The 144179-nt window shown below is 36.5% G+C and overlaps 3 long non-coding RNA genes across 5 annotated transcripts; 2 read left to right on the plus strand and 1 right to left on the minus strand.

The window, feature by feature from the left end:
- The first annotated feature begins 47673 nt into the window (after positions 1 to 47673).
- LOC140171847 (uncharacterized) lies at positions 47674 to 62879 on the plus strand. The gene is made up of 5 exons (XR_011861651.1): positions 47674 to 47817; positions 50562 to 50677; positions 52210 to 52394; positions 56846 to 56931; positions 62716 to 62879. It is a non-coding gene; the product is annotated as an uncharacterized lncRNA (long non-coding RNA).
- A 26060-nt stretch (positions 62880 to 88939) lies between these two features.
- On the plus strand, positions 88940 to 98819 carry LOC140170668 (uncharacterized). 2 transcript variants are annotated; one of them, XR_011861564.1, is made up of 3 exons: positions 88940 to 89037; positions 91239 to 91359; positions 98759 to 98819. It is a non-coding gene; the product is annotated as an uncharacterized lncRNA (long non-coding RNA). The 2 variants fall into 2 exon arrangements; XR_011861563.1 differs by lacking the exon at positions 98759 to 98819 and adding an exon at positions 96197 to 96231.
- Positions 98820 to 111106: 12287 nt separating this feature from the next.
- On the minus strand, positions 111107 to 115544 carry LOC140171848 (uncharacterized). 2 transcript variants are annotated; one of them, XR_011861653.1, is made up of 3 exons: positions 115264 to 115544; positions 112520 to 112577; positions 111107 to 111755 (listed from the first exon to the last, which is right to left on the minus strand). It is a non-coding gene; the product is annotated as an uncharacterized lncRNA (long non-coding RNA). The 2 variants fall into 2 exon arrangements; XR_011861652.1 differs by having other exon boundaries at positions 114974 to 115544.
- Between the last annotated feature and the right edge of the window lie 28635 nt (positions 115545 to 144179).

A 144179-nucleotide genomic window follows, 5' to 3' on the forward strand; every position in this document is an offset into this window, starting at 1 on the left:
AACACAATATAAATAAAAATATACATAAATACAAGATTATACAAAAACAGACCAATTAGATGAGACATATCAAAATGTGAGCAATCAAAAAAAAAAAAAAAACTTTGGATGGAGTCTGAGGAGAATGAAGAGGATGGAAGCCAGAGGCGAGACAACCTACTTATTGAGAAGATGGATATAGTAGGGTACCGGGCTGTTGGCGAATCTTTCAGTGCGCATTGTCAGCCTGGAAAACTCATCATCATTCCTGAGACTCCTACCATGGACCTCCTTCCTTCTACGAGGGAGAAGCCCTCTAGTGCGTTCACATGATGGAAGCGACTGAGCAAAAGTAAGGCAGTGACTTTCCCTCCTAGTGGAAAGGGGGTCCAAGTTGCAAGTACTGAGAGCATGTTTGTTGACCTAATACATATATTACATTTGAGATAATGGTTAAATAATGATAGCCATTAGCAAACATCGCCCTACGTTAATCTATACGTCATTTATATTGTTTATATGAATCTGTCCACTGCTACTCGTATGTCCTTCTACTGTATTCTTCACGGCTACAAGTACATTCATCAGCAAATAATGTTCAGCGTTAATCATATACATTCAATTATGTTTGACATCCGGTGCTCAAATTAATTATTACTTTCGTATGTCAACTTCTTGTATGTCCAATTGACTGGACAATCCCTACTTAAAACTTGACGCGGCCCGCAATTGATCAGATACTATTAGTGAACGCTAGAATTATTATTCTTAGAGGCTAACCAAGTCCAGGTAAAACAACATTAATCTACTATCAATTGCTTACTTTCTTTTCAAGATTCTATTATATTAAACACTCAAGAACAGAAGATTTACACCGCCCACACACCCTCGCCCAAAACCCTTCTCCGCACAAACTCATCCTGCTTAAAGTAGTTGGATGCTTTTTACGCGTTTTCAAAAATGCATGTTTAAAATGTCCTAAATTGTATTCTGTTTAATACTTCTATGAATACGTAAATCTCTACGTTATGGCCAAAGTGCAAACACTTTTGTATCTAAATGCAGAGAATAAAAAACAGGGTGAGAGCCATTAGGGAGCTACCATGAGAAATGTAAGGAAGGTCAAGTGGGGGGGTAGAACGTGAATAGGTAATGTACTGAAATACTGCAATTGGACGATGAAATGCCATAGGGGAAAGAGAGTAAAATCGAAAAGTAGAAAGGGGAAAAAGATCACAAACAAGATAACAAAATGTATTATCATACCACTAAGGGAAACATCAAAGAACACCGCTGACCTGATATATTTTCGTATCTAGTCAGTGAGTGCGTATTTTACGCTTTATATCTAGTCAGTGAGAGCGTATTTCGCAAGCCCGATACGCGTATACGGCGAGGTACGCGTATAAAGGCGATTCGCGTAAACCGGGCGCGTAAAATGCACGAAATCCGTAAAACGCGGAACAGTCATAAATTTTTTTGTAATTTCTTGTAATGTGTTTCCTATTTAGCAGCAACTAAAAACCCTCCTCCGCACAAACTCATCCTGCTTAAAGTAGTTGGATGCTTTTTACGCGTTTTCAAAAATGCATGTTTAAAATGTCCTAAATTGTATTCTGTTTAATACTTCTATGAATACGTAAATCTCTACGTTATGGCCAAAGTGCAAACACTTTTGTATCTAAATGCAGAGAATAAAAAACAGGGTGAGAGCCATTAGGGAGCTACCATGAGAAATGTAAGGAAGGTCAAGTGGGGGGGGTAGAACGTGAATAGGTAATGTACTGAAATACTGCAATTGGACGATGAAATACCATAGGGGAAAGAGAGTACGCGTATAAAGGCGATTCGCGTAAACCGGGCGCGTAAAATGCACGAAATCCGTAAAACGCGGAACAGTCATCTATTTTTTTGTAATTTCTTGTAATGTGTTTCCTATTTAGCAGCAACTAAAAACCCTCCTCCGCACAAACTCATCTATTTTTTTGTAATTTCTTGTAATGTGTTTCCTATTTAGCAGCAACTAAAATGTTTAAAAACGTAATTATTTTAATATTTAGAATGACTTAGTGGTATGATTAATTCGCTCAGTGTCATACTGGGTTCAGCCTTCGGCACTGACACTTCGCGCACGATAATTTCCCGTACCATACCTCCGCTTCACCTAATAACTAATAGTACAAGTAATACCAGTTCAGAAATTATGTCATGTCGACATGTATCTTTGATCGATTTATCTGTTGCAGCGTATAGTCCTGGGCGCTCTACAAATTTATCATCAATGCTTGACATGATCATTATTTTGAGCTAAATGTATAAAAGGATGGAAATTCTGGCTATCTATCTCCTTGATGATAACATTTCTCATTTCAAATCAGTCATCATTTGTTACGCACTGGCCTTTAATGGTGAAAATTGTGAAATTGTCTCCTTTATATTACATAATACTTGGCCCGCAAAGTATCATGGTATAGAGAATTTCAAATAAACATTGAGTCTGGTGACGACAGTAGCTTTTGTTTTTATCAGCTAAATCACAATCAAATCCAACTCTACGAGATTCTCTATAACAAAATCCCCACTTTCAATAGTGAATATAGGCAGGGTCTCAGTACTTTCCAGAAAACATCTTAATATTCTACATTTTCCCAGTGCATAATACAGACTTGACATTTAATATGAAATATTGTTTCGCAAAATTCCAAAACTGGTCTGGAAAGGGTCTGCATAAACCGCACGGGCTAAATATTAATTGGGGTGTGTCGGTTATATTTTTCCAGTGCTTAGGGATGTTTTCAAATCCTACTTTAAAATACCTGACAAATTTGTCAACATGTAATTGTAATTATTTACGCTGTTCTTTTTACTAATATGCACTAATGCACTAAGGGCATTATGCACTGGATCTCATCAATAAAGCATGGCTTGCTTCTAGTCTAATGCAGCCCATACACGTTCAATCTTATTGATCAATATCAAAGACCCTAGCTACAAGAGTGGATACAAAATCAACCACACTCACAATGGTAGAACATGCACAATGGTAGATTTTGGATTTACTCCTGCATTTTGGGTCCCCAATATTGATCAATATTTTGATCGTGTATGGGCCGCATAAGGCTTTGATGTAGACAATACACAGCTCACCATAGAAAAGATTGCCTTTTGCACTGGATCTCATCAATAAAAGCATGGCTTGCTTCCAGTCTAAGGATTTAATGTAGACAATACTCAGCTCACCATAGAAAAGATTGACGCTTAAAATCAATCACTTATATACACTACAGTGACATTTATATAGCGTCATATTATCAGCAAACTGACACCAAGGCACTTAACAGACAACAAATTACAAATTACAAGCACGTACACGGAACCCAAATTAAGTAAAACCATAATTATGATAAACAACAATATAAAACATGATAAAAAACATCTAAAAATGTAAATTTCTTAATAAGTCAAGAATTTTAACCCTTAAGTGTCCTTTACATCATTTCAAGTGTGAAATTGCAAGAATTAGTATAAGCGCTTTTGCGATCGTATCTGCTTGTCTATATTGAACATAGTGAACAGAAAACACGCCCTAGTTCTGAGTTTAAAATAAAATGTTATTTGCTTGTTTTATGGTTTGCTTGTTAAATCAAAGTGAAATTTATACTTGTTGCAATATTTCGTGCGAGAAATTCATCAGATGTGATCATGTGTACCACTTTCCCATGAACTTGATGAACTTGACTTCGGGTGACATACTTGATTCATTGAGTACTCTGTTTTCCTGTTTAAGCTTTGAGTACCTCTTCATCTTATCTTCATCGCTTCCTGAATATGTTTAGACTAAATTTGACTTAATGAATAATCTTTGAGTTGTACCGAATTTATTACCATATAAGCGATATTTGAATCGGGGTTTGGTCTCAGGTTGACTACATAGGTACAAAGAAGAAGCAATGCTCTTCGCAGCTGGGTCTTTATTGGAATTATAAGTGGGTAAAGTGTGTTGCATTATAACATGGTACCGACGTACTTCAGCATCCCAAGGTATATTAAAGCAAACTCTACTTTTTTGCCCTTTGCCAACTCTACTCAATATGTACCTAGAAGTAGTCTACACTTAAAAGTGGCTATAATGAATGGTATGTGGATTTGAGTGGGTACCTCTGAAAGCTATTAAATACGTTAATAGTTATACAAATCAAGCGATCTTCACTGATTTCGCTGATTTCACTGATTTCGTTTTATTTATTTGTATTTGTTTATAAACTCTGCTTTAGTCACATCACGTCTTGACAATGGAAATGCTTTATTATATGGAATCACTGAACGACAACTCAATAAACTTCAACAGGCTCAAAATGCTGCTGCACGCATGCTCACAAAATTTGACCATATTTCACCCGTCTTACAACGTCTGCATTGGTTACCAATTCGGTATCGCATTCATTTCAAACTCCTTCTTCTCACCTGGAAAGCCGTCCATGACATGGCACCTTCTTATATCCTAACATGTCATCCTGTATATCCTAAATTAAGACACATATGTCAAAATTAAAACAAGCAGCTAATACCTGAACTCTTTAGCTCTGATTCAAGACCTTATTTGTTGAAATTGGTTGAGAATTAAAGAAACGGTGATCTAAAACCTACCGAAGAGACGAAATCAAAAGTTGCACTTTTGTGTTCTAATCAATGAAAGCATGGCGCTAGTTTTAACGTGCTAATCAATGGAAGCACGGCGCTAGTTCCCTTGTTCGCGAACGGTTTGTGTACAAATCAATAGCGCATGCAATGGAGGAAACTGCAACTTTTAAATTGGCACCTTCCTTGGGGTTTTGGATCGACGTGTATTTATTTTTTGAACAATTTCAACGAATGAGGTCTTAAATTCGAGCTAAAGGGTGCAGCTATTGGCTGCTGGTTCCAATTATGACATGTCTGTCTTTGTTTAGGATATACAGGGGTAAACATAACTGGTACCTTAATTTTTTGGCTTACTGTATATATAGTGTGTATGGTACGCTCGTATACGGCATATCACTTTATTTAAGTCCAATTGACTGGAAATCTTTATTTAAAACTTTTACCGCCCGCGCTTAGGTGACAGAATACTCTTAGTTAACGCTAGAATTATTATTAAAATTCTCTCCCATGACACAAGTTGTTATCCTTGTATTAGTATTTATTAGTATTTATTAATAGCATTTTAGATATACCCTTCATTTTTAATTTTGCTTCTATAAGGCTAACGATATCGTAGAAAGTTGGCATTTATTACACATTATCAGTGTGTTAAGTGCCAAATGTCAAATGATGTAGCTGCCACAGACTGTCATTTAATCTCGTGATATGTACAACAATGGTGTTCAATTGTCTTATTTGCAAACAAAAGCTTTTATTGTTAGCTATTTTTAAACTTGCATTAACGCAGGTCAATAAACTTAATTTACGTCGAATTCGTTGTTCACTTGATTAAAACATATTCTCTTTCCTGTGAAAAATCATGCTCATCGGGTGGAAATTAAGCCCTTTATATTAAGCCTTGGGATCTCTTTTATTTAACCATACCATTGCTCTTGTATGTTAGTTTTATTTGTCTCAATATTTGAGTGCAAATACCGCAAATACCGCTCGTCGGATTCGAGCTTCATTTGTACAGCAGTTGATTATAACAGATTCCCTTTCCTGCAAGAAAATCATGCTCATGGGGTGGAAATCAAGCTCTTTATATTAACCCTTATATAATAATACCATTCCTCTTGTGTGTCAGTTTTATTTGTCTCAATATTTGAGTGCAAACACCGCTAGGTCATACTCCCATCCAACCCGCCATAGGGATTATTGCAGTTTTACAAGGTCTCGCATACGAGCAGATTATATGCATGCTGAATGTTGTTACCATGGAGCTATTAAAGATGGAGAAGCAATTGTTCACTTGTGCCGATTTGAAATCTGACAAGCTATTCATCGAAAGGTACCTTTTGTTTGGGACAAAGGGCTTCCGCCATTAAATCGGTAAGCTGGCCCGACAGTGTATTAACGCTTTACCTACCAGGCTACTGTCAATAAGTGATCAAACGAAAGTCGCGTGAAAGCGTCTATTGGAACGAAAAGTACCTATTGTTACCATAAAACCAAAGGGTGTGATTGAGTAGCCGTAAGCACAAAAGGCACACATTAGCCGCTAATGTACAGTTCGTTGTCACCCTACTGAATTTAGGTGCTTCATTTAAATAAATTGAACGCACTTGCTGAATGATTACACATAAAGGCTGCCATGTTTGCATGTCTATAGTACTGTATAATGGTAATAGCTACGTATACATGTAACATATAAGTATACCGGTATAGGCGTATATAAAAGTTGTTTCACAAATTGACATTTTATTTTATTTTAATGTCATAAACAGTGGCGTACTGAAGGGGGGCAGCTCTTCTGTGAGAGGTCTTGGGAGGGGATGAGGGAGGTAGAGGTGGATATGAAGAATGAGAGGGGGACGAGAGAAAGAGGAAGAAATGAAGAGAAATAAATAAATAGATGTAAATAAATAGAAAGGTAAGGAAAATGATAAGAATGAGAGGGGACAAAAGTAAGAGGGGATGGAGAAGGAAGGGTGATAAGGAGAGGGGGTGATACTTTAGCAAGGAAAGAATAAGTACAGAGAAAGGTAAAGAAAGGAATGACAAATAAATGTAGGCCTTATAATAATTATTATAGAAACTAAACACAGTCCCCCCCCCCACATAGGCCTAACACTAACAGCACTATAGGCAGCCATTCGATGATGTCAATGCCTTTATGCGTTACGTATTTAAAACGCCCAGTCAGATGTATTTTACACAAGTCACCCCAATTTCGAATATTGGACGTTGAATGTACACTCTCATGAATATTGATTGGCAACATTTTCCAATATGTCAGCGCTCAAATCGGACACAATAGAACAATAGACCATTCAGTGCGTTGGTTGTTACCATGAGTCGTTGATTCCGTAGCTAGCATGACTTGATCTGATATAAATACTTCATACTCCAATTAACGGTGACGAACAATTAGGTATTTTAACAAATGAAAATGTGTGTTCTATCCCAAAGGACAAAAACGTACTTATTACTCATTAATCGCATTCTAAGTGCTCTTTGCTAATAACAAATATTTAACTACAGAAAAAATCCAAATGATATCAAAATCCGAACCTTAAAGTGGAATTGAAAGCATAATGATATGCTCAATTTCGTAGTATATCATATTGACATTGAATCACCGTGCTTGGTATTGGAAGATTAGATATCCAATCAACTGAGGATTGTAGTCAGGGCAAATCAAGAGTTTTGTGGGAATAGTTCTTCATTTCAATAGCTGCCCTGTCACTTTACATCACTCTGTGAAAGTGAATTACAACTAACCCTAACCCTACCAAAAGCCACACAAGGCTACAGCAGGAACCCACTGCAAGCGCAAGTATTCCACGTGATGCAATTGCGTCATTATGCGAAAGCACATTATGGTTACGGAAAGCTTGGCCGACCAAGGCAATCCCCGTGTCAAGGTGCGGCCGTCCGTGTGTCTGGCACCCGAGGGGTCGGGGGTTCAAAACCGCACCCAAGAAAATGAAAATTCTCTTCATCGCTTTCCTTCCTTCCTTCCTTCCTTCCTTCCTTCCTTCCTTCCTTCCTTCTTTCCTCCCTCCTTCCTTCCTTCTTTCTTTCCTTCTTTCCTTCCTCTCCGCCAAAATGTCTCAGCAAAGTTAGGGATAAAGAACATAGAGGCAACACATTATAATGCACGTACGAGTCTCAAATTAACACTACATTTTGATTAAACCTTACAGAATTCGAAACATATGGATAGGTACATGCCCCTAAGATTGGTGAACACTGATAGAACACGGCAGCCATGAAACAAGTTTATTTTCCATTAGAAGATGCTATTACCTGATGAGAGTCTAGTGTAAATGACAGGGTTTTTCTTATTGACATAATTTAACAGGTACTCCGTTGGATTTATGATGTAACAGCAAAGCAAAAGGGTAAAAATTCATATCGTTCCCTCCGGTCGCAACCCTCTCAAGTAATGCTTTTTATTAAGGTACGCAATCATATTCAGATTCCTTTAATAATTGCAATCATGATACGAATACCTAACGAGCTGCGGCGGGGAGGTTAATAAAGTTCAACTTGACATCTAAAGACATTTATCTACTTCAAATAAATTGAGCACCATAAAAATAAGACGCTAATATGGCCATAAAATATAAAATTTACCACAGAAATCCTTTTTAAAGAAGACTAAAATCAAATATAAAAGATGTTTTATACACGTTGCTGCAAATTGTACTCAATGTTCGTCCGTCTCCTCGAAAGACTTTATAAGATATGACAATATGACACTTTTACTGCACTGACAATTTCAAGTCGCAAATATTGATTTTGAGATGTAGCCAAACAAAGGAAGTATATTTCCTATGGTTTTTTGGGAAATTCTTTAATTGCTCATATCTTTTGAACTGGTTGTCCAAATTCAATGGGTTTCTGTAAAATGTAGCTTTACAATCCTATAAGAAAATTGAATAAGTCCGACTTCAGACTGATTTCGCTTGATCACACCATATAATGTGCTCTTGAGTTTTGTTGACTATTATTACACAACGACAATAATGTGTGAGTGATTACAGAACTTCACCCTAGTTTTAAAAAAAAAGGTAAAGGAGGCGAACCTGTATAGCCCATCTCTCTTTCATTGGCGATTGGGCAAGACTCCTCCACTCCTCGCTACACCCCCTCCACAGCGAGGCGGTTACCTTCCCAGCATTAAAGAATGCCGGTACCCATTTATACACCTGGGTGGAGAGGAGTAATCGAGATAAAGTACCTTACTCAAGGGCACAACACGATGGCGTCGCCGGGGCTCGAACCCGCAACCTTCCGATTATGAGTCGGAGCCCGTTTCCGCTCGGCCACCGTGCTCCCTAGTTTAAACGCTCTATTAATACTTCATTGTTTTAACCTTTTCACCTCTACTCTTATATTCTTCTTTTACGTTCGTTACGATTTAAGAAACAGTTCGTTTTTAGTAAATTAACAATGTTCAGGAAAATCATAATCATCAAACATTCATAATTTTAGATGATTGTATTGCACTTTATTGAACTAATATAACCTGCAAAAAAAAACCTTAAATGCTGTACTTTTAACAATATTTGAGACTCTTTCTGTCCCTCACTCATTTATCTTTTTGAAATTTTGTAGTCCGAAACTCTTCTAACCAGGCAAGATGTAAATATCGATTACCTTTTGGAATTCGTAAAGAGTTCTATAATTAGGTAGCGAACTGAAGTGGGTCAAATATAATAGTACATGAAGGCGTCTCGTCTTACGGTAAATTGCGACTATATTGCTAAAAGGCTAGTATCTTTTACATCTGCATAGTGATAAATGAGATATTCTGATGAAGAATAGTTCAAGAAATAGTGAGAAAACGGAGTAGAAAGTGGAAGTCAAAAAGTGAAATCCGTCGTTAGAGAAGGTCACCATGAGAAATGTAAGGAATGTCAGAGGAGGGGAAGAGCGTGAAATGGTATTCAAGTTGATGACAGAATGTAAGAAAGAGCGATATGTTCTGCAAGGGAGGGGAATATAATTGAATAAAATATGACACCTGATGTCGTAACAAGTCTTTTGTTTTTTCAATCAAGACATTGAGACACAATTGATTGAATTTGATATTTAAAAATAGCAAAAAATCGGTATTTGCTGATGATATAGATATCACAATACGCTCATGATAGACTCAACTTTCATCAACGAAGATGGCTAGCTACTCACGTTATAATCGCTGCAATAGAATGAGGTCTATTTTAAGAGTTCAACGTAAAACCATGGCAAATACAAAAAAAAAGTTTTTTTCTTTTCAAAAATGAAGTATCTATTACAGACATTATCTGTGATTTGCTAAAAATCGGAAAAAGATTTTTTTCATTTTTGTAAAGAGGATGGGCAAGATCAAAATGTAAACCAACCAAAGAAAATCCAGTCAACTGTCTTCAAGTATTAAAGCCATGTTCCATAAAAATAGATTTGTATTTCTTTTCCATAAAATGTTACCGTCAAATATGTTCATTTTTAGTTTTGATCCGAACAAATTAGGCAAAACAAAGACAATTGCCATTTAATACCAGCGCATAATGTAGCCAATTTGCATCATTCTGCCTATCGTTACTGATTTCTGTCCTATACGCGGATTTAGGGTTTCTCCACCGGTAGTCAATTTGTGCCGACATTTCCTTCCCACAATGCAATATGCGTATTGCATAATTGCGCTGAAATCGATGAAACCAACTGGCACCTCTAGTAGAAGATCTTCTAAAAACTCTGATCTCAGCATCTCACACACCATTACCCACCCAGGAAGGATTCAATTGGTTCTGAAATTATCTTGGAAAATGCCCTGGTGAGTGCAGATAAATGTTTTAATCTTTCTACTTCTAATTTTATCGACTTTCTACAAATTTGTTGCTACATTACCTCTCCAATTCCACATAAATATACATAACAAACACACTGATGTTGTAACTGACCACAAATTTATTTAACCAACATTATACCGTTAAAGGACAATGCTTTAACATGAAAAATATAAAGGATAGTATTGACTGCTTCATATGATCTTATTTATTACATGTGCAACAAGGTATGGCAATCAGCATTATGATACGCATCCAAAAAACTTGTTCTTGTTGCTAACCAGTCTCTCTGAACCAAAGTATTATCTAAATTTACATGACTTATGTCCCATGAAGACAACTGTTCAGTAGACTTTCATAATCCTTTGCGTACAAAAATCCTTGCACAGATGACAATTTCCAAAAAGGTTGTTAAACTTTCAATATTCACTCAATTTTTCAGAAATATGTATTACTAGTGCTGTTCCACTTACAATTTAACAGTGAGACTTGTTGTTTTACAAACCCGACTTCAGCATGGCGATAGAACAATGTATTCCTTTTTGGGAAAGATACGTACTTTGGAAGATACGTACTCTAAATCTTCTAAAGTTCTAGCTAGAGTAGTAGCACATTGGCTACGCAAAACAAAATGACTGGTTTACAGGTGCCTTTATTTAAAGGCGCGTAGCTGTAATCACATTAAATAGCCCAATAAAACAAATGGCCAAATGACGCAAAATTTCAAATTCAATTTTTAGTTTATTCGCATATATACGAATTTCATTGCTCTCATTTTAACACTCTTAAGATTGCGTATTTGTGAAATACAAAAGATATTTTCATGCGCGATAATGATCTCTTTAAATTGGGGGTGGGGTTGGAAATCCTAAAATACCCACATTATTTTGCCTTGTGACATGATACTAATATAATCCTAAATGCAAGATACGGAGTTAACATCTCTATTTTCGTAATGGCAAAAGAAAAAAAAATAAGGGACACACCATTAGATTCTCAGGGGGCATGGGATTTTGGGTCGGGCAGAATTTTTTTCTCCGCCATCGGCGGCGAATTTGTTTTTTTAAATACACCTTATACAGAGTTGGGTGGGGATTCTTTTTTTCGTCTCACTAGTGGGCGAAGTTTTTTTTCCACAAAACTCCTATGCATTCCCTGGAAATCAAATGGTGCGCCTCTATTGGGCTTTACCACTCACATATACCAATCCCATATCCTTGAGGATTTTATGCCACGTGGGCGCAAGGCTATGGGCGCAAGGGATGATCCTCTGATTACGCCAAGCATGACGGTGTTTTATTCTTACAAGGTTTATCGCTCTGTAATGAAAATTTCATTTAAAGGATGTTTCCGGCAATCACAACATTAATATGCCAACATTATATGATAGAAAATTAATTATCAAGCACGCATAACGTGGTTTTATTTGAAACAAACCTCATGTTGACCATAAAAATGAATTAGTACAGCCTTTTCTCAACATGCGATATTCAAAATTCCCGGGCGCCGAAATTGTCTAGTGCAATGACGTCCTAGTAATACTATGAAGGCTGACAACAATTTAGCACAAGACCATGACGTCATTGTACCAGACAATTTTGGCGTGGGAAATTTGAATATCGCGTGTTGAGAGCCGGTTAGTTTTATGAGTTTGTTTCAAATAAAACCACGTGATTCGTGCTTGCTAATTGTTTTTCAAATCTCTCTCTCTAAGTGCCATATCCAGTGACGTGGGCGACCATGGAATGCCAATCTATCCTGTTCTTTGCCAATCTCAACAGCTTGATGTTATCCACACCCGTCCAGGCTGCGATACTCAGAAGATATGTTGTCCTCTGGCGCCCTCTGTCTCTCCTTCCATTAATCTTCCCCGTAAGGAACAAACACTCCAGATCGTCTTTCCTCATACAGTGGCCCAGGAAATCAAGTTGCAGTTTCCGGATCTTCCTCAGGAGCATCCGTTGACTGCCAGCTCTATACAATACTGTTTCATTTGTGGTGTGACTAGTCCAAGGGATCCTCAACATTCGTCTGAGGAACCACATTTCCGTTGCTTGCAATCGATCTTCCATTGCCTTTGAGACTAACCAGCTCTCGCAACCATATTTCAGAATTGGTAGTACATAGCAATCTAAGACCCTGAGTCTTGTACTCATGGTTATATTCAAATTACAAAGGAGGGTCCTCATCCTTGTGAAAGTCTCTTTTGCCATTGCAATTCGCCTATTGATTTCTCTGTCACACCTCCCATCTGTTGTGATCCAGCTTCCCAGATAGCTAAACCTGTCAACTTGCTTCAGATTGCCCTCATGGATTTTAATGTTGCAGATAGGAACATCCTTTTGCTTTGTAACTACCAGACACTCAGTTTTCTTGCAATTAATGAACAGTCCTTACTTCTCACTTTCAGTCACAACTTTGTTGACTATTTGTTGAAGATCTGACTCAGATGTAGCTATCAGGACAGTGTCATCTGCGTACCTTAGATTGTTAATATTTGTCCCACCAATCTTCACTCCTGGTAAATCCTCCAGTTCTCTTAGTATCCACTCGCTGTACAAATTGAATAAATCTGGCGAAAAAACACATCCTTGCCGCACTCCTTTCTTGATTTCAACAAATTTCCCTACATCATTGCCCACTCTGATTGCTGCTGTCTGGTTCCAATACAAATTTCTGATAATTCTCAGGTCTTTTCCATCAATATTAATCGCACTCAAAATATTTAACAGTTCCTCATGTTTTACGGTGTCAACTGCCTTGGTGTAATCAATAAAACACATATACAGGTCTTGCTTCATTTCTATCGCCCTCTCACATAACATTCTCAGCATGAAAATTGCGTTCCTGGTTCCACAATCCTCCACAAAGCCACACTGCAGATTTGGTATTTCTGGTCTGATTTTATTCCTTGCTCTCTTCATCAACACCTTCAGCAGGATCTTCACTGCATGACCTATTATGCTTATTGTCCTGTGTAACTCACATAATATAGCTCCAGGTTTCTTTTTCAAATATATAAGGCATAATATTGTGATTGCCGGAGTCATCCTTTAATTACTTGTGTTCAAATTGTGACCATTCAAGTAAGTGGGAATCCCAAGACCAGTGAACGATTTACATAAGACCATAATATTCATTTATTATACACATTTTAAGCCAGCTATAATCAGACAATTTACTTAAACTACCAAAAGTACAATATATACAGTCACGAGACAGTTTTAGAAAGTAAATGTTATCATAAGCATCAAAAAGGCAATGCTATTAAAATTCATACGTATACATGTATGGATAGATGTTACACACATTATGGATGAGTGGATTTAATATTGAGTGCGTGCCTATCAGACGCTCAAATAATTATACACTCGAGTTAGAATCGGGATAAGGAGGATTTGCAATTCGATGGAGTTCCTGCTCCAAGCTATTGCTGTGATAAAACTCATGAGTGCTTCATGATCTCGGAAAAATAAATATCTTTGGGCAAACATGTGTGTTTGGACTTTATGTATTTCTTGAAGCTAGATTATGTTGTCTATAAATCTCATTCTTGATACAATTTTGTTTTTGTAAGTTGAAATGAGACATGAAACATACCCTTTTATGTTATGGTTAAATTGTATTTTGTGATACGAAATATTCTTTATTTACATCGACAGGTATATATGACCCAATATGCTCTTATCCTGTCATGCCTGTGTTCGCTAACTTTTAAGTCTTTTCAACCTATTACTATTTTCTAAATGGCATATGAATTTCTTGTTCAATTTTCTTATGCATATACATTTCATATGGTATAGGGTTGATATTGATAAACTTAGGTTGACGTTAAGCTCGGAAGGCGTAGATGAACTTGAAAAGGGTGTGAGACGCAACATTTGGCGAGTTCAAAACGTATCACCCAATATCAATCTATCAGAAATGGATTTTTGTTGAAAAGATGAATTTTGATTGAATGAAAACTATTTCTAATAGTGCACGTTCAATATATTTCAATAAAAAAAATTTAATAAGCAGGTTCAAGAGTGCACAATTGGCTTTTTAATCAAATTCAGTTATAAAATTGATTTTAATTGAACACTTTGTGGTTTGGCGAAAAAAATACTAATAGCTGTTATAATTTCCAATGGAATATTGAAACTTTCGAATTACTGTCTCGTTTGTACTATATAGTCAAGGGACCTCAGAAATACCCAACCTATCAAATAAGTCAGAGTTGTTTTTTTTGTTACACACCGGTGAATATATAAATCACAAAAAACATTCTATAATTAAAGACCGAATTAAAAAGACTAGTTTGCGTCTGACGTCAGAGGAAAGAGCAACGTGATTGATTTCTGACCTGCGCAGTACAGCATTTTTGATCTACTTGACAGGACGTCATACGCGAACTAGTCTTTTTAATTCGGTCTTCAATTATAGGTCCATCTCAACAAGCATATCAAGCATAATTCTTCTACAGGGTTTGCTTTGCACCTTTTTTCCGGTTTTAGTTTGCCTTATTACTTTATTTTCCTTTTTTCATTTGCTTCTTTTATTTTCCCTTTTTTTCTTTTTTATGTTAGAGTAAACGAATTTGTACTTCTATATTTCTAGCCGATTGATAGTAACGAATTGTCAGCTGCTCCGTGTTTATTGTGTCCTTCGCTTGATAAAATCGAATTATGAAAGGTAAATTTTGTCTTTACCGTTTGCTATGCAGTTATATCAGGCAATCAATCAACTTATTTCACCGCATTAAGGCTTGTTCACATCCAACCTCACCACATCTAATGCATTTTGAACTCAATTATTAGGGATGTGTGTCCTCGCACCTGGAGATGTGATGTGACTTGATTAAAATATGTGACATGTCATGTCAAAAGGAGACACTTTTGGGCAGGATCATAAATAGAGAAATAGCCAAAAATCTGCCCGGGGTGATTTTTTCACAATTTGGGTTTGTTGCGAATTTGTGATATAATTAATGTTAAAAATATTGTCTGATAGTTTCAGACCCGAATATAACCGGCATCTTGTATTTTTTGAGACATATTCCAAGGTAATTCCTACTCTCAACATTGTCAATAATATTTTTAAAGGCCGATATCTCAATTTCCAATTTTAAAATACCATAACTTACGAACTCAATATCTTTGCTTAGAAATGTCCGATTACATTGAGAAAAACAGCATTGTGGAGCAAAATATCTATATATTTAAGATATGCAAAAACCTCAAAATTGATAACCTGCCCAAAAGTGTCTCCTTTTGACATGACACGTCACATATATGTTGCATTTGAAAATAGTGATTATACTATTTTGTTGTGTTTGTTGTTGTTTTGGAAAGAAGGCTCCGTGCAGGTCATCGACCTTCAAATCAAAATATTTGCATAATATTTAATCTCATATTAAGGTCGCGAGGGCGTTCAATGTTAGTTTAATGGCACTGTTTAGAGGTTGGTTTTTTTTCCACTGACAGTATGCAACATGCATTCTGAGATGACGAACAAATCATACTAGTTTGCTTTAATTGTTTTTGCTTTGGTCAGAAAGCCGACCTTTAACATTTTCTAAAAGTTTAAACTGACTTTCAGTACAAAAATCCAACTAACCTTAAATTTTCGATGCGTGACACACATCTTCATCAGAAGAAGTCCTAGGATGTCTAGGATGTTGTGATGGACTTGCCCTTTGTTGACCATTGGTGACTTTCGGTCGAATGAGAGCGTTGGCAATTCCAGTCCTTGATCACGATTTTAGTTCTGGCGTTTTCTTCTTGATCTGATCGGGGGTACTCACGATCATCCTTGGCTAAAACCTTGGTGGATTCCCAGTCAATATTGTGGCGAGATTCGATTTTATGCTCTGCGACAGAGGAACATTAAGAACAACCAGATGGAAAATACCTCAATATTGCATCATGATCCTTTTTCATAAATATTGAATGAATGTGATACATATAAATTCCCCACAGCAAATACGAAGTATGTATTTATATTATTTATATAATGTGCCACATTATATGAATTTTCCACAGCAAATATGAAGCTTGTATTTATTTTACTTTCAAAGTTATTTTAATATTTATAGTTTTGGATGAATATTTAGTTTTAAAAAACTTACTGATATCAGTTTTCAGAGATGACACCCAGGTAGACTATGTATACAGAATGTGTAATGTAATTTAAACACCACAAGATGCTATCCCAAGGAAACCCGTAAAATCACTAGGCGGCATTTCTACTAAAGAACACTATGCATAGTTTCACTGTAGCTTCGCTTCTCTAACATATGAAAACGATGCAATTTGTTATGTTCGCAGTTTATGTGAATGGAAATCGACTTTTCTAAGGTCATTTGGCATTCTCTGTCAATGTCTTTGTAAGTTGTCGGCACAAATATAAATTGAATTATAAATTTTATGGATTAAACAGCAACACCAGAAGCTCTAGGTGATTTATCAATATCTCATCGTATATGTTTTATATATAGAGTACAACAATTCATTTTACCGCACTTCGGTTTAATAATAATATCATTATTTCAAATCGGTTAAAGCAACTTGTAACGACAGAAATAATAAACTACCCAGATTTTGATAATTTAATCATCAAAACAAAGAAATACATAATGCATAATACACCAGGAAATATAGAGCCGTATGAAACAAAATATTTATAAATTCTTCTTAAGTGTGAGTTTCCTATTAATTGGGTATGTGTCACCATTGCTCAAAGCCAAATCCGAAAAGTAAAAATAACAATTCATTTGCAATGATACTTTAAATTAAAATTTTGTTATCTGGATTAACATGGGAGGACAAACGGTAAAATGAACAGCCATTCCACTATACCGCGTATACAAAAATGGTGTGGCCTTGGATACACACAATGGCTTAGAGCTATTGTGGTTTTGGAATATTACTCCCTTTTAAAATCACTTTGATAATATTATGTTTCAACTCGTTTTCCTCAAGTGTGCCATTCGTTGGCGACGGAAATAATTTACATGCTAAGAAAGATAAGTATTTCAGGTAAATCCCAGCAAACACAAAACGTTTTCGACATCATTCGCAAAAGGTTATAAAAGGTTGTCAGAAAACGTTTAAATGTCGGGTTATATAAAGGGTAAATTAAGAGTATAAAACGTTTTCATAACCTCAAAAAACATTTTTTGATAATCTACTGCTCAGCAAACGAAAATGTTTTACAGAAAACGTTTAAATGTCGGGTTATATAAATGGTATAAAAACGTTTTAATAACATTCCAAAAACATTCTTGAAAACTTGATACAAAACATACAAAATGTTATTTTGGGGTTGAAAAAATATTTTGCGAAAAATGTTTGCCCAAAATATCTTCAATAACGTTTTAAAAACGATGACCTTTATATAACCCGACATTTAAATGTTATTAAAAGGTTTTGAAAAAAACATTTTAAGAACATTTCTGTGTTTGCTGGGTTCAAATATTTCAACATAATGTTATTTAAGTATTGACACAATATTTGGCAAAAATGTTTGCAAAAATAGTTTACAATAACATTTTTGGAAAACATTTCAAAATATTGTTGTAGTGTGTTTTCATACAAAACGTTTTAAAACGTTATCATGACCTTTATATAACCCGACATTTTAATGTTATTAAAACGTTTTTACCTAAACCAAAAGCCAAAATATAACTTATTTAAAACGTTTTTAAAACGTTTTTGTGTTTGCTGGGATGGTGGTAGGTCTTTTTATATCAAAAGACCTATATTTATTGATTTATGAGGGATCTTAAACAATCCATAAAATAGGTAGTAGCTCTTAAACGAAGCAACATTTATTTTTTTTAAACCCGATGGTAGTCACAGAAAGCTTTCACACACCATATATTAAAAATTCAAACAATTGGGATAAATAGCACATATGAGGAAATCATTTTTCGACATGGATGTTTGCCAAAATTTAACAACTTTGATGCGCGCGCTTTTCAATTTACTGTTATGTTTGCATGCACAGTGTGGCAGAATAATTGTGCATCCACTGTGACATACCTACTTGTAGGTACATAGGTAGTGAGATTTAGGTAATAGCTGTGGATAAGATGTTACATCTCGACCACACTACAGCATTAGGATCAAATATTATATCATTCCGTTTTGCGAGGTATAGCAATAAATTTTCCTTTAAAATTGTGTATTTATTTCAAAATTGTTCGCTTGCTATATCCATGAAAGATTGTAAATGGCATGAAGGGAAGATATTAATCTCTGATAAGTATTAATTGGTGTATTACTACAGCACATGCTCCAAATCTGTTGGGTCTATGGTCGATAGATTTAGATACTTTAGATTTTATAATGACACCAAACGCTCTTTGGATGTCCTGATAATGTTTTATAAGCGACTCGTGTTCTGTACTAGCGGGTGTATTAGCTATATTATGAACTTAAATCAAAGGTACCAATTTCACCAATCTGTGTTAAAGCAATGGTTACTGTGATGTGCCCTGAGTAATTTGATTTAATTTAATTATTTAACTTTGTTTACAAGCTGAAAGTATTTCATGAGATGGGAAAGCCCCTTGTAATTGCAAGATAATGGTGTGGAAAGTCATTTTGGAATTCCCCCAAATTATTCTAAACAAAGTCAGAGCTATGTTTGGAACTTGGAAATCCCCAGTTCATTATTGCAGCATCAGAAAAAAAAACCAGGAAGTGATGTAATGTGAAAGGTGAATGTGTATAATTAATCTTGGGAAATCCCAAGATTGCAGCAATGTTGTGAAAATGTGATTGAAGTAATGGGTTATTAATAGATGATGGTTTTTTTTGCATGAGTACTGATATAAAAGCTTGAGGCTTTTGTTTGGATTTTACAGAATGTCATGGGAGATTGTGTACTCCACATGTGTGTGATGACCAATAATTGAGCTATTTTAATACAGCAACGAAGGAGAGAGCGAGCACACAAATGTGCTCATCCTCATCAAAGGATTAAAGTTCTTCTGTCGAATTGCTGGAGTTTGCTGGGTTTGTGAAGGCCACGCATCTGTCAAAACACAGCGGAGCTGTGTTAAAGAAACCTGTTCCCTGGAAAAAGAGAGAATGGTGAAAGAAACACCATTTTTGGAGAAAGCAGCTCAAGGAGATATATTTGTGGAGAAAGCAGTGCAAGGAGATATATTTGTGGAGAAAGCAGCGCAAAGGAGATCGGAGAAAGCTTCATCATTTTCGTATGAGGATTTTACACGCAAGGATTTATAAATGGAAGTGTACAATGGACTTCGCTGAAGTGAATAAGGATATATTACATCAGTCATCCAGAACATTGCAAGAACTTTAGAATCACCAACAAGAAGACCGCTGGTTAAGTACCGATAGAATAAAACTGATTGTGTGATTTTATTGTAATTGTTGTTATATGTACCAAGCATACTTTGTTTTCAATTAAAGACTTAGATTTGTTAGCTTAAAATCAAACAGTGTATTTGTGTTGTGCATTCGTGTGAGTTCGGGTAAAAGGTGATTTTGGCCTTGAGTCAAGTACGACTCGTAACATTACAAACATTGCTTATGGGATCCCGGGCATGGAATATTGATTCAAAATGTGGTCCCAACGTTGGAGTAGTGCTGGGTTTATTTTTGTTACGTATTAGTTGACTTAGTGTCTCAATTTTTGTCTTTTAGTTAATCTGATGAGTATTACCATTGGCATCCGTGTTAGTTAAGAAAAAAGGAAAAAAGAAAATTCTTGCAAATATTGACATAATACGACACAATACGACAGAAATCCAATAATATAATTTGCGGGACTTAACTCCCATAAAACAATCATCAAATGCACATTTTGAATTATCACTTTTAGAAGATGATTACAATTATGAAATATAACGAATACACATGTAGCTTTTTAGCTTTTTCTATTTGATATGACAAGTACAATTACTAATAAAATTATCAGATACCAATAGTTGGACATTATGGCTGATCAAAGGCATAATATGACTCGACATTTTGCTGCATAATATCGACGCGACGATTTGTCTCCAACTCGGCAACTTGGAAAATCAAAAGTTGGGAAATCAACATTTCATTGCAAAATGAGGATATGAAGAGTTGTGTACACCAGAAATGAGGTTGTATAAATCGGTTGAGGCAGCGGGGGTTAGATTAGCCGGAATAGAAGAACACAACAATCCGGGACAACAATATATATCATGAATCTGAATATCTGTCACTCTCAATCTCTTTCACCCTTTTCTCTCTCACTGGTGTGAAACTATCTTTTCTAACCAGGCAAGATGTAAATATCGATTACCTTTTGACATTCGTAAAGAGTTCTATAATTAGGCAGCGAACTGAAGTGGGTCAAATAGTATATGAAGGCGTCTCGTCTTACGGTAAATTGCGACCAATTGCTAAAAGGCTGCTCTCTTTTGCATGTGCACAGAGGGAAATGAGATTTTCTGATCTAGAATAGTTCCAGAAATAGTGAGAAAAAGTCAGATCTGTCATTAGAGAAGGCCACCATGAGAAATGTAAGGAACTTCAGAGGAGGCGAAGATCGTGAAATGGTATTCAAGTAGATGACAGAATGTGGGTAATAGCGATATGTTATACAAGAGATGGAAAAAAACAGTATGCTTCGACTATAAATACGTATTTATAAATACGCACGTGACCACTTCCGCGCTGCCATAACAGCTTATAGACAGTAAGTGACCTTCTACACAGCGGGTGGTCTTCCTTTGCATTTAAAATATTCAAAATGGACTTGGAATACCATCCGCAACCTTTAACAGAATAACTTGTTTATGACTTGCGATCTCATCCCTATCAGACGACAAGGAGACATCGACTTCTGCAAGCAGATACCAACGTCGCACTGTGTTCTGTTAGTGGCTTCTTGCCCGTTCTCTACGTTTCCTGGAAGATTTCATCATTGGCGATGAAGCAGAGTTGGCATTAAATGATTTCACAAGTCCTCCTGCAGATCTTGATGAACTTCAGGCAGGACAGACCTCTCATTAGACGTGATGTGAACGCCATGTTGAGAAGAGCCGAAATCTGCATACAGACGAATTGTGGGCATGTGAAAGACTAAGACTAAAACTGTCAATAACTGTAAACATTAAAGAAAGTGGTGAAACTCTTTTGTGATTTGTATGTTGTTTTGATTTTAATTGACTTCGCGCAATTGCTTTTTCTACTCGGTTCACAAAAGTAGCCACCAACACACCAGTGATTTTTAAGCTATAAGACGCCATGATGTTGATTAAGTTATCAACTAGAAAATTTTGACCACTGACCTCATACTTTCTATTCTAGCGGCATTTTTCAAACTGTATACTTAATTTTGATACACCCTGAAACGTTTCCGTGAATAAATATTTGTTTCCGTCGGCAAATACTTTGATAACATAATTATTGCAAATTCGAAATCCCCCTCATGTGTAATAATGTTGCTATTCAATTTGATGATATTTATCTAAAGACTTCATATCCTTTTCTGTATTCGCCACTTGCACGGTTCCGCCATTATGCACTATATGCGGGAGAGCCTCGAACTGGCAGCATACATGAAAGGAAGAATTACGTAACCTTACACAGAATGTTATATGACTGGTTCAATTCCCATTCATGTATGCTGCCAGTTCGAGGCTCTCCCCGCACATAGTGCATAATGGCGGAACCGTGCAAGTGGCGAATAGTGGTCAATGGCATGCGGATTTGGTCATGCTTGATGGTCTTGGTATGTCGTGCCCATGGGTCACGTGCGTATAGTCGAAGCATACTCTATAATGGAATAAAAGAGGTAAACTTTATGTTGTAAAAAGTAATACCAGGATTGAAAGTATGTCACATCGCCATGTATCTTGTTTTTTGTTTTTTATAGGTTATAAGGCATAGTCCTACGCGTCTTATTAATCATTGATTGGCTGGTGATTATAAAAACCAAAATGTAAACCAGCCAAACTGTAATTATAAGAAAACATCTTTGTATCAATGTCCCAAGGCGGCTTATTTCCGATCTACTATATCCTGTTCAAATGCGAATTGTCCTATGGCCTCGTTTCACGTTTTCATTCCTTCGCATAAATATCTCTTTTGCCTTTTTTTTTCAATCAAGATTTTGAGACACGATTGATTATATTTGATATTTAAAAATAGAAATAGATTTAATAGATACTACATGTATAATATCCCAATACTCCTATGTTGAGCTCAACTGTCATCATCGAATCTTTAATAACCGAGAGAACTGGCTACCCACGTTATAATCGCTGCGATAGAAAGAAGTCTATTTTAAGAGTTCGGAATTGTTACTTCATTTCAGCATTATCAGTGACGCGCTAAATCAAAAATTGGGAAAAATCGGATTTTTGCATTTTTGTTAATTAAATGGAGGACTAACATAAGTGGTCGGACACTGAAAATCAACTTGAATGAAACTTTATATGTATCAACAGTCAACATCTACGTTTTCTTCGTTTGGAAATAAACTCCTCAACAAACGTTTGGAAAGTTTTTTCAAGCATCTATATCTCAGATTATTTGTGACATGTTCATATGATGTGCATATCAATGGATAGCTATTTTATTTCGCTTTACAATGACTTCACTTTTGAAACAATCACTTTTTTCACGGCTGAGTACACGTCTTGTGAATGTAGTGGGTCTCAAACAGAATGTGCCAAATTGACCATTATTCTGTGCTGACACATCACTAGTCACTAACCTCAATAGCGGGTGGAAAAGCATACGCAGCCCCCAACAGCCAGTTTGAGGTCTTGGCTGATGGCAGGCTATTCCATTCTCTCTACTCCTATATTCCGTAGGTAGCTGTTGACTACCCTGGCTCTGTGGGAGCGAGCGTTGTCATCTTAGAGGACAGCATTAGGTCCCAGATTGTGATGATATGGGATTGCAGCTTGCTGCACAGAATAATGGTCAATTTGACATATTCTGTTTGATACGCCACTACACTCACAAGACATGTACTCAGCCGTGAAAAAAGGGATTGTTTCACATGTTGTGTCATTATAAAGAGGAATAAAGTGGCTATCCATTGAAATAGTCTTTGAAGGTTGAAATAAGATCCTTTTTTGTTCTGTAGTACATATGTACAAAGTTCAAATTGTATTTTGCGATGCGAAATATTCTTTATTTTCATCGACAGGTACAAGGTAACTATGCTCTAATATTCTCTATGAGAGAATAAATCAGTGGCAAATATTTTCAGTCTTTACATCTTATCAATATCCCTACACTTTCTAAATGGTATATTAATACCGTGTGTAATTTTCTTATGTATAATACATTTCATTAAGCTCGGAAGGCTTAGCTGAGCTAAAAAAGATGTGTGATGTCAACATTTGGCAAATGCAAAACGCATAGCCCAATGTGAATCTATCAAAAATTGGTTTTCTTTGAAAAGAAGAACTTTGATTGACAATTTCTAATAGTGCACATCAATATATTTCCAATAAATGTCACTTAAGCATGTTCAAGAGTGATCAGTTGTCTTTTTAATCAAATTCAGTTATAAGATGTTTCTTGAAGTATATGATATGGATTTTCTTTAAACTATATAAATTTCGGCCCTTTTATGCATCTATGTGAGAAAACGAGAATATAAATTTTTCAGCACATTCCTCGTTTTCAGAATGCAATTTGGTGTGTCTGATGTGCTCTTATGTCCAACAAAAATACGTCGCTATCCGAACCCTTAAACTACCAAAAGTACAACATCAGACAGTCATCAGACAGTGTAAAAAAGTAAATATTATTACATTGTATAGCATATACTGTAATGCTATTAAGTGCATACATGTGTGGATAGATTTAATATTGAGTGTGTGCCTATCAGACATTCAAATAATTATGTCCTCGAGTTAGCTTCAGGATAAGGAGGATTTACACTTCGATGGAGTTCCTTCCCCTAGCGATTGCTATGATAAAACCCATGATTACTTCATGATCTCAGGTAAAATAAATATCTTTGGGCAAACATGTGTGTTTCAACTTCATGACTAACACCTTGTTATTAAAGTACGTAATGTAATTTCTATATATTTGCATTGTATAAGGCCACCGTATTAATGATAGACTTTTAGCCGAGGAAAATATAATAATCGCATTGATTATTTCCATTTTTCAAGTTCCAAGTACATCTCCGAAATTTCCGAATTTTATTTTCTTTGATTGAATAAATTCGTGTTATTTCCAACAGAAATCAAGAATGACCAAGAGTCCCCAATTCGCTTTTTAATCATATTCAGTCATAAATATATATTAAACGTTCGGCAACAAACTGCACTTATGGCTGATGTCATTCCCAATATAACCTTGAAGCCAATCGATCAAACAAATCAGAGTTCGTATGTTGCAGTGATTTTATTACTTTTTAATGTTCTCTTCACTGCCTATGGGGAAGCCATGTCGGTGACATGTATAATTTACACATAATATTGCGATTCGTTACACTTCGTATACAAGATTGATCTGGTGAACGAAGGGAGTCGCCGTAGATAGCTGTTCGGGGCAATTTTTTACAGGCAGGACAGTCAAGTGTCGCCAACAATCGGGCTTGTTACCCTGATCAGAACCGACTGTAACGAGGTCTTTTATCATGGGTCATCTACCCCGCCTTTATGAGCCACATGGGAGAGCGGGTAAGATTTTTTATTTATTCATTTTTTTGGTCCTGCGGGGAATTGAACCCGGAACCTCTCGCACCAAAGCGAAGGCTTTATCCAGTGTGCCATTACGTTATGCAATGGCTATCAGTTTTGAAGCGTAAATTAAATGTCGAAATGTCATATCCCAAAAAATGGCGTTAATGCTCTGATTACATCAACCATGACGGTAGTTTAATCTCACAAGGCTTGGTAGTTGTACAGTTTATCGCTCCTAACGGAAAATTCCATTTAATTAAGGGCTGGGGTATGAACGTTTGGACAGTATTTATTTTGGGACATTAGAGCACATCAGACATATCGAATTGCATTCTGAATATGAAGAATGGCATTCCGATATCAAATAATTCTGATATTTTGAAATTCACAATTTAATACACATTTTATGGCAAATCATTAAAAATTGATATTTTTGATATTAACAATACTTGAAGTAAACTTTATAAATCTGATGATTTATACTTAAAGTGTATGTAGGTGGGATGAAAAGCCGACGATCAATTGAAAATTTTGACCTTTCGTATTAAAGATATGGATTTTTTTTCCAAAACACCAACAAAAAAAAAAATAAGGTCTTTTTGGGAAAAAATCCATATCTTCAATATGAAAGGTCAAAATTTTCAATTGACCGTCGGCTTTACTCCCTGCTACATACACTTTAAGAATATATCATTAAATTTATATAATTTACTTCGAGGACTGTTATATATCAAAAATTTGAAAAATATCAAATTTTTATAATTTGTCATAAAATTTGTATTATATTGTGATTTTAAAAAATGATAATTATTTGATATCAGAAAGACATGCTTCGTATTCATAATGCAATTCGATAGGTCTGAGGTGCTCTCATGTCCCACAAAAAAATACTGTCGAAACTCAATAAACGCTCATTTTGGATCCCTTAAGTGTGTTGAAATTCTGACCACTCAAGAAAGACATGGTGTTAGACATGAAGTTGGAACACACATGTTTGCCCAAAGATATTTATTTTACCCGAGATCATGAAGCAATCATGAGTTTTATCATAGGGGAAGGAACTCCATCGAAGTGTAAATCCTCCTTATCCTAAAGCTAACTCGAGGACATAATTATTTGAACGTCTGATAGGCACGCACTCGATATTAAATCCACTCGTCCATAATGTGTGTAACATCTATCCGCACATGTATGAATTTAACAGCATTTCCCTTGTATACTTATTCAATGTAATTACATTTACTTTTTAAAACTGCCTGGTGGCTGTATATTGTACTTTTCATTATCCGATTATAGCTTACTTGAAATTTGTATGCATGTATGTGTATGTAAAGAGGCCCTCAGGTAAACTTAATTATGCTATAGTAATGTTCTCTACAAACCAGATATCTTGTCTGAATGATGGAATTTCTACTTGCATTGTACAAGGGCACCGTGTTACTGGTAGACCTTTAGCTCAGGTAATTATAATCATGGCATTGCTTGTTTCAATTTTACGGTTTAGCCTTGAAATGTATTGAAAAATAGAGCTCGGTACTGTAAAATGGCGTATTTTTTGCATGCAATTGTAACCTTGGCAGCTTTTTACAGGTCATGATTTATAAGTTCATCTCTCTCTATATATTTATTACATTACTTCGAAATGCTTGCTGCCAAATGTAAAACCACTACCATCTCCAACCGGAGAGATGCTGATGGCAACCATCCATCACTCTACTTTGTCGGTGTTAATCTTGCAGAAGCTGACAACGTGGACCTTCTAGATCTTACATTGAATAATAACTTGTCCTGGAACCAAGTAGTCACCAAAATATCTAAGACAGCCGGTCAGCGACTGTGAATCCTCAGAAGAGCTTCGCATTGAATATATTCTACCTGCCCAGAGAGCCATCATCTACAAGGCCATGATACGATCAAAAAAGGAATATGTTAGTAGTGCTTGGATTGGTACAACTCTCACCTCACTAGCTCAGTTTGACTCCATCAAAAACAGTGTCATTGGTCTGCCAACGAATGAGTATGAAGATCATCGTATTCAGACATTGAGCCACCGCAGGACAGTTGGAGAAGCCACCCCTTCTATCGCATGATCAACAAGAAGGCCCATGAGTTGTTATGCCACACGGTTCTTTGATGGCGTGTAAAACTGAGTCATTTTAAAGAAAAGTTAAACAATGATGGCGCTATTTATCTAAAATATTGTTTGCATCTTTACAAGGGGTAGACACTTATAAAATGGTATTAGAACATCAGCAAACAGACTAACAAATGGCAAGGGAATTTTAAAAATTAAAATTAAAAACATATGAAAATAGCGCCCTCAATTTGCACACAAATGTACAAGTTTATAGAATAAGAATTACGACAAAAAGGCAGAAAGAGATGAATAATTTGATATAGAAATGAAAATATATGTTAAAAATTGCTACAAAATATATGTGTAGCTGTTGGTATTATTAAGGTCTAGAATTATACATTATAATAATGTTTTGTTAGAAAAATTAATAAATGATCACATCTACAGTCCAATTATGGAATTCTCTTCCTGCCCAAATTCCAGCCATTAGATCAAGGGCCAGCTTCAACAGGGAGCTTAATCGCTGTCTGGGTGCTTCCTCGTTAACAGCTTCTAAATTATTTTTGTCTCTGCTGTTGATGCCCAGTTATGCCATGTCGCAATTAATTTTCTTTGAATTGAAAGTAGAGGGTTGCAGGAAAATACATTTTGGATCGAAATAATTCGTTATAATTATTTCCGATAGAGCAGCCAGCAATACCTCATTTGTTGAAATTGGTTCAGAATTAAAGAAACGGTGTTCTAAAAACTAACAAAGACACGAAATCAAAAGTTACACTTTTATGATCTAATCAATGCATGACGCTAGTTTTAACATGCTAATCAATGGAAAGCACGCCGCTAATTGTCTTGTTCGAGAACGCTTTCCGTCGTTTTATCTTTTCAGTTTCTGTTTCCGTATCCGTAATAGTTTTTGTAAGTCATTGTTATTCTGAAGTGGTAGTCTCCCAGGTATGACCAATCTTTTATTCTAGCCTTTTGTTAGTTACTGAAAATTTGAAGCTCGTGAATTTCAGTTTTCGTTTTGGTAAGTTATATTGATTTTTTACATAAAACCTTGAGATGTGCGGTTGGGTGCCAATCTAGACAAAAGAAGAGTCTAAATTTTACGGTCCTAAATTCGCGGTAAATTGTACGGCTTCAATTGACTTGTGTTTGGTGTATATGCACTTACGCCTAGACGTAAGTGCCTCGTAAAAAAAGTCTTGCATTGAAATATATACTAACCATGTTGCCAAGTTATAAGCAAAAGTCTTTCATATTGGCGATGAAACGAGCGTCTAAAATATCCCAATGAGGCGCGTACAAGTGGTGATTTGGTAATCATGTTTTATATTGAAATGCAATACAAAAGAATTTGCATTGGAGCAAAGATAATGTATTCTATTCATGGCAAGCTAATCTGATAATTGGTTGGGCCTATATGCAAGACTCTGGTTTATTTTAAATGTTTATTTTTGCAGAGCTTATTTTCAGTCATGGATCATACTGATAAATTTCGCGAGGGGGAGGGAGGGAGGGAGATACTTAAGTTGAGACTGAACAAGCAAGAGTGGGAGGGGGGAGGAAGAAAGAGAGGAGAGGGAGAGACGGAAAGACTAGAAAGAGAAGAACTCGAGAGGAGAGAGTAGGGACCGGGGGACGGGAGGGAGTGGGGAGACTGATCATTGGGGGGGGCAGGAGGAAGCAAAACAGGGAGATAGTCATTGATACGAGGGTAGGGCGACACTGTGGTCCTGCACAAGTGCAATGGGGCGCCACAGGCTCATAAGCGGACCTTTTGTGATTGAAGGGCTTATTTTCAACGTTTTTACAGAAAAAGTGGACCTTTTCATTCGGATTTGCATTTTGTCATAATAATGTGAATCAATTTATCACTGTTAAACACGAGAGGGCGCTAGACCATTAAAACCGCGGTCGGACACCGGTGTTCAATACTATTTTATCTCCAGCCTTTATGGGCTTTATTGACACAGGCAATTACCTCTATTGAAATAAGCTGATTGGTACTTCAGAGTTAACAATGAAGTCAGATTACAGTCAACTTACTGAATCCGTTGCGTTTTCGTATCTGAACAATAGAGTTACGGAAACTGAAAAGATAAAAAGACCCTTTGTGTACAAATCAATAGGGCATGCAATGGAGCAAACTTTAGAATTTGCATCTTCCTTGGGTTTTTCATCATCGTGTCTTTATTTCTTGGACAATTACAACAAATGAGGTCTTAATTCCGAGATAAAAGATGCAATTTATTGGTGCTGGTTCCAATTATGACATATCTGTCTTTGTTTAGAATACACAGGGGTGAATATAAGTGGTACTGTAATTCATTTGCGCCTATATAATTTGTTTTTAACACTCTGGGGTTCGGCGAAAACAATGCACTTATGGCTGATGTCGTTTCCAATGTAAACTTGAAGCCAGTCAATCATACGAGCCAAGGTTCTTATGTTTCACACTATCAAATTTGTAATGATCTTTTCGCTACCTATGGGGAAGACATTTCCGGGATATTTTTAATTTACACATATTATTGCGTGTCGTTGTACTTCGTATTTTATAAAAGATATCATCTATGCAATGGATATCAGTTTTGAACAGTAAATTAAATGTCATAAATCCAGGACATTCGACCTGGGTGACGGGTGATGTGCGGACACCGGTTTGAAACTAAGGGTCGTTCAGTAAGAGATTTAACACACAAAAAAAGAGACTTTTATGGGTCAAAATATATTTTTTTAAATTACATTATAAATATATTGTGAATTTTTGACAAAAACGGAGTCATTTGGAGAGAGATTGTCAGAAATGTGTTCACAATTTTTTTTTAAAAAGGTCTGGTCATTTGGTGACGTGATAATGAAACAGGAAAGGGACATTAGGTGAGAGGGAGTTTAACAAATTGGTGCAAATGTAGCCGCACATCCACGTCACCTATTTTTAGTGAGTGACCCCACCCCCGAGTACACCCCCTCCTTGGGCTAATAAAGCGCCTGTTTTACTTTCATCTTGTGCATAGGATAGGATTGGTAAACGAATTGAGAAATCCATGGGCACTCTAAATAGATGTGATGGGATCAAGGTACTAGTATTTCATCCTATTTTTTTCTCTTCCATGTTGCCTGACTTGCCTTATGCTTTTATATTAAAGTTTATAAATAGAGCAGGCAGTATCACCCGTTGGTTTTAATTGCTGAAAGTTTCCAATTTGATTAACACTACCTTTTTTTTTGTTCGTGTGTTATGAGCTCATTCAGTTGTCCTGAGGTACATTTTACTAGAATTTTTACCCTTTGTAGTGTAGTAATACGTCATAAAGTTAAGTAATACGAGTACTCCGTACGCATCGTAACTTTACCGTGTGATCCGGTTACAAAATCTCTATTGCTTGCGATGTGTACCAATCATAAATCTCCTTAGTGAAATTACTACACATCAGTTTATGGATTTTTGATATTTACGACGCGTCGCAAAGTTAAATGAAATGCATCCCGTTGACTATTTTACTATCCACTTTTCAGGAAATAACGATGCCTTGTTTTCATACTGGATTTTGTATTCCATGATGCACTTATGGTCCATTGCAAGCCCGATTCGACCTTTGTGGCATTAAACCCAGTTAACAGGAAATTAATCCAGTAAATCGATTCAATAAAGCAAATAAGCTCATGCATTCGATCACTAACGGCAACCAGCTTCGGTCGATTACCCCAGCTGCAGCGTGTGTAAACTCTAATTTGCATAGAGGCTGTACGTGAAATTATTGATTGGCTCCAAACAAAGGATTTGAACTGGTGCACGTAATCATGGCGCAGTGCAGTCCATTCAATCAAATGTTGTCATCAACCTATTTGATCGCAGTGCATTGTTATGTGTGTGAGACGAACTGTCGCGGTTGATTGCAATCAAACAAACGATGTCTTATGTATTACTTTGTTCCGTGATGAAAATCGTGATGTTTTATTTAATCACTCTCGAAAAATGTATTTCTTTTGTAGGCCTATTACTTTGTTTTGTGATGAAAATCGTGATGTTTTATTTCATCACGCTTTAAAACAAACGATTTCTTATGTATTACTTTGTTTCGTGATGAAAACCGTGATGTTTTATTTCATCATCACGCTCTAAAACAAACGATTTCTTATGCATTATATTTGTTTTGTGATGAAAATCGTTATGTTTTATTTCATCACGCTCTAAACAATAATTATAGTTACATGCATTTCAAGAAAAAAATCTTATTAAAACGGTAGGCCCTATGTTGTTTAGAAAAAATGTAGAAAGTGATGATGATGATGATGTCGATGATGATGATGATGATGATGATGATGATGATGATGATGATGATGATGATGATGATGATGATGTCTCCAAAAGTGTCCCGGTTTTTTTTTTTTCTTGCCCTAAATCGTGCGTATCTATTAATAAGGCACTTCAATAATCAATAATCAGTCCCGTGACGGCCTCCACTAACTAGCTACTAACTTGGGTTATGGGCCCTGATTTTCATGTTCACTGTCACTTACTCATCAGCGAAGTACGACCCTTTGTCAATTACCTACAGTACCAAATTTCGGCATACTATTTAAAAACTCATCATGATGATCGAACAGAGAGTACTTTTTAAATGTAGCTTGTACCGTTTTCGTGTGGCATTCTTCAGAAGTGAGCGGTCCGTTTACCAAAATTTTCGGTCAAATCTCCATTCAATTAACGCGGGATTTGGCTAGCTATGCCTTGCCCTCACTCACTGTTTTACCAAAGTACGAATATTTCTGAACATCTAACCTAGCTGTAATTTTAGGTCATGTTAGAGAAATATATTTGCTAGAAGTTTTGAGAGTACTTTTAATATTGGCCGGTTATTTTTCACACATTGACGTTAACTAGGCAAATGTCTATCCTTTTAACGTGGCACGATTTGTAGAGGTCACAGCTCAATGGTGAGAGCACTGTGTATTGTGTATAGGAAAACGGACAGTAACTGCAGTATGCCTTTATAGGATTGTTACTTGAATTAATAAACACTTTCGTAAACTTTTGATAAAACTCATAAAAAATATTAAATTGAAAGTTCATTTGTGTTTGCAGCTACAAAAATGATTGAAGCGATAGTCAGAAATACTTTGTACAAAATATTTTGCCTAACTGCATCACCGAAGGATCAGCATTTATTATCCTTATACGTATGTTTTGCAAGTTTGAGGTGTGTTACTTGTATTAATAAACACTTTCGTAAACTTTTGATAAAGCTCATAAAAAAATCTTGAAAGTTCATTTGTGTTTGCAGCTACAAAAATGATTGAAGCGATAGTCAGAAATACTTTGTAAAAAATATTTTGCCCAACTGCATCACCGAAGGATTAACATTTATTTTTCATGTCTGCGCCTCGGAATAGTTCTACTATTGATTGATGGCGCATTACAAATACTTATTATTATTATTATTATTATTATCATTATTATTATTATTATTATTATTATTATTATTATTATTATTATTATTATTATTATTATTATTATTATTATTATTATTATTATTATTATTACGAAAAAACTGTGAAGATGCAAATATGAAATGAACTGAAAATTACCAGGACATTTGAAGTTTGTAAATAAAAAAAAAGTTTAGGTATTATGGCATAAAACAATTATGTAACTTATTTTCGCAATGTTCACAAAGCTTGATGGTCACCCTTGTTTTTTCTTAGGCCGCCGTCACTACTAACAATAACAAGTTAGCTTTTCTTCTCTTTTCACCTCGTTTTCCTGTCTTGTTTATTCTAAAGTAAACGAATTAGTGCGTGTTTGGAATCTTATTACTGCGATATTTTTGACCGTTTTGATAGTAATGAATTGTCAGCTGCTCTGTATTTATTGTCACGTGAAGTTGTGTCTGCACTGTTTGCTATGCAGTAATACAAGGCCACCGATCATTTTATTCCAGCGCATTACGGCTTGCTCGAAACTATTCCACTACATTTAATACATTTTAAACTCAATAAGGGATATGTGTCATCGCACACGGAGTGTTAACTGATCAAACGATATGTCACATTCTAAGATGTACACACAAAGTAATGATCATAATATTTTGTTTTGATTGTTTTGGGTTTTTTTGTCAGAAGGCCGTGGGTCACCGACCTTTAAACTGCACTGATAGGTAAACTGCATTATGCAGTTGCAGTTGCAGTTGCAGTTTAAAGGACGGAATACGGGACGGCGGTCAGTACATAACGGAATGGCTATAATCATACATTTTGACGGGATGGTGGGATGCGGGACAAAGCGCCAACAGGGCGGTTGTCTGAACGATGGACTACGTGTCAACGTGACGGCTAACTGCAGCGATACATCCTTTCCTCCTTCAGGTTAATCATACAATAACTGCAGCAGTGTATGCTTACCACCTTCATGTTGCCAATGCAATAAATGGAGCAATGCAAATAATGAAGACACTGACACGATGATGACATTGCATAAGTCGAGAAATATCTGAATCGTAATGTTTTGGTTTGGTTTTTGGAATTTGGCGTTAATATTTACAAAATCGTGACATTATCATTCGAAATCAACAAATATATATCAACGATATATGGCCACATTCATTCTCTAGAGCACGTATGTGAAATTGTTCGCTGGTAAATAGCATAAACAGATTTGCGTAAAAAGGGGCAAGATGTGCCATATTAACGGATTCAGGCTAAAGTCAAAATTAAATTTAGCGTTTGTTTTTGATCGATTACAAAGATTAATTGATTTCTTCAAATATTTTTACAATGATAGAGTGAATCCCCTTGCCCTTTATAATTACGCAGAAATGATCAATCCCGCCACCTTAATAAAGATAGGATAGTATTATATTCCTTCGATGTAGCAGTAAGATCAGAGATATTATTCTAGTTTGCAAGATACAATATACATTGTAAGCTTACTTAACTGCCAGAGCTTTATAAGCAATTTTTTGTCAGTTATCGACGAAGTGGCGATGGTCAAAAACTGGCAATTAAAGTATCTTTATTAATGCTAGAACGGTCAACCCCATTGACCTGATAATAATTTTAATTATTCTGACTTAGAAGTCAGGAAATTAATTAAATTTAGGTAATATATTTAGGTAATATAACTTATACCGTACCCAAGAGAGCTTCAGCACACTAAAAATTTGTCACTGATTAAATTAAGTCGCCAAGTCTTAACTTACCAAATGTAAGAAGTATTACATGGTTTAACCGTCAGCGCCCCTCAAGTAAAGAAATATTTATGGTTAAAGCATAACATTTGACCTTGTCAAATTTGTCTGAGGAACAATTTTAATATGACTTCTAAATCAAATGTAAAGCCTGTGTAGTGCTTTAGGATCTGGGGTATATAACCAGTGAGAATTCTACCACAATGCATTGCTCAGCACATTCTACTTCTTAACCATGTGATTCAGTTAAAACAAGTTTTCTGCATCCTTTTTAACAATGCTGGTTTTGATGAGTGTTTGTGAGTTTGTTTGTTTTTAATTTTATTTTTTCTCGTCTTCTTCTTCATTCTCCTGTTTACTCAATGCATAATATTTTCAAATTTCCGGTCAACGTACTTGATGGTCCCATCGTTGGTACGGAATAATGACGAGAAGCTTTGTTCTTGACACGAATTTACCGATCATATGAACCAGGCACTGTATTAACATCCATTGATGTTATCGAGAAAAGATAGAGTTAGCCTTTAGCATTTCCTCAAAATTTGCCTTTATTCGGAAATGTCTGCCTTGCTCGGGGAGGAGCACTTCAATATGAATACGGCTGTAAATTTCAAAGTAAGGGGCTTTCAGTGAGTGAAAAATGTAAAATAAAATAGGGACTTTTGGTGTGAGATGGGCTTTTGTACATATTATTAATGGAAGCATCGGGTGAACATAAGTCAGAAACATCTCCACGTTTGCCTAGAGTATTGTTTTACTAGTTCTAAATTGCTTCAAGTGGCCTGGTTATTGAAAAACGCTTCAAGTGGTTTTGTTATTGAAAAACAAATAATAAAAGCAGAGCTAAATGGCCACCATTCAAGTTGAAAAATGTGGCCTTTGGGTGAATGATCTTAGGAGAAATAAGGTGTCTTTGGTGACAGAGCGCGGGTTTATCAAACAATAGGGCATTTTGAGTAACAACGATGATGAAAAGGGGGGCGCTTAACAGCTCAATATACGCGTCACCTGTAATATTTAAGGGCAGCCCTTCTTTATCTCCAGCGATGCATTGTGGGAAGACATGATAATTGACATATTAATATCGTGACTGTTCTATATTTTTTTAGGTTTATGGTCGATGGCCGATTACTCTAGATTAAAAAAACTCATAAAACGCCTTTAGGATTTACTGATATTATTTCATTAGCGATCTGTGTTCTGTACTACCTATGTATGATCTTACATTAAAAATGTGATACAATCAACATTGGTTCAGTACGCCATTAAACACATTTAATTAAACAATTAAATGCCATAACATCGTTTGCGTTGTGTTATGTTAGTTGTTGTTATGTATAATATGTTTGAAGAACCTAAATCCATTCATCAAATTATCTTTGAATAAAATAATGTAGACTAATTAATATTGATAATTTCACAAGAGCGGAATGAAGATCATGGATTTTACTGTAGAAACCAATGGTGGACCTCACCAACCACTTCCCCGCTATGGTTATTTTTGATGGCCGGTGCTACCCCTGGGGGAAGATGCTGTGGTAAAACTGTTATCACTAAAATGAGCGCACAGGATGGGTCTACGATTAGCTTAGGTAGTTTGGGCATAAACACTTGCGTTTTTGTGACGGATAGAAAAATCTCGGGGTGTTACAACCCCATTCGACGTTCTAATGTTAATGACGATGTTCAGGTTTATCATGTTTACGTCACTTTAAAAAACCGTTCAGTTACACAACTTGCTTCGTTCAAGTTGTTTCAGCTGAATATCAGAATAATTGGCATCTGTCTTTTTAAATAAAAAGAGTGAATTGTTTAGATTTATTGTATAAGTGAACATCTGCATTCGACACTATACCAAGGAAACCCCCAGGGGAATTGCCATTAATGTGGTTTGCTCGAGTTAGAGGCACATTATCAAATGACTTTTCAGAAGATTATATTATTAAAGGAAGAAAAAAAATATATATATATACATGTAATAATGTGTTATTTTGGTTAGCGTTCGTTAATCGGTATGGCACGTATAATTATAAGAATAGTTATTAATCAAATTTTCTGACACTCTAGACATTATGACTGCTCATAAGTTTCTTATTATTCAATATTGAGGGTCGGTCACCCACCTTAATCTTTGCACAGTATTTTTATCAGACATACCAATTTGCATTATGAAAACGAGGAATGTCCTTCTGATATCAAATAATTTAGATTTTTTTTAATTCGCGATATGATACAAGTTTTATGGCAAATACAGTAATCCAAAGACTTAATGTACCAGTTGTGTTCACCCCTGTATATCCCAAATAAAGACAAATGTGTCAAAATTAAAACAATCAGTCAATACCTGTATTCTTTAGCTCGGATTTAAGACCTTATTTGTTGAAATTGGTTGAGAATTTAAGAAACCTAATGAAGAAACGAAATCAAAAGTTGCACTTTTGTGTTCTAATCAGTGAAAGCAAGACGCTAGTTTTAACGTGCTAATCAATGGAAGCGCGGCGCTAGTTTTCTTGTTCACGAACGCTTTGTGTACAAATCAATAGGGCATGTAATGAAGAAAACTGCAACTTTTACATTGGTATCTTCCTTGGGTTTTGGGATCGCCGTGTGTTTATTTCTTGAACAATTTCAACGAATGAGGTCTTAAATTCGAGCTAAAAGATGCAGCTATTGGCTGCATGTTCCAATTATAACATATCTGTCTTTGTTTAGGATATACAGGAGGTGACCATAACTGGTACCTTAATTTTTTGGCTTACTGTATATAAAAAATGTTTGACATTTTACAGTCCTCAAAATAAACTTCATAAATCTAATGATAGATATTTTAAGTGTATGTAGCTGGGAGGAAAAGCTGTCCATCATTTGAAAATGTATACCTTTCGTATTCAAAATATACATTTTTTTTCCAAAAAAACCTTAAATTATTAGGTGTTTTGGGGACAAATATATGTATATATATATGTTCAATACGAAAGGTCAAAAGTTTCATTTGATGGACGGCTTTTCCTGGCAGCTACATACACTTTAAGTCCATATCATTGGATTCACACAATTTACTTCGAGAAATGTAACATGTCAAAAATGTAAATTTTTGACACTTTGTCATACAATGTGTATGATATCGCGATTTTCAAAGAAATCAAAGTTAATTGATATCAGAAGTATTCAAAATGCAATTTGGTGTGTCATTATTATTATTATTATTATTATTATTATTATTATTATTATTATTATTATTATTATTATTATTATTATTATTTATTATTATTATTATTATTATTATTATTATTATTATTATTATTATTATTATTATTATTATTATTAATTTATTAATTTATTTAATTATTTATTTAGAGGCACAAAGCAGTCTATTTATTATACTTATTGTTTACAGAATAAAGCGCATACACACGATATACTAAACACGGCTAAATTAAACAGTCTCCACTAGTTCCATCCCCATGTTTAATCAGAGTCTGATGAGTTTATGGCAAAATAATTTATATAATAATTTTCTATACACTTTCCTTCGAAGGTTGATACCAAATTTGATATCAAAATTTTAATCATCGTGAGCATGGGAACCGTTGTTTGGAAATTCGTGCAATTTTAAAAATGACAAATTACGAATTGACCACGCAAAAGCCAATGTATGGTTATCAGCGTGTTATGTGGCCCGAAGCAATCCGTACAAGAATCATTGTACACTTATCTGCGCACAATTAAAAGAGCGGGGTATTTGATTTGCTTTTTAACATGCATGACCTCTCAGATGCGTGTAAATATGTAGATGTTGAGAAGATCTGGTTTATAATCGATTAACCTGTCGGCCTATTCAGACGACGTAATTCTTGGTACTCACGCTAGCTCTGCCGCGTGATACAACTCTCTATGTCATTTTTAAAATTGCATGAATTTCCAAACAACGGTTCCTATGCTCACTTTTGATATCAAATTTGGTAATAAACTTCGAAGGAGAGTGTATAGAAAATTAGTATATAAATTATTTTGCCATAAACTCATCAGACTCTGATTAAATGGGGATGGAACTAGTGGCGACTTTTTAATTTGGCTGTGTTTATTACTAGTATATTAATTTACCAATGAATACGTTTCCTCCTGCTTTCAAAATCGGTGATTAGTTGTTTCGTTATCAAAAACTTCCTTCACTCAATGGAATTTGGGGAGCTGCAGAAAATGGGTGGATGTTACAATCTAAGTGCGGATAGGTTTGCGCCGGGTTCGGCTGCAACTAGCCTAGTTGATGCGATCTGATTGTGATGATTCACCACGCAGCGAAATTACAGCGCTTTGAATCCTCTGGAAAAAGCGCTATATAAATTCCGAAATTTATTTATTTATTTATTTATATAATCTACGATCAATAATGAACCCTAACCCTAACCCTAAACCCTATCCCTAACCCTGAACACTAGTCGCTAGCTAGCTGTACAGCGCAGAAACACGCTGCGCATATTTTCGGCAAAATCGGTACCTAATCGACGTTACGAAGCGAATCCCAAAACACCTATCGATTGCTACAAAGCGTGCTAAAGTGTGACAACGGCGCGCTTCCTTGACACTTTCCAACAGGAGAATATATTGTTCTGCATTAAATTGCCTACATACTTAAGACAATTCAACTGTGATTCCATGGAGAAAACTGTTTTGATAACGTCAATGAAGGCGTTAGCGGTCTCTTAGTACCTCCTTTAAAAACGCAGGTCTTGTTTAAAACAAGACATTACTAGTGCTAATACTTTCCATCTATAAACATGCGATGTCTTTGACCCTCGATCCGACCTCTTTTTAACGGACCACTGACAAACAAAATATGTTCCAAAATAGGACACAAATGCGCTGAAAAATTCTTGATGATCAAACTAAATAGGGCAATGTATGTTTTGAAATGAAGTTATCAAGGTATTTGCTTCATGTCCGCTTCACCATACAAAGTGTGTCACTGTTCTATAACGTTCATGAGCATAGGATTATTCCAGAAAATAAGGTCACAACCTCTATTATAAGTAGAGTAACTTTTCAATAAAAGAAATGTCTGGATTCCAAGTTTACTTTTTGAAAACGACTGGAATTCTAGTTGCCAATGTTACTGGACAAAGCTTGGAAATTATATTAAATTAATCAAAAATCATGGAAATGTACAAAATGAACCTCTATTGCCGAATTTAAACTATTTTCTGCTGGATTTTTTCGCCTTTGGACACTTGAAATGTCTGAATTTCCAACAAAGTCCAGATATCTGAACTCCTCTATATCTCTATAGGGGTGTGCATCTATTTCTGTAATAGCTCATACCATCACACACTACTTGCATGAAATGAATAATCCCTGATGTCTCGTGTGTTTTATCTACTTCAAATAATTCTGTCAATTGTTCCGTCGATGTATATAAAAATAAGGTACTCCGCCAGTCCCGTGAGAAGTTGTGCACATGAATTGTCTGCAGATAAAACGGGAACGCATAAGACATTTCAATATTGGCTTCAGTCAGTGGGATATCCGTCTGAGATACAGCAAGACTCCTAAAATAAGCTGTCTGGGGACATTCGTGATACGTGACTCGATATCAAATTGAGTCGATTAGTGCCTCCTCCTATGGATGATTGCCAATCGGTTAAAAGACGAAGTTACGGTAAGCGTTTTAACTCCTGAACAGAAATAGATTTTATTTGAATTACTGGACGCTGGCATAACGCTGGCATAACAGTGAAAACGACTGGAATTCCAGTTGTCAATGTTACTGGACAAAGCGTGGAAATGAAATTAAATGAATCAAAAATCATGGAAATGTCCAAAATGAACCTCTATTACCGATTTTGAACTATTTTCTGCTGGAATTTTTCGCCGTTGGACACTTTAAAAGCCTGGATTTCCAACAACTAACGACTGACAGTACAAAAAGTCAGGAAATCCGAACTTCTCTATAGGGGTGTGCATCTATTTTCTGGAATAGCCCATACCATCACACATCACTTGAATGAAATGAATAATCCCTGACGTCTCGTGTGTTTTATCTACTTCTGTCAATTGTTCCGTCGATGTAAAAATAAGGTACTCCGCCAGTCCCGTGAGAAGTTGTGCACATGAATTGTCTGCAGATAAAACGGGAACGCATAAGACATTTCAATATTGGCTTCAGTCAGTGGGATATCCGTCTGAGATACAGCAAGACTCCTAAAATAAACTGTCTGGGGACATTCGTGATACGTGACTCGATATCAAATTGAGTCGATTAGTGCCTCCTCCTATGGATGATTGCCAATCGGTTAAAAGACGAAGTTACGGTAAGCTTTTTAACTCCTTCACAGAAATAGATTTTATTTGAATTACTGGACGCTGGCATAACTTAAATATTGCCTTAGGTGCGGTTCAATGGCAAAGATGAAAAACACGATCAAATTAAAGGCTTTTAAAGGATCTTTTTTAAATTTTGTACACAAATATGTCACATTTTAACTAATAATTTCTTAAAACTTTTATGGAGTAAAACGTCATAAATGGATTTGGTATGCAGTATACATGACACATGGATATTTGTATCAACTAGCGAGATTCCCGCGCTAGCTGAGTAAGCGAGATCGAGTTCTTTCTTTCTTCATTAGGCGGGACGCCGTATTTAGCGTTAGCTTTGGACATTTGATTATTTTCTTTATTTTTCTCCCGAGTAAGCCGGATGGAAAGAAAGAACATAATTAAATATCCGAAGCTAACGCTAAAAAAACGCTTAAAATTACCAGCCGTGGCCGTTGCCATGGAAACTGTCTTCTCTTTGAATTCTGGCTTAAAATTAAAGAAGCCCTGGATATCAATAATATAATAATAATAATAATAATAATAATAAAGGCGGGATTTATAAGCGCCCATTGCAAGCAAGCAAGCCACTGAGCGCTGTACAGGCAACATGATAAAAAGCGAATTTAAATAATAAAATACATTACAGATATCACATAAATTCAATAATTATAATGTACATACAAAAACAACAAAAGCAATATCATAATCAACACAAATATGGCAAAAATATAGCACAAAGTCATAACAATGCACCAGCATGGTGCAATCAACCATAGTAATCCTTGAAAAGGAATGTTTTCAGACGGCATTTAAACTGGTCAGTTGTAGCAGCATTTCTGATCTCTAATGGGAAAGCGTTCTAGAGTGCTGGCCCACAAACAGCGAATGCCCTATGGCCGTAATATTGTGTCCGTGAAGTGTAATACAAACTTTTGCAATGCTAGATCCAAACATAATATCATTTAACTGATAACCTTTTCATTACGATACAGGAACTGTATATATACCATTTTTGTAATCGTTTAATTATTTATAAATGACGTCAAATTATTAGTTTTTTAATATCGATAATCTTAATAATATTAAGTTACAAATAAACGTCACTAAACACTCTCCAACGAACCAGAAAGTCGTAACTCACAATGACCAGCTCGCACAAAATGATCATAAAGTTGGCTCCTTGCTTTGGTTTTCAAAAATTAATATTTCCTCCACAATGTCTTTTGTTTTATATTGAATTTTGTCATGACTAATGGACTGTATCTTCTAAAGTGCCCAAGCGACTTTATGCTCATTTTGTGGGGGTATGTCATTGTGATTTGAGCCTTTCTGGCTCACAGCCCTCTCAATGTAATCTTGAAACATTGTGCTTGCTGACATATATGAATACAAAAGCCACCCAAGTCCATACTTTGGCCAAATTGAGTTAAGCATGGGAAATTGTTGCTATACATAGGCCTGTCATATGTATGAAAGAACAACTCAAATTCATCCTCTCTGTCTATTGAGCATGTGAAAAATAGCATGTATGAAAGAATCACCCAATTCCATGATTTGAGTCTTGTAACACATTGATTGAAATCCAGTATGTATAAAAGTCCACTTGTAACACATTCATTGCTAGAGAGTGACTTTTGGAAAAAAAATGGGTTTAATAAAGGAAAGTGTGTGGTTTATATTACATGGCAGAATGCTTATCAACATTATACATACCTGTGTGCTTTATTTTGTATTATCTTACTAGTGGTAATCTCAATCTAACATTGTTGTCTTTGATTCAAAAACCACCCAAGTCCAAAATTTAAAATGAACCCCACGAAGTCCCTGAAATGCTAATCGTCATACCTAATACAGGTTAATCCACTCATTTGCACGTAAAACTTACCATATTGAACAGGTAAATCTAACTGTAGGAATTTAAATGATACACAGGTTTTTCTCTCAAAATCACTACCCATGGACTTGGGTGGCTTTTGTATTCATGTATTCAATTGAATACATGAATACAAAAGCCACCTAAGTCCATGCGAAGTTATTTTGAGAGAAAAACCTCATATACAAAGACAACAATGTTAGAATGAGATTACCACTAGTAAGATAATACAAAATAAAGCACACAGGTATGTATAATGTTGATAAGCATTCTGCCATGTAATATAAACCACACACTTTCCTTTATTAAACCCATTTTTGTTCAAAAGTCATTCTCTAGCAATGAATGTGTTACAAGTGGACTTTTATACATACTGGATTTCAATCAATGTGTTACAAGACTCAAATCATGGAATTGGGTGATTCTTTCATACATGCTATTTTTCACATGCCCAATAGACACAGAGAATGAATTTGAGTTGTTCTTTCATGCATATGACAGGCCTATGTATAGCAACAATTTCCCATGCTTAACTCAATTTGGCCAAAGTATGGACTTAGGTGGCTTTTGTATTCATATATTCAATTGTGTAAAGTCAAGAAGCCTACAAATTGGAGGATACTCGTCTAACATCCATTAGTCGTTTTGCTCACATGCGATACTAAAAATTGGTACTACGTTTCAAAAGATCTCCGACCCCTGTTCTATGAAAATAATAGCCTTTCCTATCCCTGTTTGTTTACAGGATTCTAAAAAGTAATCAATATAATGAAGCGTCCACAATTGCACTACACCTGTCTTATATCTGATTACATGCAATCCGCACCTGTCCATCGAATTTAATTTACAATAAAACTTGTCAAAACTCTCGAGAGGTCCGAATATATTGCACATGACCTCCATGTGTGATTAAGGTATATTGAACTGATCAAATAATTACAACTTATAATTACAAATTGGAATTAGAGATTGCTATATTTATCCCAACATTAATCTTGATCTCAAATGACCTTGTGAATCAATTTCGCAATTCATGTATATAAAACAATAGACGATTCTAAGATAAACTAAATCGATTTTTATTCAGGGCACTGCACTGTTGACTACCACCCCTTACCCGTCGACTTTGAAAGCATACCCTACCCCCCCCCCCCCGGTAAAGTAGACTTTTAGAGAAACAATGAGCGCAAAGGATGTTCAAACAATTACATATATGCATAAAGTTACTTTTTTAGGCATGATAGGTGGTGGTCGATCCAATACAACTGTGATTTGCTGGAGACATTAGTAGCCTGTTAGTGCTGCCTTTAAAAACAAAGGTTTATAAGACTCTAACTCTTTCTGAGGAAGGTCTTGAATAAAACAAGTCATTATTATAATTAAAGACCGAATTAAAAAGACTAATCTGATGTCATGACAAAGGCGCGCCGTGATTGGTTGCTGACCTGCGCATTATGGCATTTTTGGTCTGGTTGACAGGACGTCATACGCAAACTAATCTTTTTAATTCGGTCTTCAATTATAGTGCCCATACTTTTCCATCTATAATAAGCCTACGATTTCTTTGATCCTGGCTGCGACCCCTTTTTAAAGGGCCGCTGACAAACAAAAATAAGCTGCTAAAAAGGATATTCAACTTGTTCTGAAAGGTGTGAAGTAGAAAACAAGTTATTTTCTTTTTGAAAATGTATGGATGAAATCCTTTCATAACTTTTCACATACAACACTTCAAATATGTTTAAAGGGCTAAAAAATACGATGAAAGATGATCAAGGGCTATATGAAATTTTCAAGGTTTCAAGGTATTTTCTTATGTTCGTTTTCACACCATAGAAAGTGTGCCACAGTTCTATAGCGTGTATGAGTATGCATAAAATCACACACTTCTAGAATCAAATGAATAATCCCTGATGTACCGTGTTTTATCTTCGTACATACTTGTTACATCAATGTGAAAATAGATACTTTAATTGGTCCCGTGGAAAGTTGCGCATATGAATTTCTGGTCAATTATAGCCATATTGTAACATTTTCAATAGATTTGTGTTTCTGTTATAGTTTTCACTGTCAGATATTCCTCTTTAAATTTTGAGCAGAACAAATGCAAAGAAACAAAGAAAATCGCTATTGAATTCCAGCATCTATGTGTATCACTTCGTTGATTATTTGATGTGTTCTGACCGTTCCAGACACCATGTACGTTCAGTGTTATGGACAATTTCGATTGTGGAAATAAAACAACAAGACACGTCAGTTTATTGCAAAAGTCAGATTTTGTCACAGATACAGCATCTAAAGCCTTGATTTTTGCAGGGTATGTTGTTTTATTAAAGTAAATTACAATCGTGTAAATATCTGAATTTTGACAAATATCGAGGGCGTCCTCCTCAGCAAATGTTGCAGAAGTTTCGTTCATTTTACTCAATTTTTACCATTGCTGCACAAGCCGTTGCCATGGCCGTTGCCAAAACTTTCATACACAGAGGTCAACATTTAAAAATGGTCCGATTTCATCGAAACTAGTGTAACATTACTCCCCTTAACATAAGAAATATCAAACTTTGTACGCAATTTTGGTGCAATCTGTATTGTCATGTCCCCCTAATGCAAGCAAAATCCAATAGAAATAATGTACATACAAACTATGATACATGCTTTAATCCGTTTCCGAAATTCTACTTTTCTCAAATAAATTATTTTCCGATTTCGTTTGTCGAGAGAGGAGATATTTGAGACAAGACGCGAGTGTATCCGTGCATTTTGAAAATTTGGCCTCTGTGACACTTGACCTAATTTACTCTATAGCTCCTGAACTAAGCACCCTAGTGCAATATATGACAATTGACCTTTTTTATTCCTAGCAACGAAAGGAACAATTTGAGGTATATTACAGCACAATAGAATAAGCTTTACATTCTGGCCTCATAATTACCTTCGATCACTCATCGGAAGCATAATAGGGGGACAAAGAAAAAAGTCATTGGTTCCACTAATGTAGCAAAACAAAATCCTAACTCCAATATCCCCACATATAACCCTGTACTATTACCTGTCTGGGGACATTCGTGATACATGAGTCGATCATATTATCTCGTCGCAATGAGTTAGTACTCTGTGCCTCTTCCTGCAGATGGCTTCAATCACTAAAAAGCCCAAATTACGGCTAGCTATCTCCCTGACAAAACTACAGGATAGTGACATTCGTTATACTATCCTCGGGAGAGTTCAATGACAAAGATGAAACACCAATCAAATATAATAATATAAGTTGAAATTGAAAGCAAACAAAGTAAATCGCAAGAGTGTACCATTGACCAATAATGTGAGCCGAGGGGCAACCCGTCCGTTTTCAAAAAGACATTGATCATCGCTAATGATTAAACCATTGGTTAAAGCGACTGTGAAAAGGAGTTCCTAATTTATAAATCACACATGTAATTTAATAGAGTTAGTTGATATAGATATGCAGCAAAGGCACAGAAACTCTTTCAAAAACTAATAAAGATTATTTTTACGGCAAAGGGAATTAGCAGTTGTCAAAAAGACTGATAAAAACATTATTAAAGCGTTCGGTTCTTTCTCTATTACATGTATGGTGTGCTGGTTTTAATTACGTTTGTCGCACATATATGTCGATCCACTTTGATCTTTACTAATTTCTCTAAGTTTTCTGAACCAGCTATTAGTAATATTTGATAATTACCATGAATGTGACCACTCAGTTTATTGTGGGAATCATAAATTCACATCATTTTATGCAGTACTTTCCAAAACTAATAATAATAATAATAATAATAATAATAATAATAATAATAATAATAATAATAATAATAATAATAATAATAATAATAATTACAAATAGCGAGTTAGGGCATACCAATGAGGTAGAAAGGATAGAGTGCCCTGCTCGCCGAATCTGTGAAGCAGGTTTGGGTCCCGGTTTGGGTGCTGTATAGATCACAAAGTTGAACAAATCATGTATTAAAACGCATTAAATTTCCCAGTATACCATTGTCTTTATCAAAAAATTGCTGAATTATAAAGGCAAACACGCCTGAATCTGGTATTTCATTAGTGTTGCCACGCTAAACAACTCTACTACTTTACGAAATTTCGCCTTCAGTCGCCGTTCCTGTAGCGCTGCATGGCAACGGGCGAATGAACTAGATTTAGGAGCGTGCTTGCCTTTATTATTCAGCAATTTTTTGATAAAAAAATGGTACACAGTAAAGTTGAATATGCTCAAACAAGACATTTATTTATTTTTATTAATCCATACATGCTAGAGTAAATTCAGTTTCCATTTTAGTTGTATTTGATGCTGATTTTGTTAGGTCCCTTCATTTCATAATGGCTTATTCAGTGTGTGATTGTCAATGAAACGGCAACGTACCAGCTCGAGCTCAGCGATCTATGTTTTTCTACGTCATTGGGGCATACGCCCTAAATGGGCAGGCAACACTTGTTCTCAAAACTGTTTCATATTAGCTAATTTCAGAGATTAAGTACGCTAAACGTATTTACGTGTCATACAGATAACTATTGTGTAATATAAGTATTTTTTGTGAAGTTAATTTAAATTTTTTATCATGCATGTTTTTTCAAAAATGCCTTAACTTTGTGGGGATGAGATTATTAGTATAAATTAGGACTTAGGGAGCGATCGTTATTTATGGCAGGGGGGGGAATGGGTAAATTTAGGGGGGAACACGAAATTTTTTGTGGTCTTGAGAGGGGAACCTGAAATTTTTAGTTGAACCAGGAGGGGGATTGTTAAATTTTAAATGGAGAAAATTGGGAAAACAAGGGGAACGCGAAAATTTTGAGCGAACGCGAGGGGGGAACGCGAAATTTTTGTCGATATTTTTGCCAAAACACCCATTCCCCCCCCTGCCGTAAATAACGATCGGTCCCTTAGGGCATCCAAATGACCCAGGGTCACCTGTGTTAAAAGTTCCATTGCCTCAAAACCAGCTATATGACTGGCAACTTCTGACTTCCGGGCCGAAGACCTTGTCATGACCTTGTTTATCATCAATCAATCGATTTCATCAGCTGTGTCACCGCTGTGTTGCTCTATTTTGGCTACTGATTTATATCTGGTGTTTCAATTTCGACAAGAACCCGCGTCCGTGGTTCGTGGAAAATGAATCGTCATGACAGTTTACAATTACATGTTTAGGAAGGTCTTCAATCGATCTAATTCGTAATGTACAGATAGACGAGGTGCAAGTTGAATGATGTTACAATTCTACATTGCAATTCAGGTAAGCTTAAATTTTCTTTAATGCTGCATGATGATGTTGATTGGTACTAGGCATAATCTTCTCATATATTAAACTGTAAGCTACTGTGGATCATTTGCAAGGTCTTGATGAAAATAAAAACTTTAATCGGTATTCAGTTGCAGGCTTCGCAGCCTGTGCATTAACATTTTGCCCCTGTGTGTTAACATTTTGCCCCTGCATTTTGCAATCTAGCTAAACACTATATACTGGCACCATTTGGCATGCAATTATATTGATAATGCAATGACAACCATGTCATGACAACTGTGACTGTCAGGCATACAATGCTTACAGTAATGCAACAGTAACCTATAGGTATCCTAGGTGAATTCAAATTTGCCATCAAACTGCATCATTTTATATATCAAATTAAAGCCCTTGAGTAAACAAAGCCAAAACTGAAAAACCTTTTTTCATAGCACTTTCCGTAGCAAAGTTACATCTTGTCAAAGCCTGACTTTCATCAAAAGATTCATCTAGCAAAATTCCCCAAAACGGCATTTCGGGGTGTTTCTAGATCTTAGTCTCATAAGCGATAGCAGCTTTTTTAATGGAACTGCTATCAAAATCCCTCTGAAATTCCATGTGCGGGTGACTTATCACCATAAAAAATTATATATTTGGGTCAAGTGAAGTATAGAAAACATATTTATGTAGGTTTCTTTCTTCGGGCACAAGTTTTAAATTTCTATGTAAAAATGCATTGACATTGTCGGCGAATTTGGCTGACCAGCAAATGTGTTAACTAAGGTTTGCCTGGGTTACCTATAACCTATGCATGCCCAATCAATCGCGATATTTGTGCCATTCCACCACAAAAATTGCGCAACACGGTAGGCCTACGTAATCTCAGTTTCAAGAAACTAAAGCAATTCTTGGCCAAGCTCGAACATACCTGATGCATCCATGTAGCATACTATTGTGTACCGTACGCAATCATGTAACACAAGTGCATGCTTTCTACTCATGTCTGGAACCTCACTTAGCGCACTATGTTCCAGCTTGGCCAAGAATTTAATACTTGGATAATAGGCGTATAGTTTAGCTGCAACTCTATGTCTTAGTATAACGGACTAGATTAGGCGTATAGTTTCTGCAAAGGCATAGGCCTGGATATAAAATTGTTTACTTCTGATCTTAGTCAGTGGCTGTGGTTTAGCTTGTAAGCACTGCATTTCATTGTCGTCTAAAACACGGTAGGCCTACCGTAGAGGATATGGTGCGCGTACATGCATCGTTACGCAACACGCTTGTCGACAGATGCGCACTAGCTGCTGCGCAAAGTACCGCAAAGTAATACGCCACAGAGTACGCGCAACTGAAATTTAGTTAAGGGCAAAATAAGAAAATAAACATGTTTCACGTCCCCTCCCGCTTCCTTTTTTGAGGTTTCTTCAATTTTTTTTTTTTTTTTGAAATTCAGTTATACAGGAAACATTTTAGGAAGGCTTTGTGATCATTGAAGGGGTGTAACTTTCAGAACAACAAATAAAAAAGGGCCTCCTTCTTTTTCCAAGCATTATTGTATGCGCTAAAACAGCTCTAAGTATGGGTATTTACACCAATTTTGCAGTACAAAATAGAAAATAAAAAGCCCCTCCTCCTTTTTTTTTTCGAAAACCGGACGTGAAACATGTTTTATTTTTACTTGGCCTAAATCAAAATAATAATTTACGGTAACTGACTAAAGAATGATAACAAATGATCGGAATATTTGTTTTTACTATCCTCTACCTATGATAGACGACAGGTAGGTCCAATATTTTTATCCTAGTGTGCACCGGCATCCACTACGCAAAATATTGGTCTTGCCTGTCGTCTCTCATACGGTAAGCAAAACTCTTGCCAACCCCAACCCCACTCTGTTGACACCACCCCCCCAGTAAAAAGGCAAAATTACGAAAATGACACCTTTGCTGTAATTTTGCACAAAATTTGTTGGTTTTGCCCCCCCCCCCCCAAAATAATTCACTTTGCCCGCTCAATGCCCCCGCATTTGCAACCGTTACAACTTTGATTGAAACCCGGGGGGAGGGGCATTTCAATATAGATGAAATGGATATAGGTGTAGGGCTGGCACATTCACAGTAAGGGGAATTCGATGAGAGCAAAATGTAAAAATTATGAGGTCATTGGTTGAGAGCATGATTTTTGGCATTCGGTGAGAGCAAAATGTAAAAAATATTGGGTCATTGGGTGAGAACAATTTTTTAAATGGAACTTTTGTGTTAGAGCGAAACAGCGCCACAGAAACCTCAAACATCAAATTTCTAGTTCTAAATCTAAATGGCTTCAAATAAAATCAGTGACAAATGAAAGCTGCTGTTCTAATTGAACTCAAAAATAGGGTGTCTTGGTGACAGAGCATTTGTTAGTAAAAGATATGGGGTCTTTGGGTGACAGCGGCTGAAAAAGGGATTTTAACAGCTCTACATACGCGTCACCTCCAAAGTGGGAGTGCCCACCCTCCCCGGATTGAAAAGCTCAAAAACTTTACAATGTGCACAATCTTGATCATAATTATGGTCATACTGCAATGTAGCCAAGGGTTAAATCCTTGTTTAGGGTGCTTTTCAAAAGTTGATTATCGCGGATGGTGTACAGGCCACAATAGGAGTGACCCCCCCCCCCCGGGATACAAGAGGAGATGTAATTAGGAGCCATATGATTCATGCATTTGTAAACGATTAAATGTACTTCAAAACAAATTCTTTTTTCCACAGGCAACCAATGCAGTTCTTCCAAACATGGAGTGGCATGATCTTGCATGTTTACGGACTTGACATATATCATCTTCGCAGCCCAGTTCTGGATGCGTTGAATATACACTGAATGTCAGGTTTGTTTGACCCTATAGGAGCTAGTCCATTGCCATAGTCGATTTTAGACAAGATGAGGGCACGGTTGACAAGATGGCAAGTATCACAAAGAGACAGTGGCGTAACTAGGGTTGGTAGCGCCCAACAAAATTGGCACCCTGGCCCTACCCCCCCCGCCACCCAGAATTTTCAATTCTTGAAGCAATTGCGCGCGGAGCCCGCGAAATTATGGTCAAATAAGGCCTACCACTAATTAATTTTGGTTACTAGAAGTTGAATATCGTTCTTAAAATGTTCTTTAAATTGATTTTGTGCTGAAATGTGCAATTTTTTGACTTTCATCGCTTGGAGGGGCGCAGAATCGATGCTGAATTGGTCAATTTGGCGCCTCCCTAAGGGTAGCGCCGGGAATGTTGCCCCCCTAGTTACGCCACTGCAAAGAGAATTGATCAAAAAATGAATTCCCTCCTGAGGTTGGTATCTGTCAATGAGTTGACCACATCACCATGGCTGTCATTATAGCTAAAGGCAGTAGGCCTATATGGCACACATGATTCAATGAGTTAAATAAAAATGACCTTGCGTAGTATTTAGTTCCCAGGATGTGAGTTTTGCCTGAGGCAATTTATGGTTAAATGTTGATCCCTACGTAATGTGTAACATATACTTCTATGCGAATATCAAACGACGCGGACGTACACATTGTGCCGACTTTGAAGGCACGCATACCTGCAGCAGAGACGCAGCACTATGCACTGTTAACGTGTGGTATACGCGTGCGTTGGCACTTTGTACTTCAGAGTGGACAAACTGTAGGAGACAAAATGATTGTATATACTTGTTTAAATGTCTGAACAGCTCTGAACCCTTATTATCTATAGTATGTAGATCAGTGCCAAAAGTGGGACTTAATCCCAGGGACTTAATTATAGGTTAATAAACGCATATCACTTGTTGTGAGTGAAATTGTACAAAATAATGCGCACGTACTGAGATGTTGATGCGTCTAATGCACCCCCCCTTTTGGGAACTCAGTAGTGCATTATTTTTTACAATTTCTCGAGCAACATGTGATACGTATTTATTAACCTATGTCATACACGACTAAAAAACCTGTGATTTTTGCAATTCTTATAACAAAAATGTTGGAAAAATGCAAACAAATATAAATGAATCCACCCGAAAGAAAATGAACGCGTCCGAAAACACTACTCGGAGTGCGCGCCAGTGCAATTATACAATATTTAATGCTTGCTCTATTTGGTTCTCACTATCTAGGAGTGTATGAATGCTTTTTATCATAACACATAAAATGTTGGCCCGTTTTCAAATTGGTGCTGATTGAGATTTGTCAATTAAGGTAAAGCAATATTGTAACATAGTTCATAGGGACACCCTCAATGTTTTTCAAACTCTACGATACGTACACACATTTACCAGGACCAGGAAGAAAAATACTTGGATTATAGGGATTTACTCAGTATAAAAAGTTATTCTTTCAACTCCTATAAAATGATTATTCTGTTATACATATGCAATTTATTTTTCTCAGGGATTTGTTCCTCACTTCTGTCTGGTTTTGCATGGCACAACACAGGCTACACAGCTCTTGATAACTGGTGAAAAGTGCTTCAACGATTCTCCTTTACAGACACAGATCATCCAACCTGGTATGTTCACAGCAAATCTCAACCAGCACTGCATGGACCATATGAAACATTATATGAGTCAGATAAAGTGAGTACATGTTAGTTTTCACTTATCACATTGCCCCCTTTTAATTTTGAGCCAAACAAATGAGGTAATATGAAGAAAATTGTAATTTCACTCCAGTGTGTATTTAGCTTACTGTTCGTATTACATTGATCTATTATTGCACCAAGCATCGCGCAGCTGGGATGTACACAATTTGTCCATGAAGATGTACAACAAATAGCAACTTGCATATTTATATGTCATTGATTCAATGATACGTGTGTACACATGAGCTGACATTCACTGACTGCTAGCAAGCACTCGATTGGTGAACACTGGAGATCTTTGGTTTTAATATATATAAAAACTTAAATTTTACTGTAATTAAAGCACTTCAGGCTTAGTCTTTCGTAGCCCTACTACAGGGCCTTTTTTTTTCTTTTTTTTTACATACTATATACTCCGAGACATCATGCTATAAACTGAGAACTGCTAAAAACCCAGTGATAGCTCACAACCCACTAACCGCTGTCCACTAACTGCTGTATTTCTCGGGGACAGCGGTTAGTGGGTTAAGCAGTTCTCGGGGTATAGCGTGTCTCTGAGTATAGCATGTAAAAAAGAAAAGAAAATAAGGCCCTGTAGTAGGGCTAGTCTTTCGTGTGATATTTTACACCACTGGGCATTACAATCATGCAAAAAGTAGAAATTCAAGAAAAATCGAGGGCGTTGCTGTGGAGCAAATCATACATTATGGCTTTAAGTCAGCCACAACTGGTCAAATATGGTGTGGCACTTACTATCATTGCAACCAGAGGTGGCCCAGTTGTAATATGCCCATCAGTGCTGGTGGTGCTTACTTTGTAAGTGGCAGTAAAGCAAGTAGTTATTAATTTATTGATCAAATATTGGTTTTCCCTCATTTTTTGACTGTAACTCCACAACTGTTGTCTCTGCTAAAATAAAATTTCCAGCGCAGTAGTTTTAGTCCTTGCCCCTATAAGTAGGGTGGTCACATGAAAATTTCAAACCCAACCCTGGAATTACTTTTTCTGTCTTTTCCTGCTGCAAAATGATTTAAAAAACCTCTTGAATCAACTCAATCGGACAATCCGTTGCAAAGATACAGCCTCTTAAAGATTCACAAAATTTGGCATTTTTACCCCATTTTCAGGAAAATCCTGATTTTGTCATAAATTTGCATATTCACGGAGCGATAATTGTGGGAATAAAGCCAAAGAAGGCACAACATGTATTGTTTTTGTTTATTTAATGTTCATTTATGCAAATATTAAAAATTCAGGGTCATAATTGCTATATTTCCTTCTTTACAACATTTTTAAAATGGTTGAAATCACAAAAATAACTCTTTTGCCAGGACTTTTAAGGTAAATATATGTGATTTTCACCATTGAGGGCGCTATTATCAGTATTATGTGCCAATTTTGACCTTCAAATGCCTGTATTTTCCTAAACTACACAACCAAATTGTCTGATTTTTGCACAGCAGGATTTTGCTCTGAGGGTCTAGATTGTAAAACTGAATATAGCATAATTGTACATCTTTGGGAAAATAGTTTTATTTGATGATAAAAAATTCTTTTGTGCGTAACTTTTTTATGCGTGACCGTACAAAAATGCTATATTCACCTTCATTACGAGCAGAATATTTTCTATCTAATTAGGTAGTTGGGTTTGCACAGAAGTTACTAGGAGACAAATTATATGGAATTCAAAATGCCCAAAAGTTTTCCAACTGCTGCAGAATCTGTTACATTTTCACCATACATTTGTGTATGTAGGCAGAGGTACACACAATAGCTAGCATTGTTGTTGCCACCCCGCTTCCTTTTTTGAGGTTTCTTCAATTTTATTTTTATTTTTTGAAATTCAGTTCTAACTTTCCAAAAACTATGTCTAGGAAGTACATGTAGAGATGCTTTCTATATAAGCCTTGCTAATATACAAGAAACACTTTTATAAGGTTTTGTGATAGTTAGAGGGGGCCTATCTCTCAGAACAACAAATAAAAAGAGGCCTCCTCCTTTTCCCAGTCATTATTGTATATGCTAAAACAGCTAAAAAATTATGGGTATTTACACTGATTCTGCGATAAAAAATAAAAAGCCCCCTCTTCCTCCTTTTTTTCAAAAACCCGGACGTGAAACATGTTTTTTATTTTACTTGGCTTAATATACATATCTTACTTGTCAGCAATGTGCTATAATTTTTGAGAAAAATGCAAAAATAGGCACAAAATTGGGCAGGGGTGTAGTACCCCCTTAAAGCAATTGATTTTAAGGCAGAGCTGGATGCATGTTATTTCAAACTGTTGTGTTTTCATAGTAATTTTCATGTTTTTTTAATTATTAGCTGGTCTTGTCCAGTAAAATGAAACAAAAGTGCCGACACAACTTCAAGATATTATTATGTGAAAAACAGTATTTCAATCCCCAAAGACATGAAAGATCTTGGAAAACTCATTAAATTGTGTAATTAAAACTAACATTCTCAGATTGCAATGTTCATTCATCTAAGTAGTCACAACAGCACAGACAATGGTGGCACCCAAAATGACAAAATGTTTCACTTTTTCATCAATATGTGCAAAATTTGTTGATCCCCCAGTCACTCACATGTAAAGGTGTACGGGTATGTTCGGCGGTCAAGGGTCCCTTTTTCAGGCTCTTCGGCTGTTCCTTTTAAAGAGCCACCCACATTTGCATCATGATCCAGTTCAGTGAGCCTCAAACTCTGAAAGAGTGAAAATTCAACTCTTGAGCTCAATTTTTGAAAAAAAATTTAGCTCCAAAGCCTATTTTTGGCCCAATACAGTTCACAAACCCCCACAAAAATGTTGACATTTCATAATAAGCGAGAATTATTTTTGTTTTTAATAGTATTGTGCATCAATATTCAATAAAGGCTGTAAATTCACAAAAGTGTGCGTCAGGCATGCAATACGCATATTGCGCCCAGCTGTGTACGCAATCCATGATGGACCATGATGAGGGCACGGTGGCGCAGCGGTACAGGGTTTACCTCGCAATCGGAGGGTTGCGAGTTCGAGCCCCAGCGGTGCCATTGTGTTGTGCACTTGGGCAAGGCGCTTTACCTCAATTGCCTCTCTCTACCCAGGGGTGAAATGGGGAGCTGTTAGGAATAATGTCCATTGAGCGCCGCCCAAAGGTATGAGCATGCCTTGGGAGCTGACATATTCTAATGACAGCGGAATTAATGTAAAGTGCTTTGATACATGTGAAAGGTGCTGTATAAATATCAACATTTTTTTTTTTATGAGTCCTTACTCCCATCTCACACATGATTACGAGCTGCTTATGACAGTGTTCAAGATCTTGGCACCATTTGGTGGCCAAAATGGGTTGAACATGAAGTTACTGATATTATGGTCAAATTTTTCTAGGTGAAATTTTATGCAGATTATGAATCTGTAATCAGAAATACAAAATCTGGTTTACTTTTTTCCCCTATGCCTGTCTATGCTAAAATGCCAGCAAATAACGCCCTAATAGGGGAGCCTATTATAAATTAGGATTTGAAAAAATGTGGGCACAACAAGTTTGCATTTTTATCTCAAAAGCTTGTTTCGTTTTGAGTTTTGATTTTTTTTCAAAATACCAATACTTTTTACACGCTTTAGTTTGAATACCTATAATAAAAATAGTTAGTTTCAATTTGATACCAGCATGCAGCTTATTAAATTGTGAACAAAATAAGGATTAAGTAAACAAGTTATACTTAAAATAATTGTTTTAATGGAATAAACATACTATTGTCTAATAATTTAGATTACAAAATTAACAATATTTAATAGTTTAATAGGTACAATAGCATATTTGAAATCTACTGTGAAAAAAATTGTCACCAAAAAAATGCCAATTTTCAGCAAAAAAAGACCCCAAATCCATTTTTTTCTCTAAAAACACATGAGATGCCAGGTTTTTAGTTCTAAAAAAATGAATCTACACATAATTTAACCTATATGATAAACATAAACTTTATCAAGATTTGCCAAGATCTTGAGCACTGTCTTATAGTTAGGCCTTAAAGGCATGAATTTTGCAAAAAGCTAAATTGAAATGTGTGTGCTACTGCCGTACCCCCATTGATCTCCGACACAACTCACGAAGAAGGCAAGTAACGTGTGGCACTTCTCGCCACCGTGGCAGTGCATGAGTGATGCATGTTTAAGTTATGATTGATCAAGAAATTTGAAGCACTTATCCAAAGCATGAAAGGGTGCTCATGCTGCGCAGTTTACTTTAGCGTGCAAATAAATAGCCAAACAATTCACTAATACATTTTGAATTTGATCAGACCCCTCTCCCATGTAACTTTGGAGCTAGGATTCTTTTACATGTATTAAGTGCAGCATGGAGAAGCCCTTTTTCATAAACCTGGAGGATAAATGTTTGTTCTTGTAAAAGGTTGCTCCATTTTATAAAATCTTATTTCTTGAATTTCCACACTAGGTGATATCAGTGATGTCAACTTGAAGTGAACTGTTAGGTAATGCAGCAACTGGCTTACAAATCAGAATGTTTACATCAAAAGTCCGGTATGTACAATGCATTTGCTTTATTGGATGATAAAGAAGGATTAGGTCACACGGCCTAATGCAAATAGACTTCATAAATGTATACCTCAAAATGGTCCAGAATGATTAATAAATGATACCTCAAACAATGGTCCAGAATTATACCTAGTTTTTTTTCACGGAGTGAACTTCTAATTTCACTTCCACTCACATCTCCTATGCACAATTTATCCCTTATATACCATGTGTCTTTGAATAGCTGTTGTAGCCCACCAACCCTGTGGTTAAGAGGCTAGGAAATATTTCCTAATATCTCATACCCTCGTTTGAATGTCTTTTTCTAATCCTGCCTCACATGTCAAGAACAATTTAGCCCATTTAATCTACCAATGTGACTGTACAGTGTATGAAATATCCTTTTTTCTAATCATATTTACTATTGGATTGTGGCCATCACATGATTATAACAGGCTTTACTGATTGGCGAGTTATTATTTACAAAGTAATGAGGCAGGGCATATAGGCGAAATACACTGGACTTTTCACTAAGCCAATTTACTACCAAAAACCGGGGCCACTGTGAGGCGGGCCAAATAAAAATTAGTTTATATTCTTGAACATGATAAAACCATAACCTTCATGCTTCATAGAAATTGATACATATCTACCCAGTAATGTTTGCTTATATTTTCTGTCAATAATTGGGGCACTTTATATATAATGACAAATTTGGAAATTAAATTCTCTCAACTTCCCCTGGTTAGGTTAGGCTATAGTATGATAGTTGTTCCGTTATATGACCTATGACACATAGCGTGCCCTGTTATATGACCTCTGACGGGTATAACGTGCCCCGTTATGTGACCTATGACACATAAGGTGCCCTGTTATGTGACCAATGACACATAACACGCCCTGTTATGTGACCTATGACACATAACGCACCCCATTATGTGACCTATGACACAAAACGCGCCCGTTATATGACCTTTCAGCTGTCAGCTATGACCTATGACATATAAAGCACCCCGTTCTATGACCTATGACAGATACCGCGCCCGTTATATGACCTATGACACATAACGCACCCCGTTATATGACACGTAACATGCCCCATTATATGACCTATGATACAACACGCCCCGTTATATGACCTATGACACATAACGTGCCCCGTTATGTGACCTATGCCACATAACACACCCCGTTATGTGACCTATGGCACATAACGCGCCCGGTTATGTGACCTATGACACATAATGTGCCCCGTTACATGATCTATGGCACAAAACGCGCCCCGTTATATGACCAATGATACATAACACGCCCCGTTATATGACTTGACACATTACGCGCCCTGTTATATGACCTATGACACATAATGCACCCCGTTATGACCTATGACACATAACACGCCCCGTTATATGACCTATGACACATTAAGCGCCAGTTATATGACCTATGACACATAACGCGCCCGTCGCCATGACCTATGACACTTAACGTGCCCCATTATGTGACCTATGCACAGAGGAGAGAGAAAACAGAGCGTACCACCAAAGTTCCCGTGTATTGTATACGCTGAGCTCTCGCATATTCATGAGGGCCGATTGTTCGATCGTGCCGTGTCAAACAATCACGCCAGCGTTGCGTGCTTTCGCGATTACGTGATAGACCATGAAAATATGCGGTAATTGCGTAGCAATCTCTCCTGTCGCATTTCATGGAACAATCGGCCCTCATTATCGGATGATGCGGAGACTTTGACTGGCAGGCTCTGTTTTCTTGCTCCTCTGTGGCCATGTTATGTGACCTATGACACATAATGCGCGACATTAAGTGACCTATGACACAAAGCGTCCCATTATATGACCTATGACACATAACACGCCCCGTTATATGACCTATGACACATAACGCGTCCAGTTATGATGTCACATAGCGTGCCACGTTATGACCTGACACATAACGCGCCCGTTATGTTACCTATGACACATAACGCACCCTGTTATGTGACCTATGACACATAACGTGCCCCATTATGTGACCTATGCACAGAGGAGAGAGAAAACAGAGCCCATATCAAAAAATGAGACCTTTCCGGATAACTTCCCGATAGTCACCGGGTAGACACCGGCAAATTTCACATGCAAATTAGATAGGTAGCGGTGACTACCCGATAAATTTTGGGAAACCATAGTGGATACCTTTCAGGTAATAGGTACGGATGACTACCCGATGACTTTTTTGGGAAACTAGCGGGTAACTACCCGGTGACTTTTTGGGGGAACTAGCGGATAACTACCCGATAACTTTTCGGGGACCTAGCGGATAACTTTTGGTGCCAATATACCTGGTGACCTCTTTGGAGACTTCCAGTTGACCTTTTGGGGAATGCAGAAATACAAATTCATGAGTATGCACACATTTATTAGACAGTTAGTAAGCTTATTATTTGAATTGTAGTTTTTGGAGAAATACAACTCTGTAGGCATGGCAGTTGAGCTTATAAAGTGCTATCTTGCAATAAGAAACTTGAAAGTGTACAATGTAATTGTAGTTATTGTACAAAAAAATTCTTCTGATGTAATTTGGTTCACACCTTTATAAGGTGCATACCTTAATTAATGTACAACCAAATTGTTATGATATATAGCATATGTTTTGCAGTACCTAAATGTGATGACACAACTATAATTTTTATATCAAATATTATAATTTATTTACAACAAATAGCTTAACATGAAGCTAATTATATCAGTTAATTGACACATTAGCTGATGATATTAATTTAATTGACATTAATTTACTGTCAAAATCATGTATGATTTACTAGAAAAGATATAAACTAAAACATTCAAATGTGTCATATTAGGTACATGTATGAAGACTGCATCAATATACAAATCATTTCATACAAATTTTCCTACCTGCATTATCATATGAAATCAAGCATTCAATGCTTTATAATTCCTACAGCATGTTCCAGATTAATTAGTTAACATATTGTAATGTCCTACATGTAAATCCATACATTTGGACCACAAATAACTTGAATATTCTGCACAAATATATTCCAACTGCCAACAGCTAGCTGCTCCATTTTGAATTCATTCAGTGACCTTTGACCATATACCCACCCACAATGCATTCTTAAGATGCTTTATGCTATTTTCAAGGTCAAATTAAAAGCGGATAACCACCGGGTAACTCCTGCAAAGAATCTATGTTTCTGGGAACCTTCTGGGTAACTCATTTGAAATATTTAAGTTTTTGGGAGACTTCCGGATGTCTACCCGAAAACTTTTGGATAACTTAATTAGGTATCCGCAAGGTATCCGCTAGCGGGCACTTTCGGATAACTCTGGAAAAGGTACCCGAAAGGTTTCTGATGACCACCGAATGGTCATCGGGTGGTCACTGGGAAACTTTTCTTTTTGCTATGGGAGCGTACCACCAAAGTCCCTGTGTATTGTATACGCTGAGTTCTCGCATATTCATGAGGGCCGATTGTTCGATTGTGCCGTGTCAAACAATCACGCCAGCGCTGCGTGCGTCTTAAGCGTTGCGTGCTTTTCGCGATTATCACGATAGACCATGAAAATATCACGGTAATTGCGTAGCAGTCTCGCCTGTAGCATTTCATGGAACAATCGGCCCTCATTTTCGGATGATGCGGAGACTTTGACTGGTAGTACAGGCTCTGTTTTCTCGCTCCTCTGTGGACCTATGACACATAACGTGCCATGTTATGTGACCTATGACACAAAGCGTCCAATTATATGACTTATGACACATAACGCGCCCCGTTATATGACCTATGACACATAACGCGCCCGTTATATGACATGACACATAACGCGCCCAGTTATGATGTCACATAGCGCACCACGTCGTGATCTATGACACATAATGCACCCGTTATGTGACCTGACGCATAACGCACCCCGTTATGTGACCTATGACACATAACGTGTGACCTATGATACATAACACACCTGTTATATGACCTAACGCGCCCCGTTATGTGACCTATGACACATAACACGCCCGTTATATGACCTTTCAGCTGTCAGCTATTATCTATGACATATAAAGCACCCCGTTATGTGACCTATGACACATAACGCACCCCCTATGTTATGTGACCTATGACACATAACGTGCCCCGTTATGTGACCTATGACACATAACACACCTGTTATATGACCTATGACACATAACGCGCCCCGTTATGTGACCTATGACACATAACGCGCCTGTTATATGACCTTTCAGCTGTCAGCTATGGGGAGAAAATTGGGGGTATTCGGGTCCTTGCCGACGGGGCGCCTAGATGAACGAAAACAAATGTGGCATCTCACCTGAAGCGTCTTGGTACTTGTGTGCCGGTCGCGTCAAGTGAGTCCCTCAAATGTGCCCTTCATCCTTGTCGCGCTTGCATGACAACGAATGCCTCAAGTGCATTCCGAGGGAAACCGAATACCCCAATTGCTCCATGCCTGTATTAATATGGTCAAGTCCCTATTCCCTGTCTTTAATTCTGTGCCTTTGACACATAATGCGCCCAGTTATGTGACCTATCACATGTGACCTATGACATGACAACTCGCTCTGTTATATGACTTATGACACATAACATGCCCTGTTATGTGACCTATGACACTTAACACGCCCGATTATGTGACCTATGACACATAATGCACCCTGTTATATGACCTATGACACATAACACGCCCGTTGTATGACCTATGACCCATAACGCATCCTGTTATGTCCAGTCATGTCCATAATCATTTTGCTACAGCCTGTATACCTGATCCGTGAACTTTGTCTTTAATGCCTTTTTAAAGACAATTCTTGTTTCAGGTGCAGCTACCTACTTACAGTTGAATTGAAGCTCTGTAAATCAACTACTATGTAAATTTCAGCTACTGGATAATTGAGAATCATAAAACAAATCAAATTTCATGGAATCATTCTGGGTTTCGTGATTTAAATCATGTTGAATCAAATCGCAATTTAAATCACATGACTCGTTTCAAATTTTTTTTTGATAAATGTAAGTTTATTTCTTTCTTGAAGGAGTATTTCGTGATCCTAGCATCCTCTATTTATGACATTTTTCAGTACATATCCACGAAAAAAGCATATTCTGAAAATTGCAGTTGATTCCGATATTGCGTTTGCGAGTTATGCATGACTATGCGTATTACACTGCTCCATAGACAATATGTTGTAATTTCGTTCTGGTGCACATATCTTTGCTAAACTAATTAATCTGCAAGAAATATTTTGTACATAAACATTATGTAGCCAGAGGTTTCCAGTGATATAAAAATCTCAACTTTTTTTTGATATGTGGGGGATGAGGCTGTGGATCACAAAATGCCCCTTTAAATTGATGGTTTTACCTAATTCCTAATGCTTCTACAACTTTTGGATACAATTAAAATACCTCTATGATGTCATTTTATCTATTGCTACAAATTCACCCTCAAGATGTAGAATGCAACAAGTTTTTTCCCATGATTTTACCAAATATTTTCTTTGAAATTTTCGCATGTAAAAACACATTTCGAATATTTGTAAATACCTGATAGGATTGTGTATTATGTGATGTCTAGCTTTCCACTGGTCTCTTTTGACTTTATCATGGGGTATAGTTCTTGGAATAAAAATAAATAAACAAATCAATATAAATAAAAAAGAATCAAAAAAAAAAAAAAAATCAGATTTAAATTTTGAACAATCTGATTTAAAAAATTAAATTTTTAATTTATATTTTGGTTTTTTTCTTTACAGATGAAATTTGAACTTGTACTGGAAGGAATCATCTGCATCAACAAGAGATGGATCGAGATGATGATACTGTAGTGATGAGTGATGACGATGTGTAAAGTAAATGCAAACACCTGTGCCATATAGCATGTTAATTGGCACTTCGACTAGGTTCAAGCGAATTAAAATTTGAGGGAAAACAACTTGTCAACAAAATGGCTGGTAGGACCTACATGTATTAATCTACATGTACAGTAGGCCTACCTATCAATTAGGCTTGGAGGACTAGTTAGTAGTACATAGTCACTTGCTGTTAAACTTTTATCCCAAGGCTGAATACAAAGAAATGTTAACAGAACTAACTCTTCTTCCATTTAGAAGAGAATATGTTGATCTCAACAGAGAAGATGAGAAAAGCTATTTGGATCCAAAATGAGGGTCTATTTCACAGGGATCTCGGGTCAACCTTAGCAGCCGGTCATGCCAAACAATACAGAAATTATATTTCGCGGTCAACTGACGTAACAAATTGATATCCGGGCATGCGCCGTTTAGAGCTAGACAGTCGTGACTCGCAAAGCCACTTATCGTATTAGTTGATCAATCGGATTAGATCATTATTTTCATCAATAGGCGGATGCACACATTATTTATTTGATGTGGGCAGCGAGCGACCTCCTCTTTTATCATCTTCTCTGATCTCAATAATATACATGTATAAGTGCAATCTGGGATTATATGACATTAATCTAGATGATTATGTAGTTTTTAATGGAATTAACAAAGACCGTCCCACCGTACCACCAGATTTTCATTTATCCTTTGTTACTGGTAAATCAGCTTTCTAAAACTGAGTGCCACAAGATGGGCTTTTTACAGCATATTGTGCCAATTTGGAACCAGCTCGCTAGTATTAATTATTAGATCCACAAATTCTGTTGCTTCATTTAAGGGTATACGATGTTTTGTTGGTCGAAGCAGCAAAAAAATGTAGTTCACAGCATCTTCCGAATGGTAGTGAGCTTTAGCAAAAATTGCATTGCTCAATTCATAGGGAGCGTATAGAAGAATTCAAATAACTACGTTATGTCCTCATTTAAATAAAATTTTGTCAACCATAAGGTACCATAGGGCAATTCGAAAGAATGGTTATGAATCGAACTAAAGACCTTTCCCTCTGTCCACCAACATGTCTGCTATTTCAATTGTTATACCCTTCCAGGTGAGGTTGTTCGATAGGGTCTATACAAGGAACTTTAGGTCTAGCAGAGATAGATGTGTTGTAGGTTATTCATGTACCTGTAATGTGTGTAACAGTGGATGCTGGACAATATTAATTATGAAATCTACAAATATACTGATGTTTGATATAATGCAGAAATGATCTTAAAATAACAACATACATGTATGTAAGCAAGAGCTCATTTTGAGGCCACCCCACCACGTATGCCACATCTAGCCTGCAACCAAAAAAATGCTATTTCTGTTATTATTTTGAGATTTAACATCTTCGAAAGCTTTAATTAGAAATACAATGTACATCTTTGGCCCACTATCAAATTTTAAAAAATGGCTAGCCCTCTTTGGTCATAGTTTTTGCTGAACCATGAAATGGTATCAGCCTATATGAGTGTATGTTACTATAATATTTACAGTAATTTCATGGCCAAACTGGAACGCTATAAACGCTAGTGGCTCCGCGTTAAACACGCGCGAATATAACGCGATACAGAAGAAAGCATACACGCGCCTTACATTGCGTACACGCTTAGTACGCTACATGGACGCAACGCGCATGTTCCAGTTTGGCCAAGAAATTACTGTAAATATTATAGCTTCCTAGCTTACTAGCTTACTGACTAATCATTTGGTCTGAAATGGCCATATCTCTAAATGCCACAAAGGTATGACCCCATGAGTGGTGTCATATGAAAGAGGAAAACAGAAAGAATATAATAAAAATATTTCCAAACGTCAGAGGTCATCCAGGGGTCACAGGGGTCAAAAAAGGTCATTTTAAACGAAAATGCTCCGATTGAGCTTAAATTTAAATGCAATGATCCTTATGACATTCTAAACATGTTTAAAACATTTTAAAATGTATTTAAGGTTATTAAGGGGTCATAAAGGGGTCAAAGGTCAAGTTTTTCAAAATGCTCCAATTGAGCTGAAATTTATATGCAATGATCCTTATGACATTCTAAACATTAAAAAAATATTTGAAAATTCATGTGAGGTCATTAAGGGGTCATAAAGGGGTCAAAGGTCAAGTTTTTCAAAATGCTCCAATTGAGCTGAAATTTATATGCAAGGATCCTTATGACATATTCTAAACATGTTGAAAATATTTTAAAATTCAATTTAGGTCATTAAGGGGCAATAAAGGGGTCAAAGGTCAAATTTTCAAAATGCTTCAATTGAGCTGAAATTTAAATGCAATGATTCTTATGACATTCTTAACATGTTTTAAATATTTTAAAATTCATTTAAGGTCATTCAGGGGGTCATACAGAGGTCAAAAGTCAAGTTTTCAAAATGCCAGCTTTCCACGATCAAGGTATATTAAAACGGCAATTAATGAAACAGTCTTATTAAAATTGATACTATCCAGCACAGTATTGCTGCTTGATCAGATCGTCACAGTCATCCGCCTAACTCTAGTTTATTTTATATTCTTTACTTTTCCTCTTTCATTAACACCACTCGGGCGGTCATACCTTCATATCATTTCGAGATTATGTCCATTACAGACTCCGGGTGACAGTGGTATTATAGGCCTACCACAATATACTGTCGAAGCCACATGGTTCAGCTATGGTGCGGTTATCGCTCTAGTTTAGGGTTGCGTATGTGACAAAAGTTGCGGATGTAACCATGTTTAAGGTTGCCCGACCTAGATTTTGCATTTCGAAAGATTTTTATTTTTAATCTTGCCGAGTTACTCAATTAATTTTTTGCATTTTTTGGCCAAAATGTATTGATTTTGACTGAAAATAATTCTGAACATTTTCCAGATTTGTTTTCAAAAATCAAATGTTTATTTGGGGTTTTTTTTGCCAGCAATATTAGTACCAAGAAAGTTTTTAAAATGTGTTCTCATGACCCTGGACATGAAGTTATGAAGTTTTAAAATGGTCTAATGGTAGTGCAAACAGGAAAATTGCAACAGTTGTGCACACTGCTAAAAATCTCTACTTTGGCAGAATAGTAGACAAGATAGAAACCAATCAACCAAGCTGGTTAGACCCCTGGGTTAAGTTGGGAAAAAATTGTATACGCTGGCGAAGTTACGTAATAATCGGATTAACTACCATAGCAATAGGTGAAAACATTTTTTTGAATATACCGCGCTGCACTGATACATTCACATGGTACCTCTGCATTGAACCACATCATGCTGATCACTTGCACCTGTAATAGTATCTTTGAAAAGACCAGTATTGAATTCAGTGATGAGTGTATCCTGCTTGTAGTGCAGCAGCGATATGTTCAAAATTGTTCTCACCTATTGTTATGGTAATTAATCCGATTAACTTCGCCAGCGTATAGTGGTCAAAATATTCTCTTTTGTTCCTCTAGTCCTGTGAATTAAAAAAGGATGGTATAATCAACGGCATCTCCACTTCTCACCATCAAAATGGAGATTTTTGTATCAGCGGATAGTGCATATTTCCTAGTTTCCTATTGACATTGATTTTAAAAATACATTTCTAATCTAAAAATGTATCACTTGTTTTAGGTTTGGCAAACTTGTGTATTTTGTGTCTGAATTATTATACACTGACTACAATTTTGCAATAGTTACTTTTGTGTGTGTTTTTGCATGTTAGAAAAATAAAATGACATTGAATAAGAATACAAAGGAGCGTGTATCTATGTGTTTGTTTTCATGGTGACTGGTTTTTCTGGGTGTTTAGTATACAGACCGTCGAGTATTAGACGTATAATATTTGATGTATCTACGTTATTTAATATAGTCCCATTCTATCAGTAATGTTTAAGTTCTAACGAATGTTTGATGACGTAAAATCGATAATATGTTAGATATATATTATCGCTTTTACGTCATCAAACATTCGTTAAACATTACTGGAAATAGAATGCCAATAGATTAAATAACGTTGATATCAGAGCTCAGAGGATGATTTTTAAATCATGATTTTTAAAAGCACTTCCCAGCAAGTCTTGCGGTTAGCACAGCTGTGTGAGTGAACATGACACCACTGTCCGCCCACTGCATACACACGTGCATGGTTAAATTTGAATTTGGACAGATATATTTACAATAAAACCCTTCAAAAAGTTGGTCGATTTCACATTTTATGTTATCTACAGAAGGTGTGAATTATCCTTCATGCATACATCACTTTAGATCTGAAATCGACCAAGTAATAATGACACACGGGCAATTCTAAAACAACATCTTTTGCACAGAGTTCAATGGGATTTGAGAAGTAAAGTGCCAGTTGAAACTCTAGTGATAACACTTTTACAGTGCATGATGGGGCTTCCTTAAATCATCCTCTGCGTTGATATGTTACATCAAATATTTTACGTCTAATAAAAAGTCTACATACGGCCTACAGGACTGATCAATTATTAGACAATTTTATGGGTGAGCTTTTTTTCATGGAAACGTGTGATCAAACATGAAAGAAAACGCAAATTTAAAATTGATAGAAGGGTCTTTTTCTGTGGAGGCATGGGTAAAATTCGGAATTTTTTTTTTTTGCCCGAAATTGTTTAGTTTTCAGTGAAGGTTAATTTGTTCTGATGGGGGTTGGGGGCCCGGGGTGGCAAGTTTTTAGGAAAATATCCAAATTCGAAAATGATTGGTCCAACAAATTCTCAAAGTGTCAGGAGGAATGGACACAATGATCCAGAGACGCTTACGAAGGAGTTAGCATTTCCCTCAATCATGGGCTTTGTCACCAAGCAGCAGCGAAGCCAGGACTTTTTCAGATGGGGGAAGGAGACATTTCGAATGTTTTTTGGATTCACCCTCCCCCCACAAAAAAAACATCCTGGTGCCACCACTGGACGCATCAAATTCAAAATGGTTTTTGTGGCAGAGCTAACCGTGGAGTCAAGCACATACATGTATTTTTCATGAACCATGAAATGGTCTCAGCCTATTATTCTAATTTACTTTCTTCCTTACTGACGTAGTCAACAACGTTCTGAAATGGACATATCTCCAAATCCGGGAGGGGGGCACTCCCACTTTGGAGGTGACGCCGCACGCGTATGTAGGCCTGTCAGTGGCGTACCGTGGCCGCCCCAACCCCGGGGGGCTGAAGAAGAAACAATTTTGCCGCCCCTTCCTTAACAGCCCGAAAAGGTTGACCCAATTTTTTTCACGGTCGTTTGAAAAAGTGAAGAGCAAAAATAAAAAAAATAAAAATAAAGGATTTTAGGCGCTAGCGCCCTAAAAGCAACCTTTTTCAACATTTTTATGCTTTTTCAATTTTTGCGCCCTTTTTATTTGCTAATTCGTTTTGCCGCCCCTTCGTTTTTGCCGTCCCTGTTTTTGCCGTCCCTGATTTTGCCGCCCCTTCCTCTTCCGGCCCCCATCGTTTTTGCCGCCTCCTACTTTGACCCCGGGGGCTGTCGCCCCAAAGCCCCCCCCCCAACTACGCGATGCCTGTTAAGAGCCCCTTTTCAGCACCGCTGTCACCCAAAGACACCATATTTTTTGATGTACGGTACATTATGCTCTGTCACCCAAAAACCCCATATTTTTCCTTTCGATTTGTCACCCATACTTCTATGTGAACACCAACGAGTCATCTAAACTCAATGTTTGAGGCTTTTTTTTTTAAAAAGGTAATATTATCACCAAATGCCTCCTAATTTAGAAACGGTTCGTCTCTCGCCCAATGACCCCATAGTTTTTACATTTTGCTCTCATATGGAAAGGTTTCTAACGTTTCTCAACCATCATGCGTTCAGTTTCCACCTCGATACACGTACACCTGAGCACACATTTTCGTCCAAGAGCTTCCAAGCAGAGAACAAGCAGTGAATGTATCCACCACAGTCTTTGATTACACTACGCGGTTGAGTGCATAGCAATGTGAGAGCTGTGGAGCTTCTAGCTGAAAATGGGCCTCTTTAATTGGTTTTTGTCGAACTGATAATGCAATTCAATGTTATAGCAAGGCGAATGTGGTAAATCTGTTGAAAACTACCTATTCAAGCACAATTTTTTCACCAAAATGTAGGTTTTAAAAGTCAAAGCCTCAAGTGTTCCTTAAAATATTTGTCAAATTTTATGTCAATATATGAAAAAGCACACTTATATTGTCCATACACTAGCGTCACTAGAATGAGCAATGCCCAATTCTCTTTAAATTGCAAATCTTGTGCAAAAAGTTATTTTCGCCTGTTTTGTCATACGGTTGTAAATTCAATGAATATGGCTTTGCTAAAAGAGCGCTTACAAATTGATATGCAGCTGAATGCCACAAAAACATGCTCTCACCCAGGGCCGCCGCTAGAGAGGGGGGTATGGTGTGACACCCCAATCGTCAAATCCGTCGGCAAAATCGTTCCGGGAAAGGGGAGGAGGAGGAGGAAAAGGAAAGAAAAGAAAGAGGGGAGAAGGAGAAAAAAGAGGAGAGAAGAGAAGAGAAGAGAAGAGAAGAGAAAGGGTAAAAAGAGAAATAGATAAGAGAAACGGGAGAAGAGAAGGAGAGAAAAAGTTACATTGCACGTATAGTAGGCCTCTCAGTCGGGTTGATCGGAAGTAGGTCTTATAATAATAGGCCTGCAATTATTTTAGGCATTGCTTGAAGGCGGGTCCTCGTCCTAAAAACATGTGAAAATTACTGCCGGCCCGCCGATATGCAGGGCCGTCGTCACATTTTGTCGCCAAAGTCAGTATTAAGACCAGTGTTAAGACGGACTCCGTGCTGACTTCAACATCGATACATGCATGCTTTAATTGTGAGTCTCAAGTCTTGTAAAGCAATGATTTAAATAGTGTAAAAATGATGCACCAAATGGCTTCAACTGGACCTTCATTTTCCAAAATTTTCCAACCTCAAACACCCCCTCCGTAGTGGATAAACAAATGGCCATTTTTGCTTCTGCTTTCAACATTTGCCAGTTTATGCCCTTTGTTTAACAGAATTTATACACTTACAATAATAGGGAAAACTTGTCCACGAAAGGCTTCAAACTAAAATTTTACACACTAATAATAGTGCCAAAATGGTCCACCAAATCCAGGGCCGTTCCGACCATTAGGCCAGGTAAGGCGGTCGCCTAGGGCGGCAAACGTAGAGGGGCGCAAAAAGGAAAAAAAAACGGAAATGGAGAAAGAAAAGTGAAGAAAAAATGACAGCGCCTCCCGTAGGGAACGCCGAATTGACCAATTCAGAATCGATTCTGCGCCCCTCCAAGTGTTGAAAGTCAAAATGTTCCCGCGCTTCGCGCGCAGTTTGTACAAGTTCATTATTTTGCAATATCAATTTAAGACCGATATTCAATATCATTATAACCCAAATTAATTAGTGGTAAAACCCTAGCTCCGCCACTGAAAAAAATGATTAACACTTTTTGGTATGCTCGGGGGGAAGGAGAGGCTTTGCCTAGGGCGGCAAAATCCCTAGGAACGGCTCTGCCCAAATCGCTTCAATTAGGTCTTCATTTTGCAAAAGTATCTTACTTCTCAGGGGTGATCATCCCCCTCAGACACCCCCCTGCGTAGTGCACAAACAAAACGAGTGGCCATTTTCGCTTCTGCTTTCGACATTTGCCAATTTATGTTAAACACAATTTATAGGCCTACAATAATACGGAAAAGTTGTCCACGAAATTCGAGCGAAAGGCTTCATTGACTGCTCATTTAACAAATTTTCGGCTTTTTCCAACTTAAATTTTACACTCTAATAGTGTCAAAATGGTCCACCAAATCGCTTCAATTAGGTCTTTTGCAAAAGTTTCTTACTTCTGAGGGGGGCACATCCCCCTCAGACACCCCCTAGCCCTGCGTTATGGTCAAACAAATGCCCATTTTCGCTTCTGCTTTTGACATTTGCCAATTTATGTTAAACACAATTTATAGGCCTACAATAATAGGGAAAACTTGTCCACAAAAATCGTGCGAAAGGCTTCTTTGACCACTCATTTCACTTCTTTTTTTTTCGGTTTTAAAAAAAATTTAAAACTAAAATTTTACACTCTATAAAAGTGTCAATATGGTCCACCAAATCGCTTCAATTAGGTCTTCATTTTGCAAAGTTTCTCACACACACTCCTGCGTTGTGGTCAAACAAATGGCCATTTTCGCTTGTACTTTCGACATTTCCCAATAAAATTTATGTTTAACACAATTTATATAAAAAAAGGTCTACAATAATAGGGAAAACTTTCGCACAAGCGCGACGCGATTTTTTAACATAATTTTATAATATTTTTCCATTTAACGGACGTTTCGTTTCTAATCAAATATGCTATGGATAAAAATTCTTGGCAGTATTTATTCATGTAGGCCTATACCGATTTGACCACATTATACTGTTTTATTCAGCTATTTTCTTAGTCTTGTTATACAGTTTCATGGGTTAAATTGTAGGCAATTACTAGGCATATAATTATAAAATCAGAAGTCGCACAATTGGGCTCCTAACACAGGTTTGACAACTTTCTAGATACAACAATAATTGCCTGTTTGAACTTAATTAACTAATTAATTAATAATAAATAATAATCACGCCCCTAATAAATCATGCCTGCAAATCTCTAATAAGAATAAAAAAGTAAGTAGGCCATAAAATGCCCCCCATAATAAGAATATATTAAAAGTATTTCCTACCGGGTATCAGCCTATATTAGACACTCCTTAAATAATACTTAGGCCTCATAAGCTGGGTCAGTGGTGTCATTCATATTTTGAAATGCCAAGAAGGTATGCTTATGATTCCCAAGGTGTCAAATGAAATATAATAATTATAATATTAATTTGTCCCCATATCTCGAAATGCTAATGCAAATGAAAGAGAAAGAAGTAAAGAATGTATTAAAATTATTTTCATGGTTCATCCCTATATCTTCGCTATACGATAAATCCTCACGTTTTTCAACAACTACGCGGTGATAACCGCGACTCTAGCATATTTTTGGTATGTCTATTCTATGCACATGATCAGTATATGGCTGGCCGTAACGCCACAACGTGGAGCATAGCTTACTTTTCGCAAAATTGACGTTGACTTTTCATTACACCCCATCATAGAGAGAGAAACTCTGCCAAAAATGTTTACTATGGGACGCCACCAACAGTTGTACACCCAATTAGACCTTGCATATTATGCTGAACCATGAAATGGTATCAGCCTATATTAGTGTATGTGTACTTACCATTACTTATTTGCTTACTTAAATAATACTTAGGCCTACTTACCAACCTTTTTTGTCTGAAATGGACTTATTTTTAAATCTTAGGAATTTAGAGAGTATGTTACATCAGATCTTCTCTGGTTAAATACACACTGCACTTGTGTCTGTTTTACCTGTGCAATGAACAATGAGCTGGTATTATAGTTTCAGTTGGGTGAATGATTATAAAGCGAACGCAAGGTAACAATACTGTCTGGGCTTTTGTTTACGAAATGAGACAATAGTCTGCTTATTGTTAACCAGCGTTCTTGAAAATGAGAAGCATAATGGTTTGCAGACTTAACACGGTTTAGAAATAATTTGTTCATGTATTTCCAAACACCTAAATTAGCTAAAAATTTAGGGAAATGTTACAAAACTATATTTTCTAGAATTTCAGAGAATACTTTATATGCCAGTGACGTCATATAGGCAATGGCATAACACTTCTAACATACACGAGGGAACGCGTCAATGGCGCGCCCACTGAGTATTCCGTACAAGAAGGATACATAACCTACAGCTGTCGTTTACGTATCCTTCCTAAAACACAAAAGTACCAATATTTTCCAAACACCTAAATCCCGCAATGGTGTCAAATGAAAGAGGAAGAAGTTACCAATATAATAAAAATATGTTTCCACCCCGGTGGCACTCATACTAAGCCCTGATTCAATATTTCTATGGGTCCTTTTCATATCTCAAATGCCAAGAAGAGTATGTACCTTCTCGAGTTGTGTCAAATGAAAATGAGAACAAATTAACGAACAAAAGGTATGATAATTTCATGGGTTCTTGAATAATTATACATTTAGATTAATTTGGGTCCTTTTCATATCTCGAAATGCCAAGAAGGAATACCAGGTATGACATAATATTGACAACTGGGTCAATGGTGTACAAATGAAAGAGAAAGTAAGTAAAGAATGTATTAAAATTATTTTCCCCGACCTGAGGGTGACACTCACTCACTAAGCCCCTTAATAATAAGGGTCAATATTCATATTTTGGGTCCTTTTAATGACTATATTCGAAAAGCCAAAAGGTATGGCCTGAGTGGTGTCAAATGAAAGATAAAGAAGTATAGAATGCATTAAAATTATTTCCCCATGCACTAGGGGGTCACACTCCTCATAAGACCTGGGCCAATATTCCTATTTTGGGTCCTTTTAACCTTTTCATATCTCCCAAGAAGGTATGCGCCCCCCGGGTTACAGTGATCTATCCATAATATACTGCTGAAGCATCATGGTTCAGCTATGGTGCGGTAACCGCTCTAGTTTTATATTTTGCTCTCACGTCCCTTACTGCCAAAGTACCAGCCCTATATCCATTTTATATTGAAGTGCCCTGGCTCCAAATGCCAAGAAGGTATGACCCCCCCCTTAAGTGGTGTCACATGCATGAAAGAGAAACTTTCGTAAAGAATATTATAACAATATTTCACCACCCGGGGTGACATTCATTTTCACCCGGGTCAGTATTCATAGGCCCTGTGGGTCCTTTTGATAGCTCCAAAATGTCAAGAATTTAAATTTGACACCCAAGGTGTGTCAAATGAATGAGAAAAAGTAAAGAATATAATAAAACTATATCACTATATGACAGTCATCATAAGACCCGGGTCAACTATGTTCATATTTTGGGTTCTTTTCATATCTTGAAATGCCAAGAAGGTATGACCCCCGAGTGGTGTCACATGAAAGAAAAAAGTAAAGAATATAATACTATAATATATACTTAATAGAAATATTTTCACCATCAGAGGTGACGCTCCTCATAAGACCTGGGTCAATAACATTCCTTTAAAAGAGGTCAATATTCATATTTTGGTTCTACATTAAATATCTCGAAAACATTACTTATGTAGGGGCCTACTTAAAATACTTTAAAAATCTTGCCATTTCATATTGAAGTATTATATGCAAACGTTGCTATATTCGATCCCTTAAGTACAGTGAATCAAGTGTTTTTGCTCATAGAATAGCCTAACTTTTTACAAACGAATGCGCACATATATAGGCCAGGCCTACTTATTACCATGATTACCAATTCGAAGCTAAAATATGACCAGAAATGGAACTTTTCTTCACAGCTACATACACTGTATAAGTAGGCCTACATCATGACATAGGCATATATCAATAGATAGACAAAGTTTACTTCGAGGACTGTTTAAATCTCAAAAATAAAAAAAATATGGCCTTATTGCCCTTCAAATGCCCTTTTTTTCTATTCGCCAGCTGTAAGTACCGGGTATATAATTGGTAATGGTATAGAGTATATATGGTACAAAAAAGGTCATCGTCTAAAAATTACAATGTTGTCCCCAGCAAACCCGGGCAGTCAAACACAAAAATAGGGCGTTTCGAAACGTTTCAAACAAGTTATATTTTGGGGTTTGGTTTAGATAAAAAACGTCTTTTTAATGTTATTAAAATAACATTATAATGTCGGACCAGGGGTCATGAAACGTTTCGTTTGAAATTCCGATGATACACTATAGGCCTACATGTACAACAGAGCTTACAACAATGTTTTTAAAATGTTTTCAAAATGTTATGTTATTGTAAAATATTTTTGCAACATTTGTTGCCAAATATTTTGTTAAATAGCAACACTTAATTAAATAGCAATTTACCTTTTGTGGATGAATTCTACCCAACCACCTTCTTAACCGTAGGTCATACGAAAAGAAAATGTTTTGTGTTTGCTGGGATAGGCCTAAATACAACATAATCTAAACCTGAGTGTAGCATAGCATACGGGATATAGGCTTACGGCTCGTTTACTCGTTTGAGTCGTTTCACACAGTGTGGGCTCGTTTTATGTTCATTTCATCAGAAACATACCGCCCTCTATATTCGCGCTACATTAAGTACAGAAAAATCCTGTCGGGTTGCATAGCATACATGTATATACGGGATAGGTCCAGGCACGTTCATTCATTTCATAACGCGTGCACACCGGGCGTGTGTGGAGTATTTTTGTGATTCTAGCATCCTCTTAATGTTTGAGTAGGCCTATATCCACAAAAACGTTTATTCCCAAAATTTCAGTTGAATTATGCATGATGAGTAGGCATGTGGCTCATTATTCCTACAGGACACCCCCGCTGTAAGTTTGACGTTATTTTGCTTAGTATAGGCCTAAACATGCTAAATCTGCAAACCTCTTAACTTAGGTCCGTAGGTCTGACAAAGTCACTGCAACATAAATTGACTTTTGTTTTTAAGAATAGGCAAGGGCGTAAATCTGAATGAACCCTAAACATAAATTGACTTTGTTTTTAAGAATAGGTAAAACAATAAGTGATATTTGAAAGTTGCTATTAAAATGCAAATTATGTTCGACTCAGGAGCAGTGGTGTAGCAAAGCCCCGCCCCCCCATGAACCGGTATCTAAGATTTTTTCAGGCCTTTTTGTACTTTTTAGCCCAGCCCATTTTAATAAACAAGTTTTTCCTTCTGACAATTTTTATGCCGTCAATGCTTTTCAACCTAAATTTTACCAATAATAGTGCCATTTGATTACCCTCTGAAAAGTGCTGGCTTTTCGAATTTCCCGTCCATCCCTTTAGCACTTCTTGTATTAACTTTTCTGATGTAGGCCTATATGGAAGTGAAAAGTTACATATGCCAAGTACACGTACACATGAAATAACATATAGGAATTATCAGCGATAATGTCAAATTGCTTCATTATTTTGTGACATTCACTTTTTGTTACATAGGCCTATTTCATGCAAGCATGTAGGAATTTCTCCTTTAATTGTCACTGTGTTATCCCTTCCACCTCCTCATCAAAATTAATGCGTCTCGAACCCCCTTTTTTTTCTTTTCTTTACTTTAGTTTTTGCTAACCATGAAATGGTCTTAGTCTTTCTCACGTCCTTACTCAGCAATGCCAATTAGGTTAAGAAAATGGGAGCTGTTCCAAATCTATACCTTACACAGAGTGGGCTGACATTTTTTAGATGTATCTTGGACAAACATTAAAATTGGGTATCGCTACAAAATGTGTAATAAAAACAAAGCGGTAAATTATAATTCCTTGATTTTTTCACACAAGATCACTAATGGATATGTTATTTATGAAATGTTTTAAACCTAAAAAGTTCAACTCGGTTCTTAAATAAGAATGGATTCTTTCTCTATTGCACTTGTTTGACGCATCCTCTATTTCCCCAACCGGGGGTGACACTTATCGTAAAACCCGGGTCAATATTCATAATTATGGGTCCTTTTCTTATCTCAAAATGCCAAGATTTTTTTTTAGATTGCCCACCCTGCATGGTAGACTGGCTGCGAGTCGAAGCGGTGCCTGACGGAGGTGTGTTTGTGCTCAAATTTATAATTTCAGGCAGCTATAGCGTTTTGTATCAAAATCGATAAAGAACCAGTCTTTTTAGGAACAACCCAAAAGTTCGATGAAGCCCTATAAACGAAAGTCCTTTCGTTATAGGGAGGGAGGGTGTCAAAAAGTCCGATTACATTGTAAAACAAGTAGTTAAAACATCGGTCAAAGTTGATCTTTTTTAAGGATTTAATATATAATTTCTGAAATACGACATTGACATTTAACCAACAGTGATTGCTTCAAAATAATTTTGAATCAGTACTCGCAACCTGCAATTTGTAAGTTCATTTTTTTAATCAGCTGTACCGCACCTTGATTCTTTTTTATTTGAAAATCCAGCAAGTCATAATTTTTTCGTGCCCAAAAAGGTATGAAGAAAAATAATTTAAAATAAAATAGAATATTGGTTTCTTCCATAAACGTGATCAATATCATTGCATTGTTTCACTCCTGCATGCACATCCCCATCCACTATAGCGACGGATGAATCCGGGTTTGAATTTTCGATATTTGAAAACTTACGTTAGACGTGAGGGGGGAGGGTGTTAGCCTTTAAACGAAAAGACTTTCGTTTATAGGGGTTCATCGAACTTTTGGTTGTTCCTTATGCATGATTACTGTATGGTATATTGCTCATGAGCCCGGAGGATATAACTGGCATTCATTTGGCAATTTATCTTGGGAACTAAAGCATGTTTCTTTGAAACTTCCATACACTATGATCCTGCCAAGACTCAACACTCATCGAAACTCATCATCCCTACCATGCGCGTATTTGGGGGGGGCTTTGCGGGCGCCAGCCCCCCGGGGTAGAAGCAGGGGGCGGCCAAAACGAAGGGGCGGCGGAAGAAGAAGGGGCGGCAAAAACGAAGGGGCGGCAAAAAGAATTAGTAATTCTTTTGCTCTTCACTTTTTCAAACCACCGAAAAAAAATTGGGTCGGGCTTTTGGGGAAGGGGCGGCAAAATTGAATTTTCTTCAGCCTCCGGGGTAGGAGCGGCCACGGTACGCCACTGCCTACGTCAAAAAATAATCACTACTGATGAACACAGCTTTATTAGGAAAATGGGGTACTACCGGTATATATTTCATCATAAATGGGTCTTGCCAAATAGTGCACTGCTGAATAGGCCTATATATAATACGGTACGGTAGCTAAATGAATACATGACACAATAAGGAGACGCGAGAGTGAGGCTATTTTTTAGCCTGCAAAATTGTTTTACTGAGGACGAAGAAAATGCATGTTAAAAGAAATGAGATGCTTGGCTTTTTTAGTAAAACCCCAGCACATTTCACACTTCGCATCAGTGCTTGCGTGTACGCTTTCCAGTCCCGGGAATATATGTTATGAATATTTTGGAAATATTTTCTGATATTGGCACGCTATAACGGGACAAGAACAAATAATAATTTTCGACTCAGGAGCTAAAATTCTCCCCCCCCCCCATTGTCCCCAGCACCTTTTGTATTAGCTTTTCTGATGTAGGCCTATAGTATATGGTAGTGACAAAGATGCCAAGTTTTCAATTATACATGAAATAACAAGAAACACCCCCCTCCAAACATCCACACGCATTATGCTCTTTTTACCGTGTTTACATGGTTTTAAAGTTATATAAGAGTTATCAATCAACGATAATGTCAAATTGGTTCATTATTTTGTGACATTTACTTTTTGATACATATTAGCATGTAAGAATGCTCCTTTAGGGCCTATTTCTCCCGGGGGTCTCCCTTGCACCTCCTACATGAAATAACAAGAAACACCCACCCCCTCCAATCATCCACACGCAATGCTCTTTTTACCGTGTTTATATGCTATTAAAGTTATAAGAGTTATCAACGATAATGTCAAATTGGTTCATTATTTTGTGACATTTACTTTTTGTTACATATTTAGGAATTCTCCTTTAAAAAAAGAAAAGAAAGCGCAGTGATTTATAGTGCGCTACGCACAGGCACAACGCCTAGACGTTGATCCACAAGCCTCAGCACACTTTACAGGTTGTTGCTGACCACTATGGCCCCACATCATTCCATAAACCATTAAACAACAAATCAGGGACTTTGCTGCTTCAAGAGCGCACACCCTAGACATTCCACAAATAACCATCGCAACCAGGATCAGCTCCCCGAGTTTCGTACGGGTTACAACGAGACAAATTAGCAGAGAGTTCCTTGTCCAAGGGAATTTCAAGCTAACTCAATTTTTCCACGGCATACTAGGCACCACCAAAGGTTCGAACTCGCAACCTCTCGCACCATAGTCGAACGCCTTATCGATTGAGCTAACTTGACTGCTTTAGGGCCTACTTCTCCCGGGGGTCTCCCTTGCACCTCCTCATCAAAATATATAAGGTCATCTTAATTTAATAGTTCGTCTCAAAACCCTTCCCAAAGTGAATGCGGAATGCGCGTGCGGTTTTTAGGGCTGTTTTTTTTTTTTTTTTACTTTTTTTTTAACTTTAGTTTTCTTTAATCTGTGGGATGAGCCAATTTTTTGTATTAATATTTAGGTATAACTAAATCTATAATTTTTTCTACTATACATGTGATATATATATACAGTACCGTTTACGGTCCTTCAGAGAACCTTTAAGGGTGCTCCAAATTAAAGAACCTTTTTGAGAAGTTCAAGAGGGAGGGTTCTCCTGAGCATGCTGAGAGGACAAAAAAGGTTCTATTTCACATTTATTTAGAGTGTTCACTACTCCTCAGAAGAACTAAGTGATTCCGTAACTTGATCGTGTTTAGCCAGTGGCGTATAAGGGTGGGTAACTCGCCCGTGGGTGTGCTCCGGTGGGTGGGGTGGGCGGTGGTGGTGGTCAGGGTTTCATTCAGGTCTCTGCAGTGGTTTTGGTGACTGGGGTGCTGTTGGAGTGTTTTTCGTACTGACCCTGGTGTTTGCCTGTTGGCATGTCTTGGGCTCAGGGATGTTCTTTTTCCATTCTTGTACAATGTATGTCCCTGTGCTTAATGTGTTCGGATTCGAAAAACCTGGTTTTCGATTGAAAAAAAAACAGGTTTATCAAATCGAAAATCAGGTTTTGCAGTGAAAAACCAAGTTTATCGGCGAAAAACAGGTTTATCGGCCGAGAAACCTGTTTTTTCGTTGAAAAATCACGTTTATCGACGAAAATCCAGGTTTGTCTGTTATATGCAATATACCGGTACTTGCCATATATGTGTGTTTGTGCTCAAATACTAGTACATAATATTTCAGGCAGCTATAGCATTTTGTATCAAAAACCAATAAAGATATCATGTCATAGATATCCACTAAAAACATTTGAATCCCAAAATTTCATTTGAATTATGCATGATTATATGGCCTATTGCTCCATATAAAGGTCATGTGCAATAATTATGAGCCCGGGGGATACAATTGGCATTTGGCAAAATGTATCTTGGAAACAAAAGCATGTTTTTTTACACATATGCATGAACCTGTCAAGACTCAACACTCATTGAAACTCATCATCATATGGGTCAAAAACAATCACTACTGATGAACACAGCTTTATTAGGAACATGAGGTTACTATTTCATCACTGGGTCAAGTCAAAAAATTCACTGCTGAATATATAGGTAAATGAATCATGTCATTGAGGCTACTTTTTAGCCTGCAAATCCACCATTTCAATACTATAGCATCATCCTGCAAAATAGTTTTACTGAGGACGAAGAAAATGCATGTTAAAAGCTAAAAACCCAGCACCAATACACTGTGCATGACGACAGTGCTTGCGTGTATTGTATCTATATCGTACGCTTTCCAGTCCCGGGAACTTACGTTATGAATTCCTGAAGTTGCGATATAGGCTCCCTAATTGACATGCTATAATGGTACAAGAACAAAATTAACAATAATTAATAATTTTCGATTGAATGTTCATACGTGTTGGTGGTTTAAAACAGTCATTCAACACAAAAAATAATTGAGACTAACCTCAATATTTCGACGTGAAGACACACGCTGAAATAGATTAACTTATACGGCCGACCAAATAGTTTTTAACAATTCACTACTTTTATCTTGGTGTAAAAATTCAATAAGTTCTTTAACATGTTCAATTTCTTTCATCATGTTGATCGTTGTTGTTTGTAATCTGTCTATAATAGCCGTTTCTTAAATAGGCCTACAGCTCTGTGATATGGCCACATAAAATTAATTCGTTTCATGTCCATATCTTTTTGGAAAGGGAGGAGGAAGGGTGTTGTGTGTGCGGGGATGAGTTAGTTTGACGTTATGACATATTTTTGCCCAGAAATCTAAGATGACCCCCAGCAGAAGCATACGTGTGTCGTTTCCGCCTAATCTGGGGTTTATGTCCCTTATCTGGGGTTTAAACTGCCTTATCTTGGGTTTACATCCCTTATCTAGGGATAAGTCACCTTATCTGTGGTTTAGACGCCCTTATCCGGGGTTTACGTTTCTTACCTGTGGCTAAGATGCCTTAACATTAGCATATCGCAGGCTAAACCCAGATAAGGCATTTAAACCCCAGATAATGCGCCGTAAGATAAGGGACGTAGACCCCAGATAAAGCAGTCCAAACCCCAAATAAGGCGCCTTAACCCTAAATAGGAAACGTAAACCCCCGATAATGCATCTTAACCCCACATAAGGTGCCTTAACTCTAGATAAGGGTCGTAAACCCCAGATAACAGTCGTAAACCACAGATAAGGCATCTAAACCCAAGATACATGCACCTTAACCCCAGATAAGAGACGTAAACTCAGATATGGCAGTCTAAATCCCAGATAAGGCGCCGTAACCCCAGATAAGGGACATAAACCTCAGATAAAGCAGTCCCAACCCCAAATTGGCTCTGATATGGCCACATAAAATTATCCGGGAAAATTAAACATTCGTTTCATGTCCATACCTTTTTGGAAAGGGAGGAGGAAGGGTGTTGTCCCAGCAAACACAAAAACGTTTTAAAAACGTTTTTCGCCAGCCCATAGGGCTGGTACCTGATTCTGAGATGGGGTTTGTGTAGACTAAAGATTAGCTAAGATTATAGCCTTCTTCTATTGGTATGAATTATTTTTTTTACTTCTCGTGGTGGAAATGTTTTTGATGTCTGCTAATTCGATTTGCAAGGAAAAGAAAGTATGTTTTGCCGTTTCAACGAACGAAAACGATTGAGTATTGCCAAAGTTATGTTTGAATTAATTATGACTTAAAAAGTTATCATAGGTTAGGCCTACACATATATAAACATAAACTTGTTCAGCAATCAGCATATCAAAAAAATGACATGGTCAAAGCGGGGGAATGATCACGAGGTCATATCAGTGGACTACTGAGCATAGCATGATGTTTGGTTGCCTGTGAGTGCATAATTGATATGTTGATAACAGATCTAATAATGTTGTAGAATCAAAATCTTCATTATATGGACCACATTGAAGTCAAAGTAATTATCTATCCTATCCTGTATCGTTTTATGGATAAAATTGACTCAAAATGTTATTTATGATATTATTTCTATCTTTAACATCAGTTTTGTCTTTTCAACGGGAAAAATCCGATTGAAAATAAAGTTTTTAGGGGCTAGCTATAATATTGAACAATATATCCCATATTTTGACATGCACTTATAGAAAATAAATAAATTGTTGTCTTACTTTATAAATTATAAATACTGTAAAATGACACATAACTAAAGTGAGGCCAATTTCTATCTTTTTTTTTTTTTTTTTAAATTTACATTCTACAATATTATTTTAGACTTTTAATACACACAATGCAGACTATTACAGAATGGAGTAGGTAAGATGCCATGTCCATAGTCTACTGTAGTAGACCAGTTTAATTTATCATTCCCTAAATTAATCTCTCTGAACTGGAAAACTCATCATTCCTGTTCTGATTCAACAGCTCAGATATCCATGAGAAAACTTTTTTCTCTGGGCAGGGCAGTCACTGGAGATGTGATGTGTTTCGTCATAGATTTTAAATGGTTTCATGCATGGAAACGTATGAATTGTTTATCAAAAATAAAAAGGAATGCAGCGCAGTCTACCATGTCCATAGCTTTGCAGGAGTTTCGGACTAACAATCAACATGATCAACACATTCAAAAAATACAGTTTAAAAGTGAAGATTGTAGTGAATGATCAGTCCTTTATCATGTGCTTGCCACTATCTACTTTATAGTAAACTATACATTGCGAAATAATATAAAATTATTTTAAAATAAAATGTGCATGTAAGTTGAGTTAACATAGCGAATTAACTAACAACTGCAGTGTATTTCTTGATTTTAATAATAAGCATGGGTAAAAAGCAGTGAAGACAAAAATACAGAACAATTTGGAGTAATGAATTAAAGAGTTGACAGGAGTTATAGGAGTTAATGTTTTTTGCTGTTTCAGTGTGCATGTTCTCACCATTGATGGTTTGGTGAACTGTCATGTAACATGGATGTAAGCGTGATCACGGTGACCCAAACTATTTACAAGACCTCTTCTGCACTATTGAGGCTGGCCTTCCCTTTTAAAGGGAATTTTTATAATAAGTTATATTTTGGCTTTTGGTTTACATAAAAAAGTTTTAATAACATTAAAATGTCGGGTTATATAAAGTTCATGAAAACGTTTTAAAACGTTTTGTATGAAAACACACTACAACAATATTTTTAAGATGTTTTCAAAAATGTTATTGTAAACATTTTGCAAACATTTTTTGCCAAATATTTTGTCAACGCTTAAATAACATTATGTTAAAATATTTGCACTCAGCAAACACAGAAATGTTCTTAAAATGTTTTTTTTTCAAAACGTTTTAATAACATTTAAATGTCGGGTTATATAAAGGTCATGAAAACGTTTTTAAAACGTTATTGCAAATATTTCGGGCAAACATTTTTCGCAAAATATTTGTTCAACCCCAAAATAACATTCTGTTTAAAATGTTTTGTATCAAGTTTTCAAAAATGTTTTTGGAATGTTATTAAAACGTTTTATAGCCTTTATATAACCCGACATTTAAACGTTTTCTCTCAAACATTTTTTGTTTCATGAGCAGTAGATTATCAAAAAATGATTTTTAATGTTATGAAAACGTTTTATATCCTTAATATACCCTTTATATAACCCGACATTTAAACGTTTTCTGACAACTTGTTATAACCTTTTGCGAATGATGTCGAAAACGTTTTGTGTTTGCTGGGGTGTGTGCGGGGGTGATGAGTGTGTGTGTGCTAAATTGACAATACAGTTTTTTTCACGTAAAATTGACATTGCGAGCAGTTTTCAGCACCTACTATATAGGAAAATAATGAGACCCTTTTGTATTTAAGATTATGAGGAGTTTTAGAGTTCCACAAAAAACAGCACTTGCGGGATTCATGCTGATTAATAAATTGGTTTATTAGCATTAAGGGGGTACTACACCCCTGGCCAATTTTGTGCCTATTTTTGCATTTTCTCAAAATTTATAGCGCATTGGTGACAAGTAAGATATGTATATTATAGGGCAAGGGCTACAACTACTGCACTGAAAATTCAACAACTCAAGGCAAGTAGTTATTGATTTATTGATCAAATATTGGGTTTCCCTCATTTTTGACTGTAACTCCATGCACAACTGTTGTCTGTGCTGAAATAAAATTTCCAGTGCAGTAGTTGTAGTCCTTGTCCCTATAATATAAATATCTTATTGTCACCAATGCTTTATAATTTGTGAGAAAAATGCAAAAATAAACACAAAATTGGGCAGGGGTGTAGTACCCCCTTAACATTTTACTATTTTTAGTATTAAAACTGAAAATTGAAGAAACAATATCGACTGATCCCAGAAAGTGATGAGGCGGGGAGAGGGGCATGAAACTATTTTTTTATTTGGCCGATGCTCCTGTAGTCTTGTTTATCACAACCACAGATATTGGTTGAACATGGACCTGTCAGCTTATGAAGCACTTGCCAATTGCAGCGTCTCCTGGATTTGTATTAAGTGTGGACTGCCAAACTTTACTGACTCATTCTTTAGTACATCTATAATGTCACCGTGTCCAACTCATATTCAATTTTGTCTACTGATTCTGATTTAGAAACTAACACTAGCCACGCTAGTTGTAATAGCTCTGGTCCAAAAAGCCCTCCTCTGGCGGCATCCTCGAGCGACCAGTGGTGTTCATATTAATCGTACTACTCCTGGCAATAATAACAGGCCAGCCAAACGTAGTAACCTGAAAGTGTTAGTCATCAACTTTCAAGGTATACAGGGCAAGATTTCTGAATTGGCTTGTTGCATAGACACCAATAACCCTGATATCATCATAGGGACAGAAACCCATGTGGATTGCTCCATTAGTAGTAGTGAATTGTTCCCACCGCAGTACCAAATAGTCAGAAAAGACCGTGACTTTGGTTCTGCTGTTAGAGGGGGAGTTCTGATTGCAGTTAAGAACGACCTCATCGCCACTCACAGAATTGATCTTGATTCAAACTGTGAAGTAGTCTGGATTTCTATCTCAGTCCAAGGGATGAAACAGATCATTGTTGGTGCTTTTTATTGATCGCACCAATTTGGTAACACCACTGAGTACTTGGACCAACTTAGGGATTCGCTCAGCAAGATCAAAAGACCTAATCGTAGCCATATCTGGCTTGCTGGCGATTTTAATCTTCCCGGAGTCGACTGGGATTCTCAGAGTGTCACCCCTAATTCCCAGTATGTTGGACTTTCCAAACACATGCTTGAGATTGCTGCAGACTTTGGCCTTGAGCAAATGGTCACTAAACCTACTCGAGGCAAAAACATCCTTGACTTATTTTTCACCAACAATCCAACCCTGGTTGAAAGGTTGTCACTTATCCCCGCAGGGTTGAGTGATCATGACGGTATCCCCATGATCATAGTCGTCAGCTCTAGGCCCAAGGTGATTAAAACCATGCCTAGAAAGGTCTTTCTATATCAGAAAGCTGACGTCAGTGCCATCAGAAATGATCTCAAGCAGTTTAGTGATACTCTGACTTCTAGTGATCCATCATCGTGCTCTGTGAGTGACCTATCGGCTGATTTTGAGAAAGCGGTCAAGAATTCCATGGATTCCCACATTCCGACTCGCATGGTCAGCAAGCGCAATCTGACCCCTTGGATAGGGAGGAATATTAAGAGACAGCTGAAAAAGAAACAGCGTGCGTTTAACCATAAACAGAAAGTCGGGGACCAGGAATCTCTTGATCGCTTCCATGATTTGCGCAAGGCCACTCGGAAAGCTACGAGGAAGGCTCACAGAGAGTTTATCAACTCTGTTTGTCTAGATTCCAGCAAAAAGTTCTGGTCCTTCATGAAGAATTTGAAGAGCGACTCTGTTGGCATATCTACCCTGAGATCAAACTCAGGTGTTCTGGAATCTGACAACCATGTTAAGGCTGACAGTCTCAATGACCAATTCAAATCTGTTTTTACCAATGAAGATGACACATTACCAACATTAGGACCTAGCAATTATCCCACAATACCAGACATTCAAATTTCACAAGAGGACATCATTAAACTCTTACAGAACATCAAAATTCACAAAGCCCCAGGGCCTGATGATATTCCTGCCTATATACTCAAGGTTGCAGCTGAGGAGATAGCCCCGGCATTATGTATGATTTTTGAAAGATCCCTAGAGTCTGGCGAATTACCATCTGATTGGCTTAGTGCCAATATTAGCCCGATTTTCAAGAAAGGAGACCGAACAGCTGCCTCGAACTATAGGCCCGTCTCTCTCACAGCCATATGTTGCAAGGTCTTATAGAACATGTCATCCATTCACATGCACATCATGCATCATTTTGATTTAAAACATTCTGTTCTCACCACAAAACAACATGGCTTCAGACGCAACCACTCATGCGAATCACAACTTTTATTAACAACCCATGACCTGGCCCTTTCACTAAATAACAGACAACAAACTGATCTTGTAATTATGGATTTTAGCAAGGCATTTGATACGGTACCACACAATCGCCTTCACCTTAAATTACAACACTATGGCATTCGCAATAACATCCACACATGGATAGCAAACTTCCTTAAGCACCGTAAACAGAGGGTCGTTATCGGGGTGAACACTCGGCTTGGACAGATGTGTTATCTGGCGTTCCCCAGGGCACGGTGCTAGGACCTTTGCTATTCCTCATATACATCAATGACTTGCCACAAAACATACAGTCTGAAGTCCGGCTCTTTGCCGATGATTGTGTTATCTATAGGCAAATAGTTCACAATCATGACCATGTTCAACTCCAGGATGACCTAAACACACTTGTCAAATGGCAGAATGATTGGCAACTACATTTCAACATCCAAAAATGTTTCGTCATGAGGATCACCAATGCACGTTCCACTAAAATGTTTGATTACAAACTGGGAGACAGCATTTTAGAAGAGACAAAATGCCATCCCTACCTAGGAGTTGAGATTTCCAACAATCTATCATGGTCAAATCACATCAACCGCAACACATCATCTGCAAACAGACAATTAGGATTTATTAGAAGGAACTTATACTCTTGCACCAAACAAAATGCCTACATGTCACGTGTACGTCCCCACATTGAATATGCCAGTTCAGTGTGGGACCCCCACCAAAAGGACCTAAGTAACAAAATTGAGATGGTGCAGCGTCGCGCAGCGCGCTTTGTTATGAATGACCACAAAAGAACTATGTCACTAACATGCTGAAGGAGCTGGATTGGTGTTCTCTTAAAGATCGTAGAACAGCCAATAGGTTAACCATCCTCCACAAGGCTAGAGAGGGTCTCCTGCCCCTACCGGTCGACGACCTCCTTCTGCCGGTCCAACGTCCTTCTAGGCACTCTCATCAGAACTCATATCAAATTATAACAGCAAATAAGGACTGCTACAAGTACTCGTTCTGGCCAAGGACAGTACACTCTCAGAACATTGGATAAAAAATGAATGGGCAGAAAACAGTTGGTTAAAAAATGCCCAACAATGGTTAAGATTCTTGAAGTTGGGCAAAATACAGTTTAATACATGGTTGGTCAAACCTGTCAATATAGTATTTACACAATGTTGGTTAAAAGTTAACCAACCTTGGTAAAAACATCCTTTTCCCGCCAATAAAGTTGGGCAAATTATGGTTTTGCCCAACCATGGTCACATGGTGTTCCTTTGCGAACTGTGATTGGTCATTGTGTTGGGCAAAAATGCATTTCAGAAAACAAGATGGCCGATATGAGTGGCTTGCTGCAAAGCTGTGGATCAGTGTCTTCAAGATCTGTTGGAGACATTTGAAGGTAGGAAATTATATTATAAAGTATATCATTTCATCCACCAAGGCCGAGACTGTGAGCAAGACTTACGATGCTTTATCGACGAAAACTACCACCACAACCGGTAAGCTTAAGCTTAAGCTTACCGGTTGTGGTGGTAGCTGTCGTCGACAAAACATCGTAAGTCTTGCTCACAGTCTCGGCCTCACACACTTAAACTAAGTGTTATACCCGATAAAATGCTTATAATATAATTTCTACCTTCAAATGTCTCCAATTGATTAAAATATGAACAATGAAATGAACTTCCCATTCATAGTGTTTAACCAACTATTGGTTATATTTTGCCCATTTTGCCCAACATGCTTTGCCCAACTGGTTGGTTACCGTAATGTTAACCAGTAGTTGGTCAATGTTTTTAACCAACCTGTGGTTATATTGTTAACCAACCCAGGTTGGTTAACAATATAACCAACTGTTGGGCTGTTCACCTGTAAATACATGGTTGGTTAAAATTTTAACCAAGTTGGTTAAAATTTTAACCAAGTTGGTTAAAATTTTTAACCAATGTTCTGAGAGTGTACAAGACTGGAACAAACTACCCTACCACATCACCACGATACAAGACTCAAAAGAATTCAAGAATCAAGCAACCAACCACCTAAAGCAACTAGGCCCTACAATAAATAGCATTCCGCATGTGCACAACCATTTCCTGTTCGTCTGGCTTCACCTGAAGCGTTGAGCAGTATTGCTACAGATACAGATTGGAACATTGTGCGTTCAGATATTTCTGGCTCAACTGTGAGAAGGTACCGTAGGTAGCGTAGAATGGTATATCCGCCTATAGGTCTATTTACTTTGTACTTACCCCACTGGGGGTAACACTCCTCATAAGACCTGGGTCAATATTCATATTTTGGGTCCTTTTTTGTATCTCGAGTGGTGTCAAATAAAAGAGAAATAAAAATAAAGAATGTACCGGTAGGCCTACCCCCCTCCCGGTATTAAAATTACTTTATAAATTTCCACACGGTGACACTCCTCATAAAACTCTGTTCAAAATGCCTATTTTGGGTCTATATTTCAGAATCCCAAGAAGGTCTGACCCCCGGGGGACAGTGGTATAATCTGTTCTTCCCTGGTATAATACAATAACATGGTTCAGCTATGGTGCGGTAACCGCTAACAACCCGACAGGAAAATTTCATGGATTTAGAGAAACGACTGGTAAAGAGGCAATATTTAAAGATGGATGCTCGCGAACCCACACGTAAACATTAACCGTGATGGAATAATAATGCTGCAAAAAGGTGTTAATATTGCAAGAGCAACTAAAGTTTCGAATCGAAGGTAATTATTTGATCTAAAATATTCTTGAAATGAATTCGGTTTCATCATCAGCGATGAATATTTCATGAAATTGTACATTACTTTGCACCCAAATTCTTAATATGTTTCCCCCATAGTAGTAGGCATAGCTCTGCATTGTGATTGACCGTCCTGCAGCAAGGGCAAGGCAGTACCGGTATGAGTTTCAAATCTTTCTGAAGTTTTCAGAATTTTGGGCACTTGGTACACATTCTTTTATATCTGGTCTCGTATGCAAGTAAATAAAACGAGACCGGCCATGCATGTACGGCCATACATGTCTGAGTCAGTGAGTGCTATGCACGCAGTGCCATGTAAATGGGTAGGCCTATGCATGTAGAACCATATTGCATAGAGATCACAATATTCAATATCAGACTGAGCAGCTGGCTATATTTGTTGGGTTGAAGTAAGCTTACTGTCTGTGTGTCATTTGATCGAGAAATCTGCTATCCATGATGACACGATAGTTACTGTGTGGACAGAGATAGAGCATGGAACTATAAACTACTTCAGTCACTTACAGGAGTATTTCGTGATCCTAGCATTCTATTTTTATGACATTTTTCAGCAGATAACCACGAAAAAGGCTCATTCCCAAAATGTCAGTTGATTCAGATTTTGCGCTTGTGAGTTATGCATGAATATGTGTATTACAAGTACTGCTCCATATAGGCCACTGTTAATTGACGATATGTTTGCTAAATTAAATAATCTGCAAGAAATTTTGGTACATAAACATTATGTAGCCAGACGGTTCAAGACTTCAAGTGGTATAAAAATCTCAACTTTTTTTGAGAAAAGTGAGTCACAAAATGCCCTTTTTAATCATTGTAAATTTTCAAATGCATTAAGGGGGTAGGCCTACTACACCCCTGGCCAATTTTGCGCCTATTTTTGCATTTTTCTCAAAAATTATAGTGCATAGGTGACAAGTAAGATATGTATACATCACCAAATGTGTTTTCAACGATATCTTATTTTGTATTTTACTTTGTACATTTTATATTACTTGCTACTTGTATTGATTTTAAAAACAATATGCCTATATTTAATTGCTTTCTATATTATCATGTTATAGTAATATTGTTGTATTTTGTGTATATTATCCTGTTGTATCATGTGTAAGTTTAAGTAATTTTTGGTAGTTTTTTAAGGTTTTGCATTGTTTTCTTTGTAAAGCGCCTTGAGGCTTTTCTGCATAGGGCGCTATATTAAATCTTTGTTTATTATTATTATTATTATTATATTATAGGGGCAAGTACTATAAGTTAACTACTGCACTGAAAATTCAGCAACTCAAGGCAAGTACCATAGTTATTGATTTATTGATCAAATATTGGTTTTCCCTCATTTTTGACTGTAACTCTACAACTGTTGTCTGTGCTGAAATAAAATTTCCAGTGCAGTAGTTGTAGTCCTTGCCCCAATACTATACATATCTTACTTGTCACCAATGCGCCATAATTTTTGAGAAAAATTTAGTCATTGTTAGGCCTACTGTGTGGGGGTGGGCAACTTATAAAATGAGGTACAAAAGTGCACCTAAAGGTAAAAAACAGGGGCCGGCAAAGATTGACTGAATTTTGACGTCGTCATTGGTTTTACACGTAAACACGAAAATGTCTCAAATAATTCCATAAGTGTATGCATGTTATCAAGCACTATTTTATCAGTCTTAATCCGTTGAGGTTCAACAGTGAACCTCATTTTAAGTACTGTTTTTTGAATTTTTTGTATGAATAACGCACGATATATATGTTATGATATACAAAAAAATTCCCCACATGTATCAATGTATGCGTGGTGTAGCGGTTAACGTCTCCGCCTGCCACGCAGAAGGTCCCGAGATCGATTTCCACTACCGGCTATAATATTTTTTTTTTCTTCACATTAATTTTGAATCCAAATTATTTATTTTCATTTGAAAATCTATACATTGCACTGGGAAATATATTTCGTGCATTTTTTTCTGTAACGGGCCAATAGAGCTAAAAACGCACCACGGCACGTCCAACGTGCAGGCAGTGTTGCCATCATATTGTCATTTTGTTTACGCTATTGGCTGTTGCCGTATTAAATTACTGTCGGCCACCGTCGTCTGGTAAAAACAAAACAATTTGAACACAGCATTTGTTCATAAAGAATATTATTTATATATTATTTATGCTTGATTTTGACAGTGAACTAAAGCCAAGGACAAATATGTTAGTGAAGAAATTGAAGGTGATGTCCCAGCTTTTCTGCAAGCCATTTGGGTGCAAGAGCCAAACATTTTAAAGAGAAGATTGGAGAAAATGGGAGGTAAGAGCATTATACATTCATTACAGTACAAATATACACTACTAAACACCAACACCAACACTCAAAAGTTAGGTCTTCATAGTTGGAACTTTCTTTCCTGAAGGTACCATGTCAACAACGCCTAGAAAAGTTGCTATATGCCTTGAAAGAGTACATACTATTTTGCCATTCTCTGTGATTCATTTTCTCGGATTGGTACCAGATAGAAGTGACATATTACCACCAACAAGTGACATATTATTAATAAGTGAATATTATATCACCAACTAGTAACTAGTGCCATATGGGTATAATCAGAAATAATGGCACCAAAGTGTGACAAAAGGGTCAAAAATACAAACAGTGTTCAGAGATGTAATTGTTGTCTTATTGTAAGCACAACCTATCTAAAGTCAAGAAAAAATAAAAAAATTACTTCAGTAATGTTACTAAATGTATTTTTTCAACTGGTTTATTGGCAAAAGTAGTCCAACATTTTTAGAAACAACACAAAAGATCTATGCCATTCCTTGTTATATTTTGACAAAATTATGCACATATGTAATTCTTTGAGTTTTAATTTTACTTAGACTTGCTCCAAGTCCTCAGGCTTTCTATAGACTGATTCATTTTTCTATCAATTGTTCATTTATATCCATTGGTATATAAACCTATTTAAAACCATGGCCACACAACATGCACACTGCACAGAACATCATCCAGCCATGCCTCTGCCATTGGAGGGAATGTCCTTTAGTGTGAGAATACCCTGTCTCTTGTATACAGTGTGCTTGATGCTATTGTAAGCAGCCAGCAGGGATTTCCAGGTTAGATCAGGGAAGGCAGACCATGGTCAAACACATGAACCCTCAGGCCCCTCTGTGGCCAAAACCAACATGCTCAGTGCATGGATAGAATGACATCCAAGAATGATTTGGAAATACTTCAGAAAAAACATTGATCTATAAGCAATATAGGTCTTTTATAGTCAATTGGGTATTTAAAGGTTTCATGTTCAATTTCGAGCAAAAGTAAAGTAATTTTTTTAAAAGGAAGAAAGAAGAGGAAAAAGGCAGAAGCCTTGAATCAAGGCTAATTTTACTTAGACACTAAACTAAGATAGTCATGTAGAATTTTTCTCATGGAAACAAAGTTTCGGAAAAAAAAATTCATTAAAACATCTAAAAATTTGTGGAAATCTGGAATAAAAGTTTTTATTTGTAACCATCCAGCACAACTGAGCCCTGAAGTCGCCAATGATCATTTTTGAGACATTCAACCAAAATATTCTGCTTGAAATTAGCTTTAATATGATGTATATCATGTCTATAGTACTTGACATTTAAGTAGTGAAAAATCAATAAAACAGTCAATAAATCCTTTGTTTCCTATTGTTTATTGTTTAAGGTCAATGGAGCATATCTCAATTGATAGTGGCACTGGAGACATCCGGGCTCAGTTGTGGTGGATGGTCACATTTGTCACAAGAAACATCTTAAATTATTTTCTGTTTAAGTTTGTATAATGCTGAATTGATGTAAGGATCCATCAAACTAGTGCTATTGTGTAACACTCCTGACACTGTACAATACCTGTATGGCCTGAAATATTTTATAAACTACATTTTCTAAAACAGTGTTTGTATTTTTTTGTTGACAACATCTATGGCCCTCTCAAAAAAGGCACAGAATTTAGGTGATTTACGTTCAATTTTATTTTTTGAGCCCAGCTTGCATGTTGTTGTAACACTCCTGACACTTTGCTACAGTAGGCCTACCATAAGCCTCAAATATATATTTTGCAAATCACATTTTCTAAAGTAGTTTTTGTAATTTTTTGGTAACACTATCTATGGCTATCTCAAAAAGGGGCAAAAAATTGAATTACATTATTGTTGAGCCTATATTACTTACAATTAATTGTCAGGAGTGTAACATTTTGGTCGAGCTATGAAAACCATGTTTTTATGTACATATTTCTTGAATATGAAGGTCTTTACATCATAATTGCAGCAGTTTGGCTTCAGGAATAAATTTTCAGTGCTATAAAAAGAACACCAACAGACTGGTAATTTCTTCAGAAATTTGAATTATTGCCAATTAATTAATTCTGTGTAACACTCCTGACATTGACTATTTAGATAGCTGTAGCAAACATGTTCAAGCAATGGTGAATATTTTTCTTGTTTTTGAGTTCCTATCACAATGCACTAATAAAATAAAAATTAAAACATGAATATTGCCACCTTGGTGTATGAAAAAAATCAAGTTGAATTCTGATGTAACCCTCCTGACGAGACAGAATTTCTCTTTTCAACCCACTCTAAAAAGAAAACGGTTTTGATATCATGCAAGTTTTATTTTTTCCAAGTTTGGCCCAAATGTTGTTTTTACTAAAAAACAGACTGAACTAGTGGCAAATGGTGGTCATAGACCACAAACCTAGCTGGGGCATGTTGGTGTTGTGGAGGTATCTGACCCCTGCAAAATGTTACAAAAATGTTCCCCTGGTCATGAGGTTTGGCGTCACCGAGTTTGAGTCCCATACTCCTTACAGATGCCCAGAAAATTAAATTATAAGATTTGACCCAGATAACCTTTGACCTGACCCCTGCACAGCGTTCCAAAGTGTTCCCCTGGTCAGTAAGTTTCTTGTCACAAGAGTTTGAGCCCGTATCCCTTACAGATGTCCAGAAAATGCATTTCGAAAATTTGACCTCTGCATGACCTTTGACCTGACCCCTGTAAAATGTTCCCCTGATCATGAGATTTGTTGTCACTGATTTTGAGCCCCACACCCCTTACAGATGTTGAGATAAGGCAATTGTAAGATTTTACCCCTTAATGACCTTTGACCCCAATTCTGAGTGCAAGGTATGGGCACTGGGTAAAGCCGATGCACATGTGTAAGTGACGTCATTGTGCTATGTAATATGTGGCAGAAGAAGCATTTTGAAGGTATTTGGTTATACCGAAAATGCCCCTTTAATGACCTTTGATCCCAATTCTGTTTGCACCCTATGGGCACTGGATATAGCCGATACATATGTACAAGTTACGTGATTGTAGGGTGTAACATGTAGGAGGAGAGGCATTTTGAAATTTTTGTTGCCAGAAGAAAGAAAGAAAGAAAGAAAGAAAGAAGAATCGGAGAGCATTACAGTACCTAGCTGGGGGGTGTAAACCCCCCAGCTAGGTAAATAGATAATTACTGTCATCATTACCTTATTATGCTACACAATCTGGTGACGAGTGATTTTTGGAACATATTTTATTTTTCGCAACATGTGGTCTTCACATGTTCATAAGTAGACTACTAAGTGACTAATATGAAAGAATTTGGTACTTAATAATAGCTGACACTTCACAAAATGCCATGAAAACCGATGCAAAACTTTTTAACTTGTAGATTTTTTACATGCATGATTAAAATACAAGTACCTCTTTTCTTGTCACGCTAACATGTAACACTCCTGACCATATGGGAAAGAAAATTGGGCATATTATTTTTTACATGACAGCTATATGACACTACAAATTGCTGTGGTTAAAGGGCCAATCATAAAACACATTTTAAAAGATGAATTTCTTTGCTGGTCTTTTTCATTTGCACAGCAGACATCAGCAACCTAACGGTGCCATTATTTTTTACTTTACCCATATGTGACAGTGTTGGAGGCCTCCTGACAACCTTGCACTAGCTTCCAGTTTGCCAATAAGTACTCATTAGTACTGTTTAAAATCCCTCTGTATGTAGATAGGTCCTTGCCACACCCAAGTCCAAACTAAATTTTGGACTATACCGTTTATGTTCCTGCTCATACCTTGAGCTCGTTTTCTGACAGTAACCGGCTCGCTATTCAAAGACATAGCCACAGAATCACTGGCAAAAGCAGATTTGACATTGCAGCTGCTACGGCATGAAATTCGCAACATGTGAACATAAATCTGCCACGACCACATCTCTGTTTTCTTGAACTGTTCTCTTGTTTTTTGACTTTTTGTGTATATTTCTTGTAAGCGCCATGGTATTTTCTGGTGAATGACACCATAAAATGCCTGTAAATGTAACCAAAGAGATGTTTGATATAAAAACAGGGTTTCTAGCCAATCAGGAAATTTACAAAAATGGGAAAAACCAGTGGATTTTGTTTACCCAATTAGAACATGCAATTGTTTTTACCCCCTTTAATTGTTGTGCAGAAAATAAAGTGTCATGCAGAAAAAGTGATATCATAATTTACGCAACACACAAATTGGAATGTGATGCAGCGTATCTTATATGAGATGCACCCAAAATGTGTCACATCACAGTGAACCAATTTGACATGTTTGTAAATGAATAGTACATCATTTATTGATATATGCTAAGAAAAGTGGTATGACTGAAGGGATAAACCTTAAATTGTATAGAGAAGTTCAATTTTAATTGGATATTCACTTGAAGGTGTCAAGGATATACACAAATCTTATTCCACACATTCTAATCTGAATTTTGGATTTAGAAACAATTCAAATCTTATGTTGCAACCAAAATTGGGCAATAGCTGCATTATGGGAACTTTCATGTATTGATGATTTCTCTGTATGTATTCTCTGTATTGTTTAATCATTTCATTTCATATTTCAAGCAGTAAATTATAGTGTATTTTAAGTTAGATATTACTATTAGAAGATTCAAGATTTACAAGAAATGTTGGCCAGATTAATCTTGTCTTTGATGTTGTTAGCAGGCTCAGTTTAAAACAGAGCATATTACTTGTTACATATGCATGGAGAATATGTACCTTGCTTTACAGTTTATCCTTTACATTTAGGTTTAGTTTCATTTATGATATTTTACTGTATTGTTTTTGTAGAAAAGTCAAGACTACAGGTGAAAACAGCCTTGTTTGTTTTATGGCATCTGAGAAGTTAATGAGGACAAAAAACAAACACCTCGATTTCACTCATTTCACTCATGTGATGGCCTCAGGACTAAACTGTGCAATACCAGATAACTGAGTGTGCTGAATCTGTAAGTAAATTTAAGGGTTGGTAATTTACGGTGAAATACCATAATTTAAAAAATGGGGAAAATAAAGAAAGCAAATATTTTGAGAGCATTGGGCTATTCCAGCAAATAAGTGCACACCTCCCAAGTTTATCCCTCCACAAAAGTCATAATTTCTAGTCACGAACAACCACTGCAAAAACCCGGAAATCCAAAGGCTTTGTTAAAGGTGCAAACATCCCAGAAATGTTAACCACTTTCATCTTGAAATTGCGGAATTCCAACCACATATTCTACACAAGGGTATATGTGACCCATCACATATAAAAGCAACCACTTGGCTTCAGAAATGAAAAAGGAGATTTAAACACTATAGGTTAAACTTCAATTTTTAAATGACACCTTGTTGAAATCAGATACATTAAACATCTAGGCTTAGGAAGATTTTCAACATGGGGGGAGGGGGGCTGACAAAAAAAATTGGTGACCTATACTGGGGGTGCCCTCGGTGTCAGGAAATTTTGCAAAAAATAGGTCAAAAACACCCATTTTCCCGCTATCTGGTCATATTTTTTTACTTTATCTGAAATTATAGGAGGGCCTGAGCCCCCAGACCAAAGTTATTGAGGGGGCTGAGCCCCCACAAGCCCCCTTCCCCATGTTTCCGAAACCTATGTTAAAAATGTTTTGTGAGGCAAAACAAGCTCAAGTTTCTTTTATTTTCTCTCATCTTCTTTCATTGTTATCTGACCATGACAGGGATTTACTAGGGTCTGGTGGAATGTACATAAATGTAGAATTCATGCCTAAACCATAAGCATTGAGCAATGCTGAAAAAGGGGGTCTTAACAGCCTTAGATATGCGTCACCTCCCTGGGAAATGCTCAGCACTTTTAGTTGGTGATTTTCATGCCATATATTTGGATGAAAATAATTGGATTTGAAATTTCAAAATCAAATAATGGTTGGATGGAAATACCATTATAATTTGGTTGGAATTTCAATATCTTCTACACCATTTCCACAGTTTCATGTTGAAAATATTGGATCTGGAATTGCTTCGCAATTTCTTCCTGTTTTCTTTCCCTTTCCTCCTTCCCATGTAAAGCCGCCCATGCGTACAGCCACAGGTACCAAATATAGGTGACACTTGGGAATTCAACATGTAAACTACATGTAGGCCAGGCCTACTACATGTCCTGGCTACATGTGTATGGTTGAAGAAATTAACGATTACATAATGCGCGCATCAATGCAGTCCAAGTTTGATCAGCAGGCGCTTTTTCATACTCGCTCACCGCTTCCTAAAGTTTGTGTATCTCATTATATTTAGTCCACATTATCTATTTTATAAATTGACAGTGTTATGTTTTTCATGCTTTCACTGAAGATAAATAACAGTGTGTCGAAAAAAACTTTGATTTCTGCAATTGGAAGCTTTCCAACTTGAATTTTTTAGGTTGTGCAAATATGTTATATTTTAACTTTCCAAAGAATATTTGTGCCAAGAATGACAATGATAAAGTGCTTACAGTTTTACGTGTGATTTTTGATATTTCTTGGAAATATTCCAAAAACATTAATGTGTGTGAGAAATTTTTTAAAGCCAGCTGGAATTCTTTTTACAATAATTCTTTATGCAACATTTAATATCAACATTAACGAAAAAAGACATTTACAAGTACAGAGCAATCGAGCATCATCTTACATGCAAAGCTTTTCAATATCATGCAGGTTTTCAAATTTGAACAAAACCTAATTAGATGTTTTGAAAGAAACAGATTGTTTAAAAAGAACGAAAAGGATTTCACCGAACAAAATATGAAGGCCACTGACAGTGTTAACCACTAGTGCGCATTGTGTTGAATGATCTCTCTTTCAAACTTGGAATGAAGTGAATTGAGGCATACATTATGTAATTTCTTCGCAATCAGTCAACCGATTCCAGTAAAATTAGCGTATAAGATGCGGAATAAGATGGGCTACACGCTATTTTTTAGATTGTTGAGTTCTGATGTCTATTTCTCGACTTACGTCCAAATTTCTTAGCCCGATAATTTTTTTCTGGGACACCCTGTATAGCACACGAGATCTCATATCTGGTTGCCAGTGCCGAGATGGTGGCTCTGCACAATGCGCTGAGAATTGTATCATGTTTTGTTGAATGTTTTTGACTTTGCATCATGAACATAGTATTATACTCATACAAGCTATTTTGTGCAACTTGGGAACATATTGCATTGAGCACCCGTGTTTTTCAAGATGTACTCAATGATAGCCAGTTCAAGCAGGGCTCAAAATACTTCTTGGATGATGAGGACTATTTTGATCTGATTTCATTCAAGGTCCACTGACTGGTAAAATCATGTGAATGTATTATGTGAACAATATGATTTCATTTACTGCATTTTTCTGTATTTTATTGCAGTGCCTCAGACTAAGGAAGAAAATGATTGGTGAAACGGGCAATGGATGACATTCAGTAAACTCCCGAGTAAACTACCAGAAACATATCAGGTGACATCATGGTCTGACAAAAACTGAGAAACTTCACGCACAGAAAATTATACACACTGCATTAAGGATACGATACATGATTTACCGACAAGTGACTCATTTTGGAATGCGATCATGAATTTTGAAGAAAAAAAAGTTTCCACAGGCTTCGTTGGGACTAGAACCAGCGATTCTAAACTTCCTTTGATTACGGCGTCTAGCGCTTTACCGCTTCGACCATGGTGGCAGTTGAGCGGATGAGTGTAATGATAAATGATAAATCTCATAATGCCATCTTTAGCCTTTTGTTTACTAAAAAAGATGCGGTTTGTAAAGATAGATTAGCCGTTTTATGCATAAATAGCACGAACGTTTGGGAAAGGTTTCAAACAAATAATAATTGCGTAAGTCGGGAATTATCTGCGTCGCAATGTTTTGTTTTGGTTTTAGGAATTTGACCTTAAAATTTACGACTTCATGACATTATCATTCAAATCAACAAAAGATATTTCAACAGTATATGGCCTCATTCTTTCTCTAGAATGTTTTGTACATGTATGTGAAATAGCTTCAACAATGGTTCGCTGCATAATGGTAAAAATAGCCTTGACCTAAAAAAGGGCGAGAGGTACCATATTTACGGATTCAGGCTAAATTTAAAATTGATAAAACGTTTGTTTTTTGATCGATTACAAAAATTATTTTTTGTCGTATAAAAGAAATTGTGTCTGGCGTGAATTGCACTACAGTTTTTATTCCTAGGGCACTTTGACTTCTTCAAAAAATTTTTTAATGATAGAGTGAATCCCCTGGCCCTCTATAATTACCAACAAAAGATCGAAACCCCTTAATACAGTTTAACTTTGGAAGATGACCTATTCAGAGGTCAATGACTGTGCAGTGTGCACCAACTGTTTGAGGGTATTGTGAAAAATTAAAATCTGAATATAATGCAGTCTAAAATGCCAGATTTATTAATTATTAATATATAAAACCAGAGCGGTTATGGCACCACAGCTGAACCACAGGCCTTTGCAGTATACCACTGTCACCCGGGGGTCATACATTCTTTGGATATCTAATATTATCTAGATATGAAAAGGACCCAAAATAGGAATATTGACCCCAGTCTAATTATGAGTGTCTCCCCACAGAAATTATTTTCATATTCTTTACTTTTTTCTCTTTTATTTGACATACATTCTTTACTTCTTTCTCTTTCATTTGACACCACTCGGGAGCTCATACCACCTTGGCATTTCGAGATATGAGAAGGACCCAAAATCCTGCCATTGTGGCCTGTGGCCTGTACACCATCCGTGAAAATCAACTTTGGAAAGCACCCTAAAAAAGGATTTAACGCTTGGCTAAAACGATACCCTAAACAGGTGTTTTCACACGTACCCTAAACAGGGATTTTATTCCTTGCATGAAATTTCATACCCTAAATTCCATTTCTGCGTATTAGCAATTGCAATTTTGCTACCCTTTTTTCCAATATTTCATGTTTTTGACACCCTAAACACGTTACGCGCGTATCATGCTTACCCATGAAAAACTACCCTTTTTACACGTTTTATTATCGCAGATGGTGTACAGGCCACAATGGGAGTGATCCCCCCGGGCCCAAAATATGATTATTGACCCAGGTCCTATGAGGAGTGTTACCCCAGGTGGGATAATAATTTTATTATATTCTTTACTATGTTCTCTTTCATTTTACACCACTTGGGGGTTCATATATTCTAGGCTTTTGAGATAGGAAAAGGACCCATATGAATATTGACCTGGGTCTTATGTTGAGTGCCACCCCAGGTGTGAAAATATTTTTTATTATATTCTTTACTTTTTTCTCTTTAATTTGACACCACTTGGGGAGGGGGTCATACCTTTGTGGCATTTAGAGATATATCCATTTTAGACCAAAATGTTAGTCAGTCAGTAAGTAAGATACACTAATGTAGGCTGATACCATTTCATGGTCCAGCAAAAATATGGTACAGGGTGTTTCAAAATGATTGGTACCCATATCAATATCCAGTGAACATGGCCAAGTCTGCTTCATCAAAATGCATCATTACATCTAAACTGACCTCAAATAGAAACTTATAATTTTTCACAAGGTCATATCTTAAAATCCTCTCCATAAAAATGAACAAAAAATTGCACACAGGATTACTTCAATACTCTACTCTAAACACATGTCAGTAACCAAGCAGTTGTCCAACTGACACAACAGCAAAATGCACTGACATGGAACACCTTTCTGGACCAAAATTCACATCCCAACAGATTTCCGTTGTAGGGTTCCAATTATTCACCTGTGAATGTGGTCCCGGAAGCTGTTCCGTGTCAGTGCATTTTACTGTTGTGTCAGTTGGACAACTGCTTGGTTACTGACATGTGTTTAGAGTAGAGTATTGAAGTTATCCTGTGTGCAATTTTTATTCATTTTTATGGAGAGGATATTAAGATATGACTTTGTGTAAAATTATAAGTTTCTTTTTGAGGCCAGTTTACATGTACCTTGTTTGTAGATTTGTCATTAAACAATAAATTGTAGTAATTTCAAGAGGATCTAATGCTGAATGTGGAAGAAGCAGGTATTTGATTAGACTAACAATCTTATGGATCCCAATCATTTTGATACACCTTGTATGGATTTCTTCATAATTAAGCCATCTTTATAGTTTGTAATAAAACAATAAATAGCTAATGAGGAAGATGAGGACCATGTTTAATTGTTTTGTCTGCATTTCCACATTTACGCGCAAAATTTTTGCAGCCCCCCCTTCCGCCCTTTGCTTAACTCTAACACGTCTGAGTACTACAAAATATTACTTGATATATGCGCTGTTTGTGCGTGCATCCCATGTAGTGTGATGATGCAATATCGCCCTAAGTGATATAGGCATGGTTTCGCTGACCAGCGAAGCCCAAGACCCATGGCAAAGTGTTGCTGAGCGAGTGATTGGCATGTGAGGGGGTCTCTGGTTTTAATCCCACCCAGAGCAAACAAAATCTTCCTTTGTTTTCTCTCTTTATTCCTTCCTTCTTTCCCTTCCCGTCATCAAAAAGCCCCTAGCGGGTTAGGGTTAAGCTACCAAATTGAAAACGGATGTTTGAAAATGTATAAAGCTGCTTTTACATGGAGAGTTAAAATATGTCTAGTCTAGATGAGTTATGAGTGCTGCGTTGAGTCTGTTTCACATCGGGTCTAGATGAGTTATGAGTGCTGCATTGAGTCTGTTTACAAGGAGTAGTGAAACCCAAGGTTAAAGTTTGGATGAAAGTTCAAAGTAGATTAAGGGACAACCATCAGAATTTCCTTTTGTTAAAGTAGAAAATGATTATTAAAGGAAGGTGACCTGATATATTTGGAAAATCAAATTCTTTAAAACTTGTGTATAACATAAAATGTCATCCCTTTCAAGCACTCATGCAAAAAGAAAATGTAAATGTTTTTTGTAAATGTGACTAATTCCTAATGGAATTACCGACATTTATACAGTGTGATATTGGTAGTCTACATTGTTTTTATTAATGATTATCATCATGTAATATATTGATTTCAAGTGAAAGGCCCTATTTTTCTCATAAACATATTGAAATTAGAAGTTCCAACTCAGTGTATTTCCGAAGATATCATCAAAAAACTGCCTAATTATTAGTCGCAACTATATGGTATACCATAGTTGAGATTAATTTGGCAGTTTTTTGATGATTTCTTCGGAAATACACCAAATTTCAATATGTTTATGAAAAAAAATATGAGCTTTCATCTGATACCAAAATCAGCATTTTGATGAGGTTAAAAGTGGAGGATGAGATTTTCAATCAGGTTACCCACCTTTAAAATACTGTTTACTTTGGGCTGAAATTTTGGCCCAAAAATATCAAAATTTTTGAACTTCGTTATTTGGGCGACTTCCGACCTAATAACCACTTTCATGTATCGATCAAGTTTTCTGGAGTATTTTGACACTATTTTTTGATATTCAAAAATTTTAGCCAAAAATGTCACAAATTTGAAATTCAGTTATTTTGGGTGAATTTTGACCCATATCCCACTTTTATGTATCGGTCAAGTGTTCTTGAGTATATTTTTACACATTTTTGGACATTCAAAATTTCAAAATTTTTGAACTTGTCATTTGTGTGAATTTCGACCTATATCCCACTTTTATGTATCGATCAAGTGTTGGACATTCAAAATTTTGAGGTCGAAATTTGGCCAAATAACGAAGAAACAAAATTTTGAAATTTTTGGCCACATTTTTTGAATACCTAAAAATGGTGTCAAAAGATTGTAGTAGACTTAAACTATACATAAGAGTTGTTTTTAGGGCAAAATTTGGCCAAATAACGAAGATACAAAATTTTAGCCAAAAATTTCAAATTTCAAAATTCTTGAACTTTGTTATTTGGGCGAATTCCAACCTAATAACAACTTTCATGTATCGATCAAGTGTTCTAGAGTATTTTTGACACCATTTTGGACATTCAAAAATTTTAGCCAAAAATTTCAACATTTTTGAACTTCCTTATTTGGGCGAATTCCGACCTAATAACCACTTTCATGTATCGATCAAGTGTTCTGGAGTATTTTGACACTATTTTTGGATATTCAAAAATTTTGGCCAAAAATGTCAAAAATTTGAACTTTGTTATTTTGGGTGAATTTCGACCTATATATCCCACTTTAATATATCGGGCAAAATTTGGCCAAATAACGAAGATACAAAATTTTAGCCAAAAATTTCAAAATTCTTGAACTTTGTTATTTGGGCGAATTCCAACCTAATAACAACTTTCATGTATCGATCAAGTGTTCTAGAGTATTTTGACACCATTTTTGGACATTCAAAAATTTTAGCCAAAAATTTCAACATTTTTGAACTTCCTTATTTGGGCGAATTCCGACCTAATAACCACTTTCATGTATCGATCAAGTTTTCTGGAGTATTTTGACACTATTTTTTGATATTCAAAAATTTTAGCCAAAAATGTCACAAATTTGAAATTCAGTTATTTTGGGTGAATTTTGACCTATATCCCACTTTTATGTATCGGTCAAGTGTTCTTGAGTATATTTTTACACATTTTTGGACATTCAAAATTTCAAAATTTTTGAACTTGTCATTTGGGTGAATTTCGACCTATATCCCACTTTTATGTATCGATCAAGTGTTGGACATTCAAAAATTTTGAGGTCGAAATTTGGCCAAATAACGAAGAAACAAAATTTTGAAATTTTTGGCCACATTTTTTGAATGCCTAAAAATGGTGTCAAAAGATTGTAGTAGACTTAAACTATACATAAGAGTTGTTTTTAGGGCAAAATTTGGCCAAATAACGAAGATACAAAATTTTAGCCAAAAATGTCAAAATTCTTGAACTTTGTTATTTGGGCGAATTCCAACCTAATAACAACTTTCATGTATCGATCAAGTGTTCTAGAGTATTTTTGACACCATTTTTGGACATTCAAAAATTTTAGCCAAAAATTTCAACATTTTTGAACTTCCTTATTTGGGCGAATTCCGACCTAATAACCACTTTCATGTATCGATCAAGTGTTCTGGAGTATTTTGACACTATTTTTGGATATTCAAAAATTTTGGCCAAAAATGTCAAAAATTTGAACTTTGTTATTTTGGGTGAATTTCGACCTATATATCCCACTTTAATATATCGGTCAAGTGTTCTCGAGTATATTTTTTACACATTTTTGGGCATTGAAAAATTTTAGTCAGAAATTTCAATATTTTTGAACTTCGTTATTTGGGTGAATTTCGACCTATATCCCACTTTTATGTATCCGTCAAGTGTTCTCGAGTATTTTTAAAAATTTTTGGACATTCAATAATTTTAGCCAAAAATTTCAAAATTTTTGAACTTTGTTATTTGGAAGAATTTCGACCCAATAACCAATTTTATGTATCGGTGAAGTAGAGTATTTTGACACCATTGTTGGACATTCAAAAAAATTTGAGGTCGAAATTTGGCCAAATAAAGAAGATACAAAATTTTGAAATTTTTGGCCAAATTTTTTGAATGCCCAAAAATGGTGCCAAAAGATTGTAGAAGACTTATACATAGGAGTTGTTTTTAGGTCAAAATTTGGGCAAATAACAAAGATACAAAATTTTGAATATTTTGGATGTCCAAAAATCAAGTAGTGTCAAAAACTTTAGAAGACTGACTGTACAAAATGAGTTGTTTTTAGGTCAAAATTAATCAAAATAGCGAATTTCAAATTTCTCGAGCCAACTTCTCCACGCTGCATTTAGCAAGTAGGCATATCCACTTCTTGTATGTAAGGTCTAAATAAGATCATTGTCTGTATTTTACTCTACATTATATAATAAAGTAACTTGATTGTTCTATGAACATGCATATGGGATATGAGTACTCATTTAGAGGTCATGTCTTTCAAATTCAATGATTTAAATAACTGAGAAATATCTAATTCATCCTTACTTTTTTCTAAATTGACTAACATGCTATGTTTGCCATAATATTACTACTGTGGTATATGCCATGTCCAGGGTGTGATTGAAAGCTCGTGAAATATCCTGAAAGTAGTAGAAAAACTTGAAAAACAGTGTGAAATTGGGCTAAAATACCCCAAAATGGGCTGAAAATGAATCAGAACAATTGTGTAAATTTTGGCCATAAAAAATCCTGAAATCAGGTAAAATCCAGAAGAACAAACACATGTATGTCCTAGCTACTCTCTTATTCTTGGGCACATAATCAGATTAGCTAGCTTGGAGGCTTGCCTTCAACCAACCAACCCTAATTTTTCTATTTACTGTGCAAAAGAATACGGACCCTATTTTTGGAAATTCCTGAAAAACTTCCCTCAAACTTGGTGGGTAGGTGCGACTTGGTCCAAGCCAGAGCAAGTTTGCATTTGTTAGGTTGTCCAAGTCAAATCAAATTTAAAGTTGCTCAGATTGGGCTGTAACTTTGGGGAACTGCATAGATCATCCGAGGTCAAAGGTCAGGTTAAATTTATAGTTGCTCCGATCGACCTGTAACTCAGGTAAAATGACCCCAACACTTGGGGAAACTGCAAAGGTCATCTGAGGTCAAATGTCAGGTCAAATTTTAAGTAGCTCCTATTAGCCTTAACTCGGGGGTGGGGGGGGGGGGATCCCTGACACTTGGGGAGTATCCAAGGTCAAAGATCAGGTCTGCTCCGATTGGGCTGTAACTTGAGAAAATTGATACCTGATACTTGGGGAGTATGAAACCGCAAAGGTCATCGGAGGTAATTTAGTACGACGTCCATTGAGTGACCTCGGCGATTTATTAGCTATGATGGCGCCCTTCACATTTTTAAATTTTTTAAATTTTACTGTCGCAAATTTTATAATGCACCAAGGCACAAACACAGTGAATTCCTTTCAAAATCGGAAGACCTGTTACAAAACTGCTTACCTATATTGTGAAATATCATTCCAATGCTTGTCTTAAATGTATTCAGGAGGAATTTCGAGATGATTATATCGGAAAAAATCGCCGTGTTTTGGCTGCAAGTCATGTCATGAAATCACTAAAATCTGGATGTTCGTGGCGTTAATAATTTTTTTTTAAATATTTCCCGTATTTGCTCAAAAATTTGAAGTAAATCCAGAGGTAGCCACTGTCATAATAAACACTATAATGAAGTTTCCAAGTACTCTCCAGGGATAAGACAGCCATAAATCATATCAACGTGCGAAGATTAAGCAGTGCAAAATTCGGAAACCCGTGCGCCAGACGGAGATTCGCGGAAGTTTGAGTTCCGGCTCAGCCTCTATGACCTTGGTCACGCATCCCCATCTTAAATGTTCCAATAAATTCAAATTCTCACTTACGTTCATAAAGAAATGATAGAATTAAATATTTTTACTGAAAAATATTTATTTTTTTTATTTTTACCTATCAAAATCATTGTTTATTTCACATTTTCGTAAATAACTTAAAACAGTCAAATCAGCGAGGTCGGCTACGTCACGGGGAATCCCGATTCAGGATTCCCAAACTATGTAAATAAACAAAACGTATCCCGAGCAGAAATGTTAGATTTGAAGTATTTATTTATTATGAAGAGACTTCTAAATTACAGTTTAGTGAATTTCCCGCGAATGCTGTTTTCAATATCCGCGCAAATTAAAATTCCTCGTTTTCACTATTAACTCAAATATGCCTATCAGATGACATTCACAGGTACGGATGCTGAACAGGCTTTGATGAGTAGCAGCATTTAGTAGAAGTGATAATAGGCCTATCATGCCAAAAGCCCCTTCATAACGAGTACCCACTATTTCTATGAAGGACAGATATGAACCCACTTGGGGAATAGCTGGGAGGGAAGCATATTGGACTCGGGGGGGGGATGGTACTTGATGAACCCGGGCAAGTAATGATATAAAATTGGATCGATTGAGCCCATATCTATTGGTAGAGCTATGGTCGAGTACAATATTTTAAAAATCATAGCAAGACCAATAAATATTGGGCGTAAAGCATCTAATTTTATCATTATTATGTTTTGGCTCCGATATTTTCACACACTTGGATTCATCAAAACATGAGTCCGATCGGATCCTAAAATTTGGTGGCCTTTTTTTACAGTGATTTTGAATTTGGATGATCAACATGTCATTATACTTTTGCTGGATACAGACTCGCTGGACTCCGGTTGTACTATAGTTTTGGGACTCTGCACCGACTTGGACTGGATTGCAGATACAAGAATACACAAATGGCCTGTGTTTGCTCGGATGAGATTGAGATGGACTCTGTGGCACAGTCTTATAGGGGCGTGGCATGCCCCTCCTCATTGGAATCAAAATTTGACAAATTCTATTTAAAAATAGTGCCCCCCCTCAATCATATCCAGCGAGTCCCAAGGCCTGGAATGAGCCCTCACCAAAAACAATTTGATGACTCACTTTTGGTTCATACATAGGTTAAAAAAGTCCCGTCTCAAAGCGCCCATGCAAATTTTGTTTTTCTTAGCACGTCCATTTCGGTTGAATGACAAAATAATTTTTGTTTCCTTTTTTTATAGTTTTTGCCGTTTTTCTTTGTGTAAAAGAACCTAAATTTTATGCTGTGTACTTTTAAGTAAAAAGAACACTAGCAAATGACATATTAGGCCAAATAAAAAAATAAACATGTTTCACGTCCCCTCCCGCTTCCTTTTTAGAGGTTTCCTCAAATATGTTTTTATTTTTTGAAATTCAGTTATAACTTTTCAAAAAATATGTCTAGGAAGTTGGGATGCTTTCTATAGCCTTGTTAAGATACAAGAAACACTTTAGGAAGGTTTTGTGATCATTAGAGGGGTGTAACTCTCAGAACAACAAATAAAAAGGGCCTCCTCCTTTTTCCAGGCATTTATTGTATACGCTAAAACAGCTCTAAGTACAATGAAGTATGGGTATTTACACCAATTTTGCGATAAAAAATAGAAAATAAAAAGCCCCCTCTTCCTCCTTTTTTTCGAAAACCCGGACGTGAAACATGTTTTATTTTTTTACTTGGCCTTAATTAATTCAAATTTTTTTTTTAAATCTTTAAAAAAAAATCTTAAAAAAACAACCGCTTTCGTGTTTTGAACTGCCAATTGCTTTGAGACATAGCTTTTTTTTTTATAGTTTAGCCTCATCAGGACATTTGCTGGATCGAATTACATCTCCTGCTCTTGGTCAATCACAACTACAGCTAACAAAACACACATTGGTTCAAATATTTTCTAATCACATTTTATTTTGTATCAAACAGAAATTTGTCACAAATTTCTTAACAACTATATGAGTTCTTCACAGCCATTTTATTTACCACAACATGGGTCAGTCACCTACATTAAACATTACACTTATCACTTAAAATTCACTCTATCATGACAGTTTATGTCATTTGAATTCAAGTAGCACATTTTCAAAAATACAAATGTATTTTGGGTTTTAGCATGTCTCCATTTGATGACTAATACCATTCCAATTCTTTGAGGTAATTGTATCATTCATATCAATGGTTCATGCTCTTGACCACCCGCTATGCCAGGGACATGTTCTTATACATTTACATTTCACTTTGTATTAACAATACATTACAATTCTTTGCATTTGCATAATACACAAGCCATTCACCATTTTAATACCACCATGCACCACATTGTAAACAAACAGTCTGTACGACATAACAGCACAAATTCAAGTACCATTACTGAAGATGACGGTATCATAAATCGTCATATCATCTACAAACCATTCACCATTTTTCATACCACCATGCACCATTATGCACCACATTGTATCAACAAAAGTTTGTAATACAAAAAAAGCACAAATTCAAGTACCATATCTGAAGATAAGGGTTACACAAGTCATCATTATTTATGTAACAATACATTTCAATTCTTTAGATTGCATACACATGCCATTTAATACCACAATTATGCACCACATATAAAACAAACACTTTTTCTGAAATGAGTCTTCATTGTCATACCCTCCATGTACACCTATCCAATTCACATTTTTGGTAAATCCCATAAGCCTTTGCATGTAGACCTGAGATGTGGTCCTTTGACACCACGCCAATGTGTACATCATTTAGCGACATCGTTACTGTGCATTTGAAAGCCATGAAGTGCGCAGTAACAATGTGTACATCGGCATGACAACATCAGAGGTCTACCCACAAAGGCTTATGGTATTTCCCGAAAGGTGAATTGTGTCTTACCCCCTCTCCATTTCTATATTACCCTTCTCCATTTCTATCTTACAATCCATTTCCATTGATTACTGTCTTACCATCCCTCCCCATTCCTGTCGTACCATCCCTGTCGTTCCATCCCTACCCATCCCTGTCGTACCATCCCTACCCATTCCTGTCACACCATCCCTCCCCATTCCTGTCGTACCATCCCTACCCATCCCTGTCGTACCATCCCTACCCATTCCTGTCACACCATCCCTCCCCATTCCTATCGTACCATCCCTGTCGTACCATCCCTACCCATTCCTGTCACACCATCCCTCCCCATTCCTGTCGTACCATCCCTGTCGTACCATCCCTACCCATTCCTGTCGTACCATCCCTGTCGTACCATCCCTACCCATTCCTGTCACACCATCCCTCCCCATTCCTGTTGCAGCATCCCTCCCCATTCGTCGTACCATTCCTCACTATTTTCCTGTCTTACCATCCCTACCCATTGATCCCCCTCTAGTCTTACCATTCCTTCCCATTCCTGTTTTACCATCCCACCCCTCTCCATTTCTAAATTACTCCTTGCTCTCATTTAGATATTTAGGGATTTGTAATTTGATGAAACCACAATTTGGTGTAAACATTGTATTGTATTCCAGCACTTCAAATTGATTAAAAAAAATTCTTATATGGAATGGATTTTGGATTCTGAAATTTAAAAAAATGCATTTGCCTAAAGAAATTAGCTATATACATGTATAATAAGGTATTAAATTAATTTTGTTTAATGAATTTCTGAAATAAATCAAACCAAAAATTGAGAGCTTTCAAATCATATAACTTAATTTGGCACGTATGATTCTTTATGATTTGTTAGTGTAAATTATATATTAGTAATAACAAGACTAATGTGCAAGTGAAATTAATTCTAATAATATATAAAACAATAGATCTGAAAAGTTTTTATACAGTGGAAACTTGTTAACACACTCTTAACCAAAATGTCTGATAACAGTGATTTTAGAGTCTCAAGTTTATAAATAAACTCATGATGCCACAAACTTAATTCATTAGCCCCAGCAATTTCGTGTTAACAAGTTTCCTGTATTTTGCAACATAAATTACCGTACTGACGCGAGTATAGTCCCACCTTGAGTAAAGTCCCACCCCAAAGTTTCAAAAAATTCTGAGAAATATTTTCGGTTTTGGAGTGTACCTGGACCTGGAGCTAAATGTTAGGATCATTCATGGTTGATTAAAAAAAAAATTTAGGCCTATATGTTTTGAATAAATTTGTACTCATGTCATACTCTATTATGAATTCAAAATGCATTGAATTTGTATACAAATTTATTCAAAACACATAGGCCTACAATTAAAAATTGTAAATTTTAAATTTTTTTTTTTAGTCAACCATTAATGATCTTACCATTTAGGTTTAGGTCCAGGGACACTCAAAACCAAAAAAAAAATAAAAATCGAAATTGAGTATAGTCCCACCCCAATTTTGAAAAATGTTCACCCCAAAGCGGGGTGGGACTATACCAGTCAGTACGATATATAATCTCATAAAGTACATTATACACAAAAATAATAATAAATATTTGTAATTATCACTAAATAAATTTTGAAAGACAAACAATAAATTTAACAATTACTTTTTATTTGACAAGTCGGTTTACCCATTGGTTGTTGGCGCGGCGCATAGTAGACGACCTTGTCAAGTTGTCCCTTCTACGTGATCGCAATTCACCAGTGCGTATCTGCATTTCCTGGACTGCGAAACTAAAAAAAAATTAACTTTAGACTCATATTCCTTGATCATGATATATTTGTATCCAGCTTCACACCATTGGTGATTGGTTGCAAACATCTCACTAGTGTGGCAGCTATTTTCCAATCACTGGTTAGTATAATAAGGTGGCATAGTTGTATCTCAAGCTTCACATCACTTTATTGGTTGCAAGCATTGGGCATAGTTTATACCATTGTGAATCAAATAAAAAAGGTGGCACATTTGATCCAGCTTCACACCACACGTCATTGGTTGCAAGCATTGGTCATCATGCCACCGTAAATCAAATCAATAAAAGGAAGGCAGTATTCCTCCAGCTTCACAACATGAGTTTCCACGAATGTGTAGGTTGTAAGCATGGCACTATGCCTTAAATTGTGTTGAGTCAAATGAACTCCATATGTACAAACCTTTCCATCTGCAAGACAAAAACAAAACAGAGATAGATGGTTAATATAGTACCTTGCACCTTTTATTTTTTAACAGTGATACATTTTTCTCCATGCATACCAACTTCCCAGTTTGTTTCTTGTGGGGCTTCCACAAATCAATGCTTATTTGGCTTCTTTTGCTTAGGTTTGGGCTCACCACTTGATTCAAATTCTTGATTAGACAAGTGAATTTTGCACCTAGTACAAACACAATCAGTTGGCCCAATTCCCCTTTTGGTCAAGTTATTCACAAGTCTGGTATGATGTGGCAGGCCATCACTTTGAATAATGTGCCAGTACTTTGATGGGAGGTTTTGTTTATGGCACACTGCACATGGTCCACGACCAGAAATGGTCGGGTGGCTTTTGTCACAGGAAGATTTTGGTGCCATGATTTAAAGGGAATTTAAATTGAAACAGCTGTGCATTAGTAGAAGTCTTGACCTACAATTTACCTTACAATATTTACATTACCTTACTTTACATACTTACCTTACACAAATTACATTACAATATTACAAATTACATTACAATATTATACTTGCTTGAAAAGTTTTCAGTATTATATGGACTTGCGCAATATAACAAAACACAATTTAATGCAGTTTTATATTTTAAATTTCAACAGCTGAAGAAAGCAAGTTGCTGTTGCAATGTTGGTGTGAATCAATTATCAGGACAGAATTTTGACAGTCAATGTATACATGCAGCAAACATTAGAAAAATATATTGCATTGTAAAGTATACATACCTTCTCCGGCACTTCTCAGTTGGGCACACCCGTTATTCAACAACAGTTCCTCTGAAGTCTGAAAGCATAATGCAACAAATAAATTAATCAGGCACAATCAGGAACAGCATTTTCTACAGTACAGCTCCTCTTCAGTTGCATTTGCAAGAGTGATTTATAGCTCCTCTTGATGACTTGTTAAATTCATAACATTTGGCTACATACATCAGGCATGAGACTGCACTTTCCTAAAAACAAACTGACAATGCGTGTGAAATTGGGCAAAAAGTACCAAAAACAGGCCTAAATTTAATAAAGTTACAGAATTAATATTTTATTGAAAGACTAGTCTTAAATTGATAATCTAACAAGTATCCAGATTAGTCAAAATTGACAAATCTCCCTAATGGAAAAAGAATTATTTAATAGGTGGGGAATTTTAAAAACTGAAGACTGTCTAAAAAAAAAAAAAAGGGATAATCGACCGACCGACCCAAATTTCAATTTTTCCCACTTGAGGGCAACACAACAAAAAAATGTTTTGCCTAATAAAGAAGTTGAGCTGCGGGCGCCCGAAATTGTCGAGTGCAATGGCGTCCCAGTTAAATACAATGAAGGCTGACGACACAAATAACCATTACGTCATTGCACTTACACAATTTTGGCGCGGGAATTTTGAATATCGTGTGTTGATGAGAGCCGACTGTTTTTATTCGTTTTATGGTCAATTTGAGTTTGTTTTAAATAAAACCATGTGATTCGTGCTTGATAATTGTTTTTGTAACATAGGAATAATGTTCAGGGTTCCAGCACCTTTTTAAAATTCAAGGACTTTCAAGGTCCAAAAGCACGATTTTCAAGGACTTACCACAACACAAAAATCATGATCGCTCTCCATGCGGCACATATTAACAAAGTGACAGCTCCTCCCCAAATTTTGTCAAAATTATATTTTAAATTCAATTTGCAAGGACTTTCAAGGACTGTGTGCAGTTGTCCCGGACTTTAAAGGCCTTGAAAAGGCGTTTTCAAATTCAAGGACTTTCAAGGACCGTGGGAGCCCTGAATGTTATGATTGCCCGAGACTCCCTTTAACTAAAAGTTGTCAAGAAAAAAATTGTTGGCGCAAGAAACAAAAATTAGGAACGAAATAAAAAATAAAAAAATGTTTGCGTTGGTATGCATCGGTAACCATAACTTGCGTCAGTAGCCATACATACAGTGTACGTTGATAACTTGCGCCAGCAAATTGTGTATCAATTTCATCTGATACACGCGACCACAATAGCATTTTAGAATAAAAATGAAGCACACTTGATGCGACGGCAAAGTAACCAACACGCCCTCTTCAATTAGTCCAACCGAGAAGTTGTTAAACTACATTATTACTGAAGTTCAACAGGAATAAAAGAAATTGTTGCTCCATAAATTATAATCATTTTTCATAACAAAATATGATATGAAAACACAGGTGAGCAATGTATGAATATATGGAGAGGTTAAACAGGTTGTAAATTATCAATATTAAAGGCCTATTCAGTGATTTGCTCATCCGGACGATAGTAAAAATCATCAAAATTCAGATTTTGGTACCTTTGTCATTGTCATAGATGTGCTGACATAGTGACATAGGCTGCTAGTGGTTCAGCCGAAAGCTGTGTATTTACGACAAAATAAAGGCATTTACATGAATCTGTAATTTCTGTACTCTCAGTACAGAAATTAGCTACATGTATTTGAATGGGGCTTCAACTTCTTCAATATTGCTGTTTGCTTTTTGTTTTTTGCAAAATTTTTCATTTCAAAAATACCAAATGACAATTTGAATGCCTTATCCTTCACTTTTAAAGCAATTTATAAACAATTTTAATTTTTTTACACTTTCGCTGGGATCACTGAATAGGCCTTTAATACTTTGTGACATTTATAATGAAAACATAATTAAAACAGTCAAAAAGCGTTATTTCGATAACTTCACAAAGAATTGTTTTAAATTTAATATATTTGAAAATTGGTGACGATTGAATGAATTGAATTGTCTACTTGTATTACAAACGGTCACCGAATCTGAAAGTAACAGGAGTTGTACACACGTCACTTGACAGTACATGTAGATACATTGTAGATTTCTCGAATATTGTACCAAGTCATGAAGTCCAAGACGGCAAGAGCAAACCAAATGAAAAGTCAGTAAAATTAGGATTTAGGTCATAGCAGCTGAATGCTATGCTGGGATCTTGTCTCGTATCATAATACATGGACATGGTAATTCATGAATTGGTATAAATATGTTGAATTTGTTTGAGTTTGATTGACATTCGACATTCAGAACTTGTCATTGACCCGACAGAATTATCGAAAATTGACATAATGGCCATCAGGATCAGCATTGTAAATTACGAATAAACAATCATGACAATACCTGATGTAATGCAGCAGTGAGTTTATGGCTATTTAATACATGTATAAGCTTACCAATCATGTTACAGTACAATCGTTGTTCGGCGAATCGCCATATTCGTGCACTGACAACACATGTGAAAGAGCATATCGCAAGCGCACATGTCATGCACGTGTGCCGAATTTTGCTCCAATTTTGAGACACTTTTTCTCTACAATCCGTATCTTGCTCATTAACGATTTTACAATCAAAAGTTGCCTAAAATACTAATGAAACAAATGCATGCATGTAATTTAGGCTCACAGGGATAAGACAAGAAATATTCTAATCAACTTAGCGTAAACAATCGTAAAATACCACTTACCAGTACAGTCAAGGACGCCGCTGCTGGGGATGATATTTTCCTAACCGGATTAGCAAGGTTAATCCCAGATATATATTAAGAAAGTTCCTATAACTAGGTTTATTTTAAAACAAACCCGGTTTAAAACAATCAATCTGACCTTTTAGAATCGATTAGAGAAGTAAACCCGCTTATGACGCGCGAAAATATATCGATCTTGATACCCACGAGGGCTCAGTTCGTCAATGCGAAGTTCGCATCGTAAAAACTTGACCTTTAACGGTCAAATCGCGAGTTGGACGTCGTACTAATTGGGCTGCTAACTTGCGGAAAATGATCCCTGACACTTGGGGAGTATGAAACCGTAAAGGTCATCCGAGGTCAAAAGGTCAGGACAAAATTCAAGTTGCTCCGATCAAGCTGTAACTCGCGCAAAATAATCCCTCACACTTCGGGAGTATGAAACTGCAAATGTCATCCAAGGTTAAAGGTCAGGTAGGGCTCAAACTCGGTGACAACAAACCTCATGACCAGGGATACATTTTGGAACATTTTGAAGGGGTCAGATGAAAGGTCATCTGGGCCAAATCTTAGAATTGCATTTTCAGGAAATCTGTATTAGCACATGGCTCAAACTCGGTGACAACAAACCTCATGACCAGGGTAACATTTTTGGAACATTTTGCTGGGGTCAGATACCTCCAAAACACCAACATTGCCCGGCTAGGTTTGTGGTCTAGTATGTAATAATATGGAACACACTTATGGGTGCCATTTGAATAAAAAGCTTATGAAAATAGTATGGAAACCTTTGAACATGCAAAATTTCCTGCTCGCTACACTCACAGTATATCAAAAACATTAACATTTACAAACTGGGATCTCAAAAAATATCTCAAAATATGTGCAGTATTTTCCACTAAAAATGGTCCAACGTATGGATTTTAAGTGTAAAAAGTTCCGTGTTTGATCCATGTGTAGTTGGATGCACACATTGATAAGCTTTGATAGGAGGATCATAGTAAGTCGCTGCTGTCTAAGGAACTGATCTTCTAGACAAGAAGTAGGGTCTTGGGAACTAAAAATGTCCCAATAACTCAAAAATGGGGGTCTTCAGAGCTAATAAATATAATTATGGTTAATGAAATAAAGCACTGGACACATTCTTTTGCTTTGATCTATATTCAAGGCACATTAAAATCAAGCTGAAATACTGAAATGCTATTAGATGATAAGAATTCTGTACAGACTTTGCCAAAATATCATCTTCATAATTTTAACTTCAGACTAATGTTTTATCATCATCATCAAAACCCAAAATAAGCAAATATCTTCATACTTTATTTATTTCCTTTCCCTTATTTGTAAACATTAGGCTTTGTAACAAGTAGCCTAATCATGTGTAAAAAATAAGTACATATTTAATAACTATAATTTACACTAGGAAACACATTAGAACAGATATACATACATATTTTAGTATTTCAAGTATTTTATTAGATTATAACTGCAATTATACAGGGTGGTCCAAAAAGAACTTTACCCAATTTGAAAGGTTCAGTTCTCGAAGTTTTTAGCAGCTATTCTCAAAAGTGTTACATATTTTAAAAATATATCTTTCTAAGAATATGTGGTGGAAAAATGAGAAAAAGAAGCGAAAGTAATGAAATGGCAGCAGTTTTATGTCAGAGTCGAAAATCACCTTGTCCACCCGAAATTCAATGGGATGTATCTGATTACCAACAGGGATACGCTAGGCATTGCATATTGGTAAACCCCCCGGGTAAACCCTCGGCTTGTCATTCAAAATTTTACATGCATGAGCAAATTTTTATAATCCAAGGATTTCAAGGTGTCAAGATATGGCAATTTACAATACAAGACATGATTTTTTGGCAGAAGTATACTTAACTAGATTTCGCGGTTCTCGGGTTGGGTGGTTCTTGTGACTATCTCTAATTACCCAACACCCGGTACCCATATAGGCCTACTTGCCCTGATCGCCTTTTAATATACGTCTTTCAATGATCAAGACCCAATTTGAATAGGCCTATTGATCCGATGAGATGCACCTGCACGATTAACCACACTGTAATGCTTTCCGATCCGATGAGATGCACCTGCACGATTAACCACACTAATGCTTTCTGATGCTCGCACTGCGCCCGTCGGTACCCCACGCATTACGCGATAGCGCACCGCAAGCACGCGATACGCACCATGAAAGCACGCGTTAGTGAGCCACGCAGCGCCGCGATAAGCGCCAGGACGGACGGACACGCCATGATTAGTATTATGATAACAGATTTTTTTTTTTGACTTGTCAGAATCCCACCCAAACCTATCATAAGAAGTACATTACTATTAGTAACTATTATTATGTTGAATAGATGTGAAGGACTGAGTAGACGTAATAGAACTGGCGGAACTACTGCCTAATACTCCAGAGTCAGCTATATAATATGCAACAGCTTGTCTCGCATATCACGAATGGCTTTTCAAATTGTTTTTGCATATTTTTATGAAAATCTTTTTGAGAGTATTTGATGAAAAAGTTATTTAAAAATAAATTGTGATTGATTTGTTAATTTCATAATTCTTTGTCAATCACGGAATTGAAGTTCGGGTACACTATTGTATCTACAATGCTGGCCATAAGTGTTGGGACGGTTTGATAGGGTAATGTAAATAAGCCCCCCACTCCCCGATCAATGTTGAATTCGACTTTTTGGTCACACGAGCCTTGTGGCACCCAACATTGATTGGTGGGGAAGGGGAGGGTTAGGTGTTAGGAAAGTGTTTAGGCTTGACACCAAAGAAACCTCCACTTTATCACGTTAATAATAACGGAAATAAGGTCATACTATAGTGTACGTTTTCCATAAGTGTCCCAACACATTTTGGCCATGGTTGTATTTGAAAAGTTGAAAAAAATCATCTAATTTCAGTTTTTGCTTATAACTCAAAAAGTAAATATGATATTGACACCAAATTTGGAGCAGTTAGAGATCTTATCATGTGGCTTTACCAAAAAATTTTTGGATGGCTACATTTGAAATTTAGGGACTGGTCACTTAAAATGTCTTAAAACGATATTTTGGCCCTGTCTAAGTTCAATATTCGTCACTTTAACTGTCAAAAACTTGGGTTTTAAAATGGAAAATTATTGTTTCCACCAATTAAAATGTTACATTACAGCTATAGAAGAAAATAAAAGTTATCACAACATCTCGTGATCAAAAAAACAAATAAAGGAATCGAACCCATGCACACTTGTTTTCCCAATTTACCGCAGTCTACCACAAATGAAGCAACAAAATACAGAAAAAAAGAAGGGCCGGACATTGGCAAAAATTAATAGAGCAGCGAATATGATATGATGAAGGATATTGTAAAATAATAACAAAAAAAAAGAAAAAGATATATAAATAAATTCAGGGCTCGAACCCGTGTCCACTGTGCCTGTGGCAGATGCCGTATCCATTGCACCACAGAGGTGTATTACTTTAACAGGCTTAAACTGTAATATAATGCTATTCAAGATGCATGTATATAAATATCGCTCTACGACGATAAACAGTCAAACAAATCACACTTTTACGGCATTTGTTTCATTAACTGAATATTTATCATATAGCAGGTGTTGGCTGACATTTGTGCTCCACATATATTTCAGTTTTGGGCGGGTAAAATGATTTTGGGACAAAACGAACGATATACACGCTTTGTAAAAAGAAAAAAAGTAATATTATATTAAAATTCTTTACTCTTTAAAGACGTGTATACCGTCCGATTTTGTCCCGTAGTCATTTATCCCGGACAAAAACTGAACTAAATGTGGAGCACAATGTCAGCCAACACCTGCTATATGATAAATATTCAGTTAATGAAACAAATGCCGTAAAAATGTATTTTTTGGACTGTATATCGTGTGTAGATCGTATATTTATATACATGCATGTTGAATAGCATTATATTATAGTTTAATCCTGTTGAAGTAACACAGCTCTGTGGTTTAATGGATACGGCATCTGCCACTGGCGCATTGGACACGTGTTCGAGCCACTGAATTTATTTAGATTTCTTTTTCTTTTCTTTTTTGTTATTATTTTACAATATCCTTCATCATATTATATTCGCTGCTCTATTAATTTTTGCCAATGTCCGCCCTTCTTTTTTTCTGTATGTCTACCTATATTTTACTTTCTATACTTACTATAAGTTTCTTTGAAAGCGCTTTAATAAATTTCAGTCATAAAATGTAATTTAAGCCTACTCCTGCCGACTATGATTATATTTACACGATATACTCGTTGCAAATACCACATACGTTTTTGATGCAAACGATGAAAATGATTAAAGTTTTGTTTTTTTCTTCTAAAAATTAGCTTTTTTTTAATTTTAAGTATTTTTTCCCAAAATCACTCTTTTAAAAGACTTCAATCAATTCCTGTCAACAAATATCATGTATTTCTGGTGATTAAATCACTACTCTTTCAAAATAAAACGTCATTTTACGCAAAATAATGTAGTTGGCATAGGCTAATAATGTTCAGAACGCACTGTAAAATACATGATATTATGCGTATAAAACGTGACCGTATCCCTAAATCACATGAGGAAAATGCAATAATTTTTATATAAGTGAAAAGATAAATAGTTTCTCCGTTTTCATGTAAAATTTGATGAAAATCCAAGCTATGGTTGAGGAGATATGGGCCAAAACACACATTTTAAAATTAGATTTTTTGTACCTTAGAGACAATGCTGGCCATAAGTGTTGGGACGGTTTGATAGGGTAATGTAAATAAGCCCCCCACTCCCCGATCAATGTTGAATTCGACTTTTTTGGTCACACGAGCCTTGTGGCACCCAACATTGATTGGTGGGGAAGGGGAGGGTTGGGGTGTTAGGAAAGTGTTTAGGCTTGACACCAAAGAAACCTCCACTTTATCACGTTAATAATAACGGAAATAAGGTCATACTATAGTGTACGTTTTCCATAAGTGTCCCAACACATTTTGGCCATGGTTGTAGCATGAATAGTAAGGATTAAAATCTTGGATTGTAATTCATTCCTGCATATAAACTTATACAAAATTACTTTTGAATGACAAGGCGAGGGTGTTTACCCATTATGCCTAATGCAATGCAGATAGTAATCGTATACATCCCATTGATTTATTGCGTGTGGACAAAGTGATTTTCGACTCATTTTTAGACAGATATATATTTAAAATATGTGAGTGGACACTACTGAATGAGCCGTAAACTCTGCAAATTGTATTCTGAGATACATAGGTGTCTCAATAGGCGCGACATGTTTCTCATTTGATAGCGTTTAAACCAATCAATAATCCTATTGCTGAAGAGGATAATAATCTTCTACATATAGAATCATTAAATAGAGTCTTTATTTGCTTTGGCTAAATCCTGTTTATGTGGTGGGTTACAATTACATTGTATGTTGTCTGGGTATGAATAACCAACAATTAACAATGATAGGATATTCCCGAAGCTTGTTGACTTGGGGATGATTTGAAATGACCGCCAATTATGACTTTATTACTTGCAATGTGGAAAAAGAGATACATGTAGAACCGAAAAAGTACCATTTTGTTGAAGGAGCAGAGTTCAACACACCATAACCTTGCTTCTGGAAATCGTTTGAAGTCAAATGATATACCTTTTTAAAGCTTATGATATATATTTTCTAAACACGAAATAAAACAAGATTGACCGGGGACCGAATTTACGGCTGATTCGTAGTGTCCAATCACATATGTAACAATATTGGGAATGACTTCTCTGAATTCTGAGAAATTAAGCTTTCAAATTGGGTAAAGTTCTTTTTGGACCACACTGTATACAAACTACAGACAACGCCACATAAAGCTCACAGAGCAGGCAGCAAATTCAAAATCTAATTACAAGCAAAAAGTGAGAAACCATGGAAAGCACATGAAAAGCAAAAATCCAAACCATGGCAAACCCATAGCCAAGCAAATGGCAACCAGAAGAGCGAAAACTAGCTCTGTGCATGGACCGCACAGACCAGTGGTGTAGCGCCATAGGGGCACATGCCCCCCCCCCCCATCAATCTGAAATTTTTAAATCCCATAGGAAAATTGCTGAAAAACGACTTGTGCCCCCCAATCATGGTCGGTGCCCCCCCCATGTGATGGCCCACGCTACACCACTGGCACAGACATGCATTTGCCACACAAATTTTGAGCCAATGGCAGCACTGATGCTCAAATACTTAGCAATGGCTTTGAAATTCAACTATATATGCCTTTTTCAATTGTTCATCAAGGATGTGTTTAAGTCCGGTTTTCTATGTAGGCCTACATAATGACATACATACATACACACATACAATAATATTGAATTGTTATATTTAATTCATCCAGTAAAAAATATCAGTAGACCTGTAAAAAGGCAGGCAAACCTGCTTGGGCACTTAAAGGCACACTATAGAACATCTTAAATTGTGATACGAACTGGTCCATGGAGGCCAAACACAGCAAATTTGAAATTGAGATAAAAGGCAAAATATATGGAGTAACTAGAGCGGTTACCACACCATAGCTGAACCATGGGCCATTGACAGCGGTTTTTGAGAATTGCAAAAAAAAACCCATGAAAATTGAAGGAAAAAACTGGGGGGAAAATCAGCCAATCCACAGTGTCATCCACTACCTCGATCTCAAGGGCTTAACACCCAAGCAGGTCCACTAAGACGTAGTGACCACACTTGGGGGTTTCTCTTCGTACAGCATGAAGTGGGCTGTCGAGTTCAAATGTGGAAAGGAGAGACTGGAATACGATCCCTGCCCAGGAAAGCCAGCCACCATCCCCACAGGGTCGAAATTGACAATTCTTAGAAACAGCTGACTGCCAAGGTTCAATTGTCTCCAACAGAAAAACTATAAAAAAATAATTACTTCAAACTTTCTATTTAATCATTCAGTGAACTGCAAAGAAAATCAGTTACAACTGTATAGCTCATCTTCTACTTTAAGTCACAAACTCATCATCAATTGCCCCTCGTAGCACATGAATACAAAACAATCAAGTGCTCTCTTTAGTAGATATCAATCAATCAATCAATCAAAAAGATAGCATGCATGTAATACAAAACAACAATCTAAGTTATGATCTTCAGTAGTAAGCATGTGTGTAATACAAAATCTACCTGGTACGTGCTATCTTCAGTAGTAAGCATGTGTGTAATACAAAATCTACCTGGTACGTGCTATCTTCAGTAGTAAGCATGTGTGTAATACAAAATCTACCTGGTACGTGCTATCTTCAGTAGATAGCACATGTGTAATATAAAACAATGTAAGTGATATCTTCAGTAGTAGATTGCATGGGTTTCACACAAAACAATTTAGATGCTAATATTAAGTGCTAGTGACAAACCAGCAGTGGCGTAGCAAGCACTTTTTCAGAGGGTATGCAAATAGCGGGCAAGGGGGAGCCAACTTTTAAGGGGGCAAAGATTGACAAAAATGGTCAAAATGAAGGAAAAACTAATCGTCAGTAGATAGCATGTGTAAAATACAAAACAAACTACGTGCTATCTTCAGTAGATAGCATGCATGTAATACAAAACGACAATCTAAGTTATGATTTTAAAATCTGATCGGGGATATGTTCATTTCAAGTGAAATGTTTTAGTTTACAAAAAGGCCATGTGTCGTCGTGAACTAATAATAGCAAAAATTATACATTTTCTTTCAAAATAAAAGGCAAAAATATGGAGTAACTAGAGCGGTTACCACACCATAGCTGAACCATGGGCCATTGACAGTTAGCGGTTTCTGAGAATTGAAAAAAAATCATGAAAATTGAAGGTAAAAACGGGGGAATTCAGGCAATCCGCAGTACCATCCACTACCTTGGTCTCAAGGGCTTAACACCCAAGCACATAATACCCTTGTATCTACTGAAGATAGCACATGTATACAAAACAATCAAAGTGCTATCTTTAGTAGACAGCACCATTATGGCATGCAAAACGATCCAAGTGTTACCTTTAGCAGGCTTTTAGTTTGTTTGTGAATCATGAGTGTTAAGCTTAAAGATTAAGGAGTGTAATAAATCACACTCCTTATGATCATTTAAGGAGTGTTGTGGAGTGTGATCACACTCGCACTCCTTAAAGCCTGCTTTAGTAGATAGCATATTTGAAATACAAATCAAACTATGTGCTACTATTAATTTGTAAGTACTCTTTAGCAAAGTCATAGCTCATTGAAAATAGTAACCTTTTGCACACGATTTGTAATTTAAGAGCCAGTCTTCCTTATTATGTACCCAACTGCGATACAAAAAATATATATTGGTACATATTAACACCAACAACTCACATGTACAATATAAGCATGCACAGCGCCTTCATTCAGCTAAAAAAAATCTTGAAATTTCGGCCTCTGTGAGCCTAGTTTACAAATGGCAAACTTTGGAGGGGCATAACATCATCATCCCAACCTGCGTTTTGCATTTTTTTGAAGTACCAAATGGTTACATCACAAAAATGGTACATAAAAACAGCAAATCCAATGTTTTGATGAAAAGCGCCCTCAGGCAAACTTCAGCATCATAATGGGCCACGCCATCGAGATCCCAAGTCCAAACAAGTTTGTAATTACAGACCTCCATGGTAAGTTTCATTTTCCAGCAAAAACTTTTTTGGATTTTGATGGCGCACAGAGTTAATAAAGGTCAAAGGTCAAAATTCCCAATGTCATGAACAAAGACAAGGGGATCCACTTTTATAAGTCATGTGAATGATCCACTCCTGCCTAATAAGACACCATCTTCAGTCAGGATACATCCAAAATTAGAACATTTCCACTTTTTGCAGCTATTTTGCACAAAATTTGTTGATTTTGCCCACCCTCTTACTGAAATTCACTTTGCCCACCCCTGAAATTCACTCTGCCCACCCCTGAAATTCACTCCCCCAATAAAATTAATTGTGCTGTCACTGACCATGATAGGTGAAACCGTCAAGAATCAATTTTGATCAGAAGACAAGGACCCAATGTCATGAACAAAGACAAGGGACCCACTTCATAAGTCATGTGCATGATCCACTCCTGCCTTATAAGACACCACCTTCAGTCAGGATACATCCAACTGGAGGAATCACCAATCATCATTTTGATGATGCCCATCGATCATGATCAGTGGCGGAACTACAGGGGGCAGGGCGGTGTTTCACCAAAATTAGAACATTTCCACTTTTTGCAGCTATTTTGCACAAAATTTGTTAATTTTGCCCACCCTCTTACTGAAATTCACTTTGCCCCCTGAAATTCACTTTGCCTCCCCCCAATAAAATTCATTGTGCTGTCACTGACCATGATAGGTGAAACCGTCAATGGCAAGTGAAAGTTTTGGTTTTGTTCAAAAGAAACCTTTCATATTGTCTACCAATAACCTTGATGAATCTATTTATATAGCTAGCACCTGTGCTATCTTCAGTAGATAATACAAAACAATCAAAATGTTATCTTCAGTAGATAATTATATTGTTTTGTATGATAAGTGATATCTTTAGCAGATGCATCCTTGTATAACATGTAGAATGGGGTTCTAACCCACAAGCTTACGATCATTAGTCCAATGCTCTAGCTACTGCACCACAAAACCCGGAAGTGTATCTTCAGTAGAAAGCACTGTGTTTAAAAGGCCATGTGTCGTGAACTAATAATAGCAAAAATTATACATTTTCTTTCAAAATAAAAGGCAAAAATATGGAGTAACTAGAGCGGTTACCACACCATAGCTGAACCATGGGCCAACTTTGAGAAATTTGCACCAAAAATGGTCAAAAAAATGCTGATTTTTCAAAGAAAAATCATAAAAAGCCCGATTTTGGCCCAAATTTCAAATCTTTTTGGTGAAATTGGTCAAAATTCAAAAAAATGAAAAAACGGGTCCTAGATATTTTGATCTAGTTTTTAAAAAATTGATAAAAAAAAAATTTTGGCCTAAGAATTTTGTTGTTAGGATGCACGAAAAAGAAGTGGGCCAAAAACCGTTATTTTTGGGATTTTGGGCCAAAAATGGCATTTTGGCCCAATTTGACCTCACAGATGAAATTATCAAGTCTTTGCCATTCTGAATATGTATACTTTTATATACTTTAGACTAACAATTTAGAAGTTATGAGGCCCGAAAGTTTCCATAATTCCAGGGTTCAGACCAACCTTAAATACAAAACATCTTATCTTAGAGTAAAAATTTCATTTGAATGAACAAAGCTGCCAACAGTGCGATGATTGTCCACGAATACTGTGTGATTAATTATTGCATGTGTCTAACAGGGAAGAGAATCCAACTCACTCGTGATTAGCTTGTGTTTTTCATTAAGTATGCAAGGTTGTGCGTTTGCATTGTATTTTGAAATAAGATCAGGGATATGTTCATTCAAGTGAAATGTTTACTATAAGGCCATGTGTCGATGAACTAATAATATCAAACATTTCTGGAAGGAAAAATGGTATCTACATACAGTAGTAGGGGCAAGTCTTAAGCAGTCCAAGCAGTATTCTTGTACAGTCCTCACCTCTAATGAAAATTTTGTGTATCATAACGATACATCAACTTGGTGCAACCTTATCAAAGTTTACAATTTTAGATGAGCCATTGCCCCACTTTGCACCAATAAGGTTGTTTTTGATAGGTGCTAAAATAATAACATATGTGATGCGATCAAGCAAAATCAGTCGGAAATATCGATTTTGAGATATAGCCACACAAAGTAAATATTTCCTTTTGTTTCTGGTTGCTTTGGAAACTCTTTAGTTGCTCATATCTTTGGAATTGGTTGTTCAATTTCAATGCTGTTTTCTGCAAAATCCAGATTTGTAAATGTTTTTACTATCCTATAAGAAACAGAAAATTTAATATTTCCAAGTTCCAACTGATTTTGCTTGATCACATCACATATTAATAACAAATTACAATATTGCTATGATCTTCAGTTGACAGCATGTGTGGAATGAACTACTTGGCATAGATTCAGTAGATAGCATACAGACTATCCTGATAGCATATGAAACATACTTAGCATTAGCTTCAGTAGACAGCATGCAGACTATCTAAGTGCTACTTTTAGTTCTCTATAGACTATTTTAGTCTCAATTCCATGAGACTATTAAAACCAAACTACCAAGCAGCCCTATATGAATATTCTTAAGGAACGCTTCCTTTCTTCCGGTATAAGGTAGGCTAGCAAGTGGATGTCATCAAGCGCCCATCACCTCTATGGAATTCTCCTCTTTTGAGACAAACAGCTGCACCTCTTGTGTTCGACGCATTGTGATTTTGGTATGGCTAATATGATCACCTGTGACAAAATGAAGATTTATGGAAATTAAAATTAATAAAATAACAGCTCAGTGGTTAGCCCATCTTTCTTGGAATCATCAGGCTTTCAGTTCAAGTCTATCACATAACACAATACATAATATAGGTTTTTTCCTCTTGTTACTCTCGTTAAGAGTTTAAGTAATGTTGTTTGTTTAAACTTGCATTTAATTAACAAAATTAAGTTCTTGATTTGAGATTAATGACTAGATATGATTTTTATTGTAGTTCAAATGACAAATATCAATGTAAATGCTGTTTATTTTTTTCCTATACGATACAACCCCGAAGATGGAGTGCATTGTGATGGAAAAAAATAATGTGCAAGGGCATCAGATTTTGACTGCTCAGTGCCAGAAGTAGGTAAGCGCAATAGCTGCCCTGTGAACATTTTGGCAGTTTACACACAGTACATTGTACTCATACTTCACATGGCAGCTATTGCACTTACCCACTTCTGGCACTGAGCAGTCAATTTGGCATTTGAACATCAACAAACTTGTTTCAAACAAGCCCCATACTAAATAGGGACAGGTACATGTAGCAATCAGTAACTATTGATGTGACGGGTCACATATTCTTTATATTTTAAAAAAGGTGAGGAATGGCATCCTGGGCAAGTTTGGCAAGAAATGGTGAGGTACTAAATTCCAGCACATTTTGTCTGGAATATAAGTAAAGCACCCAATTAACACATTGTTATCATGTTGACTCAATTGGTCATAACCTTCCTGGGCTGTCTGGCAGGAATTACTGTAATAAAAATTAAAATTGTTAATGACCAGTCAAGATTAATAGGAAAATATTCACGTGGTCACGTGATACCCATGGGCGCAGACATATTAGCATTATGGAATGTGACCCCGAGCACAGCGGGTGGTCTTCCAATGTATTTGAATAGGAAGAACTTCTCCTTGGATGCAAAATAAGTTACTTGTCGGAAGTTTATAATATTATAACAAGAGTTTCCGTAGATAAATATTTTTTTTCCGAAGGTAAATATTTTTGAAATTACGTTTTGATGATATTGTGAAGAAATCAATGATTTTGCAATGCTCAATTTCTATCGAAACTGCGGCCAAAACTAATTTTTCAATTCAAAATAACTAAGACTTGAATAGCGAGGTCACCGCCAGGGGTCAGAGATCAGGCTCAAGGTTACATTTACATTGATACGCATTGGTCACATGTCCAATTTTCCCGTGAAAATTTACCTATTAATCTTGACTGATGACCAATTGAGTCAACATGATAACAAAGGTGTTAATTGGGTGCTACTTATGGGTGCACACCACCAAATAGATTTCCTATTCATTTATGTGTTAAAAGGTATGGAGGAATTGATCGCTTTCTCATTGTTAACCCTCCTGGTTCATTCAAAACACCATTTTACCTAATGTTTATGATATCTTCTACAATATAACCAACAAAATATTGGGTAGGTAAGCAGCTCAATGGTTCTTACAATAAAAACACTGCTTTTTTTTTACCAGCCATTTACCTTGGTGGTGTGATTTGGTGGTGTGGAATCTGCAGGGTTAAAATTTTTTCTTAAAACCCCATTTTACATGATCTGCAGCCTTTCTCAACATATCTTGACCATTAAAAGTGAAATTATGCAAGTTTAAAGCCATATTATAACATTTTCAAACAAAATAGATTAGCATTTCTTTGCCATAAAATGTTAGCTTTTACCGTCAGATATATCCCTTTTATTTTTGAGCGAACAACTACGGCAAAGCAAAGAAAATTGGAATTTACTACCAGCGCACATGTCGCCTATACGTTTACACTCCTTCGGTCGTGTTGTGGTACGACCCTTTGTTGTGTATATCACCGTCCCATGCACGCCGTGTAATGCGTACTGTGTGTTATGAACATTGTGTATGCGTTCAACTAATAATTCCATCGTAATAATAAAGCGCCGGTTCCGGCGTTTTATTAAAAATCTCAGATTTTGACAAAACTACATCACCTAGAGTCGTGATTTTTGCAGGGTATGTTGCTTTAATAAAGTACAATTTAATCGTGTAAAAAAGGAATTTTAAAAATTCAGTGAGGGAGTCTTCCTCAGCAAATGTTATAATATGGCTTTAAGTATTGATGCCGACTCAAATTAATGCAGCATGTGTATTGCTAACCATGTGCTATCTACTGAAGATAGTAACATTAAGATATGATAATCAGGCAGGGCCTAATTTGTTGCTTCTCAGCCTTTCAGATGTTTTTAATTGAGTCACAGAACACATGTTAAAGTTGAAACAAAGATTAATATAGCCATACCTATTATCAAGTAGGCAAAGTGATAGTTCAGTGAGTTGGACTTACCCATGAAACACAGCATCCCTTTTTAAAGGCTTTTCTTGTTTGGCGGTTTTCTTGTAAATAGTCAAAGGATTTTTTCTGTAACTTCATCATGATGCCAGATGGTCACATACATGGTCATATCTGAACAAAAACAAAATTGAAATCAGACAGATTACTGCAGCTCAGGCCCGTACGCAGGGGGGGTGCGGGGGGTGCGACCGCACCTCCCCAAATTTGCAAAAGTATACAAAAAGTTCCAACAATTTAAGAAAATCAGTTTTTTTTTTACACTTTTGGTCAAAAAAAGTTCAAATTTGGGGAAGAAAGTCCACTTTTCACAAAATCGCACCCCCGTTAGCAAAAAAGTCCACTTTTTCAAAATCAGCACCCCCAAAAAAAAAATCCTGCTACGGGCCTGCTGCAGCTGCATTAATTAAACCAAATTCGGTCATGTCTCAGAGTCAGTAACTAGCACCTGGCCAGGCTACTTGACAAAACCCCAATTTTTCAGGTTAGGCTTATAGGCCTTAATTAATATCTTGTGCAAGAAGAATGGTCTAGACTAGCTGATAAATAATTACATGTACTTGAGCATGCATTTTCAGGTAAGCTTAAAGCCTTAAGGGCTGGGGTATGAACGTTTGGACAGTATTTATTTTGGGACATTAGAGCACATCAGACTTATCGAATTGCATTCTGAATACGAAGAATGTCATTCTGATATCAAATAATTTTGATTTTTTGAAATTCGCAATTTAATATTAACACATTTTATGGCAAATCATTGAAAATTGATATTTTTTATATTTAACAGTACTTGAAGTAAACATTATAAATCTGATGATTTATACTCAAAGTGTATGTAGGTGGGGTGAAAAGCCGACGATCAATTGAAAATTTTGACCTTTCGTATTGAAGATATGGATTTTTTCCCAAAACACCAAAATAAATTAGGTCTTTTTGGGAAACAAATCCATATCTTCAATATGAAAGGTCAAAATTTTCAATTGACCGTCGGCTTTTCCTCCCTGCTACATACACTTTAAGAATATATCATTAGGTTTATAATTTACTTCGAGGACTGTTATATATCAAAAAATTGAAAAATATCAAATTTTTATAATTTGTCATAAATTTTGTATTATATTGTAATTGTCAAAAAATGAAAATTATTTGATATCAGAAAGACATGCTTCGTATTCAGAATGCAATTTGATAGGTCTGAGGTGCTCTCATGTCCCACAAAAAATACTGTCGAAACGCAATAAACGCTCATTTTAGATCCCTTAATGTACGATTTCCTTCAAATTTTAAATTGAAGGAAATCTTTAACTTTCAAAATTCAATCTGAAGCCATTTTTGAGCATATTTCCAAATCCTCATATCTAGCCCCCCACCCCATGTAATGCAAATTAGCAAAAACTTACACCAAAACAGACAAATCTGGTTATATACTATTCCACAATTTGTATTTTATCTTGCTCAGTGATCTACATGTACATGTAAATATAGTGCATCCCCACACAGTGTTTCTAGAGTGTCTGTCATACATGTCAAATACTATTAGTTATCCCTGTTTGTTCATGCAATACTAATGCGGCCTCGTGTGATACGACCTCAAAACCAGTGATATTTTTCAGTATTGCATTTGAACAGACAGGGGTAACAAATTTATCATTCAGTATACATTTAACACAAATAAACACAAACAAACAAACAAACAAACAAACAAACAAACAAACAAACAAACAATCAATCAATCAATCAATCAATCAATCAATCAATCAATCAATCAATTAATTAATTAATTAATTAATTAATTAATTATTAATTTAAAAAAATAATACCACAATCATAAAGTGATCAAGTTATAGGCCTACTCCAAACTCCAGGCATGAGACTGCACTTTCCTAAAAAAAACTGAAAAAGCGCGTGAAATTGGGCAAAAAGTACCAAAAACAGGCTGAAATTAAATAAAGTTGCGGAAGTTTGGACTATAAAAAAACTGAATTCAGTTTTTAAACTGAAAATTCTCATGCCTGAAACTCTTCAATGCATGCTTTACAGTTTTCTGTCATGCAACTACCGCCAGGCCATGTAATACAGCGCGCTAGTGCCAACGTGTGATGCACTTAGCACACGACGTGAGGTAGCGCGTAATTGCCATCTCTACCGCATACGCGATCAGCACAATACAACGCGAGTATGCAGGCCCGTTAATTACGGATACTGATTAAGAGCTGAATAATACGGCTATATATTGTACGGTAATTTATGAACGCTGAACAATATGAAATTATATTATTTGGCTATTAACCAATGAAATGTTGTTATTCATGTCTACTGAATGATAAAGGGTCATACATGATCTGTAGCCTTTCTCAACATATCTCGACCATTAAAAGTGAAATTATTCAAGTTTAAGTATTGATGCCGAGTTGCCGACTAGAATTAATGCAGCATGTGTATTGTTAACCATGTGCTATCTACTGAAGATAGCAACATTAAGATAATTATGATAATCAGGCAGGGCCTAATTTTTTGTTTGTCAACCTTTCAGATATTTTTAATTGAGTCACAGAACAAGTTGAAACAAACATTAATATAACCATACCTATTGTTAAGTAGGCAAAGCAATAGTTCAGTGAGTTGGACTTACCCATGAAACACAGCATCCCCTTTTAATGGCTTTTCTTGTTTATGCGGCAGGTTTCTTGATGGCAGATGGTCACATACATGGTCATATCTGAACAAAAATAAAATTGAAAGCAGACAGATTACTGCAACTGCATTAAACCAAACTCAGTCATGTCTCCGAGTCAGTAACTAGCACCTAGCCTTCTCCACAAAACCCCAATTTTTCAGTTTAGGCTTATAGGCCTTAATTAATATCTTGTACAAGAGGAATGGTCTTGACTAGCTGATTAATAATTACATGTACTTTAGCATGGTAAGAAGACTTTTTCAGGTAAGCTTAAAGCCTTAATGTATGATTTCCTTCAAATTTTAAATTTGTTATTATGCACTTAAAATGCTAAAATAATGCTAATAATAATTATCGGGAAAGGTTTCTGTCCATTTGAGCTGAAATAACAAGGTAAAGTGAAATAAACCCAGCTGGTTATTATGGCCGTTTAACATGCAGTTATATAGGAGGACATTGTGTCATAATTCTTGAATTATGACATTATGTCGAACTTTGCTCTGATGACCTACAATTACAAACACAACAAATTTGGCTGATTCCATTTAGGTGCAAGTTGGGACATGTGTAAACATGACAAATATGCCAAAAAATCAGGTGTTCCACTATTCCACAATCATGACAATTTGTATTTTATCTTGCTCAGTGATCTAAATATAGCACATTGCCAGACAATGTTTTTAGAGTGTCTGTCATACATGTCAAATACAGGGTACACACAGCCAAATGTGACCCCTCGCCACAACTGAGCCCTGAAGTCGCCAATCATCATTTTTGAGATATTCAACCAAAATATTCTGCTTGAAATTAGCTTTAAAATGATGTATATCACGCCTATAGTACTTGACATTTAAGTAGTGAAAAATCAATAAAACAGTCAATAACTCCTTTGTTTCCTATTGTTTGTTGTTAAGTTCGATGGAGCATATCTCAATAGTGGCACTGGTGACATCCGGGCTCAGTTGTGCCGAGGGGTCACAAATAGAGTTCCTATTCATGTATGTATTAAAAGATATGGAGGAATTGATCGTTTTCTCATTGTTAAACCTCCCTGGTTCATTCAAAACACCATGTTACCTAATGTTTATGATATGTTCTTCCATATAACCAACAAATATTGGGTAGGTAAGCAGCAGCTGCAAGCTTGATTTTTCACAGTGACATGTTGAAAACTATGTACATCCTGTCAATACAGCACACTGATTATATGTAGTGACGTCATCGTGTGAAGAAGAACAAAAAACGTGCCTCAAATTTCATAATTGTAACAAATGTAATCTTTTTATGCTTAGATATTGAGAAAACCATCCACAAAGTACAGCTATCACAAAGATAGGCACGTGAGCCTTAATTCTTTTGAAATCAATCCCGTGTGGTTCTTACAATAAAAACACTGATTTTTTTTACCAGCCATTTACCTTCATGGTGTGATTTGGTGGTGTGGAATCTTATATTCCAGACAAGGGTATGGATGTGCTGGATGTACCTTGCCTTTCCTTGCCAAACTTGTCCAGGATCTGAGCAAGACTTAATCTGAGCCATTCCTTGCCTTTTTTCAAGGTAGTGAAATGATGCCACTTGCACCCACATCTCATATGCACAGTTTGTCCCTTACATACCCTGTGTCTTGAATATCTATATAGCCCACCAACCATGTGCTTAAGAGGCTAGGAAATATTTCCAATATCTCATACCCTAGTTTGTTTGCCTTTATCTAATCTTGCCCAACATGACAACTTACTATTAGCACTTAACTTAGCCAAGAGTCTATCCAGCGTAGGAATTTTTTAGCCTTTTTTAGAAACATGTTTGTAATTGGCTTATAGCCATCACATGCTGACAATACACATAACTGATTTGGTTAATCAAAACTAGCAGGTCGAGATCAGGCCTCATCACAAAAGGCCTCATCATTCTGTATAGAAAACTGTGTAGCATGGGATCACGGGCATGTTATTTACTTCAGATAAAGTTCAATATAACTACATTGCACAAAACTAAGTCCATTATCTATAGTTAATTGAATGTTTATTAACGCTTGTAATAACCCATGTGTATAAACCTGTATAATATTGACAAAGACAAATATCCCTGACACCCTGACCCTAACAAAAGCTAGCAATGAGTTAATAAAAATTCCTTTAAAAGGAATGGGCACCCAATGTGAGCTTGGTTGTGATGTGGTGAATTTCATGGTCTTTATATTTGGTATTATTATCTCTTGCAAACCTGGTGACACCTCATTACAGAAATCAGACCTGTTGATAGGTTGTAAGAGGGATAGCCTTTTCCAGGCACGGATTGGGCCATATATAAAGAAAGTTTTGCTACTTTGCAACGCAATAAAAACCTAAATGCAAAATGAGATCCTGTAGGTGGCTCCCGAGGTGGCTTAAAAAACTAAATGCAAAATGAGCTTTTTAAAAATATTGTTTTCCAGAGTCAAGACGCAGGTATCATTATTAAGCCTCATATCACTTATTTATTGTCGAATAAGTGCAGAGTAGGTTAGATATGAATATTAAATGTTAGATCAAAGTACATGTACTATACACTTGATCCGTGAACTTGTCTTTTTTAAAGACAAATTCTTGTATGCTACCTTGTCTTTTACCTTTTCTCGCCTAGCCTCGCCAATTATGAGCACTTTCTTGTCTTTGTGGGTTTCTAGTGTGTTTGGTCTGTACTGGGTCTGTAAGCTGTAGCCAGTAGCCGTGGTGATGTTGCATTTTCAAAGAGGGGGCATTTATTAGGTCTTTTTTACAACAGTAATTCAAGAAAAAATAGGTAAGCTTAAAAATCACACCAAAATGACTAACTATATTTGGACTTCTGGTTCAAATGTTTCGGTTGAAACAAATGATGGGGCATTGATGGGGGGGGGGGGCAAAAATAGTGTAAATACGGTCTATAATATGTTCAATATCTAGTTGGAGCGAACATCACTTTTGTGCAGGTGGTGCCCGTGGAATGGAGGGGCTCAATAATGTTAAAATTGTAGTGGACTTATTATACTGCAATAAGGCCAAAAAAAAGGTGGTTTGTTTGTCCTCCACTGCCCGCTCCTCAGATCAAGGCCTGACCAATTTTTTTTTATAAATTTTTTTTAAATAAAAATAAGTAAAATTCAACTTCAGATTTGGAGTATCTCTGGACCTAGCTAGAGCTAAATACTAAGATCTTTCATGGTTGAAAGTAAAAAAAGCCCCCCAAAAAACATTTTGTGTCTTCAATATGCAAAGTTATAGCTTGTGTTCATGTCATAGTCTATTATTTTTAGTGACTTCAAAATACATTGGATATGAAATCATTAAAAGACTATGTCATGAACACAAATTATAACTGCATATTAAATACACAAAATGTGTTTTTTTTAAAGTCACCATTATGAATGTGGCATTTATTTTAAGCTCTAGCTAGGTGCAGGAATACACCAAATCCGAAAAAAAAAAATTAAAAAAAATCCGCCCGCCCGCACAACCTCTTTCAAAGCTGTGGAGGACAAACAAACAGTTTTTTTTTTTTTTTTAACAATTGATTTATGTTAATATATGCTAAATACCGGATAATCTGGCTCACTTTAAACACGCACATAGAGTAGTGAAGTAAAAATAGTCCTATAGTAAAATAATAAGCTAAGCACAATTTTGATTTCATCATCATCATCAGCCGTATTCAGCCTACTGCAGGGCTTAAAGCCTCCCCAAGTTGGCACCAAAGTTTCCTGTCATTTGCTTTTGCCATCCACCTGATCCCTATGAAACTTGCTATCTCATCCCTCCATCTGACTTTCTGTCTGCCTTGGTATCATTGCCCAAATCAATATAAAATTCAAATAACATGGTGAAGTTTTTAACATGGTGAAGTACATGATTTAGGCCTATAATTATGTCAACAAAAATTATAGTTGATTGTACGAACAACATAACTCCTTTTTCTTTCATGGAAAGTTTCTTTGAGACGCGAATCAGAAATTGATAATATAAATCTTAATGACCAATAGTCTTAATGACCAATCGTCCCCTATTTGGGACAATGGTCGAGGTCCAATGACCTTTAACCTTTTCCCATCGCTCCAACATGATATGGAATCTATATTAGTATCAGGGAGCACAGATAGAGATTGCCCGGGGAGAGATTGCCCCCACTGCAATACTGGCTTGCTTTTCAATTTCTTACCTCTGGAAACCTTGAAGTCTGTAACTTGTTACTTGTGATATACTGCCATTTCGGAAAAAAGCTCTCTATATATATACTTTCCTTCTACATTAAGGTTCTTCTAGCTGTAAAATCAAAAAATACAAATTAACAAAGAATAATGAAGAATTAAATTTTACACTCCTGTGTAATTACTTGGCAATTAAAGCAATGTTCAACAGTTTTAGTCACAGGTTCTGAGAGCCTATGCATATGATCCTAGTCCCAATTCTGCTACGAAAAAGGAAATATGTTACTCCTGCTGATCCCTACCCAGCAAACACAAAACGTTTCCAAAACGTTTTGAATTGGTTTTATTTGGTTTTGTTTTTTTAAACGCGTTAAATACACGTTCCAAAACGCTTTTGATAAACATCGAGTTATCTGATGGCGGAATAGTTCGACCAAAACGTTATAAAAACGCTCTAATAACGCTAGACCCATTGTAGACAAAATACTCACGAAAAAAGCAATTCAAATCACAATGTTCATAGATCGTCGCTCCATTCGACTGGGGTTCCACTATATAACCAATTAGCTGGATATTAAATAATTATTTAATATTTATTATATAATAAGTAGGCTATCGAATCAACAAGAGACTTGCATTTTATTTTTCTGTAATTTATTTAGGCCTACTGTACGTTATTTGCATGAATGATGACAGATATGAATAAAAAACGTAAGCAAATTAAAGTAAAAAGTACCGGTAAATTTACATTGCTCTATTTTATATATCAACTTTCATAAGATGTAACCATGGTAACGCACGGTCTCGATTTCAGAAAATAATGAACCGGGCGGAAGTCTGATCCCAGACGGCTTGTGCTCCTCGTAACTCAAGGAGCACAAGCCGGTTGGGACTAAGACTACCCACCGTTAGTGCGGTTTGTGTGTTTCAAATACTAGTAACAAATTGTAACCGCTTTTGATCATGCATCAACGGATATATCTGTGAATCTCAATTGCTGACTGTTTACGGTGGAATTTAATAGGCCTAGCTAACCTTTAATCATGTTTATAGATCAAAAGATAAACGTGTATAGGCCTTTGATTTTGTAGACAAGTTGCAGCTATGTTTTGGGCGAAACATTTGCGCTTTTAATGGAATTACTGACATATGATTTTAGTCTGCACTGATGGCGAGCAATGGTGACTACTACACAGTACTATATAGTACTATATAGTATCCTTGATCTCAGTGACCTTATACTTATACGTGGTTACTGCTCAACTACTCTATATTAGCTGTTCAAATTTGATTCTGGTGTGAAGAAAGCGATACAATTCTACATGTATTTTTGTTGTATTTTATGATAAGTGTTCCGGCTCCAAGAGTAAAGTATAACAGCATTAGGTCTACTCATTTAGGTAAGTTTTCATTTTCAGTTTTAATTGAGGCCCTTTTATTTCTTAATTCTGTAAATTTTAATAGCATGACATGGTATAAATGTGCCATCTGTTTCTGATTATAATCATATATAATATTCACGCTAGTTGCCCATTGCAAGTCTCTTGTTGGTTTATATACTGCGCCAAAAAGTATCCTTACACTTGGAAGAAAAATAGATAGCGCATCTATTAAATAAATAAATTTACCCAAATATGGTTTAGTTTTAATTCACATGTTCAGTTCAGTTCAGTGAGTTGTAGAATTGATTTTTTCCAAAGGATACTTTTATAATTTTAGCGCAGAATACATTTACATTAATGTATTTCAATATCACATTTAATATCCTAGCTAAGGTTGGCTTTCATATTTTGGTTATCCGAATCATGCTGCCAGCTGCCGGCAAGAATAATCGATGCAACATGACTGGACTGGGACGCTGAACATGTCTTGATGTCGAAGACATTGGGGACATGGAGTTATACATTATCTCATGGTGTACATCTTTTACTTTCATGGTTAATGTATTTCTTCATGGTTTCATGTCTTATATACTACACAAGAGATCGAAGTGTTAACGTCATAACCATGATAACTTGGACTATTATACAAAGTGATGCGGTTTATTAGCATTTGGAAAACGGTCTGATAACGCTTTTCAAAGCGTGTCATGCAAACGTTATTGAAACGTATTTAGAACTACGTTTTAAAACGCAATATTGAAACGGTTTTTAAACAAAAGTGAAACGTAATATTAACGTGAAAAAACGTAATCAAAACGCGTTTCATGCAAACGTTATTGAAACGTATTCAAAACTCCACACATTTACGCTTTTAAAACGCAATATTGAAACGCTTTCTTAAACCAAAGTGAAACGATTTTTTAACGTTTTAAAAACGTATTTTGGCTAGCTGGGTATACATGTACTGGAAGTTGACAAGGACTTACAAGCATGTCCACTAATTCAACGTGTTCCCGGCGTAAAGTTACGCTAACATTGATAAAAATTCCACAAATATTTTCGCTACTCCTACAGCGTGTCCACACCTAGCCTACTCCTAGCACTACGCCGATCCACCAAGCATTCACTTCTGGTCGGTGTAAACATCGACTACCACTTCCAGTGTTTCTGTGACCTTTTTCAACCACGCAATATGTAATGTCTTATTTCCGACCAACAAAAGGTGAAACTTACACCGGGTGTCAGGAGTAGCAGTGTTTACATTGCAACTTACACCTGGCGGAGGGTACACCCAGCTTGCTACTCCTGACTTTTGTCAGGAGTAAATTGTCGATGTACGCGCCTGGCGGAACTTACGCTGACCATCGTTCACACTGCCACTACTCCTGGCAACGCCTACCGCTACTGCCGACCAAGGTACGCAGGGCGTAAGTCGGACAATGTAAACACAACTAATAATCATCCTTTTCAGCCTATTTACAAGTTGACCTCAAATGACCTTTGACCTTGAATACCACCATTACATGCAAGCTCTCATATCGAGATTTGGCTCAAGTTTGGTTGCGTTTGGATGTCAGTAAACTATTCATTAGATACATGTACCAGATTTTTTATTTTCAGCCTACAAGTTGAATTGTCAGAGCTAAACCAGATGAATTCTCGTGTCTTTCTTGTTCTTTACTCACATAACTGGGTATTAATCAAATCTTAGCTCACAAAATTACTTCACAAGGGCAGTGGTTCAGCTCTTCTTCTGCTGTAGTGCAAAATGGGGCAATTTCTTTCTAGCCATGTTATAGAAAACTGGTGAAACTTTGATGACAACATGGTGTTTTTTTTTCCTGAAAATTGTCCTTGCTATCCGCAGCCCGTAGCCAAATGTCTAAGGGCGCGCACCACCAACTTACTATTATGTAAATTGTGTAAAAATCGGAATTTTGACAAATAAAATGGGGGGGGGGGGGCTAACTCATCATATTTTACAATATTGCTATAACAAGTTTAGCCTACTTTTATACAAGTGACTAACTTTGGAATTTAGAGTGCTCAAACCCATTACATAAATATATATTTTTTTTTTATGAATATCTAACTTTACAAGTGCATTTTTAATTAATTTAGGGTACCTGCAGGGAATATGGGACCATTAAGGACGTTTAGCTTATTTGCATAAAAACTAAAGAAGATATATGCCCACAAGAGATTGTTATGATGAACAACCTGTCCTTTAAGATTAATAAAACAGGCAATGTTACCTTGTTTTTATGTTTGTTTGGACACTATGACGTCAAAATGACGTCATCGTCAAGTGTCCCATATTACCTGCAAGTGCAGGTAATATGGGACACTGTGTTATCTCTATGGTGAAAATCAAAAAGTTCTGAAAATCACTCTTTTGTTCTAAAAACATTTTGTTACATGATTTTGAATGTTAAATGCAAATTTCTACAAGAAAATTCAATTTTCTAAATAGTTTTGCTTTTCGCATTGACAATGCACACAATTTCCTATGTGTCCCATATTACCTGCACCCATTCAGTTGAAAATCAGAGAAAATAATCATTTATAAATGGAAAGTGCCACTTGTCAGTGGAATTTTACCTGCTGATAAGCTTAACCCATCACCTAAAGATCATAAAAAATGACAAATGCCCCCTCAGTACCAGAGTTTTTGGATACACAATCATAAAATGTGACGTCATTGATTTTATATCAGGCCAAAAAAGCGACATAATTTTTTGGGCAATTTCACTCTCTTTGGCATTGATTTCCAAGAGTTTGATACACAGACTCCAAAACTGCATTTCTAGAAGCACAATTGATGTCTCTAAACACTTAACAAATCAACTTAAAGTGTTTACCTTCTCTAAGCTACTTTTTGTTAAAATGAAAACAGGTGTCCCATATTACCTGCTGTCCCATATTACCTGCAGCTACCCTATGTTTTTAATCTTCCAAAATTTGAGAGCTTATAATTAGCAAAAAATATTTTTCTTTTTTTAATTGTCACTGTGCGTGTCAACTTAAAGGAGGATTTTGTGATCCTAGCATCCTCTTTTTATGACATTTTTCAATAGATATCTACGAAAAAAGCTTATTCCCAAAATTTCTATTGATTCCAATTTTGCGTTTGCGAGTTTATATGCATGATTTAGTGTATTACACTGCACTGCTCCATAGGCCACTGTTGTAATTTCGTTCTGGTACATACCAGTTCAAGGAAATTCAAATTTGGTGATATTTTGGCTAAACAAATTAATCTGCAAGAAATTTTTGGTACATAAGGGCTGTGCAATCCCGGTGTACAATAATTATGAGGCCGGGGGTAAAATTTCAAAAATCGCTTGCCCCTCTCTCGGCCTGCCAAAATTGCTTGCCCCCCCTCTCGGCCTGCCAAAAATCTTTGGCCCCCCCCTTGCACAATGCCAATTTGCAAACTTTAAATGGTCTATGTACATGTTATGAAAGCGTAGCTGGCATGAAAATTTGCATATTTAAGCGCTTCCGTCACGGTTTCCCTGCGCCTTTTAGAGCGCTTTTATTTAAAAGGCGCCCAAGAACGCTGTGCCAAAAATCTCTTGCCCCTCTCAGCTTTGGCAAAAATTGCTTCCCCCCTTTCGACTCACCAAAAATTTCTTGCCTCCCCCAATTTTACCCTCCCCAGGGCTCATAATTATTGCACAGCCCCAAACATTATGTAGCCAGAGGTACAGTGAGTGGTATAAAAATCACAACTTTTTTTGAGAATAGTGGGGGGATGAGGCTGTAGATCACAAAATGCCCTTTTAATGCGCGTTCTCTGCACGCCATAAATGTATCAAGTAGGCTGTAGGCACAGCACCTGTCATGAATTGTGCTTAATTGCGTGTTGTGTAAATGCGCATACTTTGGTGAATTTTACACTTCGCACACATAATGTTAATCGCACAGAGCGTACATGCACACATCAAGGGTGGTTTCTCAGCGCGCTTACAGCGCACTGTAACGACATCACTATCGGACGGACGTGACATGAACAGTGTTGAACATGATGCACATTAGACTAGTACCGTACTCAAAACCCCACTCTAGGCCAGGCCTACATACAGTATGCATATGCACAAGGCAAGCTTGAGTCAGCAAACTTTGTTTATGCATGATTGATATAGGGCCAGAGCCAAAAATGGTCATCACTCAACCTAAAATTTAGAAATTGTTACAGGAGTGAATTTCTCCTCTGGTTTAATAGACCACTTACCAAAGATTATGAATCGGCAAAAAAAAAGTAAAATTTGCACGTCAATTTTGGAATACAAGCAATAAAATACACACGTAGCGCCCTCTCGGTGTGGCGGGACGGAATTGTTAAATTTGATGTTACTGCATATTTAAAAAAGATAGGATTTTTTTGTTTATGGTATTATAAAGGTCTTATGTATAGACAATTTCAGCACTAAAAAAAATGTCAGTGGACTTTGCAAAAATAAAGAAATAAATTAAAATATGTGTAAAATTCCGTCCCGCCACATTTTGAGGTGATTTTTTTACGTTCCGGAAGGGACGAAAAAAAAAAAAAAAATTTAGTCAAAACTTTCCAAAATATCAACTATTATGGTAATAAACATTCCTGAGTACATAAAAAGTGAATTCATCAACTTTGCTAGGCTCAAAACCATTTTAACTTCTTCTATTTCAGGCCTTTTGTTGTAGGATGCCAGCAATAATGCTATTTTCAGGGTCTTTGGTGTAAAACACGGCGCCGCCACATTTTGAGATGATTTTTTTAAGTTCAGGAATCTATGAAAAATGTCTTTCTCAGTCAATATTTTGCAATAATTTTTCATTGGAAGTGAAAGAAAAAACAATTTTGTCAGTTTTAAAGTGAATCAATTGCTTTTTTTCTTGAATTTGACATGTTGGACAAAATTCCGTCCCGCCACATTCCGTCCCGCCACATTGACATGATTTTTAAAAATTAATGAACGTACTATAAAGAAGGGGGTGAATTTTATAATTCCTCCCATAACAAAAAGAAGGATAGTTGAAGTTAATGCCAATGTTAGAAACAAATGTTTTATCCCAGTACTTTTGATAAAAATTCAACAAATGTACTGTGTTCACAAATACATGAAGTTTATCAGTCCGTCCCCGCCACATCAATGAATTTGTGTTACCGTGGCAACGTGTTGATTCTTAGGACTATTTTTCTTGTGTGTGAATGTAGTCTGTAACTTACTTGTTTATATTAAGAACATAAAGAATCCATAAAATAAACAGGCACAGAGCTACAATTTAAAAGGCCTATCAAAATTCCGTCCCACCACAAACGGGAATTTTGGCTCTGGCCCTATACCGTATTGGTCCGAGTATAGTCCCACCCGTTTTTTATGTGAAAATTTTTCACAATTGGGGGTGGGATTATACTCAATTTCAAAAAATCTAGACCTAGATGCTAGTCATTCATGGTTGACCTAAAAAAAAATAAAAAAAAAAAATTTCAAGATATTTTGTATTTTTAATATGAAAATTGATACTTTGTTTTCATGTCATACTCTATTAATGATTTCAAAATGCATTCAAATTCAATTTTTTTTTTTTTTTTTACAATTTCTGAAATTTTTTTGAAAAATGGGGGGTGGGATTATACTCGAACGTGGGACTATACTCGGACGAATACGGTAATATATTTCCAATTATCTCCCTAAGGTGAAAAGTAGTCCCTATAATATTTTTGCAGTGAACCTTTGACGAGCACATATTTTAACCGTAGGCCTACATGGCGATGGTGTATTTCCTGCATTGAAATGCACTTGCCCTGTTGGCTGCTGAGGCAATCTGCTGTTGCAGAGTGGAAATTTATGAATGAACTTTGCACCGCATACGCTTTTGGCTCTGACTCTGCAACATCATGGTTGGTAGTACGCTCATCAAATGTTTACTGCAAAATAGGCCTATTATATACTATCTATAAAAAAAAAAAAAAAGAATTCCAATTGAATGAACGCAGCTTTTAACAGCTGCACTCGATCCAACCGCGATCGTATATTGCGTATTTCAAACTACAACGCTAAGGCTCTACCTTGGATACAATGCTATCCAATCACAAGTGTGTTGGCATGGTTGATTCACTTCGCGTTACTCACGCACAGTCGCACACGCTGGCGTACATCGCCCAGTGTACGCAAAAATTCGTCACGCTATTGAAAGCTGCGTTCATTCAATTGGAATTCCCACTATAGGTCTAGAGAACATGACATAAGAGAGATGCTTCAAACATCATGTACATGTACTACTGCTGGGGCTGGGCTTAGCGTCAGCCGCTCATGTCTAACCGGTATTTGTGATGCTCGGGCCTATAGCAAGCCTTCATGTGCTTTACAGATTATTCCAATTGAATGAACACAGCCTGACATAGGCATAGCGTGACAAATTTGTGCGTACACTGCGTGATATACGCCACCATGTACGCACTGTTCATGCCTAACGCGACCCATCCATGCCAATGCACTCATGATTGGTTGGTATTGTATGGTAATTTTGGTATCCATTGTGCGCTCGACCGCTCGTGTTGTAGTTTGAAATGCGCGATATAGGATCGCAGTTGGATTGTGTACAGCTGTTGAAAGCTGCATTCATTCAATAGAGGCTGTCAGCGTGACGTCATACTCATATGCCGCCATATTGTGGGTACATGCTGCGATGGTCCTTCCATCTCCATGCGTGATGATGCATGATAACAGTTTCATGGCAAGCTGCGCCCTGCGCCAGTAGTGTCCGACGCATGAACACGCGTATCATTTGTACCCACAAGATGGCGAAAGGCTGACGGCCTTAATTCCCAATGACCAATAACATGAACAAGTGGAATAATTTGAGATATGCTTTTAAATCTCAACTCCCTCAAACAAATAGCTTGCCAACTGCATCGAGACGACGGCACTAGTTTTCTGTCGCTTGCCGCTGCGGCAAGCGCAGAGGCGCTTCAACCATTGACAAGCCTTGATTGTGT

This window comes from Amphiura filiformis, chromosome 15 (genome assembly GCF_039555335.1).
Source record: "Amphiura filiformis chromosome 15, Afil_fr2py, whole genome shotgun sequence".
NCBI lineage: Eukaryota > Metazoa > Echinodermata > Ophiuroidea > Amphilepidida > Amphiuridae > Amphiura > Amphiura filiformis.